A 144,179-nucleotide genomic window follows, 5' to 3' on the forward strand; every position below is an offset into this window, starting at 1 on the left:
GAAAAAGCTAAATATAGATGAACCACTGAAACAAGAACAATAACAAACTCAGGGAAACGGGCACATTCAGTATCTGAGTCAAGGATGTAGCAAATTAGCTGTATGAAATATTAATAATCAATAATAACTGGTTATAATTGATTATGAATATTTGGATCAGTTAATATAATTAACTTAATGTCGTAAATTAATATATCACAATCAATTAACCTGTTTGTCCCGTGAACACTCAGGATTAATTGTTTATTAACTCTAAGAAATGTACATTTCCGGGGCATGGGAAATGTCTTTCTTAATTTACAGTACTACTAAGAGCAGTAGCCAAAATCTATATGATTAGTGACTCCAGTTATGAGCTTGAGACACGGACAACTTTACGTGTGACATGAACAAGATTTTATTAACTAGTCTAAACACTTAAACTACTCTAACATACACACACATACATACATGCACACAGTTTACCAAGGGAAAGAGAGCTGAAGCAGAATACAGGAAAGCAAGAAGTTATAGCAGTGTTTGAAATTCAGCAGATCAACAGCCTTGAGCAAACCATCAGTTTAGTTCTAACATGCCCTTCTTTAAAAGGGGTAAGGATATTTAATGTATCAAATAATGAGACGAAGTTTGATAATTGCATGTCTCGCCCATTTGAATTAAACTGTCCTGATGCAATTTGTTGAGGCTCCAGTTGATCTTTGCTGATGTGGTCTTGATGAGAGAGAACCAGTGGTAGTCAGAGTATCTTTGGTGAATGGAAAGACAAGGCCGCAGCCTGGCACAAACTTGGAGGGTCCTTAGAAACTTCTAGTTCAGCATCATCTTCACATCAGGATTCCAGAAAAGGGTAAGAGAGAGCTAAGAGAGAGCTGATCTTGAGATCAGTGACTTTTAAAGCATGAAGATGTCACACCCTCTGGAGGTGTTTGAGCCAATAAGACGTGTTTTCCCTTGGAGGGAAATTCTTTTACGACCTATTGTTCAAGCAGGCCTTTGAACATGTAGTTTGATTGGATGTTTAACACAAGAATCTTTAAGATGCTTATAATACTAATGCGTCACAAAGTTAGCAAAATGTAGGCCTAATGTAAATTAACAAAACGGGGACGAAGATTGGAGTTTATAGAGACCAACATGCCACACATATGATTTTGGTTAACCATAGTATCCAAAGTCTGAAACATTAACCCAATAGAGTTTGCAAGAATACAAAAGCCAAACCACATAAAAGGAAAATCATGAGATGGGACAATTAGATACATGTTTACACATTTCTCAAGTGGATATATATAGAATATATAGGATTAACATGGTTTATTTCTCTTCCTCTGCAAGAATTAAATGAGAGTCACAGCTTTCTGGAAATTCATTTGGGTCGTAAAACTCTTATCAGTCTCAGTGTGTCCTGTAACAAGACACTGCGTTCTGCCAGTGTGTTAGCTTCATTTGCGATGTTAGTTTTTGGGGGAAGTTTCACAGGCCTTTGTTGGGAGAGTGAGTTTGCTGGATTATTCATCACAAAAAATGAGTAATTTGTGTGTGTCTGATTGGTCCAGACTCTACAAGGAACAGAACTGACTTAGTCCAAACAAACATGAAATTTTAAGAATCTGCATTTTAAGAAGAGTAATCTAGGAGTGAAAAACACATAGGGCACGACAGGTCAAAGTCAAGTCAAGTCAAGTATATTTGTATAGTGCTTTTCACAATACAAATTGTATCAAAGCTGCTTCACAGTATTAAATTAAAATAATACAACAAGGTTTGTTTCTAGTGGAATTTCAAAGGCATAACACTAGACAAACAAGTGGGTCTTAAGTTAGAGAGAGACTTAAAGCAACACTGTGTAATTTTTTTAGTTGATTCTTAGCAAAAAACACTTAGTTCTTTCAAAAATATATGTGCTCATTAATGTATATTTACTTCTTTCAAGTAATAAAGTATTCTCGTAAGTTTATAATCTGCCATTGAAAGTACATACGGGTGAGGGGTTCGAATGCCGGTCGCCATGTTGCCCCTCCATCTTGAAACTACATTAGCCAAAGAGGGACATAGCTGTAAATTCAAGCTTCGCCTTTCACGCTTTACACTCAGTGACACAGAGACGAATGCGAGGGGGAGATTACTTGCGACTGCCGGCAGATTTGAAAGATTGCTGATGGAGGATCACGCCTATTTTCGAGGACATGTAGCAGAGTCGCCAAGGAAGCGAAAGAGAAAATTAAAACGTCAACGCGACAGGCAAATCAGCAAGACCAAAGTCAATACTGGAGTAACTTTTCCCAGATGGAAAGAGCTCATGAGGAGCAAAGATTTTAAAACGGACGCCGAAGTTGCCTGCTTTCTTCTCGACAGGTAATTCAGCCTATTTGTGTAAATTCAAAGTTTTATAGTTGCTTGTCTAACCATAGCATGGTTGTGCTGCATAACGCCAGAACGACCTCTAGTATAACCTGCGTTACTTTTCCTCACGTCAATGGTGAAAAAGTATTGTTTACCTTGTAACATAAATCTGTGCTGCAACGGATCACAGGTGATAGTTTTAAAGGCGCAATTGGACGAAGTCGAAACTGGAAGCCATGTTAATCTTGGAATAATACGGCCACCATAGGAGTTAAAACGCCCTCGAAATTGAAAGGAACAGAAACTAATATTCACGGGGTAGTCATATACAATTTCACCGCTAGATGGGGTAAAATATTACACAGTGTAGCTTTAAACAGTGCCCTCTAGATTTGAATCCAGGACTCTGCTTTGAAACCAGACCTGAAACCTATTTGAACAATGGGAATGTACAATAGGATCCTGTGAGAGAGCCGAGGTCCTGGTAATAATTGAGGCTGAACAAATAAACTCTCCTCAGGAGGGAGAAAACATTAACACAACCAAAAAAACTAACAAAAAAGGGAAACCCAACGACCACAGAAACTCAAATACTATGCCTTCTTGATATGATAAACAAAAGGACATGAGTGTAAACTGTGATAAAGAGGTAAAATCCTTGACGACATTTAGAGAGAAAGAGACAACACTTTAAAACACTGCAGACCATAAAAACGTCACCTAAAGTCCACGCACATGATGCCATCTTACACCGATCCCTAGATTCAATAGTTTATCAAAAGATATGAATAACCAAAAGTCAGTTTGGATACCGTACAAATACTGACAATTTGTGATGTAGTCACAGTAGATTCAGAAAAACCACTACGCATTTATTAAAAAATAAAATAAAAGAGGAGATCAAGATCAAGATCTGCTTCTGTAGAGAAGATTTGTGTTAAACAAAGAGGGCAACTGGTTTCAAAGACTGGGCTTCAATGTTAAAATGATTTACCTCAAGTGTGGGATTATAAATTTAAGAATCTGTTTAAGATCTGCTGATCTTATGTCCTTATATAACATAACATGAAAAACTAAGGTAGAGTACAATGAACAATGAATTTAGCATTTAAGGTTATGATGATTATGATATCAGCTGTTAAGCAAAGTTTCCAGCAAGAGATTTGCAAGAGTCAGATTACTGAGAGACTCACCCTTTGTCTTTAATGGCTCTTGGAACCCCTGTCCCAGTCTTTGAATAGTGCTGATTGGATTAGGATTGGTAAAACTCTAGAGTCTTGGGCAGGTTCCTATAGCTGTATACTTCATTTGCATGCTTTGTTTAAGGTCATCACCCAGGTGCTTTGTCTCATTCCACACTCATTCCACTGATGTGATTAGACTTTGTTTGAACAAAAATTAGTTAAACAGTTAAATAGCCAAAATGTTATATCTGAATCTCAGTCTGTCTGAGAAAAAAAAAAGGAAAAAAAAAAGAGTATGCAACAAAGATGCACTAATGCACTAAAGGCCAGTGTCGGACCACAGACAAGGATGGGAGCCACCAGGACCACCCACCCCCAGCCTCCATCTGGAGCTTCGCAGGTAGCTGGATGATCTTGATCAGAAACGGGTCCTGGTCCTTGTTTCTCTCCCTCAGATTCAGGCTCATCTAGCTCCCCTGTCTGCTCCTCCGTGCTGGAAGGTTGTTGAGGTGCCATGTTTCCTAAATGATGGTAATCAAGTCACTGCCGTCTGGGTTTTTCCACCTGATCTGGGGGGCTTTGGGCTCTCAGCACCAGAAGAGCAGGGAAACACATTCTTGTATATTCTATATCACCAACACAAAAAAATTCTTATTGAACAAAGATCCATTTAAAACATTTTCCATACAAACAGAACAGAATTTTTATAGAAAACCATGCAAAATATTAGGTGGAGCTACAAAAGTGAGTTCTAGTATGAACTTGTCAAACCCCTCTTTTTTTTTTCTTTTTTTTTTTTCTGATTTATTTATACACTTTAAACAATTACACAAAATTACAAACGAAAACAAAACAAAACAAACAAAAAAAAAACAATTTACAGAAACAGGGGAAGATGAAAATACACAAACCATTACAGAGAGAAGATGCACTGAGGATTATTTTCCCCTCAAAAAATAAATAAACAAAGAGTACAGTACAATCACATACAGTAACAGTAAACAAAGCAGTGTATTGGCCAGGCAATACAAAATTAGTATCAACATCTAGATTGGTGATAGATGTGGGGGGAGATAAGGGGATCACACACAAAGAGCAGGGTCAAGCTGGAGAGTTTTGATATGTTCACACAGGGGTTGCCAAAGCTTGATGAAAATGGTGCTAGGTCAGTGAAGAGAGTACCTAATTTTCTCCAGTTTCATAAAATAAAGAACATCTCTTATCCAACGAGTGTAAGATGGAGGGTGAGGGCTTTTCCAATTCAATAGAATTAAACGCCTAGCTAAAAGAGTCAGAAAGGCTACAAAATCTGAAAAGTGAGAAGGCAAAGAATGGCCAGGTGGGAGAACCCCAAATAAAGCTGTAACTGGGCAGAGTGGGATATCCGCCGAGGTAATGGCTGACAATGAGACTCGTTTATCTCAGTACCGATGTCTTGGGACCAGACAAGGCGTAAATCATCAGAGGAAAATTGCAAATGAACAATTATATTCACTAGTTTACAAATTGACCCTTTAGTACAAGGATCCACACCCAGAATGGTGTCTAAATCTGAAGGGAGAGGTGCATTTGGAAAGTTGACCATTTTTTTTCGAACAAAGTCTCGAATTTGTAAATAACTGAAAAAATGTTTTTTGGGAATATTAAACTGAGAAGTCAACTGTTCAAAAGAGGCAAAAACACCATCGATGTAAAGGTCAGCAACAGAAACCAACCCAAGATCTCTCCAAGAGGTGTAAGCACGGTCTAAAATGGAGGGGTAAAACAACGGGTTAGAATGTATTGGGGAGAACAGGGGGGTATTATGAAGACCGAAATGTCGCAAAAATTGGGTCCAGATTTTAAGACTGTTTTTAACAATTATATTATTTGAATATTTCATTGGGGACAATGTGTATGGGAGGCATAAAAGAGCCACCAGGGAAGATGATTTACATGAGGCATTCTCGATATGCAGCCAGGATGGGGAGTTGACGGAGTTGCTTGGCTAGAACCAGTAAAGAGTGGTGCGTATATTTGCTGCCCAGTAATATATTAGAAAATTAGGAAGAGCTAGACCACCTAATTGTTTTGTCTTCTGCAGAATGCATTTTCGAATCTTTGGGGTCTTTTTATTCCAAAGAAAACTAGAAATAGAGCTGTCGAGTGTAACAAAAAAAGACTTTGGAATAAAGATAGGAATACACTGAAATAAATATAAAAATTTAAGGAGCAAGCTCATCTTAATACAATTAACCCTACCGATCAGGGATATAGGAAGGAGAGACCAACAATTAAAATCCTGAGATAGACGATTAAGCAGTGGGACAAAATTGTGGTCAAATAAGTCTGAAAAGTTTCTTGTCACATTTATGCCCAAATATCTAAAACTTAAGGAAGATCTAAAAGGTAGGGATGCTAATGGATAATTCAAGGCAGCTGTGTTAATGGGCATTAATTCACTTTTACTCAAATTTAACGTATAGCCTGAGATTAGGCCAAAATCCATTAGCAAATCAAGCACCAAGGGAATGGAAGTACCAGGCTCAGAGACATATAAGAGAAGATCATCTGCGTACAGAGATAGCTTATGCTCCAATCCTCCCCTTTGAATGCCAGCCATCGCACTGGATCTTAGAGCAATTGCCAAAGGCTCAATGGCTATTGCAAACAAAAGGGGAGAAAGCGGGCAACCTTGTCTAGTCCCGCGACCGAGGGAGAAATACTCAGAATAGTTATTATTAGTTCGAACACAGGCCAAGGGAGATGTATATAAAAGCCTAATCCAAGATATAAACTGATCAGGAAAGCCAAATTTCTTTAGTGTATAAAACAAATAGTGCCACTCGACTCTATCAAACGCCTTTTCAGCATCCATAGAAATAACTAACTCTGGTGTTTCATTTAAAGAAGAAGAATAGAGAATATTAAAAAGGCGTCTAATATTATGAAAAGAATGTCTGTTTTTAATAAAGCCTGTTTGGTCAGTAGAAATTAAAGTTGGAAGGACCACCTCCAGGCGTCTTGCTAGGACTTTAGCTAATAATTTCACATCTGAACAAAGTAAGGAGATGGGGCGATAGTTGCTGCACTGAGAAGGATCTTTATCTTTTTTGAGAATAAGAGAAATGATAGCCTGCCGTTTGGAATGAGGGAGAATACCTGAGCTGTAAGACTCATTGAACATGTTAAGTAAAAGAGGTGATAATTTGTCAGAAAATGTCTTGAAAAATTCAGCAGGGAAGCCATCCGGCCCTGGGCATTTGCCATTCTGCATTAGACTAAGAGCAGACTTAATTTCGTTCAATGTAAGAGGGCCTATCAAATTTGAGGAGATATCAGGATCAATGCAAGGCATATTGAAGGAATTGAAAAAATTATCGAATTGGGCTACTTCAGCTATGCTTTCCGAAGTATATAACGAGGAATAAAAATTCCTAAACTCATTATTAATAGTTAGTGGATTAACTGAAGACCCAGCAGAGGTGGAAATTTGAGTAATGAGATGTGAAGCAGCAGACTGACGCAACTGATGGGCAAGCAATTTACTTGATTTATCACCGAATTCATAATAATTGCAATGAGTCTTATGTAGAGCTTCAGTCGCCTCATTTGTAGTAAGTAAGTCAAACTCTGTCTTTGTTGTCAGAAATTTAACAAAGTCATCTGAGTTTGTAGAATTAACACAATTAGACTGAAGGTCTGCCAAAGTATTCAAAAGGTTAGCTCTCCTTTCATTGTTTATTTTTCTCTTATAGGCTGAGTATGAAATTATTTCTCCCCTTAAATAAGCCTTACATGCCTCCCAAATTGTCTTAGCTGAAACACCAGGGGAAATATTTGTGGAGATAAAAAGGTCAATACGATCATTAATGACAGAAATAAAATTAGAATCATTGAGAAGCAGAGAGTTAAAACGCCAAGGACACCGGGACATTGAAAGGCTTGGTAAAGCGAGGTCAAATGTAACAGCAGCATGGTCTGAAATAACAATAGTATTATAGATACATGAGCTAATCAATGGAAGCAATTTGTTATCAACAAGATGCGGGAGAAAGTATCAATGCGGGAGAAAGTATGATGTACAGGGGAAAAGAAAGAAAACTGTTTTGTGCTAGAATTAAAAAAACGCCAAACATCAGAAATAGCATACTGCTCCATGAATAACTGAATCATCCTGCTGGACTTAGACTGTGCACATGGCCTAGATGAGGAACGGTCTAAAAGAGGGTCTAAGCAGCAGTTAAAATCCCCACCCAGAATTAGCTGGTTGGAGTTCAAATCAAGGAGGGAAAACAAAACTTTTTTGAAAAAAGCCTCATCATCCCAGTTAGGGCCATATACATTGGCCAAAATCAAACAAACACCATTGATCTGTCCTCTAAGAATAATGAAACGCCCATTGGGGTCCGAGATGACTTCAGAAACGGAGAAAGGAACCGATTTATGTATGAGAATAGCTACCCCGCTGGACCTATCCTGGAAGCTGGAGTGGTAGAGCTGGCCTACCCAGCCCTTTCTAATACTTAGATGGTCTGCAGGCCTGAGGTGTGTTTCCTGAATAAAGGCTATGCTAGTATTCAATTGTTTCAAATAATTAAGAACTTTATTTCGTTTCACCGGAGAATTCAGTCCTTTGACGTTCCAGCTGGTGAATTTCAGTGCACCACGAGTTGCCATCTTGTTATTCATCACGGGCGTGGATAATTAATTCCCTGAACATGACAAGATTTCTGAGACCCCCACACCCCCACACAGACCCAGCCAATAGTATACCTTGCTTGTAGCATATAAGGATTTAAAGTGCCATAGTGACTGCACACAGATTGACAAAGGTAGAAGAGAACGACCAAGAGACAAAAAAAACAACAAAAAAAAACAAGAACAGCAGCTGGAGCCACTTTACCATAACAAGTTTCCTAACTCCTTGTCCTCCCATAAAAGGTGCACAACCTCAATAGTGATTATCAGAAATTACTGACAGACATTCTTCAGAAACAAATCTAATGTAAAATATAAGTGCAAACTTTTAAAGAAAATAATAATAATAAAATAATAATAAAAAAATAAAAATAAAAATAATATATATATATATATATATATATATATATACACACATACACATACACACATACATACACACACACATATATATATATATATATATATATATATATATATACATATATACACATATATATATATATATATATATATATATATATATATATATATATATATATATATATATATATATATATATACATATATACACATATTGGGCAAAAGGACAGTAAAACTAGCTGTCCAAAATTAGCACACCCTGTATAAATTAAGCTTAATCAAATAGCAGGAACTTTGTGGTGAACAAGTTCAATATAAAACAACTCAACTTTGTCAAGTTTAACAAACAATCTAATGTTAAAATAACTAAACAGCCCACATTATCCTTAACAAGTAATAATTAAGCAGCCTGCTCGCAGTATGATGGAGTCTGATTTGAAAATTAAAAGTTTTGTCTGTATGCCAAAATTAAAATCTAATTGCAAAACACTATTATTTTATATATATATATATATATATATATATATATATATATATATATATATATATATATATATATATATATATATATATATATCGAAGATACGGATTTTGTGTCCTTCATACATCAACTCACCCTTTTTGCAAGATTCACGGATGACCAAGTCCTTCACTTGAAAGCGATGAAATCGCAAGATGACGGGTCTCGGTCTCTGCCCAGGCGCTGGTTTAAGTGCGAGGCTGCGATGAGCTCTATCTAGCTCGGGCGGCGAGGTTAACACCTGAGATCCAAGGACATCGACCAGAAGCTGGGAAAAAAATGTACTTGGACGCGACCCCTCGATTGACTCAGGTAAGCCCAGGATTCGAATGTTTTGGCGCCGACTACGGCTCTCGAGATCTGAGACTTTAGCCTTAAGCCACTCGTTATCCTTCTGGAGGCCCGAACACGTAGCTTCGAGTCGTTCAAGCTGTTGACTGATCTCCGTAGTGCCGGCCTCAAGACTTCCGATGCGAAGATCATGATCTGCCACTGTGGACTGAATGTTGTCCAACTTCGTTGCCAAACTTTCGAAAGATGCTTTGAAGTCCGCGGCGATAGATGCTCTGAGGTCATCGTGTAAAGCACTGATCTCGGCTAGCGTAACGCTAACACCCGTCGAAGAGGCGCCTTCTCTGTCTTTATCGACTTGTTTTCCCCTTCCTTTGGACATTTCAAGATCGAATAAAATCCCGAAGCGGTTATAAAACAAATGCTGTCAGATGTCAACGAAAATGCTGAGGTTTTAGAGATAAACTTAAAAGTTTAGGGAGCGAGCCGCGTACACGTCTACTCCTCGTGCCAAACCCCTCTTTGTTTACTTTTCAAGTTCAAGTGGACCAGAGGGGGAAAGGTTATTGGTCACATCCACCTTAGACATTTTTCATTTGGTTTCATCTGTAGTCTAACTTAATATTAACCAATTGAACATTTGTCCAAAACCTACAGCAAATCTGGATTAAGTCGTTTTTTGTTCTTCTCGTAATCTTTCAAGTCAGTGAATTGGTTTCTTTATTCTGTTGAACACAAAGGAAGACATTAATATGGTTGGTATGGTAACCAGACAGTGACTTCCATAGTATTGTTTTTCCTACTATATAACTAAGTCAATGGTACCCAGTCAACTGTCTGTCAACACATTCTTTCAAATATATATTTTTTGTGTTCAACAGAAGAAAGAACCTCATACAGGTTTGGAACAACCTGAGGGTGAGTAGGTCTAGTAATGACACCGGGTGATGAATAGGAACTACGATGAACGGAACGAGTTCCCTTGGGGAAACAGTTCCGGTGTAACACCAGGCCGGTTCCGGCGGCCTGTCATGGCCGCCCATATTGATGAGCAACAGCTGCGGTGGATAATCAAGTGGCTATTTGAGCGTGTGTTGGGAACGAGTGAGCGGGCGTGGCAGTTTGAAGAGAGAGAAGCGGCAGGTTGAAGGGAGGAGTGCGCAGGCAAGCAGAGCGGTTGTGATCAAAGTCGAGGTTATGAGAAGACGAGAGGCAGAGGCGGCAGGACGGCAGAGGAAGTAAAGACGGTTGGCGTGGCGAGGGAAATGAGTGGGGTCTGAATTGCAGATTGTTGGTCGAACTCGGTGTCTCCCTTTTGAAAGTATCCTCATAGTGGATCGGCCGGCCCCGATGAGCTGAAGTGAAGGTACACTTTTCACTGTTAAGCGGTGTGTCATTGAAGTGTCTGATGATTGAAGTGAGCACGTTGAATATTTAAAGTGGTTTGATACATGCACGAGTGTTTGAACGTTTGATGTTACCAGCACTTTGAAAACTTAGTCGGAGACCATCTAGTCTGGTGGAGTACCAAGAATTAATGTGAACATAGAGGACCTGATATCCGCCACCGCATGCTGCCATCGCTGTCCTGTGGTAAGAAGACTCAGTTGTTAACTGCTGGATTCTGTACTCACCACTGTTGTTCTGTGAACATAGAGAACCTGCTATCCGCCGCTGCATGCTGCCATCGCTGTCCTGTGGTAAGAAGACTCAGTTGTTAACTGTTGGATTCTGTACTCCCCACTGTTGTTCTGTGAACATAGAGAACCTGTTACCCGTCACTGCATGCTGTCATCGCTGTCCTGTGGTAAGAAGACTCAGTTGTTAACTGCTGGATTCTGTACTCACCACTGCTGTTCTGTGAACATAGAGAACCTATTATCCGTCACTGCATGCTGTCATCGCTGTCCTGTGGTAAGAAGACTCAGTTGTTAACTGCTGGATTCTGTACTCACCACTGCTGTTCTGTGAACATAGAGAAACTGCTAACCGCCATCGCATGCTGCCATTGCTGTCCTGTGGTAAGAAGACTCAGTTGTTAACTGCGGGATTCTGTACTCACCACTGCTGTTCTGTGAACATAGAGAAACTGCTATCCGCCGCTGCATGCTGCCATCGCTGTCCTGTGGTAAGAAGACTCGGTTGTTAACTGCTGGATTCTGTACTCACCACTGCTGTTCTGTGAACATAGAGAAACTGCTATCCGCCATCGCATGCTGCCATCGCTGTCCTGTGGTAAGAAGACTCAGTTGTTAACTACTGGATTCTGTACTCACCACTGCTGTTCTGTGAACATAGAGAAACTGCTATCCGCCACCGCATTCTGCCATCGCTGCCCTGTGAGGGATCCTATTATCCGTCGCTGCACTCCAACTGCCGCTGGCCTGTGAAAGGAAGGTGACACCCAGTTAGCTGACGCTGTCCTGTGAAAAGAGAAAGCAAACTGTCTGTTGCCACCCACCTGTAGTCCCTTGTACCCTGCCCGTCACCTACTGCTGACTACTGCATTTGATCGGACGGTTATTGCCTTCTGCCTACCATATACTGCTCGTTGCTCCCCACCAAAAAGGTCCTGGTCCTCCGTCCAATCCCCATCGTCCTGTGAAAGAGAGGTGACACTCAGTCATCTGATGCTGTCCTGTGAGAAGAGAAAACCCACCGTCTGTCGATCCTTACCTGTAGCCTCCTGTGTCCTACTCATTACTTACGTCGGCCTGCTGTCTGCCATCTGAAGGTCCTGGCCTTTGGACCAATCTGTCCCTCGTTCCTTTTTCCCCTCCCCCCTTCTATTGTGGTCCTGTGAGCAGAGTTTCTCAGTCCCTGCGGTTGCTTAACCGAAGGCATCCGTCCCTTGTCCCTTCCCCTTCCCCCTGTACCAATCCGTGCAAGGAGGTGATCAACTGGCGGCTGACCTGAGCCTTCCTCCACTGAAGCCCCGTTCCGATGAGTGGCCCTTATGAAGAGTTCTGGGGCAGTGACATTCCTTTAAAGTGTTTTTATATTCAATAAAAAGAATCAAGTTTTTACATCACGTCATTGTCTGGCTTTTGGTGTGTCTTGGTGTAGCTCCTCCAGAGTGGTGGTTGTCCTCGGCCCTAGCGGTCACATTCATGTGTCGCGACCTGGCGTAACGATGTAACTTAGGCGTCACTGAACGAACAGATAAAAAGATTCGACTCGCTGGGATGAATCGAAATCCCCACCACTTGTATATTAGTTCACATTCTCCTTCTCCTTTGTCTAGTGTTATTATGGCAATTACAATTACAGAATTGTAATGCAATTACAGAGCTCTCCAATTGAATTTTTACTAGTAAAAAATGAATTAAAGATATGTATAATTGCAGAGCTCTGTAATTGAATTAAAGAGCTCTGCAATTGCATTCTTACTAGTAACAACTGAATTAGAGAGCTCTCTAATTGGAATTGTTACTAGTAGTAATTCAATTGTAGAGCTCCGTAATTATAAATGAATGGAAGTCAATGGAGACATATGACTAGTAAAAATTCATTTGTAGAGCTCTCTAATTGTAATTTTTACTAGTAATAATTGAAAAAGAGAGCTCTCTAATTGTAATTGCTACTAGTGAGAATTGAATTGTAGAGCTCTCTAATTGAATTCTTACTAGTAAAAATGCAATTACGACGAGTAACGCTGGGTACAATTTAAGATAAAACGGCTTGCCATAGTGTTTTTGCTCAGTTCTACAGCTGTTTTAGGGTGTTCTGAACATGATGACATAATGACAGATCTGCTGTTCCGGAAGAAGCGACTTTATACATAAACAACAAAGAAACTAAATGAAAAGCCGATGCGTAGCCTACATGTGATTACAATAGCTGCCAAAACACTTAAAAAAAAAAACCTTAAAGGGGTCATATAATGGTACATGCACTTTTACAAGTTGATTGTACTGAAATGTGTGTTGGCAGTGCCTGTACACAACCATCATAAAATGATAAAAATCCATCCAGTGTTTTTTTTATATGTTTTCCCCCGTCTCAAATCAAGCCGTTCGACCGTGTGATGTCACACGGTCGGACGCCCCTCCCACGATTGTTAATTGACAGCAGCGTTTCAACACAGACCCGCCCTGAGCGAGCTGTCATCATAGTCCGCCATTGTTGATACGCTGGAGCAGAATGGCGTCTAAGCGATTGTGGTGTTCTATTCTTGGGTGTAATAACGAACACAGCAGTCATTTTGATGTTCCTAAATCCGAACCGCTGAAGACGCAGTGGTTGAGTTTTGTTTTCGAAGGGAATATTCTCCACGATCAACAGCAATGCTTTCATGTTTGCGCGAATCATTTCTCACCAGACTGCTTTACAAACGAGGGTCAGTATAAAGCTGGTTTTGCTAAGAAGCTGCTCCTGAAAAAAGGATCGGTACCAACTATTCGTGTTCCTGCTGCACCTCCAGAAGAAGTGAGTGTAACGTTTTATTAACCTTTATATTAATCTTTATATTAATCTTTGCAAATTGCTTGCACGCTTCACGATGAATGCGGCTAAGGTTTACACTCAGGGTACATTACGTCATGTTTTCTATGTCCGACGTTCTCAATATAATTCATAATCCCCCGTTTATAATGAACAATGCATTATGGTTATTGTGTTATTACAAACTGTGTACGCAGGTGTTAAAGTTAACGTGGTAACACTACACTAAGCTTACTTTAATTGTCGAACTTCTTCGGGGCCGTCATCTTGTTCCGGGTCCGACTGATACGGTTGGTTGCACAGATGTGTCCTCAGAGACTCCCGCTGCCATTCTTTCTCCAAAATATACCCTCAACTGTTGTCAAGGCAACACTTCATGTGTGTTGTGTCAAAACGACCCATAGAACAGAGGGGCAGGGTGAGCAAAGCTCATTATCATTTAAAGACACATGCACTTAAACGGCGTGCTGAAAACAGAGCTGTTTTTGACCAGGTAAAATGAGTGTTTTCTTACAATACTAATGAGAATTTTTAATTAAAGTATATTACAAACTTTTTATTTAGACCCTAAAGAATCATATTAACTTGTACAAAAATCCCTAAAAAAAAAAGCCCTAAAGTAAGCTTCTCGAAAACAAACAATTGAAATTACCTGAAATTGGCCACATCACCGGGATGACATGAGTCAATCACAAAATTTCATCCTGTTCTTCAAGCACGATACGAGTTGGAAAAGGTGTATTGCCATGCTCAAACACGGTAAAATTCAAACCTTGAAAAGCTAAACAACAAACAAACCTTTTAGCGCATTTTCAGCGTCTCTGTGCTGCTGTGGAGACTGTCATCAGTGGTAGGAAGGAGGAGACACTCTGTGGGAGCAGTTTCAGCCAAGAGGTCCTTGCTGCAGCCTGCAGCATGATGACGTAGCTGGATCAGATCCAACACGTACTGGACGCTGTTACGCACATGCGCGGTGGTGTTTTGGTGACGTCATATATGCAAGCGCACTAGTAGATTGTGATTGCTGTTGTCAACTGGAGTGCATTCTCCAGTGGCTACAAGGAGATGTATCGAGTGCCATATAAACTGACCAGTTGCATTTGTTGTGGCGACTTATTTAAAGACTTCCCGCCAGGCTATATTGGAGATGGAAAGGAATACTTTGTGCATTTTACTCGACCAAAGACTTTGAAGGTTACTGCTCAGCAGACTGCTTCATAAGTGACGGCAATCACTATAGCCCCGAGGACAACTGTTTATAAAGTTAAATATAAATGGTCACTTGAGTGACAACTGCTCGATCTGACTGCTGTGATCAGTTTGTATATTAAAATTAAATTGAGTTTTTTTTTTTATTTACATACATGTCTTGCAGACACTGAACAGCAAATTAAGAGGAACCTTATGTACAGATCACTGTGGAAAAATGAGCCATTAAAGAAGGAACTCTTACCAGACAAAATATCATTAAGTAGTTTTTTTTATTTTTGATATCTGACAAGATTTATTTTCTTGATACTGTTATAATTTTTGCATTTTCCCTTGAATGTGTACTGGTATTTTAAGTTGTTTACAGATCTTAAGATTAAAATTATGGAGAAAATTACTTGACTCATTTTTGCTTCCACTCAACAGCAAATATGACCTGAATAAAATAAAATGGCTTAATTTTAAAATGTTCTCTATACACGCATTAAAAAAAAAAAACTTGCTATGACGACATGCTATTAATCCATCAAATTTAGATTTAAAATCATGTGATTTAAAATGTTGTAAAATTAACTATTTTGCATATATATAGAGAGAAACTATGATAACTTAAGCATCACATTTGAATGGGAAATGAATGGGAGTCTATGGAGCTAGACGGCTAAATTTGTCTCTTTCGCTCGATTGCCGTTGAGAAATCTCAGATTTGATTGTAGGTTTTGCAAGTTCAACATGGGTTATAGGTGGAAAGTTGAATGAACGAGTACTTATGTCCTTTCGATTTCTTACAGGTTGAGGTTGAGTTGTTGTTGCCAGGGGGGCAATGTTTCAGAAAACACTGAAGCTTCCCCGGGCGCTGCCATTGATTAGCAGACCATCACCTGCTGTTAGCATTCCATTGACTCCCATTCATTTTGGCGTCACTTTGACAGCGAATAACTTTACATCTGAGGTGTTTAAAGACTCCATTTGTCTATTATTTATTTCTAAAGAAACACGAAAATGTATAAAAGGCTCCATTTACCTCGTATCTTACGTTATGGCCCCATAGAAGCAGTTTTTGTAAAAATAGGCTAACGATTGCGTCATAACCACGCGACTCTCTGTCGCACAGTAGAGAAATTACAGTATGGACAGGAGGAGAAGCTCGTGGGCAATCGGGGGGACGTGGAGGCAAAATGACAAAATAATTAATCAGAATACTTAGCAAAAGTTGCTCCTTCTCCTAGCTCATGGACACCTCCTACTCACACTCTACGTCTCTGCAAGTTTCGGAAGGGAATGATTCAGATTTCTCTTGGCACAGCTACTAGAAGACAGACAGGTTGCTCACGTGACATCTACGTCGTCAAGCTCAGTTTGAGTCTGCGCAGTACGCTCAGCCATCACGAAGTGAGTGCTTCTAATTTACTTCACTTTTCTCCGTTGAATCCAATGGGGTCGCTGTGTCTATTTCTTTTACTGTCTATGGTTGTTGCCCATAACACGCTAGCATTCTGCTAATGAACGCTGATTGGTCAGTGAAGGACTGATTACGACCAGAGATACCACTTGATGGCATTGTGGCATCCGAAGCGGGACCAGAATGTTAAGGCGGACTTTTTCTTTTTTTTTTGAACTTTTTTTTTTGCTTGCTGGCACTTTTATATGGTTATGTATGTAGGCCTACTGTGAAATTTACATGGAAAATAAATGGAATTTGAGTACTTGTGTTATTCTTGTGTTAGGAAATACAGGATACATATGGTATAGTATTGCCACCTCTAAAAAAAAACAACAACCAATGTCCCGCTCAATAGTGCTAAATATCAATAAAAATTGAAAAAGGAGAAAAATGCCTCGCAGGTGTGCAATGATAAATTGTTCTAATAGTGGGCAAAGGGTTGTCCTATTTCTTGAGAGAAAAGAAAGTGCAGAGCGCGAAAGCACCAAAGTGACTGAAGGATTGCCGTAAGCAGTATCTCTGGTCGTACGATGTGTATGACGTCATTGACATTTTAAAAGACTTTTTAAAGCAAATAAGTGACTCTAAAAAATCTAACACCCAGCAATGTGTAATTTCTTTGCCCAATCAGCGTTCATTAGCAGAATGCTAGCGTGTTATGGGCAACAACAACTCAACCTGTAAGAAATCGAAAGGACATAAGTACTCGTTCATTCAACTTCCCACCTATAACCCATGTTGAACTTGCAAAACCTACAGTCAAATCTGAGATTTCTCAACGGCAATCGGGTGAAAGAGTAGCCTGGCTAACGTCAGACCTCTTCTCATTGAGACGTGGTCTGGGAACCACATGTTCATTTTCTCGTATTTGAGGCGTGGTTTACGAATGCCCAGAGCTTATTGAGCGCTACAAATGTCTATCAAATGCGCCTGTACGTAGCTCATAGCCAATCGTTTCAATTATACCAGATGACGTATGTAGAGCGAAGAAATTTGATGAGGAAGAAGACGATGGGTCAGATATTTATGTGTACACGATGGTGTTCAGCGACTATTGCTGTTTGTGCAAGACAAAAATGAGCAAACACGTCTGCTGCCATGTTGGATCCATAGATATAAACAAACTGCTTCGGTGTGTCGCATAGACGTCGTCATCGTCTTGCTGCTCCCTCCCCGTTCTGTGATTGGTCCCCTCGCTGAGGCGAAAATCTGGTCCATGGAATCCAGGCTGCCTAGCAGCGTGAATAAAACCGCGCTGCGCGCAAGGCAGCATGGTGAAACCCAGGCTAGTGAAAGAGACAAATTTAGCCGTCTAGCCCCATAGACTCCCATTCATTTTGCACTCATGGGCGATCGCCTCCAGTGGAACTGTGGTAGAACTACAACCAAAATTCGGTACAATAGGACTTAATAGGGAGTGCGCAGGCTCTCCGTAGACGGGCTCTGGTTCTCCCCTTATTAGACATATCTACCACCATCCATTGCGTATTGGATCTGATCCAGCTACTTCATGCTACAGGCTGCAGCGAGGGGTGTCTCGTTTCAGGCTCCAGACGATTAAGCAAAGGCGAATGTAACAGCTTGTTCTCTCACATATCGCACTATGACTACATAACACAAATGGAGAGAGCTATATGAAATTGGTAACGGCTCCTTTAACAGCAGCAGTCTACACGTAGGGAAATTTGAGCACCGAGGCGATGGCATGGCATTTCCTCTCGCCTTTCCCCCAGAGCAACTCGGTTTCATCCGCCTAGTACCGCGCAGATGGGCGGGTTTCAGTGTGCTGGCGTAGTTTAGCAAAAATAGGCGAACTCATAGACTTTATTCTAATGTGTTTTTTAGTCCATTCATACAGCAAGTATAGGATTGTTAAAAGTAAAGTATACCCCCAACAGTACTAGATTAAGTACCCATGACGCAGATGTCCTTTGAGCACTCAGGTTCTAAATCCAAAACAAACATCTTATTCTTACCCAAAACACGCTTGAATATTTTCCAATAGGCTACTCACATTTACAAGTAAAACATATTACGTTAAATATGTTAAATGCATTTAATGTCAATTTAGATAACCTGAATTAAAGAACAGCCATCGAGTCGAGATATTTAAAGAAAAAAAAGTCTGAGGAACTTTCTTCAGTGGAATACAAAAGATGTTGGACAGAAAGTCTGTCACTATAAAAGCGAGTGGTGACTGAGGCTGTCATTCTGCCCAACTTCTCCTTTTGTGTTCCATGGAAGAAACAAGACATATTTGGTCGAAATTAAATTGTTTGAGGTAAACTATCCCTTCAAATCAAATAGTATTAGCCTATTTACAGGGTTTCCATGGAAATTTAAATAATGCTTTCCTGATATGGCAAATTAACATTTCAATAGTGAAAGGCTCAAAAATATTTAGTTGTCCTAAAATTACGGTTTTGAGCACAAAATCTAAAATATAATATAGATTTATATTTTTCTAAATGTGAAAATATATTTTTAAACAGAATACATATTCAAAGTTTTAATGTAAAAAAACTGTACACAAAATGAGCATGCCACAAGTCTGAAACACAAACACATTTTATGATAAAAATCAAACATTATCATTTTGCAATCTGTACATTGCAAGAAACTGCATCAGAAGACAAACTTCAAAAATGAAAACAAATAAAATGAACATTGAAAAGGACAGTCTGATCAAGACTATTCATTTCCAGAACACTTAGCTCCACAATCTCCATAGCTTAGTGACATATTTGACACTTTACATCAATACTATTGACAATGCAATACACCCAAAACATCTGATGAAAGCAGGTTTTCAGCACGTTTAAATGTGTGTGTACTGTATATTAAAGCATGCAGGAGTTGTAGACTAACTATCATGGCAGGGAAAAAAAAAAAAAACTCTTCAGTTAAACACGGACCTTGTTTTTAACTTTTATCTGAAAATGTTATGACAGAGGACTGCACTTTTGGCCAGCTCGAAAACATTGATTGAAAGTTAAAAAAAAATTAATCAAATACGGGGGTGTTGCAAAAGTATATTTTGCCTCAGCAAGCAAGTTTTTCAAGTTTGATTTGAGTGATTTCAACAAAACAAACAAAATAGGGACAGCTTTTCCACTTCTTAAAGTCGGCATGAAATCAAATTTGACAAATCTTCTTTTTATATGTAATATTGTAGTGTTTATTATAAATGATTTATCTGTGCACTTCATTATTTTTTTTAAAATTCATGTACCCTTATAATCTTTAATCAAATACATTACCCTTCCCTCCCCCCTCGAAACGACCTCTCTTCTCTTTCGGTCACGTGCCATGGCGAAAGGGTGCGGCCAGAGCCGATGAGGGTGCGGCTATCGAGATGCTCTCGAGGGTGAACTTGACTGATAACAGAGAATGTTTAATAAGGCTGATAACTTAATACCATCTGTCAACTGTCCATGCACCAATTCACCTTTACAATATGACAACATCCCAGCATATAACATTACATACTCAACACATTGCATGCTTCCAAGTTGCCGTTCCAAAACGTCAACCTCCTGGTTTTTCAGAATAGCATAAATATTTTCACAAAGAAAATATCTTATCTATATATCTTTTTGTTTGATCTTAAACAACATGTGGTACAAGACCTAAAGGAGAATAGCAGATTTCTTTAAGGAAACAAGACAAAGAAGTCTCAAAGTCTCAAGTGCTGTAAAGCATCAGCAGTCAATGTGACATTCATATCAGTTTCCTGAACTGTCTTAAATAAAACTTGAGACTGCACATGACATTTTCTAATGCCTGACATGGGGTTCGATTCTAAAAATAGAACAAAATCTAAAAACAAAATCCACACAGTGAGAACATTATAATGTAGGTAGGTGCAAAATTAAAAGTGCATTGGGGCAGAAATGAAAAAGCTAAATATAGATGAACCACTGAAACAAGAACAATAACAAACTCAGGGGAAACGGGTACATTCAGTATCTGAGTCAAGGAACAGAACTGACTTAGTCAAAACAAACATGAAATTTTAAGAATCTGCATTTTAAGAAGAGTAATCTAGGAGTGAAAAACACATAGGGCACGACAGGTCAAAGGCACAACACTAGACAAACGAGTGGGTCTTAAGTTAGAGAGAGACTTAAACAGTGCCCTCTAGATTTGAATCCAGGACTCTGCTTTGAAACCAGACCTGAAACCTATTTGAACAATGGGAATGTACAATAGGATCCTGTGAGAGAGCCGAGGTCCTGGTAATAATTGAGGCTGAACAAATAAACTCTCCTCAGGAGGGGGAAAACATTAACACAACCAAAAAAAAAAAGGAAAACCAACGACCACAGAAACTCAAATACTATGCCGCCATGATATGATTAACAAAAGGACATGAGTGTAAACTCTGATAAAGAGGTAAAATCCTTGACGGCATTTAGAGAGAAAGAGACAACACTTTAAAACACTGCAGACCATAAAAACGTCACCTAAAGTCCACGCACATGATGCCATCTTACACCGATCCCTAGATTCAATAGTTTATCAAAAGATATGAATAACCAAAAGTCAGTTTGGATACCGTTCAAATACTGACAATTTGTGATGTAGTCACAGTAGATTCAGAAAAACCACTACGCATTTATTAAAAAATAAAACAGGAGATTAAGATCAAGATCTGACAAAGAGGGCAACTGGTTTCAAAGACTGGGCTTCAATGTTAAAATGATTTACCTCAAGTGTGGGATTATAAATTTAAGAATCTGTTTAAGATCTGCTGATCTTATGTCCTTATATAACATAACATGAAAAACTAAGGTAGAGTACAATGAACAATGAATTTAGCATTTAAGGTTATGATGATTATGATATCAGCTGTTAAGCAAAGTTTCCAGCAAGAGATTTGCAAGAGTCAGATTACTGAGAGACTCACCCTTTGTCTTTAATGGCTCTTGGAGCCCCTGTCCCAGTCTTTGAATAGTTATGCTGATTGGATTAGGATTGGTAAAACTCTAGAGTCTTGGGCAGGTTCCTATAGCTGTATACTTCATTTGCATGCTTTGTTTAAGGTCATCACCCAGGTGCTTTGTCTCCATATCTAAGCATTGCCCACTACAATCTATATAAACTACAATGTACACTGCCTTAGTTAGACTTGATGACTGCAGCTACCGACAGCTCGTGTTCTCAATAAAGAATCCTGCTGAAGATACAACCAAGTCTCCTGGTCTTTGCTTCTGAGTTTCCTACACAAGTTATAAACTAGATTTGGGGGGAAAAAGACAAGAATGTTCCACAATAAATGGAGCCCTTTACATTAAAAAACATTCCACTGACGTGATCAGACTTTGTTTGAACAAAAATGAGTTAAACAGTTAAATAGCCAAAATGTTATGGGGTCTGAATCTAAAATGTCATAAAAGTGTAAAAAATAAATTAAACAAAAGATGCAACAAAGAGCCACTAATGCAGTTTTGCCCTGACTCAAAACTTGTGGGCACTTTGTCTAACAACAGTCTCCTGAACCACCTGGACTATGTAGGCCTGATACTCTATACAAGAAATCTCCTGTTTTTTGTTTTTTTTCCAGTCATCGACAAAAAGTTTGAAGGAACCACACAACAAATTCACATCTCGGCGACCAGGTTTAAAAAAAAAAAAAAAAAATTTTTAAAAAATTACATTAGGGGTCAATACAGAACCTCCCCCAATAAAATAGAGAAACTCATCTTGATAAACACCCAAAAAAAAAAAAAAAAAAAAAAAAAAAAAACACCCTGACCACTATGGTACAGATATTAACAATGACTTGCATTTGGCCTTTTCATAATACATATGTTTGTAATATACATAAGCCTCACATGCCCTACAACCACATATTTCTTTGTTTTGTTATTTATTTCCTGTTTTGATGCTTTGAAATATCCGGCGACAAGGCATAAAATAAAAAAAATCCAGGATGACAAAAATCAACCAGAGCGAATTAGAAATGTGAGACATCTTCACAGCGATGGACACGCGATTTTGGGCATCTGACCGGACAATTGGCAGTATGAGTTCTCCCTTCTCCTCTAGTCCTTTCCAGATGGGTAAATGGATAGTTAACGAAAGAAACATGCCACTCTGAAGAAGTTCAAAAGCCGCTGTCTTCTCTTTATCCATTGCGCCATCTGCTGTGCTCTTGGTCTGACCAGGCAATGGGAAGTGAATGCTGAAATGATGCGGATTTGGCTGATAATGATTAGATAATGCAATGCGCTTGTTAATAGAAGCTGTATTGACGGTAGATGGAGTCTATCTTGCACGCCTTTTGGAAGTCCTGAGGAGATTATGGTCAATTGGATGCAGCCGAGCCAACAGGGGCAACTGAGCCCCCTTTAAACATTTAAAGCCAGCAGCTGTAAAGATTATGATGATAATGACTGGGATATGAGGAGGATGATGATGATGAAGTCTGCATAAATAAGCATTAGGATGAATGATGAATCCTTCCCTGTAATCCTCTCTCTGAGCAGTCTTGCATCAAATGTGAGGATACATTTTTCGATTAGTCGATAATAGCAGTGATAGTTAGTGGTGGTGCTGATTGGTTAATGTTGCAGCACTGCAGGGAGGAGGGGGACTGAAACCCCCACAGTGGAAAGGCACAAGGGAGGAGGGGGACGGTGAGGTGAGGGGTGGTGGGCTAATGAACTTGAAGTCAGCTGTATGGTGGAGGAGGATCTGGAGAAAGGAAGTGAGGGATGGGAGATCTGTCTGGGCTCCTCACATCCTGGACCCCCTCTCCTGAAGGATCTGTTGGGGAAACATGAAGAAAACGATGAGCTCTACAATTTTGAAATAAAAAAAATTCTCCTCAATCTGATATGGCAGTTAAGGACCATTAATAAACACTAAATAATACCACTTTTATTTATTTTTAAACTTTATTGTATTATTATTTTATTTATTTTATTAATTACTTCTGATATTATTACTAATAATAATAACAATAATAATCAGTATTATATTTTACTTTATTTAATAATTTAATCAAAACTTTTTTGTAACAAAAAATAAAAATAATAATAGGGCTGCACGATTTAGGGGGAAAAAAAATTGCTAAGATGTTTCAAATAAAAAATTGCATTTGCGATTTAAAAAAAATCCAAGTTTGCTGTGCTTTTTGAAGGGCTGCGCATTTATATTATTATTTCTTATTAATTCATTTCATTTAAACTTTTTTGTAACAAAACATAATAATAATGTAACTTCATCTTACCTTATTCAGTTTAATAATTTATTTGAAATCTTATATTTTGTTACAAAAAAAGAGTTCTCAAAAAAGTATATTAAACTAAATAAGGTAATAAAAAAAAGAGTTTAAAAAAAAAAAAGAGTTCATCATACCTTAGCCTTCTCAGTGGGCTCGATAACAATTCCGTTAGTGGAGTTGTTGAGCTCCCGGGAAACGACGCACAGGAATTCGGCCTGGTCCTCGTTGCCATAGTTATAGGAGGAGCCGATGCTTATGAGCTTGAGATGGACAAGTTGAGTCAAGTTTTTACCATAGCAAACAGATAAGCAACAAAAACAGCAAATTACATAAGTCCCAAAGAAAGGTGTAGACATAGCCTATATCTAAAAAAACATAATGTACAGCATCCACAATCTGTTGTTTGGAGGGACATGGCTTACAAGAAACAACCTGATAAGACATCAATGAGCTATCGAAAGATCTGCAGTATGTCTGAGTTCAAATATGCTACAGTAAAATACTGCATGTCTAGACATAGGATCTGTACCTATACCGGTCAATAGCATCACATTATATGACGGGGTTGTGAAGAGAAAACAAAACCTACCTGTTCAAACTTCCATCCGTCTGACATGGTGGAAACCATTTGAGTGAGCTCCTCTTCTTGACATTGTAATACACGATACACATGCTTCACAGGGCCCTGTAAAAACAATCATATTCCATAATGAATTCACACAGAATTAATTCTGTGAAGATGCACAGGTTTTTAGAAACCCATTTTAGGATAGTTCACCCAAAAATGAAATTATTTACTCACCCTCATGTTGTTTCAAACCTGTGAGTTTAATTCTTCCATTGAACCACAAGTTATTAGAAAGAGCATACTCTTTTTCCATACAATGGAAGCACAAAGTTCATTGTATGGAAAAGTGCAGCGTGAACATTATTCAAACCATCTTCTTTTGCATTTCACAGAAGAAAGAAAGAAATACAAGTTTGAAACGACATGAGGGTGAGGAAATGATGAGAGACTTTTCATTTAGGCAACTATTCCTTAAAGCTAATTCTCTAATTATGTCAATGTGTGTCTATTTTATTATAGGAACATTGATTCAAATAAAGTTCTTTTTCAGATCCTAAATAGTTTGGAATGAGGAATTCACATTCCAATGATAAGTACCCTTGCCTTTTGGCACAGGCTGCTTAAAGTCGAAGAATGAAATACCTCATTTAAGTAATGCCAGTGAACTAGCAAATCTGCTGATTGATTGTATTAAAAGAACCACAATGTCCTGTTCCTCCGGCTGTTATTTTCCCACATACCTGAGACGTTCTGTTCTCATTGTCTCGTATTCTCTCCTTCACCAGCCTCACAAGTGACGCAATGTTGTAAAACTCGGCTTCCTCTAGAACACCTGCAGTAGCCAGAGAATCAGTAAAAATCTATCATGTGGTTACTGTTTGTAATCAGAAATAAATATCTGGAAAAATATAGTCTTAAAAGAATGGTTCACACCAAAATAAAAATTCTGTCATTTACTCACCCTCATGTCCTACCAAACCTGTATAACTTTCTTTCTGCTGCGGTACACAAAAGAAGATGTTTCAACTATTTTGTCCATACAATCAAAGTCAATGGGGTCCAAAATATCATTGGACTCCATTGACTTTCATTGTACGGACTTACTTTGTGTATAACAGAACAAAGAAGATTATACAGGTTTGGAACAACATGAGGGTGAGTGAAAGAAGTCAGAATTCAAATTTTTGGGTGAACTATCCCTTTAATGCTACATCCATGCCAATAAAAGAAGAAGATTAGAACTGATGCACTACAAGTAGACCAAATTGGTAACAAAACAAAAACATCATGCAATAACTGCCATTGTCACAATTTGGAGCAATGACTCACAAAAAAAGACACAATTATTGGACACATAGACTGTAAGCCTTTCAATATCTCACCAGTCCTGCAGGAAATTATCTCTTACGTGAGTACACTGTGGTCCCTTTCCACAAAAAAAATTATGTTTCTAAACGAAACTAGGTCATTACTGTTCCATTAAGAAGTTTTTGAGGGCAGCATGCCCAGATCATCTCACCCTCCTCAGCGAGGTTCTTGTTGATGATCAACTTTCCATGCCTCAAGTAGTTCAAGATGGGTCCGAAATATGTGGGATCCCTGTCAATCAAATATGCTCCTGTCTCATCCTGTGAGAAAAGACAACTAACAGTGTGAATAGTGCTATTTGCAATTGCAATTCATAGTTTTCGATTTCCTGTACCATCACTGTTTTAGTCGCTGCAGTTAAAAGTGTTAAGTCATTTGTGAAAACCCCCCTTGACAAACCACTGAAACCATTAACGTCATGTTAACATCATTCAAGCAGCAGGTAAAGAAGCGATTGATTACCAAGTGATTGAAAATTTCTAGAACCCAGTTTGCGAGACCTTTCATTCTCCAGTATTAGGGCAAATTAGAGTAGCAACAACAGGGTTTTTTTCAAATGAGAATCTTCAGTGATTTTGAAACTGCAAACTGTGATGGCTATTTTTACACGAATTGACACCTTGGAGAGTAAATCCTCTGCTGCACTGTGAAACAATTGTACACCCTACTTTAAACAGTTCAAGTTAGTAGAAAACTTAACATGGTAGCTAGCTAGAGGGTCTAGGGATGGTCTAAGATGGTGGAGCAAGCTAGTAAACTTTCTTGGACCAGCAAGAAATTTATGAAATGCTACCAGCTTAAAGTCACTATGATATCAAAATTGACAATTCTTATTTATGGAATATTGCAGTATTTAATTTATTAGTGTACAACAATTGTTTATTAAATTCATGTTCCCTCATAATCTTTAATCAAAATAAGTTCCCCTCCCTCTTGCAATGACATTGACATCTCTTCTCTGATGATGTTTACCGGCTTGAGGACGGGACAACCTGTCACTCGCATGAGATCACAGCAATGGCAAACCACAAAGAACAAATAATCCAACCAATTGCCGATGGAAAAAATAAAGTCCCACCCTACATATTTTTTTTCTTTTACGAGAAGCCGATTCACTCGGATATACTTCACAATAGGGAAGAAAAGGTGGCCATGCTGGTTCTTGAACATGTTAACCTGTTTCTAGCTGGTCTAAAATAGTCATTGCCAGGTCCAAACTGGTAGACCATCTTGGAACAACAACAAACCAGTTAGCAGGTGGTCATCTTAAGGTGGTCAAGTTGGTTTATGGAACATGGTAACTGGTGAAAGTGAAACAGATAATGACCAACTTAGACCATGTAGAAACCAGTTGTATTATTATTATTTATTTTTATTTTTTATTAATTAACCTAAAATGAAAATTCTGTCATAATTGAATAACCCTCATTAACCACCACTATGGAACATAAAACAAGATGTTTTGAGAAATGTATTTTGTGGTCCACAGAATGGAAACCAATACTGTTTGGTTACCAACAGTCTTCAAAATATCGTCTTTTGTGTTCCACAGAGGAAATTAAGTCAAACAGGTTTGGAACGACATGAGTAAATGACAGAATTTTATTAATTTAAGCTGGATTTTACCAGCTGAGCTTCATGTACAAGTATGCATGTAGTATGCATGTATAAGTACAAAATCAAATGGATACATACAACCCTTTATGTCCACAATGTATTCATTCTCAATGTTAACGTAGCATTCAGATTAAAAATAACATGTAATGACGGGTTTTAATGATGTAAACAGTGCCTTACCTTATCCGAATCCAGATCTGGATCGTCCTGACATAATCGATACAAAAACGATTTAGGATCCCTGCACAGGGTCTGTTTCGTTGTAACAAAGTATGTTCCCCCGACATTCAATCGAACCCACCGAGATCCTGGCTTCTCTGTGGCTTCTGGTGATGGGGAAGTGGGGTTGCTCTTCATAGGAAACCCAAACACAGCTCTGGAGCTGGAGACCCCTGGACTGGACAAGCCAGTCCGGGGCGGAATCACCAGAGTAGGGGAGGGGAGTCTCACGTTCACTGAGCCTCTGATTTCACAATGCTCGGTCTGCTCGATGATGCCAGTCGCATTGGGTTCAACGTGCAACTCTGCCATGTTTTCGCAGCACAAACAGTCAGTTCCGTCTTGATAAGACACTAAATGCCTTTATTTAGCGCTCCGCACGGCGCTGTTACGCTAAACGGGCCGGGTTTACACGCGCTGATAACGACGACGGCAAAATTGCTGCGGTGTGTTAGTAACGCTCACGCGAGGCGACATAGCTTACAATGCCGTAAAACGCTATACAGATCCGTTTTGTTTATCCAAACGACCCATGCAAGCTACAAATATTATGGGTGAGACTTAACATATCACTTCCCGGTCAAGTAAATCCATATGTGACAAAATAAAAGTCTGGAGAATGGTATTTTTGGCATTTCTTTATTTCAGACATAATGTTCGGGAAATTGTTGTTATAAAATTAGAAATGTTGCCTTTGGCACTAACCGAAATAAATAAGTTTTAAGTTAAAAAAAAATATTAAAACTGAAATAAAAAATAATTAACGCTATATAGTAATATATATATATATATATATATAAACTAATAAAAATGACTAATTGACGAAGCTAATTCAAAATATCAATAAATAGTATAATAATATACATACTAAAATAACACATCTGTGGATGTATTAATTCAACAATCCCACTGAAAAGAAAAACAAGTTTAAAAGTTTAAAATGTATTTATTCTGCATGGAAATCAGAATGAGAGATTTTAATTTCATTCATGTACATACTGGTTGGTGATCATTTTAAATGAAACAAATATCATAGTAGTGCTATATTTTATTATATATTACCCCCCCCCCCCCCCCCCCCAAACAAATTTATTTTTGCAATTGTTTTTTAAAGAATACAATAGCTATTCATAAACACAAGCCATCTCAGTTGTTTGTGAATGTTCAGATGTTCAGTTGTTGTTCTATATGCTTTACATTGAACTGCAAGTAGAGTTTAAATAGAAAGGAACCAAAGAAAGTTTTCAAATGAAATTCATGCACCAAATTTAAGATTGAGATTGAGAGGTAGATTAAGTACAGAATCCCATTTCATTTAGAACGCTTTCAGTGTCTCTCAGTAGGTTGCGCAGAGGCTCCAGCACTGGGGTGACATGTTGGTCCATCCACTCCTGAACTGTAGAGACTGAGTACAGAAGACACATCTCTCCCTTCACCTCTTGCACCTGAATCTCCACATCATCAAGAATCCTGTTGGAGCAGACGAGAAGAAAAATAGGGATATATATTATCATAAAAGGGACTTGTTTAAAATGCACTTGAATAAGAAACATGGTAAGAAAGAATGTTGTGAAAAAAGCTAACTATACACTACTGTATTCATAATAAAAGACTTACATTTTTGCTTGTGTTTTAATCTGTTGAGCAATAAGTGGGTTAACGGTCTTCCTTTGAATGTGATATGGCGTGAACCAGCCCCTCACAAACCTATTATGCAAAAATGAATACAACTGTTAGTGAGAACTTTGCAATAACTTCAAAGCATCTTTTAAAAGTGAAACCCTAATGGCCCCGAACTCACATATTGTTCTGAAATTGTCTCAGTTCTGCAGACTCCAGCAAAGACGTCAGCTTCACTATGAGTTCAGCTAGTTTCGCCCCAACAAAGGAGGAAGGCATCTTGGAAGACGATCTGGGACACAGAGGCCAAAGAATATGCTGTAAATGAGTCTATTTCAAAGTTACCCTTGAGGTTTCTTAGTGTTACACACTCACATGCTTTTTTCTTTCAGGACACGTGTATGAATGAAAGGTACCTCTCTAAGTCTCCTATTTCCACAGTGCCAAGTGTCTTAACCACCTTCTTTTGAACCTCTTCAGTAAAGCAACCTGAATCACAGTGAGCAGCTATTGAGTTTAGCATTCATAATATGCATTTACTCCAACCAATTTGCCACGCAAGCACTAAAGAAAAAGAAACTTAAAGGAGTAAAAATAAAAGAGACTGACCGTGCAGAAGAGTTTGCAAACAAGACGCCAGAGAGGGCAAACTCACGGGCATCAGTTCACACAAAACAGACAGGTGGTCATATCTTAAGGGAAAAAAAGAAACATATATGTTGTTGCCTTGGCCAATAAGAAGACTGATTCTAGTGATAGTGAGGATGTCATCTAACCTTTGCCATCCAGTTAGTGCAATTCCCTGTAGCTCAATGCCAGCTGACAGGCTGGATACCACTTTGAGCCATTGCAAATGGTTGTCCACATGCCTCTGAGTGCTGGTCACGCAGGTGTGCACGGTGGTCGAGCCTTTAAAAGAGCTGGCGACCCACTGCTGTGACATACCCGCAGACTTATATAGCTCCATTAGCTCAACTGGAGAGAGTGCATGTAAAATGATCAAGCATTATTATGAACAAATAATTCAAAGCATTGAACTGTAATTTAAACGTAATGTAAAATACTGAGCAACGTACCAGTGTTTTTGACATCCAGAGCAGGGCTGTAATCCCACAACATTGGTTGCACTAATCCAACAAGACCGCTCTCTAGAATAATATCACAAATTGGATAGGAATTACTGTTAAGTTTGATTTGGTCATTACTAACAGTATATTATATTATTTATTTAATTTCTTTTATTTCACTTTGTGTAAGTGTGGAAGATGTGGAGCATTTAAGTATGATATTTGAACAGCAAGATGTGTCGCATCAGTCAAAGACCAACAATTAAAAAAGTGCATCCTCCTCAGTGAACAGCCCTTTAGACCTTGTTTGAAGGTCCAAACCCCCACCAAAAAAAAAACCTTTCTATTGTCTTTTTATGTATAATTGTATGATTTTTGGCAATTGGCAAATGGCTCACAAAAAAATAAAAATTCTGTCATTAAGAGGTTACATAAAAATTTAGATTTGGGACAACATGAGGGTGAGAAAATTAAGACATTTTTCACATACGACACTATTTACTGAATATATTCTTTCCTCTTGTACACAGCAAAATCATAATAATTAAATGCTCACCTTTAATGGTCTCAGGGGTCATGGACCTGAGCATATCATCCCACATGATCAACTTAAGGTTGGGCACACTTTTCTGAATTCCCTTCGCCACTTTAATGACATGACTGAGGAACAGCTTGTGAACGCTCCGACCTGGAGCACTTAACCACTGTTTGGACTCATCTCCGAGACCAAGCATGTACACCTATGAAAATTAAACAAATGTTATTTGATCAATAGACCAATATTAAACTAGCAGCCTATGTCAGACATCTATTTTCTCAAGATCTGAAAAGATCTCGGCAACAGTTTTTCTTGCAGGAATCAGACATGTGACTCTTTTTATTGACAGAGGGTTGGGCTTCACCTCATCGGCTCCGATGTGCAGGTTGGTACTTTTAGGGTGGAGCTTCATGACTTGTTTTAGCATCTCTTGCACCAGCCTAACTCCTCGATCATGGTGTGGGTTCAGAGTTCCCAGACAGTAGTCCACCTCCCGCAGATCTCTAAACACCTTGTGCTTCAGGACAAACTGATTGAGAACATTTTAAATATTAATGTTTGAATATGCATGATTTGATTTTGTTGATACATTTATTTTAATGCATAGTGTTTTGATATTAAACTTGCAAATCTTTGGCTCTTTCTTACTTTATGTAAATTACAAAAATCAGTTTCATAGTTACTTCCAAATGTCCAAACATCTGCACCAGGGGAATGATCTCCAGCCCTCTTTTACTGGCAGCATCCTGGATAGATGCAATCTCCTCACGGCTGTTTGAATATTAGGCATTTTTCATCAGATAAATTATCCCAAAAAAATACAAATAAAAAAATCTACATTTAAAATATATACCCTCACCTGTATGGAGGCTGAGTCGTAGACTGCAGAACTTTCAGCTCTCCTTCATAGGGAAACATATCCTCATATTCAATGAGCAAGCCATTGGCACCAAGATCAGCAAATAACTGGATCAACTGAGGAAACATAATCGTGGTTAATTCCTTAAATCGTTTGTTTTATTTAGACAGTTAATATTAGAGTAAAAGGAGAGGTACCTGAATTAGGTAGTCAATTCTAGGAGGTGCTCCTTTCAGGTCCAAATGAACTAACTTTTTGCAACTGCGCAATGACAGGTCCATAGCAAGTGCTGCACAATAAAAAAGATAACAGCGCCTTAAAAAGATTGTAACTCTTACACCATATTTGAATTACGAGACGGTATAATGTGCACAGATTCCCCTTTCATGTGTTTCTTATTCAGCCTGGTTCCTTTATCCAAAAATACGCACTTTCATTCAACCCAACGATGCTTAGCATGAGATAGAACCGCTGTTTAATTTTTTTTTTACTGTACACTCCTACAACCCTGTTAAAGCACGACGGGCATTGTAGTTTTTTTGTGCATTCTTAAACCGCAGCGATACAGACGTAGGACTACAAGCGCTTTTTACGTCCGCTCAGAACCGGAAGACTTGAACTGGTTCTCTGCAGGGATGTTATTTTAGAATAAGAGTATATTAACACACACACACACACACACACACATAAAAATAAATAAATAAATAAATAAAAATAATTGACATTCTGAGGAAATTTAAAGATGTTTTTTACTTAATTTTATACTGAAATATGAAAACTGAACTAAATAATGATTCTAAAAAAAATTTGATTGAACATTTTTCAAGTTAATTGTTAAGACAACTGAGAAACGTACAATTAAAAATGTATATATATATATATATATATATATATATATATATATATATATATATATATATATATATATATAATATATATATATATATATATATGAAGAATTAAGATGCAAAAGCCTAAAAAACTATAACCTAAAATAATGCCATATACATAAAAAGAAACATATTTTTATCAGACTCCTATCTATGTTATTTCTGAATGGGCTGAGGCTGGGATTTAGTGAGTTTGAAGTGAAAGTATTTGATGAGCGTAATGCGTATACTATGTGCGGAGAGCATTCATTCAATATTATTATCTCATTTTTGACAGAGGTGGCTTTTAGAGGCTTTTGCATCGGAGGTCTTCATATATTTACACTTTGAAAGCATATTCATTTAAGATACTGGAATCTGTAGCAACAGAATTTGAGCATGTCATGTCGAACATGTCACACTCTAGTGGACAGTGGTTCAATGTACAATATTAGTGATATTGACATTTATTGTTCAATCAAATAAATACAATGTAATTGGTGACAGCTAAGTTGTTCAAATGTGTCGGTTCTACTCCCGGAAGGTGATTCATGAACTGTGGCTAATTAAATTTCACAGACACAAGAATATACTGTTACTAAATGTCACAATGTGTGTGGTAATAATTGCTTGTTGAATATCAGAAACAGGAGAAATAAATAATAGTTGTCACTGTACAAATGATCACATTTTCTTTTGAAAATAAAAATAATTATGCAAAAAAATAAAAGAAGAAAAAAAGCTTACCTAATAACACTGATTTTCAATTTGAATTTTCCTATAAAAATTAGAAGACTATTGCAACGAACCCCTAAATAAATAATAAAAAGAAATATGCTTGTTTGTATTAATGGTTTATATAAACACAAATCGTATAAAATTCCACACAAAAAGTGTGAATTTCACACAAAAAGATAGAATACTAGAATGTAGAACAGAATAGAGAATAATAGAAAATATTTTTTTTTTAAATGAATAATATACATAATAAAATAAATAATGACAAATGCAAAAAATGCAATAGATATAATAAAATAAACGTTCAAAAAAACAAAAAAAAATGTGTGACAAGAGTGTTGTGCATGCAGAACAGCGCAAACGCTTCTGCGTACTTTCCATTGAACAGAAGGGGGATCAATGGGAGCCTTGCAGCACCACGAGGGGGCCTGATGCAGTAACACAGGAGCATCAGCAGTCCAAAAGAGCTTCACAGGACAGGCGGGAGTGCGCAGCGACGCGAACGCGCATGCACTCACCCACAGAGAACTACTGCGATTGGAAGCGCGAGGCGGTCAGATCGTGTGTTTTGTGTTGCTGCCGCGCAGTATCTTTTCACGCAAGTGCCAAGGACCGCAAGGGAAAAGTTTATTTCAAAGACCCACCAACTAACGGGCATGACCGCTCCCAGATCCCCCTGAACGCCAGGTCAGTATGAGCAGATTTCTGCGTTCATTCCTATGCTTCAAAGGCGCATTGTTGCAAATATAAAGAGTTGCATTGTTGGGACCGCTGGGGACTGATTGTTGCGTAGCGGTTTGCTACCTTGCGGCCAACCACGAAAGCCGCTTTGGTAATCCGTGGTTTGGGGAACCTGCTATCGTGCTGCGGCAAAATGCTCCCATCGGGTTTTTAAATTACAGCCATGTGTTTCCCTCGCATTTGACACCCCAGCTCGTTTTTATTATCTAGTTATGAGGTGATTTAGAGGGTTTACTCAGACCTGTGTTTATAATATGTGGTTTGTTTTGATTACCACTTGGCTTGCAAGTAATAAGCTGTCATCAGTCAAAAGGGCGCAGACGGTTCATCAAAGTTATGATGAGTATCCTAGTCGAGAATTAGTGTTGGCAGTTGGCATGTTTATTCTTGCTATTGGAAAAAAATGTGTCATTATTGTGATGGCACATCATTTGTTTCAACGAGCTGTTATTTATCACAGTAAACATTTCTTGGGCAGAACTGTTGGTTTGTACTTCTGTATTTTGTTTCAAAGTGTATGGGCCGAACCGACCCTTCCCCCTTTCTCCTGCGGCCTCGCTATCGCCTTCGTCCGGGGAGGGACTGCACTGGCGACCGTGATGAGTGACCAGCCGCTACACAAACAAAGGCGGGTTACCAGGGGAAACGGGGCTCTCTACTTACGGACTGGCTCGCTGGAGGAATAGTGACGGCTCACGTTTGGGCTCATCTGCATGCGTCTTGAATGAACCGCTGCAACAAAGACAAATAGTGTTTGACGTGTGAGAACCTGACGGCTGAAAATCACTTCACAAAGTGCTGTCGATAATGCGTGTCCCGCCTGCAAGGTCACTTTGTGTTCACGGCTGCTAAGTGGCTCAGTAGATTAGACAAACAAACCGGTTTTTTGCTGGCTAGGGTTGTCCAGCCTTGGTGTTTGTTTGTCGAAGGGAGACAAGAGTTTAATCGGTTTAAGACTCAGTTTGAAGTCAGTAAGATGAATGACAAAGAACCATTTCTGATTTTTTTGAGTAAAATTAATTGCTTTTTAAAAACTCATTTTAATGAGCCTATTCCTTGGAGCCTTTCTACAGGCAAGAAGACAACTAAATACATTGAAAAAAATGTAATAGGTTAGGTTTTAGCAAAATTGTAGCGTTGGCTGCATTTGTCAAGCTTAGTCATTCAACTCTTTTAACTATGTTTTTGAAAAGTGAACAGGAAACATTTTTCCTTTCAAGGTTTTCGATTAAATTTTTATTCGGCACTTCCTTTCACTGACTGTTGAAAAAGAAAACTAAATTTTTTGAGTTTCAAGGGCCTTTTTTAACTGAAAGTCACAAATTAATTAGGTCTTGGGTCTTGTCATAGGCTACAGGGTGATTCTATCAATTCTGTGTTGATCACATGTCTTGTTATATTTTCAAAAATGTATAGTCTTTTAGTTCAAATGTGGGTGAAAGTCATGTCATGGAATGAGAGACTAAGACTTATGTCTGATCTATTAGTGATGGACACTGTGGCATTTAGTAGTGTCATGTTCTGGTAGTCATCGGGTATGTGGATTAATGCCCGGTTTCACAGACAATGCTTAAGCCTAGTCCCAGACTAAAATACATGTTTGATCTGTCTTAACTGAAAGCAACTTGCACTGACATATCTTAAAATATGTCAGTGTCATTGTTTTGTTTCAAGATGCACATCAGTAATGTTCTTTTCTAAGAAACGTTTATAAAAGCTAATTGTCCTAATTTAACAAAGGCCTACTCCTTGCTTAATCTAAGGCCTGTCTGTGAAACCAGGCCTAAATGTATTGTTTCTACTGGGATCAAATACTACTTGTGTTATTAAGCAGAGAAGGAGTAGCGAGCTTCACCAATCTTGTTTACTCATCACTTCCGTTCTCCACACATGACATTGTTACACAACATTTTATAAAAATTAGTTGTCAACAAAATACAAGTCACTAATGAACAAAACACTACTTTTTCATTCACTTTCTCTTTAATAGCATGTAATAGTTTGCAAGACTTTTTCTTCTTGTCTTTTGCTTATAAATCACTTGCAAACTAGGCTAATCAAACCAAAACACTTAATTTTGCGCAAAATAAAACATTTTTTGAAAGAAGATGACAGTGTTTGTGAGTGTAATCCTGGCTAATCTTAGGATACTCCTTGCTCAGACTGTGGGATTCAAAATGTTTTCTGTTATCTGTCAGCTATATTTAAACACTGCTTTAAAACTCAGGATTTTCCCAGGTTTCAAATTTAGACATACAGGTAGTTGTGTTTTGCGAAAGAAAGAAAGAAATCATATCGTGTACCTCTCGTCATGATGTTTGCCTTTAAATTTACAACTGGCTGATTTGATAGTAGGTTCATGTTGGCTTTTAGTGCTGCTAAATGTTATGTAATGTTGAAGACCACTGTGTAGCAATGCTTAATTTGATCATGGCCAGAGTGTAAATGTCACACTACAAGCCTTGTTTCCGTTTGGGGAAAGTGAGATTTAACAGAGACATGTATTTTCTCAAGTTCAAGGCATTTGTGTCTGTGACTCAACATTTGCTATGGCTTTCAAATTTGCTTTGATTTGTATGGCTCTTCCATATATTTTTCTTCTCTGGTTTGAATCTGGTTAATCTCTGGTTATTTTTCTTTCTTCAAGCAATAGTATTGAAACCTAAAGCTGAAGAAAAATGAGTAGGCTTATATTGTTACATACATAGAGAACTGCTGTCAATTTATTTCTCCTTTCTGTTGTACGTTAGCATTTGAAATGGAGACATTTAGGGCTTGACATTAACTTTTTTGTGGCTAGTTGTTTTTCAAAGTTACTAGACTACTGATTTACTAGTCCCTCAGCATTTTCACTGGCCACAATTTTGCCAAAAAAACTTCCATATAGATATTTTTAATATTATCTCATAATTTATCAGCAGGTATATTAGTAGTATCCATTATAATGTTACACAAACGTTTTCTTTCTCAACTGTTTACGTTCACTTAACTGACTGTGTTCACGTGAATACTCAGCAAGACCAGCTTTTTGAGTATTTTGTGTGTATTTAACGCAAGAAGCAGCAAAAAAGAACAACATTTTGTACTGAAAGGCAGCTTTATGTGTGTGCACTTTAGGTGTGAGCACAAAACCTGCGAGAATGTGTAAAATTATGCGAAATACGTGCACTCCCACTCTGAAATTTAAGCCCTGTAACACCAACAATATTCATCCAGAGGAAAAGAAACGAGTGAGTGAGCGGAGGCTGGTTTGTGTGTCAACTCGCTGTCGGAGAGATGAGAAAGTGCATCTGGTATCGTGTATCTATTCTGCGGAAAATGAGAATTGGAAGCATTTCAGATACTTCAGTATCGATACAAATCAATATTTGACAACACTATTTTGCTCTATTGACGCCTTTTTAAAAGACTACAGTTGAAAAATGTATTAAATCAGATTCAACCTGCCAAAGTGGGTTGCATTTGGTGGGTTTTAATGTCAATCCCTGGATACAGTGCTGCATATATATTGTATTTTACCTGTCTGAATGATTATTCACATTTGTAATGGGTACTAATGTCTTGATAGTAAAAATCTTTGGGCCTGCTCTGGGTTTTACTGCAAGTTTGAAGCCCAGAAAGTGAAACTCAAAAAAAAAAAAAAAAATTCCCTTTTTCCCAGTATATAGAGGCACTAGGTGAAATTCAGTCAAATTGAATAGGAATAACAAGATCCACCTGCAATGATGTAGGATTTCTGCTGGAGTGACAGTCTCACTTTTGCTGCAAAGTTGGTAATAACTTCTTCACGCGTTGCGTTGGCCGGTTTGACACTGCACTCACACCCAGAGGAGACCTTCCATCTGCTCCTTGTTTATAGAAGCTCCACTTTGGTTAGTAGTCAAATCCCCAAATGGGAGACACATGGTAGATTTGAAATTCTTGTGTGCTACTTTTTCGATTGAATTAGTCTATTTGCTCACTTTAATGAAGATCTGCTTTACACTTTAACAAGTGTTGATAAGATTTGCCTCAAGCTGTTTTAATGTTGGTGGAAAACTGCCATCAGAGCCTTCACCTGTTATTCTCCCCTCTGTGGTGTGTTAATAATGTTTCTTTTTAAAATGTCGCCATGTCCCTTACTTATCAGAAATCATTGAAGGGCTTTATTCCTCAGACTTCCTTCAAGTGATAACAGTGTAACACGAGCTTTCAAACGTGCTTGACTCCTGGGGATCCTGTGTGTAAATGTGGATGTTATTGGCAGAGGGAGAAGATGGACTATGTTTAGCTCAAGTTATGGTTCATGGTGTCAAGGGAGGATGGGGCGTTTTAGTGGACAGGCTTGTTATAAACCTTAGGTTGGGTTAGTATTAGAGAAAACAAAAATGGTCTGACAGTGACAGTAAAGACATTTATAATATTACAAAAGATTACTATTTCAACTATTTCTGTTATTCTATTCTAGTAGTTATATTGAACTTCTATTTCACTTTTTATTTATCAAAGAATCCTGAAAAAATTGCTTGACTTTTATTTTTGATCAAATAAATGCAACGTACTGACCCCAAATATTTGTATGCCTCAGTAGAGACTCAATTAAGAAGGCCAATCACTTGTAGTTTATTAATACAGAACCCATCTCTCTGTTCTCTCACAGAATAAGTTGTTCAGTGCTGGATGTTGAGTTCTCTTTGGCATGTGTCCCTTACGGTATCATTTCACACTAAGGGGCCATTTATACAGGAAGTTTTTGCATTTAAATAGCCTACATGACGCAGGGAAGTGGAATGAAAAGCAAGATCTAAAGATGCGTTCTTCTAAAAGTTCTTTAACTGCATGCAAAAGATGCAAGGCTCGAACGCAATGGTTAAACGTGTCTGTCTAGTGCATGTTTACATTTAAAAACTATTGAAAAGCAGCGCACTGAAATGCAAACAGATTCTGTGTGAACAGCCCCTTAAAGTAAGATGCCGTCGGCAGTGTTTGGCAGCTCTCCTTTACCAGTCATGCTCTTCTTTAGTCTTTTGTATATTATTTTGTGTTTTCTTTGAATCAGATTCTCTTGTCTTGTTTGTACCTCCATATATTGGAGTGCCTGCGGTAGGGCTTGATGAAGTATGCAGGAAATGAAAGAATGTGAGAGATTGAAGTTGCTGCCAAGACTGGCACGAGTCTTTACTGCAAAATGTGAACACGGAGGGAGAGTAGATAGCCTTCAGCTCTACGCTGGTTAAATCAATGCTGGGTCAACCTTCTTGTATAGTGGAAGAGATGCGTGGTTGTTGAGAAGCTCATGTGAGAAATCGTTTTGTTTCAGCAACAGGCTTGAGTTTTATGTGTCTTTCTCATGAGGTTCAGGACACTAATGATGTTAGTACATATGTGTTGAATGGTTTATCATCAAGACAAAGTCCCTTTGACTGTCTCAGTGTCAATGTTTAAAGGGATAGTTCACCTAAAAAGGAAAATTCTGTCAATTAACTCACCCTCATTTCATTCCAAACCTGTAAGACATTCGTTCATCTTCGGAACACAAATGAAGATCTATTTAATGAAATCTGAGAGCTTTCTGTCCCTCCATTGACAGCCTACGCAACTACCATTTTCAAGCCCCAGCAAGGTAAGACATTTTCTGAAGCCAGTGTTTTCTTTGTGCAAAAAAAACATAATTTACCACTTTATTTACAAAATATTAATCTCCAACGCACTTTCACGCAACAACGTCTGCTCTCGCGTCAACACAACACACATGTGTCATGGTGCTCTCGTGAACGCATTGGCTTGAAAGTGGTAGTTGCGTAGGCTGTCAATGGAGGGACAGAAAGTTCCAACACTATCTCACGACCATACGTTCGAATTCGTACGAATGATAAAAAGGTGGCTAATTCGTACGATTTCGTACGACCTCACTCGTACGAATTTGTACGATTTGTCTAAACCCACGTGATGGGTAGGTTTAGGAGCGGGGTCAGGGGTAGGTCATTCGTATGAATTCATACGAATTGGGCAATTCGTAAAATATGTGCGATTTTGCAAAAATCTTACTAATTCGTACGAGTGAGGTCGTATGAATTCGTACGAATTAGCCACCTCGTAGAATTTGTACGTTTTCCCGTGAGATCAGGTTGAAAGCTCTCAAGATTTCATTCAAAAGATCTTCGTTTGTGTTCCGAAGATGAACTAAAGTCTTACAGGTTTGGAACGACATGAGGGTGAGTATTAATTACAGAATTTTGGGGTGAACTATCTCTTTAAAAGCTTATTGAGTAACAGATGGAAAGAGAGGGGGGGAGCTGACCTCTTTGAAGATGAGAGTTCATCAATTTATAGCTTGGTTGAAAATCAAAAGTTTTGTGAAGCTTTTGGATGAAAGGCTGCTGTGTCCTGCTGTATATGATCAGGAAGGTAGTAGTGATATTTTAGAAAAGACAGGCAAAACAATATAAAATATATTGTAATATAACTAATAATAATAATACATTTTTTAATGTGCTTTTCTAAAACCCAAAGCACTACAGACAGTAAAAGCAAATAAAATACAGAAGTACAAGAATAATACAAAAATAATCATTAGTACGGCACAGTAAAATACTAATCATGCCTGTTTTTAACAACTTCTTGAAACTGGCTAATATGGGAGCATCTGACTGTACAGGCTGACTAAGTTGACTTAGTGAGCTACGTTTGACTTTCAGGGAAAATACATTGGTTGAATATAATATAGCTAAGTTTGATTTTAAAGAGAATTACTTTAGGTCAGTGTAATGGTCAGGTCAGGTCAATGTAGCCAAATTGGGGTCTGAGGTAAATCATTTTGGTTCAATAATTCCAATAGAAACAGTTTGGTTACATCCAACAAACATGATACAGCTTTATTAATGTAATGATTTGATGTGGAAATGTGCCACATGATTAAAATATTGTTTGTATGTGGCTCTGTGCTTGATTTAACAGTGCAAGGTTTTCTCAGTGGAGGGATCGGTGTAGTCTGTGTCTGGTTACAGTATTCGGTTTCATTCAGTCTTAGTAACCTCTATCAGTCCCTTTCCTCCATGGCTATTTTGAGAGGTGCCTTATGTCACATCAAATCCACATCTTAAATTTGACAGCGCCGCATGGCTTCACACACACTGAGCAGGTTGTATAATATTTGTTGCTATTTTGAAATGTTTAGTAAACCCATCAGCTTCCATGACTGACCCTTTAAGGACAGACCATGTGGATTAACTATAAGTAGGGAAGGTTTCATGGCTTAGTTAAGAGAGTGCGTCTTTAAAATGTTAGTTTCCCTTAACCAAACTTTGCATTATTGGGATAAAGTCTAGCTCATAACTGTTTTCATGTTATGGATGATATCAAAAGTCTATACTATTTTGACTAAATAAATAAAAAATAAAACGCTAATATCAAAATCAATTGTTTGAAATGCTCTACCTTTCAAAAGTTTGGGGTAAGTGCGTTTTTTATTATTATTATTTTTTATTAATAAGTCTCTTCTATGCTCCCTAAAGCCTAATTTTATTTGATAAAAAATACTGTAAGACAGTCATATTTTTTTATATTATAACAATTTAAAATAACCTTTTTCTATTTTAATACACTGTAAATAGGGCTGTGCGATAAAATGATAATTATTGTGATATAATTTTCCTCGATAAAAGTTCAATAAATAGTCAATACAATATTTATACGCAAAAGAAAAACAAAACAGCGCTACTCGTTTGAACCGCGCCACACGGACCATTTATCAGCTCAGCTCAAACGGCGAAAATGCATTTTCAGAAATCTTTATTTCAGTGTCACATGATCCTTCAGAAATCATTCTAATATGCTGCTTTAGTGCTCAGTAGACATTTCTTAATATTATCAATGCTGAAAACAGTTGTGCTGCTTAATATTTGTTTGGAAACTGATAATTTTTTTTTTTCAGGATTCATAGATGAATAGAAAGTTCAAACAAGAGCCTTTATTTGAAATTGATTTTTTTTAAAACAAAACAATGTAAGTCTTTCCTGTCACGTTTAATATAATGCATTCTTGTTCAATAAATTATTTCTTTAAAAAAATCGTACTAACCCCAAATTTTCGAACAGTAGTGTATTTAGTAGATTAAACGGCATGTTTCAAAGATTGTGCATCATCTATCAGAGGTGGTTTAAAAAGCCAGCCAATCAGATTAGAGCTGGCCAGATCAGAAACTACTTGCAGTTTTTGTGCATAGTATGCATCAGAAAGTTACACATTTTATTCCATATACACAAAATGGCTAAAAGAACAAAGGAGTCAGAGAAATAAAAGGAAGAGTGAATCCAGCCGCTCTTTATATCCGGCCCAAGGCTGTCACAATCCATCATCTGTAAGCACCATATGTGAACATGACAGTGTATATTTAACCTCAGAATGCTTAAGGGGGATTGTGTACATGTGAGAGTGGGATATGGGGGGCAAACAGATGCATGTTGACGGTAGAAAGGGATCTGCAGGCAATGCTCTGGAAAATATCACTCGGTTCACTCAGTGATCGGTGTGTGAGTGAGCACGGTTATGTTCCTTGAGACCTGTCATTGTAATTTGATCATTGGATTACTGATATGTTAGTTGCCATGGCGTCCTCACGCATGATTAGGTTACCATGCGTCTGTCCTTGATACTGGAAAGTACAGTAGCATATATTTTGTGTAATGTGTGATCAGATCAAGTCTGTCACAATTGCTATTGATTAGCAGTACCACAGTTTTCAACGTGTGTGTGTGTGTGTGTGTGTGTGTGTGTGTGTGTGTGTGTGTGTGTGTGTGTGTTTTCAATCCCTGTGTGCTAACAATCTCTCTTTTTCTCTCTTTTTGCAGTCTAGCGGACACAGCAAGAGAGAGAGATGTGGATCCACTCACAGTCTGTCTTCTGAATAACGCACGGACAGATTGAGCCATGACGGAACGGGATGGCCGTTGTGATTTGTCCATCGCCCCGGGGCAGGTATATATCGAGGTGGAGTTCGATTATGAGTACAAGGCGAAAGACAAACTCATCTCCATACGGCAGGGCGAATGCTACCAGTTGGTTCGTAAAACCAACGAGGACTGGTGGCAAGTTCGGCGGGAGGAGGGCACCAAGGCTTTTTATGTCCCCGCTCAGTACGTCCGAGAGGTACGACGTGCCCTCATGCCACCGCCCAAACCTCGTGCAAAGCCCCCCAACGTCCTTGAAATCAGCCAGTGCCGATCGTCGAACGAAAATCTCAACCAACGTGCTCCTACGGAAAGGTCCAGCTTTGGCAGGCCACCTCCTTCAACGACGCCTTCCCCATTGCCAGGGCAACTGACCCCGCCTTTGTTGATGCGGGACACCAATCAGAACCCGGGGATGAAGAGCGTTGTTGCCGAGCTGACTCTGCTCAACAACAACAACCATCATAACTATCACCATGGCAACCCCGCACTTCCACGAGGGCGGGCGGAATCCCCTCCACGAGAGCATGGTTGCCAGGGGAAACTCCCAGGTGTGTTGACGGTAGAGATGGAAGGGAGCATGTCACACGGAAATGGGTTGGAGAAAATGAGAAATGACTCTGAATCTGGAGATGAGCTCAGCAGCAGCTCTACCGAACACATGCAGGTAAGAACGAGTGACATTCGCCCTCCTCCTTCCTCTCCCACGCATTTGTTCTCTCTCCCTCTCCCTCCCAAACTTACTCATGTTCTGCCTTTATCTCTTTCAATGTCGTCTTTGGCTTTCATTCTCTACATTTCAAGCACTTATCTTTGCCAGAAATGCTCCTTTTCATCCTTTCACTGTCATTATCTGCCGTTCCAACAATTACTACTAGACTAATCTAACATTTGCTCCTCACTTCTTCCCCTTTATCCCTCCTTTGGTTTTACCTCTGACATTTATGGTTGCACGTCTTCTTTTCTGTCAGATTAAATTGGTTGCAGCAGTGTTTTTCTCTCCTCTTCCTGCGTTCCTTCCTTTCCGCTATGTGAGACTTGTTTAGCAGGAGATGCAGTCTGTCCTCTGATATGGTGATGGAAATTGTGGCCACTTCTCAGGGTTTGATTAAGACAGTAATAGAGACGTCATTGAGATCACAAAATGCAACACTTGTTGGGCTTTTTACAGAGTCGTTTCTGAATTTAAAAAGTTGCTTGTATTAGTCTACAATCTCTGAATGCACGGTGCATTATGTGTTTATCATATTTTATATTATATGTGTGGGTGCGTAGTTATGTAATATGTGACCCTGGACGACAAAAACAGTCACATGTGTCATTTTTCTGAAATTGAGATTTATACATCATCTGAAAGCTGAATTAATAGCTTTTCATTGATGTATGGTTAGTTAGGATAGGATAATATTTGGCCGAGATACAACTATTTGAAATCTCGAATCTGAGGGTGTAAAAAAATCGAAACATTGAGAAAATCGCCTTTAAAGTTGTCCATTTATGTTTGCGATTGTGCTGCATTCACTCACAAAAATAAATGTTTTATATATTTACACAGTAGGAAATGTACAAAATATCTTCATATCTTCTATTTTTTTAATGTAATACACAAATAAGGAGATTTTAAAGACTTATTTTGAGCAAATTGAAACATGAAACGCATGCATTATGTTTAATCCACTACTTAGGTGTCAAGGGGCTCTGCAGTTTGGGGAGTCTACAGTAATATGTACTAAGTAGTTTCTGAGTGATTGAGCTTTTGGAGTGTCCCGGGGTGCATCATGTGGAGTTGGGTGTTTAGTCTTTGTTACTATCCTCCTCCCCCATTTCTCTCTCTCTCTCTCTTTCTCTCTCTCTCTCTCTCTCTCTCTCTCTCTCTCTGAAACAGGGTGCTGCTGGGGGAACAAAGGGGATTGTGGGAGAATAGAAAGTAGGTCATATCTGACTAGATCATGCTGTTGCCCCCGTTTTGTATGTGTGAGTGAGATGGAAAGATGCGCGTTGAGATTTTGGTATCCATAAGGATCATCATTGTGAACAATAAGGATAATAAGCATGAGTCTGTAAACCTGTAGCTTGTGATGCCACGTTGAGTGGATCTATTATTACTGATCTTGGTTGGCAACATCAAGAAGATTTCTAGCCACCATCCTCTTGCTGTCAAATAATGAGAACAATCATGATGCTTCTCAAAGTCAGGTTCTAGACAGTGGCTTAACCATGCGCACACATATATGGGCTTAAAAGAACATACAGTACTCTGGGCTTTTGAGGGATTTGCCCATGTCAGGCTTTGTCCATTAGGGTCAGCTGCTAATACTAATCCATGTGATTACTTAATCAGCCCTTTAACAACTATCCCTTACAAAGAATATTTGGCCTCCAAATTTCATTAATCTTCTGCTATGTATGATGTTTGGTTTAAAGAAGGAGTTCACTATCAATTACTGAGCCTCATGGTTCCAAACCCTTAAAAACACAAAATATCATAAGTATTGTGAAGCCATTAAATAGCTTTGTATTTTATTGTAAGGCATTTTCTTTTTTTCAGTTAATAACCAAGAAAATAATTATTTTGTAAACACAAAATAGCCTTTAAGACTAACATTTTTGGATATTATTTAATGGATTTTATAGACTTAACAATTAACAGCACTATGTGACTTAACTGAATGAGAAAGAGAAGTGTGAACAGTCTTATGCTCTTTGGAGTAAAATGTAGTTTAGCATTTATAAATGTTTTGAATAAGCTTTTATTTTTATTCAGTTTTCATTTTAAGTTGATTTCTTTTAGTAATTATAGTTAGTAATTTTTAGGGCTGTAACGATACCCTCATGTCACGATTCGATACATATTACAATACTGAACTCACGATAGGATATTACTGCGATACTCCAAGACATAACAATAAGTTAACAAAAAATGTTCTGTTTATTAAACTGATAAATTTGATATTACATCGTGTGTATAAATGAATATTCTTGGACTTGGTGCTGGAAACCCAAAGCACAGGACAATAGAGACACCAGAATAACAATATTCATGATTCTGAAGCTGAAAATACAGAGTTATTTTAGACGAATATGTTTCTCTGTCACTGACTAGATACATTTAAAATAATGTAGGCCACATTTTTACAGATATTCCCCTATTGCATTATTATATATTATATTCAACATTATATATAATATTTTAATGTTAGTACTGACTGACACCATAACTCTGAAAACTAAAAAAAATTCTCACTTAGTAATTTTTATTTTGGGTGAACTATTCACGATACATATTGTTGCATTTTTGTATTGCGATATATTGTGACACGATATATTGTTACACCCCTAGTATTTTTATATTTTTAGTTATCTTTAATGCATTTTTATTTCAGTTTTAGTAATTTTAACTTATTTTATTTCAGTTAGTTGCTAAGCAACATTTCTGTTTTTCATTTCATATTTTATTTCAGGTTTATTTCAATATTCTATTCTATTCTGTTCTATTCTATTTTTCTACTCTACTCTACTTTTAATAGTTTTAGTTACCAATAACAACGCTGGAATAAAGAATGCCATTTATACATTCTTGGAAGGCTGAGTAAATGATGCATTTTCAGTTTGGGGGGACTATTTGTATAATTACTTTTAGCCCAAGTCACATACTCTGTCCGCATCCCTCTTGACGTCGATTCCTCCCCTCCGCTTATGAACGGGCAGCTTCTGCGCTCTGAAAGAATTAAGGTCCAAATCTGTTTCCCTCAACACTCCACCAGAGTGGCCCACAGAGGACGGATTTAGAACCCCAATTCTTCGCCTTTTTTCTATGCCTCGACTTTATCTTCACCCCCTGAAGCAGATTTGCAGGCGCGCACACACACACTTTCCGGCTCTTATTCTTCACCTCCCCCACTCTTTCACTTTTATGGACTTTATATTTATAGAGTTTATAGAGTGTTTCCTTATTCCAAATTTTTTTAAATCCTTTTTTAATTTTTTTTATGACAGACTCAAATAACTTGAAATAATAATAAGCCTTCAGAAGACACACACAAATGCTTGACCAGGGGATTAGTAGCATGTCACCTCTCTAATAAAAGATTACGAATTGCTTTTATAACAGAGAAAGGGGCTTTTCTAATGGGCAGCTGCACGAAATTAAATTCAGCCCCCTCAGCTGGGTGTTTTCCTTTGTGTGACTGTGAACAGTTATTGTACTTCAGCTTCTTTAATGTTTTGGTCTGTTTCTGCTGGTTTTCCTGATTTGGCGTGTATGTACATTCATTGTTATTTTCACAAGTATTGAATCATTGACGCTTTTGTTAAGCTCACATGTTACAGGCCCAAAAGAGTCTTAGAAGTGTGTGTGGGTTCGGCTTCAGTCCGAATCCTGCATTGACAGTAAAGGAGGCCCAAGCATTCCTGTCATTCCTGTCCTAGCACACACACACCGACTTCAGTTGGATAACCCAATAAAGGCCCATCGATCCTAGTGGGCGGAAAACAGTACAGCTCACACTAATCTAATATTTACTCATGTATCAAAGATCTCTCGCTCTCTCTCCTGTCTGTTGTTGTTCCTGTCTGTCTGTCTCTATTTTTGACTAAATATGGACTTTAGGCTGAGAGATGGCAGTGGACATCAAATGGATGTGTGTTTTGGGTGGTGTGGGGGTGGTTTGGTACCCTCGTGCTGTCAGAGCATCTCTCTGTCTCGAACTCATTCTGTCTGTCTGCTGTCGATGAGCACAGCTGACATGTTGTCGGGGCAGAATGTGTCCAGAGGGTGAGGTAAGTTTAGCTTCACACACATTTAATCAAAATAGAGACAGACTATAGACTTCTGTTTTTTTTTATTTAATGTTAAGATAATTATACTTGCCTAAACCTAAAAGAAAACATTTAGCATTTTAATAAGTAAAAAAAAAATGCTTTATTTATGAATACATTTTTCAATTGAGGGTGTCCTTAAGATCCAAAAGGGAGGTTTTGAAAAATCACTTCTGGGGACAATTTTGTACCCAAATGGACACACACTCATAGAGGATACACTACTGTTCAAAAGTTTGGGATTAGGTTTTTTTTATGTTTTTGAAAGTATTCTCTTCTGCTCACCAAGGCTGCATTTATTTAATCAAACAGTAAAAACTGTTATATTGTGAATTATTATTATTTTTTCTTTTTTTTTTCTTTCAGGATTCTTTAATGAATAGAAAGTTCAAAAGAACGGCATTTATTTAAAATATAATTTTTTGTAACATGATAAATATTGTTACTGTCACTTTTGATTAATTTAATGCACCACTGATAAATAAAAGTATTAATTAATAAAATAAATCATACATACCCTAAACTTTTGAACGGTATTTTCTCTGAAATAAAAATTTGTTATTTAGCATTTTATGTGTTATTTAGCATTTTAATCCAATCTTATTTAATTGGAATGGCAATTAGTGTTAAGTCAAAAATAGACATAAAACATTGTGGTGGTTGATATTACTTAGTTTATTTGTTAGATGGGATTGGAATGTCAGGTTGAGCGCATCCAGCTACAATAAAAGTGTAGTAGTCTATTTTACTACTGTTATCTAAAAAGTTGATTGGAATGTATGTCTAGACTGCTGACAAGTAATTAAGGCACTATCTTTCTATATACAGCCTTGACATAAATTTTGTGTTTCGCAAAGTTTGCTACTTCAGTTGCTGTGGTGTTTATTCACTTTGTTTCTAGATTATTGTGCAGAGTGATCAGATGCATTTTAAATAATTACAAATAGACCTTATCACAAAATCCCAAATTTTTGGGCCTGGCACAAAATGACCAGCTAACATCATTTCACTAATCATATCATCAGCACATGGGAAAGTGTGAACAAGTGCTAGCCAGGTGAAATCACTCAATCATTCTGATTGGATTATAAGAGCAGACCGATTGCTGTAAAAGGTGGGAAGAAGCACTGTGTTCTTTAGCAATGGTTACCTTTAGAAAAACAAGACATCCATCTTGTTTTTGGCGTCCATCATCAATTTGCATCAAAATGACCTCACATGCAAGGAATTTACTCAAAGAATATTGCACCTGAAAGAACCATTTACCGGATCATCGAGAACTTCAAGGAGAGAGATTCGACTGCAGTAAAGAAGGCTTCAGGACGTCACAGAGCGTCCTGCAACTGTCTCCTCCTGAGGAGTTGGCTACGACAGCTATGTGTCACCACCAGTGCAGATCTTGCTCAGTATTGGCAGCAGGTGGGTGTGAGTGGACAACGGGACAGGTGTCAAGAAGGGCAGCAAAAAAGCCACTTCTCTCCAAGAAAAACATCAAGGACAGACTGAAATTCTGCAAGAAGTGCAAGGATTGATACATTAATTCTCTGATGAAGCCCCCTTCCGACCTTTTGAGACATCTGGAAAAGCGATTGTCCTTAGAAGAAAAGGGGTACTCTACCATGAGTCCTGTGTCATGCCAACAGTGAAGCATCCTGAGACCATCCATGTGTGGGGTTGCTTTTCATCCAAGGAAGTGGGCTCTCTCCAAAAACTCTGCCTTGAATAAAGAATGGTATTGAAACATCCTGCAAGAACTTCTCCCAACAACCCAGGAGTAATTTGGTGATGATCCATGCATTTTCCAGTAAGATGCAGCACCATGTCACAAGGCAAGAGTGGCTCAGTGATCATTACATGTAAATTTTGGATCCGTAGCCCAGGCAACCCCACTGATCTTAATCCCATAGAGAACCTTTAGTCAATCCTCAAATGGCGAATGGACAATCAGACTATGAGCACTATAAGGCAAGAATTGATCTCCATCAGCCAGAAGCTAATATCCAGCATGCCAGAGCAAATTGCTGAGGTTATGAAGAAGGGTCAACACTGTAAAAATATTGACTCTTTGCATATATTAAAGGTTTTTGCCAGTGAAAGCCTTTAAATCTTATGAAATGCTAATCATTGTTTTTCCAGTGTACCATAGAAACATGTGAAAATTAATCTACAAATACAAAAGAAGCAAACTTTGCGAATCAGTTTATGTCACTGCGAATACTTTTCTCCCCGTTTCACATTTTTCTGGTGTTTAAACCAATTCAGACCAGCCACAATACATCCAGGGACATTTAGCTGTGGGAAAGGCTAAAGTCAAACAGATGAGAGAGAGAGAGAGAGCGAAAACAACATTGTGCCACTGACTGAACTTAGGTAACCCGTCCCTCACAGGGGTTTATGACCTTTTGATTATGTTGGACATTATCTCAGCAGTGCATGAGTGCTTTTGTCAGAGGGAACGTTCTACATCTCGGTTTGCTGAGCTGAGGTGCATCAGTCACAATAGTGAACCAGTAGTGTAGAATGATCCGGAGTGATCTGCCCACTCACAAAGAATCAACCCTCTCACATATTAGAGAACTTTTTTATGCAAACACTGCAGTCAGCAAACTTACTCATGTATTTATTTCCTATTTTCTATTTCTATTTCCTATTTCCTGCCATGAATATTACTTGTGGTTAACTAGTCTAAACATATCAGTTTTCAACATCTGTGTGTGTAGAGGATAGGAAGTACAAGGCCACAGGCCTCTACTGTCCTCGCCTGTGATTGGCTGATGACCCTTCTCCTCTGTGTTTCTCCTCATGAGTTCATTAATGAAATGGATTTCACTGTGGAGATGGATGTCTCTGTGCTGTGTGTGTGTCCTGCCGTGTCTGAAAGGCCATAATATGTTTGATGTCTCTCTCCAGCATAGAAGATTGGCACCTGGTTAATGCCTTCAAAGCCGAAAGTTACTGTTTGTGGATGCTTGTGACAAACCATTGCAAAGGAATAGTCAGGTGAAGAACATGTCCAGGACAGATTGACCCAAAATCAAAAGAAAGATGTAAGACATCATGCTTTACTTATAGAAAATGAAGCCTGTTTTTGGACTATATTTTCTTCATTGCCATTTTTACAGCAATTAAACATGCTTTACTTAAGTTCTCATTACTGCAGTGCAAAAACATTTCTGTCATTGCTGTAAGGAAAAACATCATATATTATTCAAATTTACTACACTACCATTCAAAAGTTTGGGTTCATTAAGAAGTGTATGCTTACTTAATTCAGAAAGAATGCATTAATTTGATCAAAAGTCACAGTAAAGACTTTAACATTGTTACAAACAATTTCTATTTCAAATAAAGTCTGTTCTTTTGAACTTTTCATCAAATAATCTTGAAAAATTAAAGGTTTCCACAGCTCAACTGTTTCCAACAGTGTTAATAATAAGAAATGTTTCTTGAACACTAAATCACAATTAGTATATTAGAATGATTTCTGAAGGATCATTTGACTCTGAAGACTGCAGTAATGATGCTGAAAATATATATAATAAAATAGTATTCACATTATGGTTTTAATGTATTTTTTAATCGAATGTAGCTTTGGTGAGCATAGGAGAGTTTTTTTTGTTTTTTTGTTTTTCAAATCTTTTTTTTTTAATGACCTCAGACTTTTGAACATGTATGTATATGTTTCAAGGGAGTTTTTCCATGTACTATCTGTGTGAAATGTGACCCAGACATGTTTTTGTTTGATTATCAGTCACTTTGAGATGTGTCTATGTGTTAGTATTTGCAAGCTGTTAGTTTTAGCAAGCATGTCAAAACAAAGAGAAGATCCTCAGGGCGAAGAATTTCACTGCTTTCAGTACTTCACATTTGTGTGTGTACATTGAGTCGTCTGTACACTATCACTTTTTGCCAGCTTTTGTTACTGTGATTCAGTTGTGGCTGAAGGACACAGGAAGTCATTACTAAAGAAGTTTCCTCTGTCCACTCTCTGTTTGCACTTTCAGTATTACTGTATGTGTATGTTTGTGTGCCAGTTTGTGTCTGCAGTTTTTTTTGTGCAAGACCTTATGATGCACTTCCTTTAACACTCAAATAACCCTGCCGGGGTGTTACCCTTTGGCCTTCTTGCACCAAATACCACTTGGATCACAAAGATTTGTTTTTTGAGCTGTAGATTATGCTTGTGCTAATCTCACTATTACATAAAGAGATGCTTTTGAAATATTAACTCTTTCCCTGGCATTGACAGAATTTTCTATTATTTATGACACAACGCTTCTCCGCCATTGATGGAAATTTCCAGCAATCCATGTTATACGGTAGAGGAAGCTATTACGCATCTTCTAAAAGAGTACAGAATCTCCGGATAAAAACACAGACGAAGAAGAAGCGGAAACAAGTGAAAGAAGCATGGCTTATGCACATGTAAAATAACAATCATCAAACATTAAACAGCATATAAATGCTAATGCTAACGCCTAATGTAGACCTAGGAAATAGTTTAGGACTGTGCAAGCTTAGGTGATGTTGATGGACTCGATCTACTCCATATATGTTTTGATCATCGTTCTGAATGCGATCCGGGCGTAGTCTTTTTTTTTTCACTATTTTCTCAGCTTTTTATTTAAAATGTTGTTTTTTATGATACTTGCCCCCCTTTTCAAGTGTTGATAAAAAAAGAATGCATGAAGCTAGAATAAAAAGGTTTTTTTTTGTTCTTTTTTTTTTTAAAGCAGAGCATGTTCTTGTGTATATATTACATGTTCAGATATTCATACAACAAAATATTCAGGCGGCCATGAAAGTTTGTGAAAATGATCAGAAATGCTGACGGGGAAAGAGTTAATAGCATACACTGACCTGAACAGTTAGGGTTCAATGTCAGTTCTTAAAGGGATAGTTCACCCAAAAATGAACTATCAAAATGAACTAAAGGGATAGTTCACTCAAAAATGAACTATATGAACTTTAAAACACTTTAAATGATCTTCTTCTGTGTTCCACACATAACAAAATAATTTAAAGTGTTTTAACTCTTTTCAAGCTTTGGTCCATTATAATGAAAGTTGATGGGTTCAAAACAACATTGTGCCCTGCTGAAATTCATTGAATGGACAAAAAGCACAAGACATTTTTCAAAATGTTTTATCTTGTTCTACAGAAGGGTTGTTAATCTCTGGTACATAGGGAGAAGCTTGTCAATGAGAGTGACAGTTTGTGATATCTTCCAACAAGACACTCCCCTCATGTAATCCTCATAAAATCAGCTTGGCTGATCCTGTGTTTTGACACATCATCTAGGCAGATGGTTTGAAGACCCCAGTCAAAGACCACTCTCGCTATCCTTCCTGTCACCCTCTGGCTCGCTGGCCACTGAGTGCTTCTAGCTCTCACGTTTCACTCTAACTTCTCTTTCAGTGCTGTTGGGGAAATTGCAGGTCTTATCAGTTCAGAGCCTGAAGTTGAAAACATCTCTCAAAATGCCAACTTCTGAGTCAACCAACCTGGAAAGATTTGGAGTGTGTTTAAATTAGTATAAAAGCATGTTCCCCTTGTCTTCTTGCATCGAACACAACCCACCCCCATATAAAAGCCTCTTATGGTACCTCCATAAAGAAGAGGGGGTTGGGGGCAGATGGGAAAGAACTGGATTAAGTGACACACACTCTTAGCGTTACATGGTTGTATGTGCATACATTTGGTGAGGATTTTAAAACGACAATCTAATCTAAGTCTACAATCTAATCTTTATTCTACAGTGGGTTTGGTGTTTATTGAGTTCCAGCCAATAATGTTTTTTGTCTCTTAAAAGGGCAGTTTTTCTATCCCTCCTTTTACTCATCTTATACTCTTTTATGTCCTTTTTGGAGAGGTTAATAATATCTCTTTCTCTCTCTGTGCAGTGTGTGATGGATTGCTGTCTGCTTGTGCAATTGGAAAGAAAGACTTGGGTGGATGTTTGTGCCAGTAAGCACTGGGTGCCCCAAAATGGCCCTTTATACTGGCACAAAGAGAGCCTAAAGAACCAAAGCAAACACTCAAAGAGCCGCTTGTGTTATGGTGTGTCCCTCTTACAAGATTCAAAAACATTTATCGGATTTTTTTCCTTTGCCTTAATATACCACTATTAAAAATCTAGCCGATAATTATTTTCATGTTCTGGTCAATAACAGATGCCGATATTTAAATCCAATACTGTTTTGTAAACTAAAATCAGTAAATTTAGGCATCACAACATTACAATGCACAGTATGAAAAATGGATATTCATTTTGAAATTTGCTGCACTGTTATTAAATTAGTGTTTTTTAAGATTACTTATCTTTCTTAATATAAATGTAAAAATCTGATGAATGAGCTCAAACAATTAAATCGACCAGTTGCGAATCACTAATATTTGCAGAAAACAGTGTTTCTGATATATTGTGCACCCCTAGTTATTGAAAATGTAAGTGTTTGTGAGTAAGCAATAGTGAAGTAGAAATGGTCAAATTGAAATTTGAATATTCAAGTCAGGAATATTATCCTGAAGTCATATGTCAGCCTGAAAAGACTCCCAAGTGTGAATAGTGTGTTCACAATGAAAATTCACACTGAAAAGTGCACTTTAAATACCCGGATGATGCACTTAATTAACTTCCACTCAACTGTCGCAACTTTAATTACGTAGCGGAGGGGGAGGGGCATCGGACTCCGATGTCGAATGACAAAATAACCATATAAAATTCATACACGGAGTGCATAAGTACGTACGTATAATATAAGTGCATAGTGTAGTCCATCATTTGGGACGCAACTTTCATTTTTCCCAAACAATAACTCGGAACAGCGGAACTGCCTTGTGTTCAGATTCAGGTCTCTTAACTAGGCCTGTGTGTGTGTGCTCTAAATTTCATGCTGTGTCATTATAAGTATCAAGCCCCGGAGTAATAAAATTGAATCCCATAAACACATGCACAAAGTGGCCGAAAGCCCAATTATTGGCTTTGAAACCACAGCAGTCTATTCTGAATTAAATGTCTGCTTTTAGCTTCACCTCCTGGAGTTGCTTGCTGAATCTAAGGCAACTGCAGGGGAAGTGTTGTCATCACTGAACTAGACAGAGAATGAGACTCTAGAGGCCTCCAAAGGGCTGAATGACTGACAAAAGCCACATTATCAGACATCTAAGGGGGGTGAAGAGCCTCCATGTCTCTTTACCATTCCGTTTCAGCTGAAATACTCTCATCCAGTCAGTCAGCCAAAGGGCGAGAGAAAGATAATGTCACAGATGAATTTGAGTTGACAGATGTGAAATACTAGTTTTGATATCTGTTTGAGGCTAAATGTGTAGGAGGGACAAAGTGAAATAAAGCAAAATTATGTTTCAGATACTGGAAGAGATGCATACACAGGGACGACACATTTCTTGATTTATTAGAAAAATATTGGAGATAGCAGTCATTTAATTTTGTGAGATTTGATTTGATTTGATTTGATTTGATTTGATTTGATTTGATATGTAAACATCTGAATCTCCTGCACTTTACTGGCATGGGACACTGACTATTTATTTTATTTTATTCTATTTCTATCAAAGAATCCTGAAGAAAACGTATCATGGTTTTGACAAAAATATTTAGCAGCAAAACAGTTTTCAACATTGATAATAATAAATGTCTCTTGAGCACCAAAATCAACATATTAGAATGATTTCTGAAGTGTCACATGACTGAATATTGTGGTAATTCAGCTTTACCATCACAGGACTAAATCACATTTTAAAATATATTCAAATATCCAATTTCTGTATACTTCTGTTCAAGCAAACATGGTTATTAACTAATTCAATTACCAAATATCTGCCAATTTATCAACCTGGGCAGTATATTGATTGATAATTAGATGGAAAGGTAAGAAATCTTGCATTTTGCTGCTTATTTTTTTGCTGAAAGCCATACTCCAAGACAGGAAGAGACCGTCTTTACTGACACTCAACGACAATTTGCTATTTACATGAACAATCAGGATTTTTTTCTGAAGACGGTCTGTGCATTCTGAGACTCAAACCTGATTGTTCATGGCACCAAAATGATGTCTGAGGAGTCTCATTTTCTTCTCTTCCTATAGTGATTCAAAACCCTGAGTCAGGAACAAACATTTCAAGATGAATAAGAACATGTCTTGATTTGTTGTGGTGGTTTGACATCCTAACAGGTCATTCCCCTCCCGGGCAAAAGGGTAAATCAGATTTTAAATCCATAATCCAGATGACAATGTTGTTGTCGTCTCCCTTGTTTACGTAACTCTGGCTTCCGGAGGAACTATTTTTGTTCTTATATTGCTATCGACTGTAACGTAAAAAGACTAAGAATGGTGACGAACAAGCTTGATCTTTAGGATTTGACCTTATGTATGCAGACTGGACATAACACTGAAGAGTGTAATGTGCCAGTTAAAGGTTCTCTAAGCGATGTCACGCGTTTTTTAGGCTGAAACATTTTTTGTCACATACAGCAAACATCTCCTCACTATCCGCTCGCTGCCTGTCCCCTGAACACACTGTAAAAAACGCGGTCTCTGTAGACAGCCCAGGCTCCACAAACGGCAACAAAAACAAACTGGCCCAGCCTGGACCACGAAACATAACAGTGTTCCAGCCAATAACCGACAAGAATGATTTGGGGGTGGGGGTTGGGGGGTTAGTGCGCGTGCACATGAAGGGGGTTGTGGGGAGTCGAGGAGAGAGAAGCATGAAGAGGGAAGTTAGCTAGAGGAGAGATGTCGTAGACAACGATTAACATTAGAATTATATTCTATTGAATTTTGATATGGCCGACACACGACCAAAGAGACGACGTTCCGATGAAAAAATAGCAAAGAAGAGGGAAAAGGAGAAGGAACGCGAATTTACATCGGAAAAGCCTGTTTCAGGAAGCACGGAAGGGAGGGGGAGGGGACGGGATGAGGAGGAGGGAGGGTCGAGCTAGCCTCCGTTTCGTTTGACAATACTTCGAACGTCAACAAGAAGTGACGTCACCCAACATCGCTTAGAGCACCTTTAAAAGTTTATGGAAGTGCTGGGACATGGTGATGTTAGTTAATCATCAGTCTGTAGTAACGTAAGCTGCATGACAGCTAATGCAGAAGTTTTTAGTGGGTGTCTCTTTCTCTTCTGCTTTTCCTCTCATTCTTTCTCTTGAATTTTCAAGGTCTAGAGAGATTTTGGGTACTCTGCAAAAGTTCTCCACGACCTGTCTGATCTAAAATCATTCTGAAAACACTGCGGAATCCAGCTTCACATCAGCCACTGCAAAGCGACCAACCACCGTCAGAATATCTGTCTAAAATAAGTACAGACTATTTAATAGACATAATAGAACAAAGTAGACTTAACAGTGTTGATTGTGATTATCTAGGTAACTTGCTTGGTGCCTCAAACAAAACTTAAGGCTGAGAGTATGACGTAATTGCAAAGGATCATGGTTAAGTTTTCCCTTCTTGCTTGAATATTTATTTATAATTTGTACAAATGTGTTTATGATGGAGTTTGTCTTGTATCTGCTAAACGAATAAATGTAAATATTGAAACAAAGGCCATGTTTTATATGTTATTTAGGCCTTTTGATCAACTTTGTTTACTTGAGCAGCCGTCTCTCACCTGTACCCCAGACAACACTTCTGTCTGACTCCATTTCCTGTCTTTGTCTGACTTTTTGTTCCTCACAGTGGTATTATTTCCTCTATGTCTGTGCCTGTCTCAGTCTTGTTGTTGTTGTTAACTAGATTGAGCTCTAAAATGATCACATGACTTTTGATTGACCTAAAGAATGTCAACAACGTCTCTGAAGCGCTCTTATGAATGTAGCACTGAAGGATAGTTGAAATCATGGAAATCCAGCCTACAAAATTCCCTGAGGCTAAATTGTATATGTAAGTGTCTGATTGGAGGTTTCTGTGATGGGTTTAATGCTGGCTTAGCTCTGCACAGCTAAATCTATATGTTTGCACGTAGGGATGGTTCTATGTGGGTCACCTTGATGGAAGGTGAAAGTGCATAAAATAAAGAAGCAGAGAGGAAGAGAGCTCTTGAAATGTTGAGTGTTGAATTGGTGGACAAGTGTTGAGTTCTTATAATCTCTATGACAGACTTGGTAATATTCACACCTCTGCAGAAGTGATAACACATGAACACATTGTTTTGTACTATTGTGCAGATTGCCGGTCACGCTTTAACCTTGCCCTTTTTCTTATCGTGTTGTTTAAAGCAGGAGAGGCTTGATAAAAGCATAAGCATTTAGAGTGTCTTAATTTTTAATTAACCTGATTCACCCTTTCATTCATATGTTATCTTCATAGTGACCATTTCTGCATGAGCATGTGAGAGAGATTTATTAAAAAACTTTATTTAAATAGTGCATCTAAAAATGAAAATTCTGTCCTCATTTACTCACCCTCATGTCAATCAAAACCTGTTTGACTTTTTGTTCTATGAAACACAATAGATTATATTTTTTGTTTTGTCCATAAAATGAAATTTTACAATTTGACAAACATTTTGATAGTATAGTATCTATAGTATTATTATTATTATTATTATTATTATAAATACTGCAAACCAAGTTGATGTCGTCTTGATGAGGAATGATTTGGCATAGATGTATTATTAAAGCTGCGAAAATGGCTGCCGAGTCAACAGAGTTGCTTAAAGGGGACTTTGGTTGTACTTTCGAGAATTGTAAACACCAGTCTCTCTCAGGCTCATCCACACACAGTAATCACTATATGCATTATTCAGTGAGTGGGGTTGTGAGTGGGTGTGATGTATTGGGCACGAGAGTCGACGTGACCGTGTGCAAATTATCAGCAGAAGACTTGTGGGGTAGAGCTTGACTAGGCACACAGGGCACTCTCTTTGTTCAAAGCCCTGCACGGCAACTGCCCAGCCAATGAAATGTCAAAACTGCTGACTCAGGGCAGGTCAAGCTTTGACTGTTTTTAAACAGGTTTCCCCAAACACTGTCCTCGTCCGCCATTGGTTGAAAAAAAAAAATCCCCGCCCCAAACTCACGCTATTGGTTCAGTCACTGTTGCTATGTCAGACTGGCTAGGGTGCTCAAACAAACAGAGCAATGTTTTGATAGCACTGTTGTGTTTTCACTTTTCAGAGTGCATCAACCTACACAGGGTGTACTTGTAGTTATAGATATTATAATAAAATAGGACAAAAGTATTTATTTATCAAGCCTTTACACTGACAGTGATGTGTAGACCACAAGAAAGTCATTAATTGTCATCCAACAAAGTTTAGCAGAGTTAAATTCGTTAAGAAATTCGTTGGCTACTACCAGTGGGAGTTTGGTCAGTGAAGTTCATGTGATTTTCCACCTGACACTGCAGTCGAGTTGAAACGTCCAAAAGCAACCAACAGCACAGTAACTTGGTGACCTCTAGTGATTTAATCACTGTCAGTGTGAATGGAGCTTCAAACTTACACCCTGACAGACTCGTGAACAGGAACCATGGCGATTTAAATCCCACCGTTTCTCTGTGGAGCGTGTGAACTGCATCTCCATTGATCTCTAGTGCTGTAACCTCTGACCTCTGTTGGAAGACCCTCAGCGTACAAGGCCACCCTGTCATGATTTCTCTTAGTGGTTGCTTTACTCTCTCTCTTTTACTCTACAATAGTCAAGACCGGTGTCCTAATGAGTGAACCTATTTAAAGAGAACGCTACTGCTTCTATATTTAACCTACTAAGATGCTCTCTTTAAGCACCTAGTGCCTGCCTCTTTGTGGCTTTGGGTTAGAAAGCCGTGACTGACTCTTGTCTCTGATTCCTTATTTTTCTCTTCCGCCCTCTCTGTATCGCTTGCTGTCCCTCTTGCTTCAAGAAGGACCTCACTTTCTCAGCGGGGGCCGGTTTTGGCCCCAGATCCACAGGAGACATGTTCTCCTACCTTCGATCTCCACACTACCTGGTGAGTGTCCGAGCACTGAAGGGGGAAATTGAGAATGCTGTGATATACAGGAAGACGTTTAATGTAGGTTGGGTTCTCATTTAAGGGTGTGGCTTCTCATGTATGATAAATGTTACCCATGGATAATTGTTAAATTGTGAAATTGAAATAATAATGTTAATCAAATAATAATTATAAAAATGCAATAAATGTTGGATATATTGTAATTGTTAATATTAACTGTTAATATTATTAATAATAATATACACTACCATTTAAAAGTTTAATGCTTTTATTCAGCAAGGATGCATTATATTGATCAAAAGTGAAAGCAAAGAGATCCATAAAGTTACAAAACATTTCTATTTCAAATAAATGCTGTTCTATTCTTCAAATAATCCTGAAAAAATTCACTGTTTTCACAAAAATATTAAGCCATCAACATTGATAATAAGAAATATTTCTTGAGCAGCAAATCAATCATATCAGAATGATTTCTAAAGGATCATGTGACATTGAAGACTGGAGTAATGATGCTGAAAATTCAGCTTTGCCATCACAGGAATAAATTACGTTTTAAAATATATTAAAACAAAAAGCTATTTTGAATTATTTTAATATTTCACAGTATTACTGTTTTTACTGTATTTTGTCATGTATGTATATGTATGGTATGATTATTATTTTAATTTGCTGCAGTGTTCTGTCATGTCACTGTCATGCTGTCTAGCGACTGGAATACTCTTTTGTGGTGAAATCTCACACATAACTTGACCTATAAGAAATGGACAGTGTGTAGGAGAGAGGGATGATGTCAGTTGTTTTTTTGAACGGAGAGCAGCACTGAGGCTTCCTTAGCAGAGAGGCAAGTACAGGTTGCGTCATTGCGGCCATTGACGTCTTTTTGCTGATTAACCCGTGTCATTCAGGCAAGTGTCTTCAACACTTAAGCTTTGTTCCGTCAGTACGGTGGCTTTGTGGTCATCGTGATAAAGACACATTGTTCTGTGTCTATTTCTGCAGCTAAAGGTCTTGTCCAGGGCAGGCATGGGTGTCCTGCACCACTAACATATAGGACAACGCGTTGAGCGTTGGGAATGTCTTTCTCCTATAGTTTTGCATAATTAGAATTCCTTTCCCACAGTTCCCCAAAGTTTTTGGTTGTTTCCAATGCAGAGCCTCATATTTCCAGACTATTTCAGAAGTCTTTCTGAAATCATTGTTCTTTGCTCTTCCATGCCTCTGTGCTGAGAAAGTGACACTTTTGAAAATCTTTTTGGCTGTGTCTGTCACTCCCGAATCGCCTCGCTCTGTCTATTCATCTTTCTGTTCCTCTTTGTTGAGTCATTGTGAGTTGTTCTGAGGGCAGCTCTGCCTGAATAGCTATTGTGCTCTCTGTACCAAGAGCCGTCATCTCCTTTAGTCCATGTGGCAGACGTTCGACGAGAGTCTAAGACGTTTCGTTAACCCTGCTGTGCTTGTGTGTACAGGGGTGACGGACCAACACCGGGAACAACACTTGAGTAAATCAGCCATAGTGATCTAGCACAGCAAGTGCACCGCAATGACTCTGCACCTTTGTTAACAAGCCATGTGCTTAATTTAAGTCTAGGACACACAGTTGGGATTTCTTTTATTGGATGCATCATTACAGTGATTGCGTCATTGCATCTAATGTGCATGTTGTCGGGTCGTTTGGCCGATTCTGATTTGATTCAGCTTGATAAGATTATCTGTTTCAGTATCAGTTCAGATTAATCCACTCTGTCTGAATTATCAGTCTGTGATTAAGTGAGTAAGAGAGAAAGAGTAAAGTATCATTCTAGAAGGCATTTCCTTTATGCTAAGATACGATCAAAAGACATTTATGTGGGGTTGTTTAATATATTTCCTGTTATGCATGATGAACTGAAATATTGTCCATTGTTCTCTCTAAATAAGCAAAACTTTATTTATAAAGCACCTTTTAAAGTGCCCCACTGAAGATTAAAACTAAAGTAGTAATTTGCAACAGATTGTTGAATTACTGAAAATAAATGCATATCCGTAGTGGTAACACGTACTTCAAAAATAAAAACTTTATCAGAACATTTATCATATTATATTTGTAAAATGGTATCTTTGACAGTAAGGCTCTCTTTGTGAGACAGAATTAAAAAATTAAATGCATATCTATTTGCTTGTTTTTCACAATTTGAGACAACAGTGAATTTAAAGACTGATATATCCGGCCATGTTTTATGTACAAGCAAGTGTGAAGGCCTGTTTACAACAAGACTAATGTTAAAGTCTGTTTAGGCCCACATGAACATTCGCATGCCATTAATGCAACTTTTATGTGTGTTTTTTTTTTTACAGAGAGGTATTCATCGCATTGCGAAGAAAACCAATAAGATTCAAACTTTTGGTCACATGCCTAGAGCTGTTACATAAAACTACGAATTAGTGGCACTTACGAATTAATATTCTTGTATTTGGTGGTGTTTGATAATCCATAGTCAATACAAAAATCTGAAAGGCTGTTTGAAACATGTTTTCTTTGCTTTCTTCTCTATAACAAGCAAGTTGGAAAGAAAGTTGGGCAGCGCTTTGTGTACTATAGTAGCCAGGGTAACTGCTGTATTCCTGCTTTTCAAAAAGTGCTGCCTCTTGTCAGAGATTGAATTTGCATGTTCATTCAGCCCACCTGCTGTTTTTTACACATTGGTCTCAAGTGTTTCATTATCATATTGCTACGGTAGTTTGGTGCAACACCGTGAAGACATTTAAAAATGGAGGATCCTGCGATCAGTTCTGGCAGAATGAGCCAAAGGATTTAAGTGATTCCTCAGTCTAGTATGAGTCAGCACAGCAGTCTTGTTGCTGCATTCTGAACTCTTTGTAAGTGTTTGATAAAGGTCTTTGGTAAGTCAGCCAAAATACAATTGCAGTCTTGATAATAAATAAATGGGTTTTGGTGAGTTTCTCACTGCCCGTAAGGAAGTGAGAGAAAAAACACAGAAGAGAATCTCAGGTCACCAGCAAGTCTGGTTAAAAAAAACTATACGATTATGATTATAAACCGTTACTTTAGTACCTTTTAAAATGCGTTTTAGATCAGTTAGATTGGATGTTGTGTTTTGATAAAGATCTTTGGTTTGGATGAGAAAGCACTGACTTCAAATCAAGTCCATTAGTGTAATCTAGGAGTAAAGCCACACTGGGTAAACAGTGTTTTGGTATATCAGAGTATAGATCTCTATACTTGTGTTCTAGTGTAGTTGTTGTTGGGATGTTATAATTGTGTTTGTCCTGATTTTCTTAGATAATTAGTTGTTTAAACTAATTAAATTGTTATAACAAAAATAATTTAAAGGCTCTTAGCTCTGGTTCACTAAATCTGTATTTTGGAGAAGAATAAAATCTATCTTGCTGCTGTGAACCTACCTGTCCGTGTGTGTGTATGGCAAATGTGTTTTTTAGTTTGTACAGACCATAGTTAACCCCATAGTGTGTGTCAGGGAATCATCTGTCTATGATGCTCGGGACAGTGGACGGAACTGTCACTTGCCACATCTGACATTTGCAATAAAATTGCAAATTTTATATTTAAGCTTAAGAGAATTCAATTCAGTAATCGTGCACTGTTTGAGAAGTTTGTATGAGCAACACGCATCCAATGCACGCACCCAGAAAGCCGCATCTCAGTCAGCAGCTGTCATGTCTTCTTGCTCTTGAACGGACATAATCGTGCAAAATTAAGGCAAAGTGCCCATATTGCGAGTTTCCAAAATCACATACTTTGAGTAGGTATTTTTTTGAATAAGTAATTATTTCACAACCCCACAAAAAAATCGGCTAGTATGTTTTATATAATATCAATGTGTGTAGTATGAATGTAACCTGGATGTAATACATTCGCCATGTTGTCGTTCCCATGTGACCTACCAGCATCAGTTGCGTCACTTCACTGCCATTCACAAGTCCTCTCCTGTGGCCTCATGGGATACTAAAGTGTTCAACGAATGCACACTTCAGAATTTCGCCGGATAGGTCTGGGTCCGGTACTTTTGTTTATTTTTTATTACTTTATTTCATTTCTGTACCTGAAATCTACTGTTAGACCAACCTGAAAAGCATTGTTTATTTCATTTGTATGTTTGTTCTATTGTATTTATATACTTTTGCTTGTAATTTGATTATTTGTTTTTATTTTATTACTTACTGTTAACAATATTGGAAATTTAATATTATATTGATATAGTTAGGCTAGTAGTTTTTGGTGTCATAACCTTTTTATTAAGGTTACATGGGTCAAAAACAATTACCAGACCTATTTTATTTTATTTATTACTTTATGTGTGTTGGGGGCCAATAACAATTTTGGCAGTGCAAGTAAAAATTTTAACCCAACCTGGCCAGTAGAAAAAATCTTCCGCGTTGAGCCCTGGACACTGGAGTTATTGACTAGCATGGTTGTAATGCTCCATACACCATATATTGTGACAAATTCCCATTTCTTTGCTACTTTTTGGAACAAATAGCTTGTTAATAGAAAATCTATACCATTTGAAAACAATAGTCTTTTTAGTTACCTTCCAATGCTGGAGGTCAATGCATACCCCAATAGATGAATCAAAAGAAGAAAGAGTTTATCCCCGAAGGTCAACCCAAGATTTTAGGATTAGCCTTGTAGTTTCCCCCCAACAGTCTGCTTTGCTGTAGATACTGGAACTTGTAGGAAATGCATTATGTCGACAAAAATACAAAAAGTGGAAAAGTTATACTTGTGTTGCAGAGCGTGTCAGTTCAATTAAGTTTTTCAGTAGTGCAGTTTTTTAAGCCATTGCATTCGTCAGCACATAGAGGCAACACAAAGAGAGAAAGACAGAGAGAGGGATAAGGGGGATGGGAGAGAGAGAGAGAGATAAAGGACGAATCATCAATCCAGCCTTTCTGTCCAGGAGCATCCTCACCACAACTCACTTCAAGGTTTTAAGCTAATTTAGGTGACAACCATCCCCATATTTTGAACTCCCCTTGTTCAACTCCCCCTAATCTTATATCTATAATAATGATTAGTGTGAAATTTCCAGTTTTGTGTAGCATCAAGCAACACAGAAGTGTAGTTTTATGTTCGATAATGGACAATAAAGTATGTCTTTCCAAAAACTTTAATGTATGGAAAACTATGGAAAACATGAATTGGTAAAAATGAAGACCAGCATGCGAGTTGTGTGTGTCTGTACAGACTGTAGGTTGAAGATATGGGACATTTACTCACAAGCAGTGGTTTGAGCACAGAGAACAGAGTGTTGCTCACTAGGAGTTCTCTCTAACATTTCTGAATAATTAATAGGGGTTTTTGGGGAGATGAAGGGAACCAATGAGAACACAGGAATTTGCATGGTTGCGGGATGCACCGTCTGCCGCTGTGGATTTGGGACTACCATCAAAGCACACCGCCTGCAGGTTTCACCATACACACACGCACACACTTCTACGCAATCACAGAAAAACATATATTAACTGCCACATTCACTGTTTACGACGGATGCAAATCTACACATATGGTTCACCCAAAAATAAGAAAAATTCATGTCATCATGTACTCTCCCTAAAGTTTTAAATAATATTTCAGTGGTTTTTGTACATTCAGTAAAAATCTGTGCTCTAGATTGATTGTTTGATTTGATTTGATTTGATTGTAAGAAAGAAAGAAAGAAAGGAAGGAAGAAAGGAAGAAAGGTCCAAAACAACATTGTATCCTACTGACTTTTTATTTTATGGACCAAAAAAAAAACATCTGTCTAGCTCTATAATATATCTACACGTATACATACATGTGGATGGATGGATGGATTGATGGATATATGTGCTTCTTATAGGCTGTGCATAACTAAAGCAAAGCAAAAATTGTAATAATTTTTGTCAGGTTTTCCTCTTTAATTTCCTCTGGCATTTGTACCCTTTCGACATCTGTTGCAGTGCTTCAGAGAAAAAACTGAGATTGCTCTGACTGAGATTTCATATTCTCATTGAGTCTTACAGAAGCCGTCAGCATTAGAGATGAGCACAGGTGGTCTGTTGGGGTGTGCATGTGCGTTATCACGCAGCATTGTGCTGAAGACCTAAAGGTTAATTGGTTGTCTCTCTGTCAGAGTTTGAGCATCTCTGAACTCACTGAGGTGTGAAACAGAGCTAAAATTCCCTATAAAGTTTGCTGTCGACCAAATCAGCCTTCCTGGAGCCTCACTTATTGATTGGAGTGCGTGTGGTTGTGTCCTTCGTGACACTCTTGCAGTTGATACTGTGGTCTCATACAGTTTATATAGACCTCATGTTCAGTTGAGCACACACACATCCATGTGGCTCCAGGGTCTCTGGGGGAGGTGACTGGATGGCTGTGCATATGTCACAGATGTGCTAATGTGTGGCTGAGTGGATGCATCCTGACTGCAGGCAGTCAGATGGAAATGTAGGTTATACTGGTCATTCATACTTAGTCCAGGAGAAAGAGAGTGAGATGGGTCTTTCTTTGTGTAAGGGGGAGTTCTTGATGGAGGAAAAAAGACTGTGCCCTCTAAAAACAAAGGGAGCGATAAGATAAATGGAAGATTGGTATTATTATTATTACTAATAGTTATTCCTTTCAGTGTCATGAAGGCTGCAAGTATGAAGATGAAGCATTAATTTAACTGAGCTGAAACAACCCGATATCATGAGAACATTTTTTGGTGATTTTTGAATATTATGGCAGTTTGTAACGGTTTTACATTTTGGCAAATTTGTATAAATTTGTATGATTTGAGGTTTTTAATTTTTAATTTTTATTTTAGAAAAAAGCAAGCATGAAGGTCTACCCCTAACCCCACACCTAAATAACCACCAGCAAGGTACAAATGTATGAAAAGGTACAAATTTGCCACCAATTCGCCAAAATGTAAAATAGTTGACATTAGTGTTTCACCAGTGACCAAAACTGCAAATCTGTATGAGTGAGTTATATTTTGTAATTAGCAGTTGTTATGAACGTCGGCATTAGTCCACTGAGGTAATCAGCCAATCACAGTCACTGCCTTCTCTCGTGTGGCTTTTAGACTGTATTTTGTGTAGAAAACGCCCCTGTCCTACACACAAGTCACAAGTGGTCAAATGGTCTTCTCACTTCTCTTTCTTATCTTACACATTCATTCTGTTATGTAACCATCTTAGAGTATGTCCCAGCTTAACACACAAAGGTCCTTAAAGAAATGCGTGCATGGAATGAATAACCTTAATGGAACCTCTCTGAAATGATTAGTCAGTAATGGGATTTTGCAGTCAAATGTTGTTCTATAATGATCTCTGAACTTTATAAATCGACAATGTCTCAGAGGATAATGCACAGTCACCATTAATCAAAGGACTTTACAAGACCAAGACCCTATAGAAATGCATATTGGGGACCTTTTGTCCTGTTTCTTTTTTCATTCTCAAACACACTACACACACACTGGTGAGGTGCTTAGGAAGGAAAGGAATGCAGGTTACCATGTTTGCACATAATCCTTCTTTGGCAAACATTTTAATGGTCTAATGTGGACCCCTAGTGGCCAATCACAAGAAGAGAACAGCAGTGGATCTGATAAAGTGTAAAAACATTATGACCAGTCATCATAGGTGAAGCGAATATCATTGGTCAAATCCTAACATTGCTACATATTATGGTCTAGGTAGATTAGATGGTAAGTAAACCATCAGTTGGATGCAGGAGAAATGAGCAGGAATAAAGATCTGAGCAACTCTGACGATGAATAAATTATAGTGAGGCGACTGGGTCGGAGTATCTCTAAAACGGCAAGACTTGTGGGTTGCATAAGCATGATTAGAGTGGTTGGCACTTGGAGGATGATGGACAGATCCATGAATGGATGATGATTAATCGAAAGTTGAAAGAATATTTTCTTGCTTCAAGCTTGCAGAATTTAGATTACAGTGACTGGTGCCGTTGCATCTATTGTACCTTTGTGCTGTCTGAACGAGAAGGCGTATGTGTGGAGTAGAAGCCGTCAGATTCCTGTGTGTGTGTGACTGGTAACCACAAAGGACTTCATTAGCATCCATATCTTAACATCTCATCTGAAAACATCTCTGGAACATCAGACTTATCATAACATGAAACCAATTTGCATTCATGTGTACTAGTACTTTAGTTTGAACTCATATTAGGTACAGACACACTTCAGTACCTGCAACCTGACTGCATTTATTAAAGAGTCCATACTTAAATATCCTTTTGCCTATAGGGGTTTTAATTCATACACACTCACAGCTGTGACCACGTATATGCGCGTGCTGTGCATTTCCTCTTGGGTGTGCTCTACAGATTTCCATGTGGAGGCATGTGGTTGAATATGGATTTGAATACGTTCATCTTTGTTTCTGTTTGTGCACATACCATTGTATGTACACTGAGTGACATGAACTTTGCTGTTTGAGCTATTTTTGGGTCAACTTTCTTATGAAATGATCCAGTAGAGGCTGGTCTCTATTTACAGATACACTGTGCACATGTTTGATACCGAGCAAGAGACAGAAACAGATATGCAAACAAGGGTTGAGGTTTTGAATGCAGATATTTAGGTGGAGAGTTTCAGTATCTCCATTAGACTGAAAAGAAAAAGACCTTCAGCTCAAGAGACAAGCAGGAGTCAGAAGGTGAGATTTACCAATGTATTTTTTAATGTTTGATTTAATTTCAAGTGGTTATTATATTCAGACAGAGTATATATATATATATATATATATATATATATATATATATATATATATATATATATATATATATATATATATATATATATATATATATATATATATATATATATATATATATATATATATAGAGTATCCAAAAACTGTACTCAAGTAAAAGTACAAGTACTTATAGAAATATTTACTCAAAGTAATAGTAATAATCTTAATAGTTACTTGAGTAAGAGTAAAAAGTATCCAATGAAAAAACTACTCAAGTAGCTAGTTACTAGTTACTTCGGATCATATATAGGCCTATGTGTATGTGTATGTATGTATGTATATATATATATATATATATATATATATATATATAGGCTATCTTTGCAACAAAAACAGAAGAGACGAGCATTATTTCTGCCATCTGTTGCCCAAAAATCATTGCCTGTCCTTTGGTTTGTATAATAGTAACTTATATATAAAGTAAAGTATGAATCTAAAGTGAATCTGCAGAGTTTTACATTCAAAGACAGGGAACCATTAACACAGAGAAGAAAGAGTTAAAACTCTTCACATGTGCTCGCGCTCATGACCGCTACTGAACATCTGAACACAAACAACGATCAAATGCACATTGATAGATCTTCTTCTGTCTGTTCTCCAAAATGTAATCAAATGTATATTTCTGCAAGCATGTTTAAACTGGTTAACTGTGTCTAAGGCAAACAAAGGCATTCGTTTTCAAGACGATTTCGCACGCCACTGCGCAATACACACAAATCAGTTACACTGTGATGAAGGTGAATTTCGTGTAAGATTCATAACATATACGGTGTTTTGCATGTAAGAGCCTCCACGATGAAAGCACTATTGGCCGATATTGACTCTCGCCTGACTTCTTGCTTTATCCAAAAACTTTTTGGTCATAGCCTTTTCGAATACTGTCTTCCTTTTTTTGCCTTGTTTGCCTTCGCAATATGCTGTATATGCAGGTACTGGGAATTTTGACTGCTCTTTCTCTGCCATAATTGTGATTCTTCCTAGCTTCCGTGCCTCTCCGCCTCCTCAAGTCAAACGGGTGCGCGCATGTGGGCAGCTCCTGTAGCAGCAGGGGTGGTAGCCATGGTAGCGAGGGAGAATGACAGTCGCCCAGCCAATCATTTCATTTGTTCCGAATGGAAATAAGTAGCTGTGTTTATTGCAGCCCTGAGAGGACTAGAGACACTCGATTTTTTTACTCTACTTTTCAGAGTACTTACATTTTAATTATGTATTGGTATATAAAGACAGTTTAAACAAATCTGGGGAAAAGTTTTTTAGAAAAAACCTACCTACCTTGTCTTTAAGGGTATATGTCCAAAAAACTGGTAATGTCATACTTTGTAGTAGTGCTATCATGGCATATTAATCAGTTTGGTTGTCAAATGTATTAGGCTACCTGAATGAAACGAAATCGAATGTATCGTCCTGTGGAATCATTCATTCACAGACAGCATACGAACTAATAAGGACTAATAAAGATCTTCGTCGCTGGCAAACAATATGATGCATTTGCAGATTTGCTTTCGCTTGACTGGACTGTAGGTCCACGGCCACTTCATCCAACGCTCTTGATGTTCTTAAATCTTCCAGTTAACGTTACAAGTCCGAGTGTGAAACCGCTTCAGATTCAGTGCGTGAAGGAAACTGAACAAATCATTCAAACTGATTTGCGAATCAATTTAGACAGATCTGCCAACTTGTTTGATGAAGTCTTTGAACAGAATCGACTCAAAAGAGTGATTCATTTGTGAATTGAGCATCGCTCATGCCCCAGAAAAAAAGATACAGCGCGCTTGGAACAAACTACGCATTTAACATGTAGGCCTATTGCATTAAAATAAAGTAACGAGAGGAACGTCGCCCAACGTAACGAAGTAAATGTAGGCTACAGCTTGAGTTAAAGTAAAAGTTCCCACATTTAAATCTACTCTTAAAAGTTAAATTTTTCCAAAAAAATACTCAAGTAAATGTAACGAAGTATATGTAGCCTACTTCGTTACTACCCACCTTATATTATATTATATTATATTATATTATATTATATTATATTATATTATATTATATTATACAGTTGGTAAAATCATACATCAATTTAGATTTTTAGATTATAATATTGTATTGCAGTTTATTTCTTTCTTCACCCTGCATAAAAGTAGATTCAAATATAATCTTATTTACTGCAGCTGCCGCCTTTAAAAATCGGCGAAGTTTATTTTCTTGGCTTTTTTGTTATTATTCTAACATTAAAAGTTTGAACTATTCTTTTTTTATGTCATTTTTAATTAAAGAGTTCTGTAAGTCAGCTGGTCACGAACACGAATAAACCACAGCCACAGTGATCCACTTATCAAATAAATAAATATATGGACATAAAATATCAACTGAAAGAGAACTAGCACAGTGTAGTTTAGTGGCCTTTATACACATAAATGAATATTTGACTGCCAGTCAAAAGCATTTGGATGAATGTAATGTTGGGATTATCTTTTGGGATGTTTTGCCCAACGCCACGCAGTCACACAGGACACTGGAAAATGTTAGAGCAGCTTTGAGTCTATTATCACGATAAACCTTATTATTTCAGTATGACAGGAAGTCCCATATGTTTTCATGCATGGCAGGATGGATTAGCCAACAGGTCTATTTCCCTCTCTTCAAAATTCCCTGACTATTTGAGGTTTTTGCCAACTGGCCTTTCCATAAAAACAGGAATCGTGTCAGATTTTTTCAAAGGTTAGCAGTCGGTCATTGCTTTGTTGGATTGGTCCTCCTCAGACATATGCCATGTCACCCAATTGTAGCATATGCATTCACAGATACTGTATACACCCTCTATCTTAGTTGCAGTATTAGGGTTTCAAGTCAAGTAGTCACTGGTGACTTTGCTGTTCTTACTCTCAGGTGAGAGACTGGCTTCTATTTCTGTTCTTCCTGTAAATGTGAGTTTTCAGTTGCTAAATTTTCCTGTGGTTTGTATTGTGTGGTGTGTTTATTATGTTAAAGTTCACAATGGGTTGCACCAAAATAACAGCGCCATCAGCAGCGAGGAGTCGAGGACGTCGTCTCTTTTATGGTAATGAGGAAGAGACACTTTCTAAAATAACTCTTTCAAACAACCGAAAGAGTGGCTGACTTCTTAATTGACTGACTTCTATACTTTTCTGTGTACCAAGTCCAACTGAACTATTGGACTGTTTTACTGTCATTATATTTACAATTGATTCATTTCTGAAACTTTTTTTCCAAAGCAACTTATTTATTAATCAAATATATTAATTATGTGTTTGCCAGGACTGATTGATCAATTTAAGTCATTAAAAAAATGAAGTACAGATGATCATTTTGTGGATCTTTTGAAACTGCTTTTTTAACTGGCTCCTCCTGTTGTTCTCGGTCTCTTTCTTGGTAAATCATATGCAAATATTTCCATGCTTAATGTCTAACTTTACTGAATTCTCCCCATGCTTTAAATGAACAGCGTGGAAATCCAGCCAGTTGTCACTCAGCCATGAAAGCATCAATAAAATAATGGGCAGATGTTTCTCTGGCAGAATCAATAACAGTTTTACTTGCTGCTTTTGTTTCTCTTGGCCTTCTTGCTTTGTCAGATGTGTGCACTGTGCATTTGAGACATTTACATTCAAGCTGCTAAACAAAATGTTGACGTTCATGCAGAACTGGAGAGACATTTTTTATTTTTATTTTGAAAAAGGACAATTTTCCTCTGACTTGCTGCTCTTTCTCTGTTTTGTCCACAGGGTATATCTCCCACCGGACAGGGTCGACCCGAGTCCCCCGTGTACACAAACCTCCAGGAGTTGAAGATCTCTCAGTCATCTCTCCCACCTGTTCCCGCGTCCTCCCCTCTGCACATCCTGGGCGACTGGGAAACGCACAAAGATTCGAGTGGAAGAAGCTTCTACTACAACCGCACGACTCAAGAGAGGACCTGGAAACCACCCCGCTCACGAGACAACGGGGTCAGTCGCGGGGACACGTCCAACACTGGAGACATGGAGGTAACAAACAACTGGAAAAATGTACACTGAAAAATCCATGTCAGTCAACTGTGTTAAATATTTCTTGATTTCATATGTCTTTATGCTAATGTGAGTGTGACTGTGTGCCCACATGCTTGTGCATGTGAAAGTTTGAACTAGGCCAAAGTTGAAGTAGGTCTTCAGTCTATATTTAAGCCTTTGAAAAATGCTGTTCATATATTTAAGCTTCAACAGGCAGTTGACCCAGCTTCAGAGAGAACAGAGTGGAGCAACTCATTCTCAGCTGATATTACTATTATTATGGATTATTATTTAAAATGACAAAAATAATGTTAGTTAAGTTGTTCTGGATACTGTAAGAGCTAACATGCCTGTGTTTACGAGAGTAAATTGTTTGACCCGTTTCCTGAGCTCATTTAAGACAGCCTTATCTGAGGTGTCGATCTAAGTTTCACTCTTTCCATTGTCCATAGCTGCCATCTAGTGGTGAAAACTTAAATTTGGGTGTATTAAAAGTGGGGCATGGTATATTTTGTTTATCAGTTAAAATATTATCGGTTACAGATGCACTATATCGGTTTTAAAATGTATTATTATTTTCTAAATAATAATTATTATAACTATTATTGTATTATTAACTATTAACTGTTATTATTGTGTTTGTATTTATTACATATAAAAAAAGTTTAATTTTTTTTTTAAATAGTAATGTATTATTTATTACTGTTAATATTATTAATAATAATAATAATAATAATAATAATGTTATGTATTCCGATTTAAACATTATACTATTTTATAATAATAATAATTTTTGAAAAAGTAACATTTACATTTATGTTTTTATTCAAAGTGACTTGCATTGCATTCGAAGAATACATTTTATTTGTTTATTTCATGAAAAAAAACAAAACACATTGCCAGTGTTGTTAGCACCATGCTATAGTGTCGAAGTTACTTAAATAAATGCTTTTATCTTTTTTTATGATTCACTTTGTCTTTCTGCCATTTTTGTTTTCTCATTCTCTTGTCCCACTGTCTTCTCTAGCATTTGTCCTCTGAGGAGAACTGTCCCAGTACACACTCCAGTCAGTCAGACAGTCAGTACGGATCCCCCCCTAGAGGCTGGTCTGAGGAACTCGATGAACATGGCCACACACTCTATGTGTCTGAATACACCAATGAAAAGGTGCTGGAAAGAGCTGCTTACACACCAAAATCTCTTTTTTGTTATGAATGATACATAGTGTAACAGATATTTTCTTTGTTTGGTAGTGGATTAAGCATGTGGATGAACAAGGACGGCCGTATTACTATAGTGCCGATGGATCCCGTTCAGAGTGGGAGTTACCAAAAGTAAGTTAAACCTTTTCACAGGTACACCCAGACAATCTTTTTCCTGTATTTAAATCATGTGGTGTTCATTGGCTGCTTTAGCTCTAGCGTTAACCAGGAGAGTAGGAGGTTTACCAGGAAAATCTAAAAGTAACCCTGATTCCCTAATCGAGTTAGTCGAGATCAGTGTCTCTAGTGCCTCAGAGGCACTGTTTATCGGAGCACACTCTCTTCTTTTATTACACATAGTCTTACACTCATTCCATATAACATATACACACACATGCTGTGCTCTGGGGGGCTGTGCGGCTTGGGCGGGCTTATGTTCGGAGGAGGGGATCTGAGCGCACATGGTTCTGTGGACGGTGAGGGGAGAGGTACGACAGCGGCTGTTCTCTATTCTTTTCTGTGTTTTTTATCACTGTCTATACTTATCTCATATATAAATTAACCAACCTTTTTTGTTAGTTTCTTCAAAACATTGGAGAATTGTGTATAAATAGATGCGGAAAATCCCACTATATTTATGAAATTTGTATAGTGTTTGGAGGCTATTAATGTGGATAAAATCCTCTATATTTTGAACTGGAACTCCGTCCCCTCGGGTCCCCACCATTTCCAGTCAGATCTGGCTTTAATCTATGGTTTTAACACTTTCTCTCTCTCTCTTTTCCTTCCTGTCTGTTCCCAGTACAATCTCTCTCCTCCAATCTCTGAAGAAGCTCCTAAGAGTCACAGTTTGGAAAGGAAGCAGCAGGAGCCCATTGTGCTGACCAAGTGGAGACACAGCACATATGTGCTGGACATCACTGATAAGGTACACGTCTATGTTGTTGGACACAAAGTGTTCTTCCTTAGCACAACCAAACAGTCTACAGCTCTCTTTTTTGTAATATATAAAATATATATATATATTTTTTTATAGAAGTCTTTATAGAAGTGATAGAAGTAAAATATTGTGAAATATGATTAAAATGTCAAAAAAACTGTTTTCTGTTTGAAAATATTTTAAATGTAATTTATTCCTGTGATGGCAAAGCTGAATTTTCAGCATCATTACTCCAGTCTTCAGTGTCACATGATCCTGCATAAATATGTGCTTCATAATATTATTGGCTGTTCTTAGTATTTATTTACTCAATAAAACTGTGTGTGTGTGTGTGTAGTGTGTACAATATGTATATATATAATGAAACAAACTACTCCAATTAGACCAGCACTTAATGAAAGTAACATAACTGCTTTGATGTTCATTGCCCTGGGTTATGACTTTTTGGGTGTTTATTTATTATTGACTCCCAATGTTTCACATACATTGATTTATCTGTGGCGGCCCACCACAATCTCAACAATGACCGCCCACCACAGTTTCCCAAAATCCTGCGGGGAAACACTGACTCCATTTATGTAACTCTCAGGACCTCTTTTACTATGAAAACCAGCATGTAGCCTAAAAGCCAATTAGGAGGCTGTCAAAGTCATTTTTCCCCCACACAGATGCCAGTGAAGATTAACACATACCAAATATATTTCCTATAGGAGAGCGTGAGTTCTTAACCTCAGTGCATGTGTTTTGTATTTTATTTTGTCACTCAATCATGCTGGTTCTGTAAAGATGCTAAATGAAACAAGCCTGGCATTATGTTGCTCTTGTGTCACACAATGGTTTTCATTCCAGCTGCCATTCAAAAACAGATGGTTGAGCGTGAACCGCCTCACCGGGGGCTTCAGTCTATCACTGTACAAAGTTAGTCACCTCATTATGCTGTAACCAATCAGATGTGATTACAGACTTCTTGATTTCTTCACTTCCCAAATTGAAGTGTTTCCATGCGAATCAAGGAAATAAATCAGTAGGGTTAATCAAAACCTGCTCAAAATGTGCACTTCATGATTTGTACATGATTTATGCTTATTTCGTGTATGCTTGCGTCTGCTGCCTTTATACTAACTTTTTATTACTTACATGTCAACAACATCTTGTCCAAGTTCTTACAAATAATTCAAGATTTGAGATAACCGTGATTCTTACAATTATCTGTCATGTAAGCCCTTTTCTCTTAGGAAATTCTTAACTACCTTCAAAATGGATCTAACTTCTTTTTATATTCATCCTCTAACCCTGATTAACACTGCACGTTTTCTGCTTTATGACTTACAGGAGTCTGTAAATGCCAAACACAGCTCTCTTGAATCAGACTCGTGCCCCTCTTCACCAAAACACCCCTCTACCGTTAGTATAACCCATAACCTGTGAATGTGCCTTTTCAGTGTAGTAACATTCAGTTCTCTTTTAAATGCATGTTGTCATTAGAATTAACAATGCAATTTAAATTGCCTAATTTAAATACTACTAATAATAATTTATACTCTATAGTATTATAATAATACAGTATTCTTATTTTATGTATTTATTTACTTTTTGTTTAATCGGTTTCCCTTTTATTTATTTTATTTTATTTTAATTATTCATTTTTCTCCTCTCTGTAGCCCTCAGAAAAGTGTGGTGTTCTCAATGTCACCAAGATCACTGAACATGGCAAGAAAGTCAGGTAATTTATCTTTAATAGGTATGGGGAAATAGATATACTAAAATAGTAATATTTAATGCATTATGCCGTATTTAATTTTTTCTTAAAAGAAAAAGCCTTTTTGTGGCCTCTAATATTGATTGATACTACAAAGAATGAATTGTGCTAAATTGAAAAATGGTCATTAAAGTGGTTAATTATGTTTTTTTTAAAATATTACCTTTAATGCTGTATGTAATACAGCTGTTTGTGAAATATAAAAGGTCTGCAAAGTTTTAAAGATCAAAGCAAACGACAAATAAAGTTATTGTCTCATCAATAAATCAATTCTGAACTGCCAAAATGAGTTTTCAGTCATTTCAGTCTCACTTCATGTTACAAACCTACGCAGGTTTGTAACACATTTGCATAATGCCGACCTATGGTCCTCATTGGCTGTTCGCGAACAACGTCTGCTTTGACCCGCCCTCAAACACTGTAGCTGTAGCTGAAACTGGAAGAGTTTGGTTCGTGTTGTCAACATGTCCAGAAGACGCTGTTTTCTGCACTGCGAAAGCAAATCCACTTTACTTGCTTTTTCTAAGCAAGGACTTGATACGCCATCATTACTGTTCATCTCACTGTGTATGTATACAAGTGCCGATGAAGCTTCCAGAGCTGAAATTCAAATATGGTAATGGACGTTTTGTTTCCGACATGCTCTGTTTTCTGAACAGTCTGACCAATCAGAGCAGAGTAAAAGAAGGGGTTGATGCTTGATCAAACCGTCTCAGACACTGAGAGAAAAGAGGTGATACTGTGATATATATTATGAGAAAATTATTGTTTTTTTGACCTTGGATGCATGTAAACCTATTGTAGGAGACCTTCAAAACTAAATTAGGACTAGGAGCCTTTAAAATAGCATAATAGGAGCACTTAAAAAAACATATGATGCAGTTCTTGGTGATTCTCTTTTCTAGTTTCTTATTTGATCTTTAGAATAGTGACACAGATGCTCTTATTGTTTTATTGTCCTGCAGGAAGAATTGGGCTTCCACCTGGACTGTCCTGCAGGGATCCTCTTTACTCTTTGCGAAGGGTCAGGGCAGCGCCACCAGCTGGGTATGTATTCATGCCAGGTTACAATGGCCCATTGCTCTGGGGCAAATGTGCAATTTTCCTCTTGAATAGATTGATAGATCAGTGTATTTGACCTTGGTAGTCTGTAGTAACAGTTGATGGCGTAACTTCAATCGACATGCTTTGAATACTAGCAGGCTCCTCCATAGTCTGCCGCAAATTTGCCTGCATTTATGCAGGAGTGGACTGAGCAAACTGCATTCAGCACTCAAAAGACGCCTGGATGCTTTTACGTAATAAAGTTGTATTCAGATTTACTATAAATATTAGCTCTCTTGGCGATTTGTACCTCTCTCCTTCGTTTATATCTCCCATGTGTGTTGTGAGTGTGTTTTCATGCATCATCACTCTCTTTATGTTCTTTTCCTTTCTTTCATTTCTTCTCTGTCTCTTCAAAGTCGTACTGCCGCAACGGTTCCTTTCCTGAACTCCTCCTTTCATTGCTAAGTAACTGGAAGCGTTCGATTAAGCCCCGGCCTGCTGTGTCCTATACGCACTGTAGACGCGGCCGGGCTCCTTCTGTATGTGTCAGCCTCTCTGAACCGAATAATTGTGCCCTCTATGCTGATCTAGGAACAGTTTTGCACAGATTAAAGACGACTGCAATTTGTAATGGTTTCAAATAGGATAGAATGTATTTGATCTAATTTAATTTCATTATGTAATTCTAATTTAATTTAAGTTCTGTGATGCAGAGCTGTTCTGAGATCAGCTGAGCAGGGCAGCCTGTCCCCCATTTTATTTGTGCACGTTCTACTTTCTGCCTGTGCGTCTCACTTATCGCCCCCTGCTTTGTGCTTGAAGTCAGTTCCTCCTGCAAGAGAGGCTGAATTTAAAACTGATTTGAGTTAGTAAATGAAAATGGATGCACTAAGAACCTTATGTTTGCTGGCATGCATGTCTGCATAATCAGACTCATTTATTTTATGCTATTTGAATGTATTATCACAACATACAAAGTGGAGCTTAGCATTGCGCAAAGCAAAATATGAGAATGTTCTGCGCAAACCTGGGCCATGAATTATAAAACAGTGAAGCGTGTGCATTGTGAATTTAATATTCAAGTCTAACCTATTAGTGGACGTTCCCTGGCACCCATAACTAATTGACACTTAAAATGTAGCGTGCTCCGTAACTCGCTTTTTGAACAGGAACAACAATATAGCTCACGTTTAACAGCACTGGACTAAAGACAATCCTAAATAACTCACATGATGATTAATTAATGGAGAGTGCCCTGGATTTAGACTGAGCTGTTTAATTTACCTTTGTTATTACAGTTTGGAGGCAACCAGTCCAAACCGGAATTCACAGTGGACCTCCGAGGAGGTTCGGTCGAGTGGGCATCCAAGGAAAAGTCTAGCAAGAAACATGTAATTGAGGTGAGAGTCAGCTGATTTTACCTCTGAATTTCTCAATATCTTCAACATTGTTGTAAACATTAGTAGAAGATAAAGCAATAAGCCATGAGATACTGTTGGTTACAGTGATTTTATCACTTGCACAGGTTGTTTTTACATTGCCTAGAACTCTTAACCCTGGTCAAATTACTGTATTTCACAGTAATTCAACCATTACTTATTACTTTAATAATACATGTTTTTTTTAATTTATTTAACGGCAACAGCAATATTATAAGACAACAAATATCTTAATTTTTATTTTATTAGTTATTTAGTATTTGTTAGATATTATGCGAGTTATTAGTAATGAAAATCCAAATACATTATATCAGGTAGCCTACTGTAATACAGTTACGTTAGCATAATTGCAGCATGTTTATGATTGCCAAGCACCATAGCAACTATACATTTATAATATTAGTTTTCCAAGATTAACTGTAATATTTCAGTAACACTTTGGTTTAGGGTCCAATTCTCACTAGTTGCTTATTAGCATGCATATAACTAGGATATTGGCTGTTTATTAGCACATATGAATGCCTTATTCCATATTTTACATCCCTTAATCCGACCCAATACCTAAACTTAACAAATACCTTACTATTAATAAGCAGTAGTTAGGAGTTTATTGAAGCAGAAGTCATGGTTAATAGTGAGAATTGGACCCTAATCTAAAGTGTGACCAATAACTGAATCTGTCCTGACACCTGCCTTTGCCTAATATGACCCCACTGACCTGATATGAACTTTGACCCCCGCAGCTGAAGACACGAGTGGGCACAGAGCTGCTGATTCAGTCTGAGATTGACAGTGTTATAAATGACTGGTTCAGAGCGCTTTCTGAAACCATCAACACACATGTGAGAGAAATACACACACAACACAGTGCAAAAATATGAAATAAACTATTCAAAATCACATTGTAATGACGATGCATGTGTTGTAGGCGTGGGAGTCTGATGAAGCCATCGAAGAGGACATGCCTGAGTCTCCTGGAACTGAGAAACACGACAAAGAGAAAGACCCCAGAGACTCAAAGAAAAACAGAGGTACAGAGGACATACATTTGTAAAATAAATCATAACTAAATTTTGGGTTTATGCTGAGTCTTGAGTGTGTTTGTGCAGTAGTGAAGAACCCCAGCATGGAGTCGTCTGAACAGAAGAAGACCAGAGTGAAGCTGAAGAAGTTTCTCACACGGAGACCAACCTTACAGGCTGTCAGGGACAAGGGCTACATAAAAGGTAACAAACCCTGATATAAAGCAGCTAACAAGACTTTTTAAGCATTTGTGAATGATGTACATAAAGAGGAAGTGGTTCTGTTAGAAGACACCTCTGGTAACCCTCCTGTCTGTTCTCAGATCAAGTGTTCGGCTGTAGTTTGACTGCCTTGTGTCAGAGAGAGGGCACTTCTGTGCCTAATTTTGTCAAGACGTGCATTGAGCATGTGGAGAATACAGGTACTTATTTGTGTGCTTCAATTGTGATTGATTAATACACTCTTTGAGTTGTCATTCTCAGACTACATCCACTTCCCGTCTCATTTCTCTGCATCTTTTTCTCAGGCTTAAATGTTGATGGCTTGTACAGAGTCAGCGGAAATCTGGCCGTCATACAGAAATTGCGCTTTGCCGTCAATCATGGTAGGGATTTTTTATTTTATTTTTTTGTTGTAAAATGATACAATCTCGCAAACAGGTCTCACAAATCATTGTTATTGTTAGCTAAAACTAAAATCAAATCTATTAAGAATTATTTCCAGTTATTTGAAATGTTGCCTTAGCGTCTAACTAAAATAAAATAAGTTAAAAAAAAAATTAAACATTTTTTTTAAACTAAAATTAAAATGAAGTTAAAATTAAAGCTAATTCAAAATATGAATACAGTCTGATAGCATATAAATTATACTAAAACAAATGGTTCCTACACTGAAAGCTAACAACAAACATTGAGACAGAAAATGACTCGTACTTTATCCAGTGGTTTATGTTTCTCCTTGTTATAAAGGGTGTGTTTATATGTCTGCAGATGAAAAGGTGAATCTGGAAGACAGTAAATGGGAGGATATCCACGTGACTACAGGTGCTCTGAAGATGTTTTTCCGGGAGCTTCCAGAGCCTCTGTTCACCTACACATCCTTTAATGACTTTGTCGAAGCCATTAGTGAGTTCTTTCATTTCTCGGTTTGGACTTTTTTTGGAAGTACTTGTTTGATTGATTCACAAACAGACGTAACTAGGTTTCATTTGAGCTGGAAAAGTTTGAGCAGCTCAGAAATGATTACTTCTGTTTTTGTCTTTGTTTTGGTTTTCCTTGAACTTTTACAATTTTTTAATTCTTCTTTTCACTTTTTAATTTAAAATATATTGTGGGGTTCATAGATCTGAAATCCTGGGATTAAACTCAAATTTAAATTAAATAAAATGAAGATGAAATATGATTAACTATTTTTGCTTCTATTCAAGTATGATACTGTTCTAAAGTTTGGGGTCTTTTATGTTCACCAACGCTGCATTTATTTGATCATCAAGAAATATTACACTTTGCATTGTGAAATATTGTAGTTTAAAATAACTTTTTAAAATATATATTTAAAATGTAATTTATTCCTTTTGATGGCAAAGCTGAATTTTCAGCATCATTACCCCAGTCTTCAGTGTCACATGATCATTCAGAAATCATTCTAATATACTGACTTGCTGGTCAAGAAACATTTCTTATTATTATCAATGTTGAAAACAGTTGTTGCGAAATATTTTTGTGGAAACCCTGATACTTTTTTCAGTGCTGTCACTTTTTTTAATGCATCCTTGCTGAATAAAAGTATAATTTTCTTTAAAAAATATATATCTTACTGATCCCAAACCTTTAAACAGTAGTGTAAAAATTGTTCTTTAGATGCTCTTATTAATAAGAGAACAGCGTTTATTATTATCCACCCAGAAGACTAATAAAGCATCAACCACAAGAGGGAGCAGTTTGACTTGGGAAATAGTTTTTCCAGTTCCCAGAGCTGGATTATCCAGAGCATCTCATTCTCAACAGTCCTAATCCTGCTCTTTTTCATTTTGCTTGTTTTTCAGAAAACTCAGATTACAAGCAGCGAGTCCAATCCATAAAAGACTTGATTAAACAGTTGCCAAAACCCAATCAGGAAACAATGAAAGCGTTATTTAAACACCTAAAAAGGTAAGGAACTGCACCTGACATTGTTTTTACTGGAACTTTTGTGTATTATACACTGGGCCATTTATTGTAAGGATTGATTTGTCGTTTTGAGTTAATAAGCCTTGCTTTCCAAGCCAACATCATTCATTATTGATTTGGGGCCATGCTGGTGTGTGTGATTGTTGGAGGTGAGGAGGGTGTGGTCGGTGCTCTGCACAGCAAGCCTCTATCGAGTTATCTCACTGTATCCATTACTGGGACAGACCTGGAGACTAGCCAGCTACATCATTATGAGAGAGAGAGAGAGAGAGAGAGAGAGAGAGTGGGACAGGAAGAGACTGGAGGGAGGGTCTACACCACATCCGACTGATGCATGGCCATTGGCACTGGGGTGTGTGTGTGATGCACGAGCCACTGAGAGAGAACATGAAGGGCTGTATGGAGGAAAGCGTGAGGTGCTGTGGTTAATCTAGGTCTGCGATGGTGATGCAGCAGGAATGTAATTCAATTAGTTAACGGCCTGTGTAAACAGCTCTCGACTGTGACATCAACCTTGGGAGCTTCACAGGAAACGGCAGATGTGGAGAACGCAACTGTTATGTTGCTGATGCTGAATTCTGGCTTATAATAAATATATATACCATTTTGCCTGAATAAATAAAACACTAAAAACTAAAATCAACTGTTTTAAGTGAATTTAGTATGAAAAATTGATCATTTTGAGATTTGATAAAGTTTACATTTAACAGTTTTATGTAATTATGATGTTTTTAAAGATTAAGTTTTAGATTTTGGCAAATATAACCTAAATGTAAAAATAGAGGATATGAAGCATGCACAAGTAAATATCCAATATTGACCAATTAATAAAAAATAAAAATAAATCAATAACAACTGCCTGAATATGTCATCAATTCATTATTTATGTCTGCAATAAATTACTGAAAAAAATACCTACCGTTCAAAACTTTGTAGTTGGTAAGATATTTTATTGTTTTTGAAAGAAGTCTCTTAAGTTCACCAAGGCCGTATTTATTTTATCAAAAATAAAGTAAAAACAATAAAGCAGTGTTGTAAAATAGCCTTACAATTGAAAATAACTGTTTTCTGATTTTTATAATCAGAATTCTCAATCATATATATATATATATATATATATATATATATATATATATATATATATATATATATATTAAAATGTTGTTTATTCCTGTGATAGAAATAAATACTTTTGTAACATGCTAAATGTCTTTACTGTCAATTTAATGCATCCTTGCTGAATAAAAGTTTTAATTTCTTCTCTTAAAAAAAAAAAAAAAAAAAAAAAAACTAATATTTTGACCAGTAGTGTACTGGTCTTTCCAGGCATCATGCTGTTGTGCTTCAAGAGGCAACCCAGTCTTTAATCCATTACTAAAACGGCTCTTTTATCTTTCCTGTCGATTTAGGTTTATGAAGTAACTTTTTATAACTATAAATTGTTAACTCCACCTCTGTTATCACATCCATTCCAAACCTTAAAATAATCATGAGCTATAAAGCTGCTTCCTCCGTGGCAGGTGAGAGTCACATGAATCTTTAATCACTCTGGGCTTTCTTTAGGGAGTTGTCTCGTTTGGTCTAGTGAGGTCTGTTCTTTTCTACTGTATATTTCAACTTTAATTTTGCTCTTAGCCTTGTGAAGGACAGCAGTCAAAGTGTCCCTCGCTCCCTCTCTTAGAGATTCCCATAATCTCTTGTAAATCTAACATGACAACACTATATTTAGTCGTGTCTGTTCATGCACATCATTTTAAAGTGATAGTTCACCCCAAAATGAAAGTTTTGTCATTACTTACTCATCCTCAAGGTCTTCCAAACCTGTATGAGTTTCTTTCTTCCATTGAACACAAAAGAAGATATTTTGAAGAATGTTGGTATCCTGACAGTTGACGGCACCCAGTGACTTCCATAGTAGGGAAAAAAATACTATGGAAGTAAGTGTCTCCTGTCTGGTTGCTTACATTCTTCAAAGTATCTTCATTTGTGTTCAACAGAGGCAAGAAACTCGTACAGGTTTGGAACAGCAAGATAATGAGTTATTGATGGCAATTTCATTTTTTGGTGAACTATCCCTTTAAGCAAGTTCAGAAGATGTTTTTTGGGGGGACATCACCTTCACAGCTTTAGTATACTTACTTCAGGCTTCTCTCAAAGTTAAAATGAAGTGGGAAATAAACAAAGAAAACTCCATTTTCTCTGTACATATAGAGTGAATCATTTTCCCTATGTTGTTGTATGATGTGCCTTACTGTGTAATTCTGAATGTAATTTGAGACCGGCGTTGAGTCTCAATCGTAATTGCTATATCAAACACGCACAATGACATTTGCCTTTGCTCCATTTGCATTTAAATGGCTCTCAGTCTACTGTAATTCAAAATGGAGGATGGAGGCATAGCGTTCCAGAAAAATTACGGTCTGACATTTTGCTGTTGCAGGGAAAAAGCATCTGTATACTATTTATGTAATTTAAGCACAATACCCAAACATTTTTATTTAAAAGGAAAAGCTGGAGTTGGGAGGATTTGTCATTTTAATGTGGAGTAGATCGTTTTGCAGGTGTGGTTAAGAAAACAAAAATGCATTAACCTGCTACAAATTCACCTTTCCTGATTTGTTTGTCAGACAAACTGAAGCTCTTTAGTGGTAAAAAATGAAGCTCTTCTGTTGATGATGGTTACATTTTGAACCAATTTACAGGAAAGCAAGGGAAGACTCTCAGACTCTCTCTGTGTTTTTCAGAGTGATCGATCACGGCGAGGTGAACAGGATGACGACCCAGAGCGTGGCTATCGTGTTCGGCCCAACCCTGCTGAGGCCGGAGATTGAGACGGGCAATATGGCGGTTCATATGATCTATCAAAACCAGATTGTAGAACTCATCCTTCTGGAGTATGAGAACATTTTTGGGAGGTAGAAGTGACACCACCTGAGAATCAATCCAGAGAACACAATGCCAGAAGTTTAACATCTCATATCCATCGCACAAACACGCACCACTGCTGTGGACCAAGCCTAAAAGTGTATATAAACAAACATGAGTGGATTTACTGTGACTTATGACTGGATATAAGCAAAGAAAATGAATACAGGAAGGTTATTTATGCACTTAATATTTTTTTTTTAATTGAGGATATACAAAATTTTCTCTTTTTTTCCATTTGGATCGTCATTCCTTGGCTTAGAATAAGCTGGATGGACTTTTGGACAATTATGGATGGTCATTAGTTTCCTTTATGCACTCTTTTTTGGGGGGAAATTTGAATATTTTCCTAAGTTGGGAACTGGAATGGACTTTATTTTAGCCAGTATTGACAACTAGAATGAAAACTGACCGAGCAGACACTTTCAAGTCTCACCAGATTGAGTTTTTTTTTTTTTTTTTTTGCTGTGAAATGTTTAACTGATTTTGGGGTTTCATTCATTGAGACACGTGTCTGACTTGTATCTGGGCTCTCTCTGACTCAGAGTTTTTGTTTTCTTCATTTTTTTCCTGTGGAATAAGCTGAAAGTGCACTGTATTAGGAGACAGTATTATTTGACAATGACTACTGACCGATGGATAATGGGGTCGATTGAAATGGACAATGATTAATAATCAGTATTAGGGAAAGGCTCTGAGAAAAATCTCTTTTTTTCCCAGAGTGTTTTCTCCATATCCACCCATGTTTGCCCTCCATCTGCACTTCCCCAAAGTTTACCGGAAAGGCCATGTGCCTCTTGCTTCAGGACGTCACGCTACTGGATAACAGACATGCTCATCACACTGTGTCTTTTGTGTTATCCAACAGAGAAACTCCTTTTTAATTCAATGGCCCTCCCTTTAATGAAATATCAGGACTTTTACGTGCTTTAGGTCAAACCTGTGTTGTTTCCTTGGAATAAATGGACTGTGTTGTGCCGAATTGTGAAACAGTATGCAGGAGAAACAGGTTGTTTTCCAGATGTAAACCTGATATGTGTTGTGTAGTTCAAAAGCAAGACCTCTCAAAAACAGTCAGAGAGCTCGTCTCTCGCCCTCGTATCTCTCGGGCTTACTGGAAAAAGAAAGGTGAGATGCTTATATCGGCATTTAGGCCTTACACAGTTTCAAATCAATACCGAAAAATATTCATCTCCGGTTTCCTGCTCTGCCCCTGGATGGAAAGCTGCTTGATAACAAATTGACAGGATGGTACTGGAAATAGTACTGCAGTTAGTGTTAACTGAAGGTACGCATGGTAAACGCCGCCTTTGTCTTGTTTTTAACCAAATTCAGAAAGTATATGTACAGACTACTTCAACAAGAACTTGAACCCTGTTGTACAAACAAAGAAAAATACCAATAATAGTTGAAGTGTAATGGCTTGAAGTTGTGTGTCAATAACAAGTGAAAAGATCTAATATTGTTGATGTATGGAAAAAAAGAAATGAGTGATAAGTGGGGCAAGGGAGGGGTGATGTCATCACGCATTGTGAACTGCACATTTTGAATGTAATTTTCAGACTAACTGCTATTTCTGAAATTGATGTTTAATCCTAATTAAAAAGACAAAAACTCATGGATAATATTAAAGTGATAATGCCTGAGTTATTAGTCTAGTGTTTATTTTCATTGTTCATGTGTCATTCATCTCGATATTGCAGAAACTTGGTAATATGAAATGACGCAGGGAACTATCAACCGTTTCCTTCCTTTTAATACAGTGATTTATAATTTAAAAATAAATCCTGTTTATTTGAGCAGAGCGGATTGTGCAGAGCTTTCCTGTGTTTTTAAACCCTTTCTTCAGTAGCTTCAGTAAAACGCTGGCGTAATTAGTTTAATTTAAATCACACTTTAGCTAAATATTCATCTCATTAAAGCTTAAATTTATGTTTAGTTAAGTTACACTGAACAAAATGTGTTATTTCAACTTAAAGTATTCGTGCTGCCTTAAAATTTTAAGTTTAGTCAGCTTGAAATGTGAAATTGTACTAAGTGACAACTTGGATATTTGAGTTGACTACACTTAAAATTTAAGGCAGAACAAAAACTTGCTTTAAGTTTTTTTACAGTGTAGCTACATATAACTCACTCTGTTTTTCTAGACAGGACCACCTTTAATTAGTGAAAAAGTGACTTGGAAAATGACAGAATCGAGACAGGGTGGTGATCAAATCAAACACCTGCTAGAAACCATGACTTCAAAAGAGCAAGACTTTCCAAATGAGAAAACAATTAGCTCATATCCATAATTCATAGCTCTGACCACACTCTGCTGCAGCCTGGGCCCTAGAGGTGTCTGAATTGCACACCATATGCTGCTGCGTGTCTGTGGGGCAGAGGTGCCAGGAAAACCCCTGGTCTTGTGTGTCCGTGGAGGCCAAAGTGTGGTGAGGAAATATGAGAAAGCCATTATGACCCATAAAACATTCATGACTCTGACTCTTTCCTCTACATGTCTATCATTTTCTATGTTGCTGCATCTTGCCACCTGATCAGAATGAATGACAGACTCTGACCAAGAACATGTTTGTGTGCCTAAAGCATGTATATGACTGAAGACTTTCATAAACGATAATCGAGTCTTCTCTGAATTCGCTTCTACTGGGATTCATTTTCATATTCTCTGTTTTGGAGCCCAAACTAAACTGAGTAATTGTGTTCATTAAAACACACATGGAACAATTTCATGCATTTGCTGCTTTGTGCAACTGCTCTGATGAGAAATAAAAATTCGCTGTTGTTAAAGCCGGCTGAATGAGCCTATCAGATGAAGAAAAAAGCCACATTTTCTAAAATCCAATCACATTCATCTTTGACAGCAACACAACTTGTAATTTGCATGTATGGGGAGGGCAGATGAAAAATTTTATTTGACATGGTAACTACTATTATAGGGCCATATAAATGTACAAACTCTATTTGTGGGCTGTAAATCTTTATGCATGCAGCCTGAATGACATTTATAGAAATGTCCTAGTAGCTGATAAGCATCCGTCTGCTGTGTAACTTTAAGCATTAAATGTAGTTAGAATGTGGTATTGTTCAAGATGTCTCCTGTGCGAAATTATTGACCATTAATGCAAATTTTGCACAGAGATGTAACCCAAGCCGAATACGGAACAAACATGATGCTGCAATCCACTTCCTCTCCTTAATTGTCTTTTATAAGGCAATTGTGTAAATATTGATGGTACTTTCATGTAAAGTTGCGCTTATTCCTCACTGAAGACACTCCTGAGGCTACTGTGCTTAAATGCTCCATTTAGCAAGTCTTTGCAAATACCATCTCAAGTATCCTTAAAAAAAAAAACAAATGCACACGGGCATTGGCTAAAGTAATCATAGCAGTACTTCAAATGTTATCTGCCCATGCTTTGGTATTAATGAAGTTCGCATGGTTGGACTTGATGGTTTTGCATTGGGAAATTCAATGCATTTTAAATAGACGCCTGTATGCGGGATTTACATAAGGTAATTGCACAAAGCTGGAACTACTATGTCTGTGATAGAGCCATTCCCCCTCCATGTGCACTAATACAATCAACCCCATTAAGTAGGCCGTAAATATAGAGCTGCTGTATCATACGAGCCTGACAGATAATGGACCCATCTGCATGTCCATTTACTCATCCTGGGTGAAGCCTGATTGGTTTATCCGTACTCCATCATCTGACCCAGCATTAAGAGCTAGTAAATTCTGCAGAAGAGAACACCTGAAGAACCCTGGCCAGAGTTTTATAGAGTAGCTCCAGCATGAGGCTGCTGGAGAGTGTGCCAATATGCTGGTCATTTATAAGAAATGGGTGCCTCTACCAGAGTGCCAGACAAGTTGCTCCTTTTTAATTTTGGAAGATGTCAAACATTCTATCAGACACATTAAAGTGTTCACATATGCACTGTGCCATTCCTAGATAAATTATTATTTTGAGATATGAGGCCTTAAAGGGGGGGTACAATGGTGTTTCATGTATTCAGAGTTGTTTACAGTGTTAAAGAGATAGATTCTCATGCTAAACATGGGCAAAGTTTTAAAAAAATATTTTGGACGAATAACGGAGAATTTCTATGCTGAAAATCTTACTTCCGGGTTGGTACAAGTTTCGGCTGTTTTTTTAGATCGTGGATCTAATGACGTAGATCAGAGTGCAACTCCTTATATGAGCATTTCTCTCGGAAAAGCGCGGCCGCGCACACGTCGACCAGAGGAGAGCGAGACCGCGCACATCAACGCGCTTCAACAGGAAATCATCGGCAGCGCTGCATAGGATTTGTTCAAGAATGTCTCCAAAAAAGTGTGTATTTGGATGTGAGGGAAAGCTTACCGTGTTCAGTTTTCCAAAGAACCCAGTGTTACAGGAACAGTGGATGCAGTTTGTTTTTCCGGGGCAGCAACGGAGTGTAGGAAGTGCGGTTGTGTGTTCTGGTCCTTTCAGTGACGAATGTTTTATTAACAAGGCTCAGGTCGACGCTGGATTTGCAAATCGTTTGCTATTAAAACGTGGAGCGGTCCCAGTGATAAAAGACCCCATTCATGTAAGTACAACTGGATCAGATTTCTGTCTTTTGCTGGAAATCAAGCACTACCGCTTGACTCTATAGCTCCGCCTCCAGGACCTCGGCTTTTTCCGGAGAGAATCGGAAAGCTGTATTTTTCTTTTCTAAATATAATAAAACTAAACACTTTTTTGAGATATTAAGGATGCACTACTACTCTATAGGTACTCAAGATTAACATGAGATTAGGTGAAACTGTGCATGTTATGTACCCTTTAAGAAATGTAAAAGGGCTGACAATTAAACTCGACATTACAAGGCTTGAAAATGATGTGGTGCTTCTTAGGGTACGATGTAAACGGAAAAGTTTTTCTTTTGCATCTTTTGCGTACAGACGAAAACATTATCAAAACAATCCCGTTCACACGGATCGACGAAAACGACTAAGCGCTGTATTATGCATGCCAGGCCAGTAGTTGGCGATTGTCACTTTGTAAAGAAACACTAGGCGTCTATAGACTGATATGCACAAATTCCCGCTTTTGTAGTTTACAGGGAGATGATAACAGTATCATTTTCAAAAACTTGCACTTTGAAACCTGTTTTCAAAAGTTTGCGTTTTCAGGCCCCCAAAACGCTGCTGTCGTTTAAATGAACGGCCAAAACGCATAAAATGTTTTCTGTTTTTAGTTGAAAACGGTGTTGTGTAAACGGCCCCTTAGAAAAATTAACACTGATATTTCTGTAAATATCCATATTTCAGTTATCAATTGTTTACTAAAACAAAAAAAAAGGATATTTTATGGAATGGGTTTGGGTTTGGGTAAGGGTTAAATAAAAAATGTAAAGTAAGTTTTGCTGATGTGTTTAGAAAAATGATGCTGGCATCAACTATTCATTTTTTATTTGTATTTGTTACACGTATATGAAGGATACAAATGACACCCATTTTGTAAAATATCCCATAGGCTATGTCAGCTTTAAATAGGACAAAGAATTATTTTCAAAGAAAAGTGTAGACAGAAGTTGGATTCGAAAGTTAAATGAGAAGCAAAGAGCACTACAGCTTTAAAATTCCACATACATCAGCTTAAACATCCTGGGTATAGACAGTCTGAAACCCTTTAAGCCAGGCATCTTGTGAATAAGACTGACAGTAATTTAGAAGCAATGCCTCTCTTCACTAGTCTCTAGTGATTCGGTCTCTCTCCCCCTTTAATTAGTTTGTCTCCAACTGCTGATTTAGCCTCGGTGTCCTTGCAGGAAGCCGTGTGGTGGGTCTCTTTCACAGGCTGATTAATCCTGTTCAGACCCGTGGAGTGGTGTTAGACCCCGTCAGCAGCTTATTAGCATGTGTGCATGCTAGCAGAGCCCCTGCTTCTCCTAAGGCTTAATAATATGTGTTTCTTCAACTAACATCCTTATTAGTGCTACTAAGTGACGATCAGACTTATAAATAGTGCTGTGTGCCTTTTTAATTAAGGCCTATGAAATCATAGGCTTGATGCGCGAGCGTGTGCGTGTGTGTGATAAATGATGGGTGTTCGCGCTGTTATGACTGCTGCTCCCGTGAGTTTAGCTCACACACTTACCCTAACAAGAACACGCACTCACACAATCTCTTCACACCCTACTTTTGATGATTTATGATCTGAGGTGCCGCAGTCTCTTTACAGTGCAGTTTTGCTGAGAAGATAGCAGCTCGGAGAGGTACAGAACAGGCGTGTAATGTTAAACATCAATTAGGTTGATGTCTACTCATGCTGCTTTTTCCCTTTGAAAATGTTATCCTTAAACAGGGCCGTAACCACCATTGACATTGAATAAGACGTGACTGTTTTATTAATATTTCTCCCATCTTTCATTGGTCTTTAATAGCTGTCTGAAACGCATGCAATTATTTAAAGGGATAGTTCACCCCAAAATTAAAATTGTATGTATCATTACTCACCCTTAAGTTGTTCCAAACCTGTAAGAGTTTCTTTATTCTGTTGGACACAAAATAAAATATTTTAAAGAATGTTGGAAACCAGACAGTTGATGGCACCCCTCCATAGTAGGAAAAAAAATACTATGGAAGTCAATGGGTGCTTAACTCACACTAAAACCGGCTTGATGTGTGCGGGCCAGATACAGCCCATATGACCTTTGCCACTGCCAGAAGTGAGCCATATGTGCCATAGTTGGCCCAGATGAGGCCCGGATAGAGGCCCGGATATGTATGCTATCTGGGCTGTTTGGTTACCAACATTCTTCAAAAGATCTTCTTTTGTGTTTAAAGGCACACTATGCAGTTTCCGTTTTTCTCAAACAGCGACCCCTAGAGTCGCTGTGGAGTACTTGTATTTAACGTTACTGTCATAAATACCACTCACGTAGAGCCGTCTCTGCACTCTTCCGACACTAGCACGCATTTCAGCGTTCTTCGTTTTCTTTGTCGACTCTGCCATGATTCACGTCTGAAATGCGTGCTAGTGTCTTCCATAGACGCTGCTTCATATGTTGTTGATGTATGTGACAACGTGCCATAAAGCAAGTCGTGATTCTCGCGAGATTTGTTGGGGTGCCACCTCTCAAACTTGCATTGCACCCCCCCCCCGCCCCCCCCAATGGTTTCGAAGATGTTATATTAAGGTACAAATCTTGCATAGTGTGCCTTTGACAGAAGAAAGCTCATACAGATTTGGAACAACATGAGGGTGAATAAATGAAGACAAAGTTTTCTTTTTTGGGTGAAATATTCCTTTAATCACCATTCTTCCTTATTACTCATTTCATTTTTTTCTATTATTGCTCAGTTGTAGTGTCTAAGGACTTTTCACATACGTTAGCCTGCAACATTTGTTAAAGTTTGAATTAAAAAAAAAATCCTTCTGTGGAACACAAAAACTGGGAATAATTTGGAGACTAATAATGAAAGCAAATGTGGATGTGTCAATTTCTGAAATCGATGTAATGTTGTAATATGAACACTAGGGTGTAATGAAGATCATGTTTTAAGCCCTTTCGCAGTCTTAATTCTTGCTGTCAGCTTATTTCTTTTTATTGCACATTATCCTTCTCCCATAATCCACCTACACAGTCTCTTCCCTCCTTCTCTGCTCCTCTCCTCCAAAGCAGAGCTGGCAAGGGTTGACAATGCAAAGTAAATCCATTTTGATGTTCCTTACAGCTCTCTCTTCTTCTCTCTCCTGCTCTCAAGTATGCTCTCGCAATTCGGTTATGTTTAGAGGAGCTCTGGTGATTCATGCAGTTCAAGATATTCAGCGTGCCCTATTTCTCCCTCTCCCTCTCCCCCCCCCCGCTCGTCTAATGAAGTTAGTGTGTATATGCAGCGGAGAGAAGTAGATTAGAGCTGAGGTGATGAGGCAGAAGGGGAACCTCAGTCCTCCTGTACACAGACCCGAGGAGGGGCTGCTGGGGTCGGCCGGGATGAATTCCCTCTGCTCCTGAGGTGATCTAATTGATTTTTGTACCCTGAGCCATCTGGCGTGGAGTAAGTGTGTTTGTGTGCGTGTGTGTGTGTGTGTGTGTGTGGGAGAGCAAGACAACAGATCACCACTTGAATTTGGTTCTGGGCTTACATTTGCCATTTAAAAGCATGCTACTCTTTCTGTGGGGGATTGTAATTAAATCACTATGTGCTTGCTAGAGCATGCTTTTGACATCATCACCAAAGGTCACCTGTGTTACCTATAGGACAGACGACATCATCAGTATCTTCATTTCACCTGAGAATATGTTCACCTAACACAATAACTAGGGAGTCTCATACTGTTTTTCATTTCAAAATAATTTGCCTGAGAAATAAAGATGTCTGAGATGATGAAAAGTTGAGTTTAAAATGAAAGTGACAAGTATTTATACTGTTTTCATAGATTTTGAATAGATTCCACAATTTTTTTTTTTTAGCTTGAATAGAAAGAGTATTTTTAAATGTCAAATAGTTTTGCATTATAAATACTTAATTTGACCTGAACAAAATGTGCCTTTTAATAAATAATGGTTCAAGATATATGATTAAAAAATAAAAGAATTTACCTTGTGTGGAGTCTGTGGACAAAATGTGTTCAAATATTAATATTTTAATGTCTTTTTGTGAATTAAATAAATAATAATAATAAAATATTATTGTTACTTTTAGCAACTTTTTGAAGCATTTTCGCCTTTTAATGAGCTTGATTTTTTTTCTTGTTTTAAGGATGTGTACATATTTAGACATCTTAGGTGTTTAAATAAGAAAATAAAAATCCAGTGAAGGGGCAGTTATCTGATGATGTTCAACGTGGACAAAAAGATCATGTAGCTTCTATAAATGAATCAGCGTAAAAATGTCTGTGCTCATGTTACAGCAGTGATGCTGTTTATGTCTTTTCTTACAGTCTCCAAGGGAAGATACTATTACATATATCAGCAACATTAATGACAGGTGTTTTTTTCTTTTGTTATTTGTATCTGTCTATAAGTGTGTTTGCATTATGTTTGTTAGCACATGTGGGGCAGTGTTAATATCCAGCCCTGTGGCACAGTCTCACTGAAGTATTCTCAGATGGATCAGAATCAATAGAAAGATTTGGTTAGGTCATATAGGGTTGAATACGGTTTTAGAGTCATTAGTACTATTTAAATAAACAGAAATGCAATTTCCACATGCAGCAAATGCCTAAAATGAAAATCAGGTGCACTGTTGCACAGGTGCAAATGATTAGAAGCTCATTAGAGAGTAAATGGAGGAGCACTGCCTCATATAAACATCAGAAAGTTGTGGTCAGGTTTGGTCTTAGCAGCTGAGGAGTGTGGCTACATCACGCTGAGATCAAAAGAGTTCGCGGAGGCCCTCAGAAAAGAACACCGCTGATGTTTGCGAGTTTGAGCGGCATTTTGAAATGATTGTCAAACAATTCGTTGTTAGTCTCCACTGTTAAAAAAAAAAAATATTCAGCTGGATTTTTATCCAGCCTAGGTGGTCCAGCCAAACTGCACTGAAGTCACTAACATCATGTCTACATGTGATGTCAAGATGGAAAAAGTCACCGTTCTTATTAGGGTATGGAAGACCCTGGCAGCATTGTAACATTTTGAGCGTTGCTATGCAGTTGCTGGGTGTTTTTTTAGGGTTTCTATATGCGGTTGCTATAAATGATGTATTACATATGAATGTAATGTGTGTATATATATATATATATATATATATATATATATATATATATATATATATATATATATATATATATATATATATATATATATATATATATATATATATATATATATATATACACGCAGTACCTGTCAAAAGTTTGAAAACATAAAAAAATGCTTTTGAAAGAACCTCTATCATCCTCACCAAGGCTGCATTTATTTATTAAAAAATACATTAAAAACAGTAATATTGCAAAATATTGTTGCAAAATAAAGGCACAGTTTTCTATTTGAATATATTTTAAAATGTAATTTATTCCTGTGATGAATTCTCAGCATCATTACTCCAGTCTTCAGTGTCACATGATCCTGCAGAAATCATTCTAATATGCTGATGTGGTGCTCTGGTAAATTGTTCTATTATTATTATCAATGTTGAAAAAGGTTTGACAGGTACTATACACATACATACGTGGTCAAAAGTATTGGGACACTCTTAATTATTGAATTCAGTTGTTTCAATCACACCTTTTTAATTTACAAACCTGTGTGAAAAAGATGGGTCCTTCTGAAGAGCACAGTGATTTCAAGCGTGGTACTGTGATATGAAGACACCATTGCAATAAGTCAGTTTGTGAAACACTGCTAGATATTCCATGGTCAACTGTAAATGGTATTAGTGGAAAGCAAATGCGTTTAGGAACAGCAGCAACTCCGCCACAAACCAGATGTAAAGTCCTAGAGCAGGGTCACCGAGTGCTGAGATCAACAATCTGTTGATTCCATAACTGAAGAGTTCCAAACTTCCTCTGGCATTAATATAAGCACAGAAACTGTGCGTCGGGAGCTTCATGGAATGGGTTTTCATGGTCTAGCAGCTGCATGCAAGCCTCACATCATCAAGTACACCGCCACTGGACTCTAGAGCAGTGGAAACGTGTTCTGTGGAGTGACGAATCACGCTTGGGTTTGGAGGTTGCCAGGAGAACATTACTTGCCTGACTGCATTGTGCCAAATGTAAGGTTTGGTGGAGGATGGATAATGGTATGGGTCTGTTTTTCAAGGGTTGGGCTTGGCCACTTACTTCCAGTGAAAATCTTAATGCTTCAGAATACCAAGAGATTTTGGACAATGCTATCCTTCCAACTTTGTGGGAACAGTTTGGGGAAGGCCCTTTTCTATCCCAGTAGCCTATGACTGTGCTCCAGTGCACAAAGCAAGGTTCATAAAGACATGGTTGGATGAGTTTGGAGTGGAAGAACTTATATAAAAAATATGTGTAAGATATAAAATATTTGATGACCAGTAATTTTCTTCTATTAAATTTAGATAAGACTGAGTAATTACTCATTGGACCAAAAACCTGTACACAGAAGCTCTTAGAATTCAATTCGCATTCAGATGGATGTACTGTTACTTCATCCTCTACCTGGGTGTTATATTTGACAGCAACTTGTGTTTCACAAAAACAGCCGCCTTCCACTTCAGAAACATCACTAAGCTATGGAACGTGTTATCTGTTTCTGATGCAGAAAAGTTCATGTGCTGCAGCCTCAATAAACTAGAAACAATTAGTCCAAAATGCAACTCCATATTAATGTCTATATATTTAGAATGCAATGTCATTACAGTCCCTGTTGGTGTAATGGTCAGGTGTCTCAATACTTTTGTCCAGATAGTGTACACAGACACACACACACACACAAAACCAATCACTTTGCGAGGTTCCCAATTTCAGTATCTAGTAACGGTGCATAAGTTATTTACCAAAGTTTAATACTGCAATTTCTTTTGGCACATTTAACTTCATATTGGATGATGGCCTAAAGATCATCATAAAACAACTTGCTGTCAGGCAGCGTTTATCATCCATTCTGCCGAAAGAGGAAATGCAGAGAAAAGCAAGCTATTTAATTTAGTTTTGCATGATATGCAATAACCACCAGCAGAAAATGTAGCAGAGCCTTATACATTCAACTTGAACTTGCGCTTCTTCCACCAATAAAACCGTTGATTAAAAGCAAGTGTGCTGAAACAATCCAAGTAAAATATTGATGGGAAAATCTCAGTGACTTTGTGAATGCAGCATTAATCCTCATGCCTACGCACAGTGAATAAACATGATTTTTAAGTAAAGGCTAATGTTTTGAGCACAGATGTGGGCTATTTGTATTTGATTGTGCTATCCACTAAATTTCCCAGGGGATGTTCTGTTCTCGGCTTCCACTCAAGGCTTGTTCCTGTGCTGTTGTCCATCAGCTTTCAGCTACTGCTGAAACTGTGCGTTTTTCAGATCGTTGCCATGGCAGAAGGGTCATGAGTTACAATCTATTATGATTTTGAGTGTCCCATTTGATAGATGTTCAGAAGACCACTCGGTTCATAAAGCTTTCCAGAAGTAAAGAGTGTTCTTCTAAAACGGAAACATCCAGTGCCACAGAGCTCAATAATATTCTGGCTTCCGTTTTACCAAAATTATTTATGTCAGTTTGACACACACAAACACAGCGAGTCTATTCTCCATACAGTAGAGGGTTGAGCATGCATCACGTCATTTTCAGACTTTAGTCAGATCATAGATTTATGTTTTGCTGCATTAATAATTCATGCCCTCCATCCAAAATCCCGCATGGCAACCTGATCCCAATCAATGATTTTTGTTGGTGCTATAGAGGATTTTATTCACAGTGAATGTCTCTGTATTTCCATCATAAAAATCACCTCATCTTTTGCAGTGTATACGCCTATAACTCTTCTAACTAATGAAGATTTACATCTCTCGTAATGGAAATATTCTAGAAAAGCTGTAAATGTTGAATTCTTGAAGTATTTTATTGTGAGATGGGGAGTCATTAAAAAACAAAATAAAACAATCAAACAAAAAGCTACCACTAAAAAGGTTAAAACAGGGACATATAAAAGACTTTGTTGCCTTGATGTAGACAAAGAGAGTTACAAATTGGCACAACCGAAAATAATAATAAAAAAACAACACATTGATGATGTTTTGGCTTCATTAAAAGGGCAGCACAGTTTCATGGTGAAGGACAATCTTTCGATACAACAGCAAAGACTCATGCGTGTATAGCATACAATTAGTTTTCAGACGTTCAGTAGCTTCAAAGTATAGTGGGGTAAGAGACAGTAACATGAAAGTGACGTGTAAAAGGTAACAGTTCTGATATACTTTTAGGGGTGTTTTTTTCTTCTTCAAACAATGCATTTTGAAAATTTGAAAATAATACTTTTCTGTTTTAAAACACTTTGAAATGCTAGAGTTTCTCCCCCAGCTTTGTATTCATTTATCTTCGAAATTATTCTTCATACTAAAATATATTATTGTATTAATACAAACTACAGTATTGTACACTACATTGTGTAATAAATAACCATAAAGAAAATACAAAAATAAGACACATAAATATAAAAGGTCTCTAAAACTAAAAATGTAAAGTTATACTGGTGAGGGATGGGAGGGGTAATACTGCCTTAACTGAAAACAAAACAAAACAAACGAAAAAAAAATTACACAATGTTCACTGAAACAAACAACAAAAAAACTTCAATACAAACAAGACAAAAAATTAATACTGACAGGTAAAAAGGCTGACGAAAAAAAACAAAAACGAAAAACACTAAAAGTGAATTCTTCATTGATCATATCTGCCTACATTTGTTACCTGAAGAAAAAGTGTCGTGCTGCTAAAGATAACAAGAGAAACAAGTGCACCAAACGGGGAAAATACTTCAAGGCTGAAAAAAGAGATTCTTTTTTTTTTTTTTTACTCCGTTTTGCTCATCAATCGTCTTTCCTGAATTCTTGATGCAATGTAGTCTTTATACTGGATTGATCAAAAAAAAAAAGAAAAAAAGAGGCAGTCTTGTCCTTTAGTCAGGACTAGTGGTTTAGGTGCAGGGGTCCAAAATTTTGCTACTAAAAACGAAGACAGCATGAGCCCCACGCGAGTGTGCTGCTTAGCGGAGGCGTCACAGCAACGGCACAGCACTGTTCAATGGCACTTCCAACATGCATGTTTTTGCATAAGGGTGGATGATGGGTAGGGACTTATGGCGATCACCTGAAACATGATGAAGACTACGTCTAAAACCAGCTGTCCGGGATTACTAAGGTTTTTCTTTGATGTCTTGGCTTTTTTTTTTTGGAATTCATTAAAGCCCTCCCACCATAACCACATCAATCTTTTTTGACATTTAAGGCTCAGTGTCCTTCTTGAAATGAGACGACAGACAAATGATGTGCTAGCGAGCACTAGCGTGGCTTAGGGAATAACGTCTGGGGCGCTAATACTGGAAGGTAGACATTAAACAACACAAGGCCCACATAGGTGTTCCATAGGTAAACTGGGAATATGGTAGTGCACAGGATACTTTTTCCTTCAAATGCAAGAAAATACTGAGTTTTGTTCATTGGCAATAAAAACGTATAGAAATCTCTCTCTCCCGACTGTACAGCTTTTCAGGGTAAACCGAGAGTGACAAAAATTAGTAATACTGATAAAAGAAATTGACCCAAGGCGTTTTAGTAATAAAACATTATTAGCCAAAACGTGTATAGCTTTCAGTCCGTATATGCATCATTTTCTTTTTTGTTTTTGTTCGTTTTTTCGTTAAACTTTGCATTTATACAAACCATACTCAAACACTGAAAATCGTCTTTATGTGGAAAAAGTAACTATTTCGTATTTATCAGGCACACCTGGGGGTTTATACACAGTAGTGGGTTTAAATGCAGCGTGAGAGCAGTCACGCTCTCTTCCTCGCCTCATTCTCGTCTTAACACAGTCAGTTCTCAGGAAGAGAGAGAAACATCTGCAAAGAGAAAACGTCTTTTTTGTTCCTTCAAATTAGTAATTTTGTAAAACAACTTCATAAAGAATAAGGGTCTTAAAAACAGTTCTCTTCATTTCACGCTTCCATTCGTAGCGGCTGTGTTTTCTTCATTTTCACTGTTTTTCTCATTGTCCTCCGGGTTCTCTCTTTCCTCGTCTCTTTCTGTCGTGTCCTTCATGTGTTCAGGGGCTTCCTCCGCCGTTCGCTCCTCTTCCCCATTTTCTTCCTCTTCACATTCATCCTGCATCACTACAACTTGCAGCATCTGTCCGTCATTTTCCTCGCTCTCACCTTCTTCTTGTTCCGCCTCCTCCATCCTCTCTCCCTCCCCTTCCTGGTCTTCATCTGCTCCCTGGTCGTCTTCATCTCCCTCTTCTCCAATCTTGACCACCTGAATCTCATCCTCATCCACTAAGCTCCCAGAGCCTATCTCATCCTCCTCCTCACTCTCATCCTCTCTGGTACTACTCCCCCGCTCGTCCGAGTCCAGGTGGGAAGGGGGTGAGGCCGCCGCGCTTCCCGTCGGAGGCTGCTCCTCGCCGGGGTTGTCCTCTTCCTCGACTCCTTGGCCTAGCCCTTGACCTTGAGCCTCTTTCTTACAGTAGGAGTATCTGTGGTTCATGTGTTGCGAGTAGGAGCCGGAGTGGGAGAAGCGTTTGCCGCACTTGTCACACTGGTACGGCTTTTCTCCGGAGTGCAGGCGCATGTGCTCTATTAGGTGGTGTTTGTGTTTGAAGGCCTTGCTGCAGATCCCACATTCATGAGGCCTCTTTCCTGCAGGAGATGAAGAAGTTGCACTCTATTAGTATTCATCTTGGAGTACTTATCCTGTTACCAGAATATACATGGTGAAATACAATCATTTCTGAGATTATTATAGACTTATAAGGGATGGAAGTACTGTCCATTCCATATTCTGTTAATCTATTTCTTGAGGTACAATCACATTTACCGTTGCTCTGCAAATTTTGTAGGAGAAATCCCATAATTTCAATAGGGCGAAATGTTCAAGTTGGCAAATGCACTGTGATGACCAATGGAACACTGCTCGTTTCAAAGTGATTTCTGTGTAAGTGTAGCATTGGGCAAATGTAAACGCACCTTTAAGGTGTTAAAAATCATGTCATGTACATTGGAAATGTATAATAATTGTTTTTTAGCTGATTGACACTGTTATGCAACAGTACAACATATTAAACTGACTCATTTTCATCAATTATATGCATGCTTTAAAAACCACTGTCACACAGTTCAACTTATAAAGGGTCCCAGCCGGGAAAAAAAAATCTTGTAATCTCCACATGTAGCACTAGAAAATCCACCCACACCCAGCCTTCAACCCTGGATCTTTAAGGCATTAAGAATTGCATTACATGTTGTTATGTAGCCATGGACAATAAGACCAAACAATGAATCAAAACAAGCTGTGGTGCACAAGACAGGCCAGTTCCACCAAGGCCTGGAAGTTTATAAACTGTGGCTTCAGAGAAAAAAGTCAGCATAACTTGTGGTTCAAGGCGCTGTGATGTCATTTGGATGAGTGCTGCTCGCTTTTTGGCCAGGTATCTTAACAGTGAGAGGTGACCTGCTCTTGGCTTTGCTAACTTCTCATGTTTTTAGAGCAAAAGAGGGAGGAGGAGTGTAAATTACAAACAGAGAACTGATGTAACAGCCTGGGTTCGGTGTGAGAAGGTAATGTATTTGGCCAGTGTATGAGGGAAAATAAGTCACCGCACCCTCCAGCACGTGTAATTTAACAGTGGTTGGAACTTAAAATTCAGTTCTGCTCCCAGTGTAATAGGTAAAATTACTGCAATACAACGTATTCTGTAATAATTTCCCCTTCAATATCACTTCAAATCATATTTCTATGAATGCCCAACCATTTGTGTATGAAGGAACAACTGCTTTCTTAATGTCTACTTTTCTCCTTGGTGATATAGGTGTGTGAGAATCCTACCTGTGTGTTCGTATTTATGGCGGAGCAATGAGCTGCTCTTCTGGAAGATTTTGTCACAGAGGTCACAGGCGTACAGCCCACTCTCTGTCCTTTTCATCTTCTTCCTCGTCGGCCCTGAGTCTGAGTCTGTCTGTTCTTCCAATGTTGAGGTGACCTCTGACCCCATCTCCTGTTTCTCCTCCTACATCAAGAGAAAAAGCAGATCATTGTATTTGAAATAATATAACCAAGGATACATTTGTGGGCACATTTATGTATATACACTTGAATGTTAGTTTAGAGCAGAGATAGGGAACGTCAGTCCTGAAGGGCCCACTATCCTGCAGAGTTTAGCTCCAACCCTGAAAAAAAAAAACTCACCTGCCTGTAGCCTTAGTGATCCTGAAGACATTGTTTAGCTCAGGGTTCACCAATCTCGGTCCTGGAGGGCCGCTGTCCTGCAGAGTTTAGCTCCAACCAGCTCCAACACACCTGTTTGAAAGTTTCTAGTATGCCTAGTGAGACCTTGATTAGCTGGTTCAGGTGTGTTTAATTGGGGTTGGAGCTAAACTCTGCAGGACAGCGGCCCTCCAGGACCGAGATTGGTGAACCCTGGTTTAGCTTGTTCAGGTGTGTTTGTTTTGGGTTGGAACTAAACTCTGCAGGACAGTGGCCCTCCAGGACTGACGTTCCCCATCCCTGGTTTAGAGCTACCGTTGTGGACCCTTAAGCTAACATGCAGTGAATGTGGGGTCCTCACCTTAATGCCATTGACGTGTATAACGTTCTTCTGTGGTGTGTCGGCCCCTGCTGGGCTGGAGGATGTAGTGGTGTAACTGTAAGTCAGCTGCGGGATCAAGATGGTCTGTTTAGTGGTGGCAAGTGCACGTAGACATTGTGCTTGTCCCTGGTCAGTGATAGCCACTAGGGTGGGCAGTTGAGTGGTCACAATGTTTATGGGATTGGCACTTGATTGGCTGGCAAATATGGCAGCATTGGTGCTTGCATTGCTGAGCAGTTCCTTCTTTGTGCAAGTCAAATTCAGCGGCTCCTCTTGAGCCGAGTAAACAGTGTTAACGTGACCGCTAGCCACAGGAGCTGTAGCAGCGGATTTTGGTAGCGACAGATCGAGAGGTCCTTCGCCTTCCTCAAGAGTCCTGGCTGGGACAGGACCATCGGCCGATAGGTTTAGTGGTGAAGGGGATGTAGGGACACTCTCGATCCCATTCACCCCAGCTGCTATGCCCTCAACTGGACTACTGCATTCCCTCTCCCCTTGCTCCTCTGAGTTCATTTGATCATCCGGCTCTGTTCTGGGTGATCCACCTCTAGTCCCATCCAAATCCCCAGGGGTGGTCTGCTCGTCTTCAGCCAGGGGTGAGGTGGGGTCTATGGAGATCTGTCCCAGCTGCATCTTCTCAAACCACTTCTTTACCACCTCTGCTGGAAGACTGACAGACTCGGATATCTTTGCCAGCTCCTCCTTGGTGGGCTCATTGTTTAAGGCAAAGTAAGCCTTAAGCAAGGAGAGAAGATTCTTCAGAGGAGGCTGACCAGGACACAGTCCTTCCTCCAAGTCCATCTTCCCATCAAGATTTTTCCCGTTTACCCTATGTCCATCTTTACCACAGTGCTTAAGTGTTGTGTCATTGTGTAACATACTCTTTTCATCCACAGTGATGGTGGTTTTGTCCCTATTTGTCTTCACAGTCAGGTCTTCTGGCAGCTTCTGAGCCTTGCAGACCTCCGTGTTCAACCCCAAATGTTCCTTCTTCGGACTTTGAAGGAGTGCTTGGGCCTGTGACGGGTCTAGACTGTAGTTGATGATAATCTTAGCATTGCCATCCTGATCCAAGATGGGAAGACTAATGGCCTGGATGACTTGCTGGGATGCTTGGGCAATTCCCAACCCTCCTGCTCCAATGATTCCTGTCCCTGCTTGCTGCCCTTTAGCTTGCGTGCTTTCCAGCACTTGCCTGATGACGTTGCCATCCACTGCCACCTTCAGCACATTCTGTAAGTCCCCCAGGTTGATGCTGATTGGGGATACCAGACCCACTGTTGGGAGCACAACAGCCTGTACGGCACCCTGGAGAGGGGCTGCCGCCCCACCCTGGAACATGCCATTTACTCCTCTAGCAGATGGGGCCACCACCACAGGCTTGTACTCGTAGTCCAGTGGCTCAGATTTGATCTGCGTCAAGGGAAGCTGCTCCTGAAGGGGTTTGCTGTTGTCCAGTTTGTCTCTGACTTGGACACGTGCTGTAGGGGAAGAGGTTGGCAGGGATGGGGAAGAGCACTGCGGGGTCTTGGCAGCCCCGGTGGCGGGAGAAGGTCGTGGCCGCCCGTTTACTGAGATGAGGCTGATGCACTTCTTACTGCTGATGTGGGAACTGTAGGAGCCGGAATGAGAGAAACGCTTCTTGCAGTTGGAGCATTCATAAGGCTTTTCTCCTACAAAACACACATAATAAAGAAATTAAACAAGTGACACTTCACATATAACAAGGTCTTCAACTCTTGCTTTTACTTTTAAGGACACCATTGTATGTTTCAGATTTGTGATGATCGAAAGAATGGAGGGGAAATCTATTCAAGTACAATAAAAAAGTCACCTCAATGGTGGTCCTAAAAATAAACTATTACAACTCAGAAAAAGCTTTTTTTTGTTCAAACAGTAAAGGCTATAAAAACAGTGCGCAATGTTTAAAGGACAAACTCTCTTTGACAGTAAGTACTGAAAGTTCTTTGAAGTACTTGAATGCTGAATTGCCCTACAAATTTGTACAAAGATGTGAATGATTGCACACACATATGCATGCTTGCAAACACACACACAAATTACTCTAGCAGATTTTAGGCAGCCCTCACCACTGTGGATGCGCAGGTGTTCTTTCAGGTGGTGTTTGTACTTGAAGGCTTTGCCACATTCAGTGCATTTAAACTTTCGATTCCCTCCTCCACCTGACTGAGTAACATGCCGCTAAAGAATGTAAGAGAGAATGCGTTATACTTGGGTGAACAATACTGCAAAATACATTTATCTGTAAGTGTAAAATCTCATGAAAAGCATGCCTCTATATGAAATATATGCTTGAATTGCTTAATGACAACATTAATTATTACATTTTACAGCTTTTAGTACTTTTCTATAGGTCTCGCATGAGTGATATAAGCCTTGTGAGTTACCCATGTGTTAAATCCAACCATTTTCAGTCTGGATTTCAATCTTTGGCTTTCACAACAATACACAATAGTCTAAAATTGTAACAGCCCCAGAAACCACTTTGAACACTTTAGATTTAACACAGTTAACCAAAAGATGCCATTAAATCACATTGCTCACAAACATTAAAGATTAAGGACAGAATACCTGTTCTCGGCCAGCTTTGTGTGCGGTCATGTGTCTGTCCAGCTGTGTTCGGTAGGCAAAGGTGTAGCTACAGAGAGAGCAGCTGAAGTTGTCCTCGCTCTTCTCGTGTCTGTATTTAATGTGCTCCTTCAGTGAAGTGTAACGCTTGTAGCCTCGAGAGCAATACGGACAGGTGAGAAGCTGAGAAAATGAGTCTGGCGTGCCTGAAAGTGAGAGAGAGAGAGAGAGAAAAGAGAATATATTACAAATGAGTAAAGTTCATGTGTGTATTTATCGTAATTTTCTATGCCTCCCTCTTTTATCTTTTTCTTCTTTTTGTTTCTTCAAAATTATACATTTGAAACATGGGGGAAAAATATGTTCTCTATCAGTAGTTGCAAATATCTGGAAATTTGCATACAATTATTTACTACGTTGTTCAAATATGTCTGAAGAGGTGTGCAAGTAAACTGATGTAATAGAAAGGAATCCAGTTGCATGGATTTCTGGCATAGATCATTTATCTGTGCAGTGTGTGTGTATAGACATGGATCAATGCACTGACGAATGAGCATATGAGAGTTAGGGAAGATCTTTAATGTGTGACACTTCCCATTCTGAAATATCTCCAGCATGAAGAGTTAAAGAACAGCAGCCAAAATGAAAAGAACAAGGATTGGCAGCTAGGTAAGCAAATAATTACATGGATGAACAATGGATTCCATAAAAAAAAGGAACAATATGCTGGTGAAGCCTGTTACATTTTAACAAAATAATAAAGCCACGGATTCCAAATCTTTGTCACTTGAGTGCAGGGCACTCTGGTAAATTAAACTAATATAGTATAATTTATTAAGACATTAATTTGTTTAATTGCAATGCCATTATGCTGCATTCAAATTCGGATACACCACTGTCTTTATATTTCTCAAACCAAATTTCTAAATTTAAGGAAAGATTTTTATAGTTTTAACCATCATTAACATATCTTGGTCAAAATAATCAAATGTCAAATGGAAAAATGAGCAGAAAACACCTGGACGGGTTCCTGTCTAGCTCTCACACAGGTAACATATTACCTGTTAACAGGTAACCTATTAAACTTCTCCCTCCGGTCAGGTGAAACGTTCTCTCACACACAAACACAGCAACAGGGACGTGAGAAAGTTGCTCAGGTATGGGAGATTTGCACAGGTGTTGCAGGTGTAACAAAAATCATTTCAGACTCATTAGTGGTCTATGGTCAATGAGAAGTGTGGCTATTGTGTCTGTCTCCATGTATGAGATTTGAAAGACATGTACTAAACAGTTTAAGGAAAACGTATGTGTGAACCCTCAGGTTTAACAGGCTCCTGCATAAATTGGCTATACAATTTGATGGAACAAAAATAGATCAACAAAAATAGATTGATTAAACATAAGTAAAAAGAGATTTGCTATTCACAAGAAGCAATCTCTGCTGTCACACATGCTTTAAAAACATCTCACAAACCAAAATGGCAAATCTAAGTTCATATTACTTGAATTTCACACACTTGCTCCTGCATCTGTATTTGTGTTCATCATGAGTGATATTTACAATGTGCGTGATGCGTGTATGTCTACCATTTTCATCATGTCCACTGGTTTCTGGTGTGCCCTGACGCGGTTCGTCGTCTGGAGCCTCGGGGTAGATGACGGCCGTGTCTCCTTGCTGGAGCATCTCCTCAACCAAAGCATCTCTGCTCCTCTCATCCTCGTCTGACACGCACTCCTCTTTCACTGCAACACATGCAAATACACACTTACTCACTGCTGTGTCTGTGGACAGAGTAAACACTTGTATGATATGGCCCAGTGCACGATAAAAATATGAAGGATGAATAATTTGAATCAGAGCAACAGCCAAAATACTTAGTGGTGACTCACTATTAAACAGTACATTAGCTAAATACTTAGTGGAGTTTGAGTGGATATGAGCTTTAGATACATAGATTCATGTACGTGGGTATGTACACCCACAAAAACACATATTAGTCCTCGAATGCACATTTACCTATTAAAAGCAAATGAAAAAGTAATGACTCTGGTGCAGCTAATTCAATTTCGGGCTTAATGCACAATCTGAGCTCAACGTCCCCATTAAATGAGCTTCTTTAATTTGAGAAATGTACTCTCATTCTCTTTTGCTCACAAACGAAAGATTGGTTCAACTAACGATTGCAAATGAACAAGCGAAGGCTTCGGGAGAAACTGAGCCCCCGGGCGGCACACTGTTCTGTGCCTTAGCTATGCGCTCTCTCATGCGTATACTGAAAATGAGTCCGCAATGTCAGCAATTACAACTAATGGCATTTGCTAGCGAGTCAAAACAACATTCGGAAACACCTGAGGACATTTGTGCATTTGTGTGTCGGAACGATTTAAGAGATCCTGCAATATGTGAGGGAGAAAAACTAAATGAAGAAAGCTTTTTTTTTTTGTTTATGTCAGTGTTCTTTTGCTTGTTCTCACTCTGTTTTTCAGCAGCTCTTTCTGTAGTGCACTCTACCCTTGTCAGCAGTGATGTCTCCATAAAGGACGCTGATTCACACAGACACTGTTTATTTGTCTGACAAGTAGGATTTTCTCACCACGGTATAGAAGGACGTCCTTGGTTCTATACAAAGAAGACATATCCTGTCATTATTTTTTTATTTTACAGTTATTTATTATAATATAAATGTATATTAAATTGACAATATTTATTATTATTATCAGTTCATATAATAATTTATTTTTAATTGTTAATATTATTTTAATAATAATATATTTTTTAATTATAAATATAATTAATTATTCTTTTTATTTCATTTTACTCTGACTGAAATGGCATGACTTTAGTTTACGTTAATCTACAGAAGTAGAAACATTTATTAATTTATTGCATGTATCCAACATTTGTAAATCTATAAATAAATCTAAAAACATTTTAAATTGTTAATATCTTGCAGTGTTATTATTCTCTCATAATATTTTTGTTATTTTCGTCTCATCTTTGTTATCGTTGATAAAATCACACCCTGACTAACATATTTGTCAGTAATTTTGCTGAGTAACACTGCCCATCATCATGTAAGTAGGCACTAGAATAGAAGAGTAACAGAACACTACGCAAATGTTGTAGATTCATCTGCATATTCATTTAAACTATGCTCTTGACATTTGCAGACAGAAAAACCCATGAACACACTGAAAAAGATAAACTCTATCATGATCTCAAGTGATTTCAATGGCAAATGTTTCAGTAGGTCCCTCCCAAACGTTCCTGAGAGGTTTAAATCGTGTTGAAATCTGGGTGTGAGATGTTCTGCTAGTAAAAAAACAGATGATTACAAGAGCTCTTGCTCCAAGCTTTGCCAGCCATTACAGCATGCTGTTGTCATGACATCACAACACTACTGTAGCTGTGACAATCTCACATTATAAGTGGGCCAGAGATAGACATGAATGTTAGTGAGGCTGGACGAGTGTCCTTCCTCATTCTGCACTCAGATCTTTCACATTACACAATTTCCAAGAAACATTCACAATCTAGGTTATCACTTTATTACACCACATTAATAAAAGTCCTGTGACATCTTGTGAGGGACAATATCCCCTCAGGTCATACAATAATAAACTGTTCACAAAGGCAGGCAGAGATTATCTTGTGATTGTACAACAAGCTAAAACAGAAAAGATATGTGCTGTAGTCTAAGCTCAGTGAAGTAGCTAACACACGTACAGTACAATACATGCACTTATGATTATATATTGACATCCTGACCTTGTGAAACACATTAAGGTTGAAGGTCAGATAAAGTGCATGAGTGCTCTGTGATGGGCTTGGTTTGATTTGAGAATGATGCACTAGTCACATGAGTGTCAAAGCTCACCCAGTTCATAGATTTACTTTAACTTGGGACGGTTAACCTGAGAAACTAAAGAAAATTGTGCATAAAATCTTGTGAGGTACTGTGTGAACATAGTTCCAATATCCATAAAACCCACTAAACAGTTACGGTTGGTTCTCACCGCAGCTGAATGTGAACCAAATCTGATTTTCTGCTCAAATCTGATTTTTCTGTGAGGTTGTTCACATGACCCTTTTAATGAAGCCTGTATCAGATACTGCTTTGAACAGACAACACTCCTAAACTGATGCACATAATACACTCTAACCTGGAATGTCCATCAGAAGTAAATAGGTGGAGGTTATGAATTGTAGGCTACATTGATTAATTATAAGGGCAAAGAGATCAAAATGACTCAGAATTGGAACAATGAATATTATATATTACAAAATAATGATAATACTGAATAATTCTGATCTATTTGCCTTGATATATATGTATATAGAGACAATTCAAAAGTTTGAGGACAGTTTAAATTTAAATTATTGAATTATTGATTTTTCTTTTATGCCAATAATCATTAGGCTAAGATCATGTTCCATGAAGATATTTAGTAAATTTCCTACCGTAAATATACAAAACATGTATTTTTGTGAGTGAATGCAGCGCAATTGTGAACATAAATGAACAACTTTAAAGGCGATTTTCTCAATGTTTTGATTTTTTTGCACCCTCAGATTTTCAAATAGTTGTATCTCTGCCAAATATCATATATCAATATATCAAAATCATATCATAACAAACCATACATCAATGGAAAGCTTATTTATTCAGCTTTCATGGGGTGTATAAATCTAAAAACTTGACCCATGTGACTGGTTTTGTGGTCCAGGGTCATATATATATAACATGAACAGGACACCAGATTCATCTGTGATTCTGATTCTTATTGTGTGCCTCTCAGCGCAGACGAGCAGCAAGCACTACATTTCCCAGAATTCACCAGCTTCACTTTTCCTGATTAAAGTTCTGGTGGGATTTCCATTATGAGTAAGGCACTTACAGCACATTCCCCAGTGACCAATTACTCCATCACCATATGCTCAGGCACTTTAAAACCTAGTCAAAAATGAGGTAAGCCCATCCACCATGTTCCTTGTTCCATTATGCTAGGTGCCTATGCACACCACATTACGTAAATGGCTGATTCCTAATGCCTGTTCAAAAAATGTGTGGTTAAATAATATAGCGGTATGACATATAAAATTGGATATGCAGCGTCACTATCCATGCGATAGTAATCATGTATTGGTTTACAGAGTATTTCCCCATAAATGACTGCGAGGGGAGCCTTTTCATCTCAGAGAACATGAGAGCTGACAGTGAGCGAGCGGCCAGTCATCTGATCGTGAAGAATGAAGTGCAGAGAAGTATAGCACGGACGGAGGGAAAGTAAAAGCGGAGGTTGAGGTAGAGGGGCGCACAAGAATTGCAGCCTTAAAACAAACACAGACAGAGAGACCACAGAGAGTCTGCCGTACTGTCTCTAAACTAGGTGGTACTCTAAAATAGAGATCGCTGCCAAGATAAAAAAGAAAGAAAAAAGAAAATAATGAAAGGTGTGGGATAGCCTGGAATGGAGAGTGAGAGTTGGACTGATAGTCCTGAACCATTATGGCTAGTGGCTGTTTTATAGCCCGGAGCTCTATGAATGATGGGAAGCTTAGGCAGAGAAGTGTATATAACTCAAACACGACATCTGAGAAAAGAGAACAATGCACATTACATCTCGGCAGACCAATTTCTCGATGTGACACGCTTCCTAATGGCTCGTATATCTGGGCCTCTTTCTGCAGCTGAGCTATTGGCAATGGAGAGGCTAAAGCTATGAAATGAAGGAGAAAAGGTGCAACAGGTGCTTGGATCCTGTGCTGTAACATGTTAAAAGGAAGAACACGCAAAGAATTCTGGGAAAACATTAGAGACTTACAACAACACTTTATTGAAAGAACACTTTACATACAACAAAGAAGCAACAGACGGACAAAGAAAGACTACAAAGAGATGAAGGTGGTATGGAGGTAAAAAGAAACATTCAAGAGAGAGAGAGAGAGAGAGCGAGAGTGTAGTCCCTTTCTCTTAACTCAGGTTTCTGTGAAGTGTTTAATGTTTGGAGAGCTCTGCCAAAAACAATGACTTTCTCCTTCACTGAAGCTTCATCCTGCAGAGAACTGACAGAGAAGCCGGGAGAGAGGAATGAATGAATGAATGGATACTGGCAGAAATTAAAATGACAGAGAACTATGAATTTCTGGAGCAAACCTACAAATACAGAGTGGAGAGAAAATGTACTGAATGAAAAAAACTGAATGCGAGGCTGCTGTGCAAGCAGTTGCTGTGGTTATAGCAGCGGTATATTACCTGCCATGATGCCTGCGTCCCGCAACACTAAACTTAATGCACAATAGCATGCTGGTAGCTCACACACTACAGACTTTGTGTTCACCTTTTCCAGCATAAACAATCCCCACACTGCAGGCAATACATATTAACCCAAGAACAGGAGAAATGCCTTTCGTAAAAAGAGAAAAGAGCTCTATTGTATCCCAGTCACCCTCTATCAAGATAGATCATTATCTAGATAGAGCCAAGATTTCAGCATCACAATAAAAACTAGGTCTACATTTTCTGAAGAAAATACCTGTGCTTGAAAGGCAACAAAAGAATGGTTTTGAATTTTGTCTCTAAAGGAGATTACAGTTCACGTACCCTTAAAATAACGTTTGTGTAAGTGTAATAATGTTGATGATGACCGACTGGAAGCTGTTGTTAACTGACTAGTCAATTTGAAAAGTCAAATAGTTTATCTACAGGATATTCACAATTTCTGACTAATGTTTTCCCCATGATTTTTTTTATTATTTTAGTCTTAGATTGCGGTTCCATTGCCAGTAATAGCGAGGCAGAAGTCACCAAACCAAGCTTCTTTCAGTTAGTTGATGCAGCAAGTTAAATCCGTTGCCAAATCTGTGTAGGAAAATCTTTTGCCTTCACATGAAATTCCAGATGCATGGATTCCTACTGAAATTACTGGATTTTGCCTCCGAAAATTGAACAACGGTAAATGTGACCGCACCTTAAGAGAGATTAGAGTTCATGTCTCTTTAATAAACCATAAAACCTGGAATGTGATGATGCTGATGACGGTTAACTATTAGCGAAACAACTCACTAGTCAATTTGTAAAGTCAACTAATTTATCTATAGGGTTTCCACATTCTTTGACCAACGAATTCCCATTTCTTTTAAACAATTTTTAGTCTTATGTGATAATAAGATGAATATTTTACCAAAGTCACTTTCAAGGAAAGTCTGTTCACTCAGAGGCCATATTTGCAATGCCAAGTCCTATCTATTTGAATGGGGGAATACTGAAATCTCAAAAACTGATTGCCGAACTCACATTTAAATAACATATTTTAAATCAACAACAAAATCTGACATGAATTGTCACATAAATGTTGCTTCTTATGTTCAAATAGTGTTTTTTAAATCTTATTTTTCAGGCTAAACCAGGCAATGTGCATGTGCAGTCCTAAAGCGAGCGTCTCAAGTTTACATGGGAAGTGATTGGCTCTTTCATTTAGAAGGTGGGACGTATTCTGCCATATAGATAAGTAATCGTCTTTGCATATCTATAGTCTTTATTTTATTCCCCCGTTAGATTTTCTCAGTATTTATCATATTTTTTATAAATGCTTTAATTTGTGTGATGACAGTAAGCTTTTAGACAGTTTACATAGCAAACCCTCACGGAAAAGCCCCGCAGCTACAGCCATATACATTCAGACAGACGTCTTTGGCTGTTGCATCACGTCTAGCACGTCTAGCACTGTTTTTGGAGCATCCTGTCACAAGCTTTGCCATTTTGAAACAGCATGTCAATTTAAAAATAGTCTAACTTTTAAAATATGCACTTGAAACACCTGCGTTCTGTTACATCTAGCTGTTTTTGAACATGTCCTATGTAAACACTCCTTGAGAAACTTGGCTGATCAGGATCAGATGAACCCAAAATGAGACTCAATATACAGAGAGTTCTTGATAACGATATGTCTCAATGAGGCAGGCTTACCATCATCCCATCTGCCGTCCGGGTCGGCGGCCCCATTGGGGTCATCGTCAGGGGCCACGCTGTCACAGTCAGCCCCGTCCAGGAGACTCCCTTCCTCCTCCACAATGTGAAGCTTATCTTCATCATCTGAGTCTGACTGGCCCTCCAGCACATGACTGTAGTTACTCACTGCAGAGACAGAGAAAACACAACACTTAAAGAGAATGCTAACACATGGAGCCTGCAAATGCTTGCAAACCACAAAAGGGTTGATGAAACCCTCAAGATTTGGAAAGACGCTGTTGGTATAAATGACTACAAGATAGAGCCAGACAATATTAAAGAGAGACACAGCAGCTCAGATGAAGCCCATTGTTGAAGCGGGAGAGATGACTGAAGAGATGTAGAGAGATGAAGTGTACTTAAGGGAATAATTCAATTAAATACCAAATAGTAGTGGAGCAGTTCCTGTGTCTTTCAGTGAGCCAATGAAACAAGACAAAGAATCACTCGAGATTGAATCAATAAATCAGAATGGCTTGTGTTAAAACCATTTGTGGCCAAACGGTTCAGTGTGGACATGGCCAGACACTGTAATCATATCATCTCAAACGTGAAATGACGATCAAGGTGCTATAATAGTGAGAACATTTACCATACAACACAAGAAACATGTTTTTTTATTGGTGTGCAATCGGAAAAAAAGGCCTTTTGTAACGTTTAAATGCCTGTTTACTTTTTTGACAAAGAGGAGGGACTGGTTGACCTCCATTTCAGCAGCACAGAAAAAAGAAAGAGAGATCGAGCTAAAACACCATTGATTTTCTGTAACGGGCCAGACGACCTTAATTAGTAATGTATGTGTTTGCATGCTAGGCTAAGTGTGATTTGACATTCTATTAAAACAGCGGATGACGGAGTGGTAAGCTCGCCCAACAAGTTCTCATTCGTTAAAGGTAAGTGCTGGCAGGACAAGGCCTCTAATGGAGCAAGCATAAATCAAGAGGAGGTTAGATGCTCAGATTTATAAATTCAGCTAAAAGAAAGACAGTTTCACACACAGTGACAGGAAAAATCCAGCACTTCTATGTGTTTCGGATGAAGAGTTTGTGGCCACCTGAGGAATCTGTATTACTGTTATTCTGAAAATTGTCATCATTTACTAACCCTTATGTCAGTCTTTCTTTTGAGGAACAAAAGAAGATATTTCGGAAAAAAATAATAATTTGTGTCCATGGTCAATGGGGTCCAAACATTTGAAGCATTCTTCAAGATATCTTCTTTTATATTTCAAAGAAGAAAGTAAGTCTTTGGAGTAACGTGAAGGTAAGTCAATTATGGACAAATTTTTGGGTGATCTATCTCTTTGATTGGTAAAAAAAAGCAAATTTTCCAATACAGATATTTACGCATTAAATGTACATGACACTAAAGACTGGGAGTAATTATCAAGGTAATATATGTGAATCATTGTTGACCATGCACAGCAGGTGTGTACTTTTTGCAGGGAAAGAAATAGGTGTGTAGAAGAGCCTTCTTCTCCATCCTCCTCCTCTCTCTCTCTCTCCATTTCTCTCGCCGTTCTCGCTCTCTGTCATTCTTCTTTTCCACTCATCTAAGTACCTCTCTCTGGCCAAATCAATTTTCCTTTGAGAGGAGCAAAGTCAGCAGAGGGGCTGGCCGTAGATTCTCTCTCTCACACACACACACACACACGCACACACACATGCACACACGCACACACACACACACACACACACACACACACACACAATATCTCTTCTACCGGGCTTATCTGGCACATTTACATTCAGCTGATTTTGTGCTTTTTGTTGCACTCTTTAACCAACTCTCTCTCTCTCTCTCTCTCTCTCTCTTCCTCTCACACTCTCAATCTTCTTTTATTTCTCTGGCCTGTACTTTCATTCTCCACCTGTTCTGGGCATGTACAAACCTCTTAACCTCTTTCTTTCTCTCTATCTCACACTCCATCTTTGGTTTTAAGGTCATGGATCACAGCAAAGACCTGTGGCATGTCTATGTATGTACCTGAAAGTAGAGTCTCGACATGTGCCGTGATTGAAAACTGCTGTCTATAGCGAAATGAAAAGAAAAAAAATCACAATCATAAAGATAGTCCCATCGCTCACTAGCCACAAGTTCTGTCAAACCTATCCGAGTGATGCACGGATCACCACAACAGTCAATTCGGTGTACTGTGAAGGAGATGCTACCAATCCCATCAGGCTGTTCAGCCAAGGGAAGCAAACGGTGTGGCTAGTCAGCAGAAGACAGAAGTAAAGGGACAGCAGAGAGTGTGTGAGCTCACTGTGAATGATCCGTGACAAACAGCCACGAGCCTTGTTCCGCCGTTCCACATGAGAGATTTCATTACAGCCTTCAGGAGGTACACACAGGAAAAGTGACTAAACAAACGGTTTACCGAGAAAGGAATAGCTCACATTATGCTGGAGCTGTAAACTAAAACGGTGTGAAGGCACGGGAAGAACAAACTGTCCTAAATAAAAAAACAGCATAAAACATTCAACATCTGTACCTTAAGTAGAGAGGTTAGAGGTCAGTGTCCCCTGTATTTTTGATCAAATAAATGCAGCCTTGGTGAGCATAAGAGACTTCTTTCAAAACTTGTAGTGTATTTGGATTGTACACATTAAAATATACAACTGCCATAATATTTTAGGAAGAAGGTTCCTCACAAGGTGATATACATATTTTTTAAAACCCTGTAATAGGGAAAAAACAGGAAATGATGATGGAAAGGGATACTGAACTACAGCTCATTGTATTTTTAGCATGTGCGCTAACCACCAGGCCAAGGCTCTACTATTACTCAGTTATATAAATGCTTGCTAAATGTACTTCCTACAGTATTTCTCAATATATCACATACACTTGTCCAAATACAAACATTGACATTCCACCGAAACATTCAATGGTCTTTGCATGTGTTGCCGGCATGCACAGCACTATGAATATGTCAAGTCAGCCTATGAAACCATTAGCCTAATGAGTCTACATTCCTACAGGTCAATCAGTTTTCCAGCTAGGCCTCAACTATGGATTTTACAATCAACCTAGTGAGGTGATATGTTGACTGGGCAAAAACTGGACTCCAATCTGCTACTCTGTAGGCTACCTGCATGATAAAGCCTGTATTCCCAGAACTCCAGGTGATTCTCCGAAGCAAACATGTTCGAGACCACTTAATAGGGCACTGCAGTGATATCTGTCAAGGCACACAGATAAATGCCCATTAAAGAGTTCCCTAAATGAGTACACATACACAACCTGACTCACCTGGGTAGAGGTCAACTGCTTGTTAGCAGTACAGTACATCAAAAATAGAGACTTTAAATAATGAATTGAACTTTCTACTTTCTAAACTTCAGCTCAGATAAAAGACAGATGAGACTTTGAGGCAGACAAGAGTTATTGATTTGTCATTTAGGAAGGTGAGCTGCAGGTTTCCCATGAGTCTTTGCCACTTACAACATTCTCATCTGCTACTTGCCCTCTCAATCTCTATGTAGAGGTTATTCAAGCACAAGCATGGTGTGATTTACACAAATAAGACATGTTGCTGGTTCAAAATGAACAAATCTAGCGATTAATATTATTAATATTAATATCTAAAAATCTGTCATTTTAAATGATACAAGTGAATTTAGGCATCAAAATATCATAATGTACAGTATGAAAATGGATATACATTTTTTATATTTGCAAATGATTACATTTTACAGTGTTACTAAATTCAAATGGTTTTAAAGATTAACTTTAAGGTAGTGTAAGATGAGTGCAAAGGTAATCTAAATGTAAAAACGGGATATTATATATATATATATATATATATATATATATATATATATATATATATATATATATATATATATATAAATCTTACCAACCCCACATTTAGGATGGTATTTATACTATAACAACTGATACCGATCTCTAAAATCTAACAACGATATGGTACATGAATGAAAACATAAATTATCTGACCTTTGTATAGTTTGCCACTCTGAGAAGATACATAGAATTAGCCAGTAAGAATCAAATGTGCTAAGAGAACAAACATTGCGTTAAATCTTTCATGAGTGTCTCTCTCCTGGAACACTCTCTGCAGAGCATATTAATCATTGTGGCCTGTGGTGTAAGAAAATAATCACTGGGGCACACTGATACCTTGGTCAGGATTCTGTTCATGGGATTTATCACCAATGAAGGGATCTTGAGGGGGGCACAAGAGCAGTAAATTACAGCATGCTTTCCTCTTCACAGCAACAGCCACGTTTACCTCCCAAAGTCCTGAGCTTTGTATGGAAAGTAACTTGTTGTATACCTGTAATTCTGCCCGAACCAACATATGACAACACGAGCTGGATGATCTCTACAAAAAAAAAACAACCTTAATGGCCTATAATTGAGTTTCCATTGCAAACACAGTTGCCTTTAGGGCTTATGAACGTGTTTTTTTTCCCAAAGCTATCTTTGCGGCGAGAGAATGGCTGTTTGTTTTAGAAGGAGGCTACAGTAAGAATGGATAGCTGGGTTTTTTCACTCGTTTGTTCGTCCAGGAGTGAGAGAGCTTCTAGTTCGCTCCTCCAACCCCGGTGAGAGAAGATATGCGTGGAATGTCCAATCATAACACTCTCCCTCAGTGGCTGGACCATAACGACAGATCGCTGTGTCGGCTTTTTTTTTTTTTTAAAACCTTCATTACAACAGGAACATGCTGCACTGTTGCTTTTCAACTGCAAAGACTAATTAGTGGTGCATGTTACTGTTGCTCACATAGCTTTAGCGATTTAAACAAACCTATAAGTATTAAACTTTGGTGCGCAACTAGACTAGAACTTAAATTATTCCTCAAATCATCATTTTGATGAGGATAGGTGTGCTGTTACTTTGTTTGATTTGACAGACAATAGCTGGGTTTCCACCCAAACATGAAGCAAATATTTTCAAAGTTTGGAGAAGAAAAAAAAAAAAAAAGCAAATTAGGTTTTTCGAGCGGATGACTGTGGTATTGGTAACCTAGTAACCAACAGTAAATAAAACACCATAAGCGGAAACAGCCGGTTAGTCACATGGGTTTAATGTTTGCTACATCAGAATTTATTCGACGAATGCATTTCCATCTCCCATTATTTTCATTAACTCTTTTTCTCACAAGTCAAAAACCACATCAAGCGAGCGTAAACACTTTTTTTGCGAATTAAGGGATTTTTTTTTTCATTTTGTGTTTCCATCAATCGTTTCTGATGCGATACTTCAAAATGTGCATAAAAACAGGGTGATGGAAAAAAATCCCATTCATGTACTGAGATCTGATTTGGGGCAAAAAGCAACCCACTAGAACCCACCCAGAACACCCTTACAACACTTTAGCACCCAACCAAGAACACTCTAGCAACCTCATGCTACCACAGAGAACACATTTGCAATGCCTGAGCAGTGAGCCCCAACCAAGAACACCCTAGTAACTGCATAGCAATGCCTTAGGAACCACCTAGAACATCCTACCAACCCCATAGCACCTTAGGAACGCCTTAGCACCCACCAAGAACAGTCACTGTGATTTTGCCAAGACAAGTCCCTGGATCAACATATTTAGTTGACCCTGGAACAACATTGCTATCTGAAAATTTAGCCCTAACCCTTTCCCTACCCCTAATAGGTGAATAACACCCATGTAGAAGCACCTAACCCTGGTTGTTAGCCTAAACTTGACATAAACTTTTAACTTGTCCCTCAAATCTGATTGGTTGATTGAAATGTTGTTCCAGGATCAGTTCAGTGTTGATTCAGCATTGTAAAGATCATCCATTACTAAATTAGTTCATTTCATCTATGAAGCAGTTCTGTAGAAAACAGTTATGTCGTCGTCCAGCTCATTTCAGTTCAGTAAAGTCAGATCAATAATATTGTTGAATATTAAGTGTCCCCAAGTAAGCAAGCCAGAGGCAACATTGGCAAGGAACCCAAACTTTATCATGTGACATAATGGAGAAAAAAACCTTAGGAGAAACCAGGCTCAGTCGGGGGGGGGGGGGGGGGGGGGGGGGGGGCAGTTCTCCTCTGGCCAACGAATGAACACGCTTTCATTATTATTCAGACAGCATCACAAATCAGAGTTCAGATCGGGATCACAACCACCTAGCAATGCCTGAGCACCCACTGAGTAAACTCTATCAACTGCATAGGAACGTCTTAACTGCATAGTAACATCTTAGCACCCACCAAAACACACTAGTAAATGCATAGCAACCCCATAGCAAACACCTAGAGCACCCTAGAATCCACATTGAAAAACTTTAGAAACCTCACTGCGACTGCGCATAGCAACACCTTAGCAACCACTCAGAACTCTTTAAGAACCCCATAGCGAAAATCTAGTTAGCCCTGTACAAGCCATTTTGTAATACGAGTACCTGTGTAGAGGATGATGGGAAATCAAACCTGCTGAGTGAATGGATCCTGATGGATGTTCCTGTCATTAACTGTAACATTTGTAATGCAGCTCTAATAACTGTACAACGCATAGCTGGATTTGTCATAGTGTGAAGAATGTATCCATACATCAGCATTGGAGGAATGAAGACAAACCCTTCGCTGACCTATATATAAACCAAAGCTTCAATATACACAAACACACACTTTTCTGTTTTTCTTTTTGAAAACTGAAAAATAACAAAGCAGAACTAGAAAAGTGCAGTAAACCCTTCTGGACCATGCATGTTCTGACTGAATGGCAATCCTTTATTACACACAAACTCTTTTTTTTTTCACTGGCATACACACACAGTGTGTCACAGTCTTCAAACCACATCCCCACCCAGCATTCTTTTCTCTCGCACTTTAACCACAACAAGACAGAGCCATTACATCAAACAAAAGCCTGTCACCGCACACATCTCTGTGCGTCTGGGGAGTGTGCAAACCCACTCCAGAGAAAGACTCGGATTCCACATGCGGCCTGTATCATTATGTTTCTGTTCTCTGTTTTCAGAGGTTGGGCTTTGGGCTGCACACTCTGCTCTGGGCTGTAGGGGGCGACCTGTTCCCTAGGAGATGTCATCGAGGCAAAAGAAGCAGATGGAACACAGCATGGCCCCATTTGTAAAGCATTTAGAATTCATGTGATGTGCGTCTCCGTTCCTGATGTCAGAGAGGAAGAGAGATGGGAAAAATATGGATGCACCGATATAAAAATTCTGGCTGAGATCAATAAGCTGATAATTAATTTCATGTCACAGCCTGATAAATTTCTAAAATATCTAAAAATAAAAAAGTAAGAAAAATTACTAATATTTTGGCTATAAATAAATTAAAATCAGTAATGTGAAGGATCAACTACTTAATTTAGTATGGAAAAATATGAAAAATTGTTTGCTTTCTGAAATGAAAAACAAAAAAGTGGAAAGTAGAGTTCAAGGAGTTTCAGGCTAAAATACTTTTTTTTTTTTTTGGTCAGTCAGATATTTGTCAGAAATATATTACTGTTGCAAATTATAGTTGCACTCTAAAATATAAAAATTGATATTTAGAAAATATTTTAATAATATTTTATCATATTTATATAAATATGATATATTATAAATATATAATAAATAAATAATATATAATAAATACACTAAGTTACAAGACTATTTATGTCTAGCCTATCTTATGTTTATGTGGTATATGTGCTCTTAACTGGGCAGCGTACTTAAACCATCCTTCAAGTTAGAACTTCAAGACAGAAAAAGTCATCAAAAAACAAAAACAGGTTGAAACAAGAGTCTAAAATTAAATCTCCAATACTGACTACAAGCTGACTACCAATAGGGTGCATCCCTATGGAAAGAACATCAAGTCAAAGTGGTATATATTTAAACCTGTTTCCTGCAAGAGCACCATGGCACAACCTAGGCTACAGATGCATTGCAACTTAACTGAAAGTACATAATATTCACACTCCTACATCTCATTCTCCTTGCTTTCCCATTCTTTCCTTCCCACTTCCTGCCCTCTGGGAGTCAGCACACACATGTCATGAATGGTGGTGGCGCCACTTGTCCTGCTAAGAGCGTCACTTCACAAGTGCATCATTATCCGGCCAATGCTAAAAAGCTAATTAGCCGCAGCAGGCTGTCTATATTCATCGAAGAAGAGTACATGTCAAACACAAACACATTGCTAATGTACACTTCGCTTGACTGCAGGTTCATATGAGTGATAAAAGTGTTAACATTGATGTGCTAAGAGAAGGAATGCATAGCGAGGAATACACGCATGTTAGTGTGTGTGTGCTTGAGCAAGGGCGACTTTGAGAATTCATGAGGTGTGTCTGGCCTTCACATGAGAGTATGTGAGTGTATTTTGAGCTAATCTTGCTCAGCGCAACTGGGTTCTTCTAAATAAGGTCAGAGAGCGCGGTCATACCTGCACCATGATAACAGACCACACAGCTTCAGTTCGTCAGCTCTTACTTTAGCATGTTTATGTTTGAGGTAAGACCGACTCCATTCACAGGCATAATACATGTGGTGGACTAATTTAAACTCTAAACTTAGTGTCCGAGAGAAAGTTATACCGGTAAGTGTGAGTTTCATGGCAGGGCATTACCTGTTAGTGAAAGCATGGGCGGTATGTTGTGGCACTTGTGCATTATCAGAGCCTGCTCTGTGTCTGTGTCTGTGCAGTGCTAGACTTTGTGTCTGTTCGTGTGTGTGTTTGTGCTTCACCGGTCTGTAGATATAAAGAGGAAACATCTGTTGTGCCTGCTGGGTAGTCAGTCAGTCTTGTACCTGCAGATATGGTTCACTAACCTAAACCTTCCTTCGTATATTTTCACAACCTTCTCTCTCTCTCTCCTCCCACTCGTCCCTCCATCAGATCTGCCTCCCTCTATCCTCACACTCGTCTTCATAAGTAGATCAGACAGAGGTTCAGTGCCGCCCATGGTCAGCGTGCTGGATTTAGACGCTAACAAAACACTTTGTTTAGGGTGGGAAAGTCCCATCGCCAAGGTAACCCTACCAAAATTAACACAAGAAAGAACCAAACTGTTGTATGAGAACACAGAGACGTTACCACACACCTGTGTCAACAGGAAATGGGGATTTCTCTCTCTCCCACTCAAATGCTACAGATGAGATATATACGTTAAATATATATTTATTCTTTCAGTCATCAATCCACAGGCATTTTCTGCATTTGTTTTGGGGGGAAAGTGTGAAGAATTCTGTGAAATGGATTTAAATGGTAAAATGTGATTTAAAGTCCCCGTGAACCGGAAGTTGCAAACGACTTTTCTCCAGTGTTGTGACGTATTTCCAAGTGAAACGGAATATTGAACAGAGGGCAGGGTTTTACTTAGCGCTCCTCCTCTCAATCTCTCGCTCATAGCAGACTAACGGTTTGAGGGGAGTGGTTAAGCGTTTTCAAACCAAGCCGTCAAACCTACATCATCAGAAAAAGACGCCATTCCAGACCGGAAGAAACTTTTCAGATTTTGATTAAAGATTACCATGGTAAAAGACAATTTTTTTTTTATATTTACTTGCACGGAATAATTGTTCACCACAAGAATAGTAATATGCGCTAACAAAGTAAATAGGGTCAATTTTGATTTCATGGGGACTTTAAATGGTTTAAATAATGGTTAAATGGGCACTACTAAAGATAAGCACAATAAGTCACAAATGATAAGCTTTAAGTGTCTTTACTGTTTAGCGGTGAGATTAAATAGAAAGCTAATGGAAACTTATTTTTCCCCTGAGAATTGGACTTTTATGTCTTTCTCTTACTGTGCTTTGATTTGCCAACATTTTCAACCAAATGTTATAGGCCTATAGATTTCAATATAAACATTTCTCATTCAATTCTTTCCAAAACCAAATGATCTGAGGCACAATACTTAAATTAAAAAAATATATATATGTATTTATATAATTTTTATTTCTCTTAAGCATTAGAATTTTAGGGGGAGAAAACTCTGAAACTAAGTTGATATTTCAATGAAACATAACTGCGAGTGCGAACACATAAACCTCCTGAGCTATAAAATGTTCCTCTGTGTACGAGTTTCCCTGTTTGGTGGTTTTTCCAGAGATGTAATTGTGTCTGCTCACTCTCTTGGACAAAAACACTGTCAAAAAGTTTTAATCTATGAAATAATCAATAAAAAAAACAAGTGAATGAGGCAGTGGTGTCTAGACGAAACATTGAACAGTCTGCCTGACTGACTAACTCAACCAAACTGAACAAAACACATAGATACACTTATTTATGCACACATCCAAACCAATACACACAGAGAGAGAGAGAGAGAGAGAGAGAGAGAGAGAGAGAGAGAGAGAGAGAGAAATATATTCAGATGCTCTTAAAATGACTAATCGTGTCTGAGTCAGACTGTGTGTGTGTCTGTGTGTGTCTGTGTGTGTGTGTGTGTGTGTGTGTGTGTGTGTATGTGTGTGTGTATGCAGGGCATTTCCCAGACAGCACATAAGTTTAGTCAGACAAAAGGACAGAATATTTTGTTATGAAGACAACATAATCATGTTAAAAAAATATATTTTAAAAGATAAAGTTCTGATCCTGGACACTGTTTGGCCGAGCTGTTTGTTTCCAGCCATGATGCAGTCTCATTTCATTATTTAAATATAGTTTTTTTTTTTATATATATATTTTAAATTAGCTTTTATTTTTATATTTTTGGTTTTCATTTTAATTTTAGTTAATTTTTTAGTAAGTTTATTCTGTGCTTTTGTCATTTATAAGTTTTTTATTATATTTATCTAAAATGTTATTTTAGTTTTAAATGTAATAATTTTAGTACTTCAATTTAAACTAATTTCCGTTAGTTGCCAAGTTAACATTTCCAATATTCATTTACATTTTTTAAGTTTAATATTTATATTTCATTTTATTTCAGCTTTAATTCAATGATCAAAAAACTATTTTTAGTGGTTTTAGTTTTAGTTAACGATAACAACACTGTTGTGAAAGGCTACAGCACAAAATATAATAATGATGACATCAGTCAAATACAGCATTTTGATTGGCTGGTGCTTTTCTCTCTCAATTGCTGATTCTAATGCAGCACATCTAGGCTGAAAACACCTTAAACCGGATTAAACTGGTCTGTGGTCCAGACAGACAGGAGGCCCAGTCACAGTCTCAGCTGTTGGATTGTGGGAACAGGTGAAGTCTGCAGCAAGGATGACTATTCTTGTTAATGGGGCGCTGGGGATGGGGGAGGGGGAACAGATAAACGGTCCCTCTTTTTCCGACCTAAAATATTCTAAATGACATTATTCAGCGGCATTTAATCTGCGAGAGATTGGGCTGTGTGAGTAGATACAGCGGTTAAGAAAAAACTGTTAACGACTTGAAAAGACAACGCATCGCTGTCAAAGTCCATATTCATCTGGACGGAGAGTTTGCCCGAGGCAGATCCTGTCACACATGGTCAGAGAAAAGAAGACTGAGAGAGAGGGGGCAGCTCAGACGCTTGTATTTAAAGGTCAGGTCTCATAAAGCTGATCATTCAGACAGCCTGACACTTTCAGAGGTGAAGAGATGCCACAGGCGTACACACACACATATTCACAACACTCTCACTGGAGGCAGAGGGATGAGTCAACAAAACAACCCGAGAAACTCTCCCACGTCACACTCAGAAAAAGCACAGATCTGCAAATTTAACTCTCAGTTTGCTTCACAAACCCATGCAACTCAATCTCTGGTGACTGTTAAGACACAACAATTATTTACACTATAGTGGTCGACAGATATGGGTTTTCATATAATGCCGAAATAAACGTAATACAATGCAAGCGAGACATACAGAAAATAATGAAGTGAAATTAGCACAACAAGTTATCTGTTGGCAAGGAACAATTTTGGACACAGTCATTGGCCGAGGGTAATAATTTGAAGATGAACTTTATCATCAACAGCCCAAATCAGATCTTAATAGATTAATCTCAATGTGCTTACTATTAAATTTACACAAATGAGAAGACTAAGAAAGAAATTAATACTTTTATTCAGCAAGAATGCATTGATCAAAAGTGACCAACAAAAAACCTTCATTACAAACGTAATCTAAAAGATTCTTTAAGCTCTGCTATTGTCTGGCCGAGCCCCAGAAGGGTGTCTTGTTCCCGGGCAGTGAGGTGGGGTTGAGGCCCCGTCTCCTGGAGCTCACTGATCCATCCAGTGCTGCTCCATTACACACTACTAAACAGGCAGGACAGCAATCACTTACACAATCACGGGCAGCCGAGATATATCTAACTTAACCAGCCATGAGAGAGTGTGAGTGTGTGTGTGTGCTGAGACTCACAGGGAAAAGAGAAAAAAAGTGCCTGGATGGCGGTGTAGTCACTAATTACAAGAAGTGACAAGGATCAGTTGTCCTGTTTTTACAAGATTTTAACGGCTTCCCTGCAGATACACACACAGCACTATTTACAGTCAACATGGAAAAACATCCTCAAACCATTTTATTTCACTAATGTGACATACTGTACATACTGTATTTCGAAGTGAAACATGCTATTCAACAAGAAAAATATGTGGTGCGGGTCTGGCTTTATTCCATCAGCTATAGATTGGATTGGATGAGGCCAGGTGGTTGGGGGCGGAGCAATGTGCATGAAAGATTACAAACACAAACATTTTTCTCTTTGGAATAGCTTGGACCGATGAATAGTGAATAATAAGATCAGGAATGTGTGCAAAGAAAGCAAAGGGTCTTTTACGGTAAAAGAGATCAAATGGCTGACCGGACAGATAGATGATGTCACCAGGGACAGATATATTGACATACTGAAGCTTCTCTTTGTCTGTGACTTGTGTGCGCGTGTGTGTCAGAGAGAAAGAGAAAGATGTACACTGACAGAAATCAATGTGCACACTGACAAATCGCTCAATGTAAAACAACACAGAACTCTAATTTCCTCTCACCTTTATTAATGGGATCTCTGACCTAGACAAGTGCACACACACACAAAACGTTCATTATTTGCTTTAATACGACACAGAGCTTAAATGTTGTTCTATAGAAATATAAGAGCATTTGAGAGGAGCATTTGTATTGAACTATCCACACTGCCACTGACCTAATTCTATTAGTCAATGTGACCCCGAACACAACCGTTCCTGTGATAGTTCCCAACACACACAAACACATGCACACAAGACACTTTAAAAAGATAGTGTAGTGAATTTTTAAGACAAGTTAAACATTTGTGAGCGTTTGTCCTTTAAACTTTGCGAATCCTTTGACACTTCAGGAAACTCACATATGCAGCTTTTAATAAACACAATGGGAGGGTGTGACGCAATGCTGTGCAGAGACGTGTGTGTGTTTAGTGATAGACGGTTTTGTCCCTGATTCCCACTTAAGTGCAACTTTAGGGGGAAAAGCAAAAGAAAGGAGAGGAAAGGAAAGGAGAGGACTGTACGCTTTGAAGCAGACCCAAAGGCAGTTTTGGTTTTGTTGGCACATTTTAAAGATAAAACAAACAGAAACATCTGTAAACCCTTTTTAGTCTTGTTTTCTATTATACAACACTTAGTTTCGGTCCTCTAATCTGATTGGCTGAGAGGTGATCCAAAAGTGATGATATTTAGTATAACAGCACGTTTCACTGCAGGATTTGTCAGCAATACAAAACTGTTAATCCCGTTTTGACTTTCATTTGCTCTGAAAATATGTAGACCCAATATGTAGAGTAATTGTGAGCATTTTCGAACAAAAAATTGTTCAGAACGATATTTTGTGATATCTTAACAATTTTTTGTTCGAAAATGCTCACAATTACTCTACATATTGGGTCTTCTCTGATCTTCTAGTTAAATACCTAAACTATAGACAATCACTGCTTTATATTTAGAAAACAGGAACTCAAGGCACTACGTAATAATGGTGATACATTTTGGCGAAATTCACGTCTTTTGGCGAAATTCGTAATTAAAAGTTGAAATTTACAGGAACTCACTTGACCGTTGTGACTGTCATCAGCAACTTCTACAAATCATATATAATAGGCTATATGATGAGAAAAAACGCAAGGTCTAGAGACATGTTTTTTTTAAAGTTGAGCTTCTTTTTTCGAGATGCTACAAAAGACGCAAGAAGTATAAGGGTCAAAGACTTCCGGCACATGCTTACGTAGAAATCAATGGGAAAGCAGAGCAAATGAATGCTGTTAATTAACACTCAATATTTTTATAGAGGTGCATTAATATTGTGATTAAGAGACCAACAACAATTCATTTTAGTGTTGTGAAAACTGCAACCAAAAATAAAAAAATGATTTTAAGGATGTGAACAGCTTAGAGAAAATTCTCTAAGTCATCATTTCATAATTACAGTAATTCCAATGAGACGTGAATGCAGCACAAATCTATAAACACTGTCTAAAACCAGAGTCAGAAACAGTGTAACAAAGCATGAGTTCTTCATCAGCACCCGGAACATCATCAATAAAGAGTTCAAAGAGACGCATCGTTTGCTTTTTAATTATTTGATGAAATGAAAAGGAATCAGGAAGCGCGTGTATATGCAGATGAGTGGCGTGGTGTTGTGGACATGTTATTTGTCAGGAATGTGAAGCACACTCTTACTCTCATTGGGCTAATGGCATTTGATTTTTGTAGCTAGGCAACACTCCCATGCGTGACATTTACCTGCCAGACCAAATAACCAAATACAAAACATTCACATACACACGCATTAACACATGCAGATGTGCACAAAAGCAAGAGGAAAACATGCAGAATGGTCTTTGTTCATTCAAGACATTGTTGAGCTGCATGATTGTCTTCGTTATCGGTGTAGCAAAGAGACCACAGAGTGTGCGAAAATACACGATCATCTGCTGATCTTCATCGCACGCCTCCACACACACACCCACACACTAATGACACCACATACACAACAACCAGTGGTCAAATAGGCTAATCGCTCTCTCAAACGATCACATGCGTTAATGCTTTCACTCTCTCACACAATTAGAGTGGAATAATAGTACCAAAAACACCGGAGCTCTAAACATCCTCTTAATCTGAGACAAACAAACAGCACGTCAGATAAACAACAGAGATTAGAGATTACAATCATCTGATTGCCGTCCCCATCCACACACACACACACACACACACTCACCTGTGGGTTTGCAGCAACAATCAGGCACAGTCTGTGAGTGTAATGATTATTACTCTAAGACATGATCTCTGGACTATAGGCCGGCATTATAAGCATGTGCTCTAAGCCATAACGAGTGTGTGTGTGTGTGTGTGTGTGTGTGTGTGTGTGTGTGTGTGTGGTGAGAGAGAGAGAGAGAGAGAGAGAGAGAGAGAGAGAGAGAGAGAGAGAGAGAGAGCTTTACGACAAGGCTTAAATGCTCTACTGCACAGGGCTTGGGGGAAAAGTTGCCCCTCCTGGCACCCTCTTTTGACCCTTACTTCTCTTTTTAGACACAAAGTGAGCATAATCAACCCAGGCATTCAGTTAACAGAGTATTTCTCTCTGATTTTCCCATAAACATATTAGTGGCCCCAAACACTTCCATCTATACAGGGGCGATGCAACACATTTCTCTGTCCACGCTGAATGTGAAACTGCAAGGCCTACTCGATCGATGTGACAATAACAGCCAATTAGAATATATTTATTTGTTTAATGGATAGTTGGAGTGGACTTGTGGAGTGGGCCGGGCTACTGACAAATTGTTCTGTTGCCTGTCGCTTATTACGGCTAGGTAAGACAAAAAAACCCTCAAAAAACATGGTGCTATGCCACACTTTCAAATATATGAATGTCATTGCATTACAAAGAAAACATCAAAACAGCATGTATTTTAATGAAAAAACAACTCAAGTGCACTTTAGTGGAACATATTGAATGATTCACTGAACTTAACAAAATGTTTATTCCGTTAAGATACCTGAGTGAACTTGAGGCGAACTCGAAATCACTAGAAAACACCAGCTGGTTAAAAAAGTGAAGTTAATTCTCTGGAAAGTTCTAGCATTACTTATTTGCACAACCCACTTAGGTTAAATATTTGTTACGAAATGCGATGAAATTCATACATTTTTAAATGCAGGTAAAAACTATTGAGGCCACTGTATAGACTCAAACATGTACCAAAACACAAAAACAGAAATTTAGACATACTAAAAAAAAAAAAACGCGTTCTGGACAGCATTAACTCGACAGGTGTGTGTGTTCTTGTATGCGTGTGATTTGTTCATTCAGCTGAATCTGTTCCCCAATGAGTCTCCACTGCCAGGGCCACGTCACTCTAGAACTGTTGCTTTGACGCCTTTTCCTGTGCCATTTTACAGTCTTTCCCCTTCCTTTTTCTATCTTTAACAACGTCTTTTCCTTACTTAAAAAGAAATCAAACAGAAACTGAACGGATGGAAGTTATCAGAACACACACTAGAGCGCTACAGTATGTGTGTGTAAACCAGGTGTGCTCCAGACCTCTCCTCAATCCTCCCTGCGTCTGGATCTCATCCTCCTCTTATATCTCCAGACAGCTTTATTAAGTCAGCACAGAATCCACGATAAAGAAAAACTGTGATGTCTCTGAGCTTGCAGGAATATCTGGTGCTACTAGATGATTTATAATGAGTCAGTACCCGTAAATCCCCCTGACTTCTAATTATGGCTTTGTCTCAAAACCTGCTGCGCTGCCTATCTAGGCAGAATGGGTATGTTTTCAGAGACAGCCTGTACATCATCTTAAGCTGTTGGTATCATGAGAAGTGATCATGATTTGTCCCCGTAACGGCGAGTTTGAATTTGAGTTCAACTGGCGCTAATGAACCCGGTCAATCCTTCAGCTGCGATTTCCCATGACATGGTGACAAGAAAACGACATATTTCCCCTAAGTGAAAAGACTGAAAGGGATGTTTTACTGGGAAAAAAGAAGAATGCATAGTGTTTGTGCTGGAGGGCATATCCTCCAGGTCTAGGAAGAGGAATAAAAAGAAAAGAAGAAGTGAAAAAAGTAGAAAGCTTGTTGACATTGGGCCCATATTTAACCGCCTACACACCAGCCTGTGCTTTGATGTAGCAGGAGAAATTAAAAAAGGGTGGAAAAGAGAACTGAAAGAGAGCAAAAGAAAGGAGCAAGAAAAAGAACAGAGAGACAAGGAAAGAAAAACACACCAAAGTCATCAACGTCTCAGTTTCAAAGTGAGAGAGAGAGAGAGAGAGAGAGAGAGAGGAGAGAGAGCAAGGTCAGGCTACCATATTAGTAACTAGGCTGAGCATCTCATGCAAGAAGATATTGGCTTTTAGCATTGTGAGATGTGGTGTTTGCTAAGCATCACTATTACTATTGCTCATACATAGGGTTTCTTTCAAATCATGTAAGATCATGTAAACGCCTTAAACTGAGGTCTTTTTCCAGGTAAACAAACTGTTTAAGAACAAAAATCTTATGCGCGTGTCTTTTTGGACTGGAGGGGGAAAAAACGAGGAAAAGAAAAACCATTCAAATCTTTGTTTTTATAATAAGCTGATTTTTGATCACAACCATTAATACCTCAAATCATGCAGCTTGATGAAAAGTGCTCTATTACATTTTTTAAGCGATCAGACTTGTGTAGTGGATGATAAAACAGGTCTAAAACTTCATATAATACTAGAACGATAAGAGACATTAGCGGCAGCCTACCAACTATCCATATTACCTTACAAATGTCCTAGCCATTTTTCATCATACATCATACTATACTATATGCCTCAACTGCAATACATACAAAAACAACTGCATTATACTATAGTTGCATACACTACCATTCAAAATTACTTAAAAAAATTATAATAAAAAGAAGACATTTATACTTTCTTCAGCAAGGACACATTAAATTGCTCAAAAGTGACAGTAAAGACATTTATAATGCTACATTCCAATTTCAAATAAATAGTATGAACTTCCTATTCATTAAAAAAAATCTCTTTTCAGCATCTTTAGTAATAAGTAACTTTCTTTAGCAAATTAGAATGATTTCTGAAGGATCACGTGACACTGGACACTGGAGTAACGGCCATCAAATAATTAAATTACTTTTATTAAAATAGGAGTGATTTTAAATTGAAATAATATTTATTTCACAACATTACTGTTTTTACTATATTTTTGATTAATAAATGCAGTCTTGGTGAGCATAAGAGACTTCTTTCAAAAACATTTAAAAAAAAAACGTACTGACCCCAAAATTTTGAATAATACTGTAAAGTGTCACACATTCATTAGAGAAATGCTATTCTAACTTGTAAAATCACATTATCTGTTTTCTAAGCAAAGAATTTGCCTCAGGTTGAGACTAGCATGAAATGTTGTTCCAAGCAGTGAACACGTGTTATTTTTCTGAGCACCAGATATAGAGGAAGAGAACAGAGAATCCAATGTCTGACTTTATTTAGCTTAACTTTCCTTCACACCGTCCCTCTCACACACACGCAGCTCATACTATCCACATCCTCTCTTCTCGTGACACTGCCACAATGGCCGAATTCCCACCAGCCCTTATCAGAGGTAATGTACTTCCTGGGTCGTGACCTTGGCAGGAAAAACCTCAACTTCCTGTTGAACTCGCCGCGACCCGATACGCTTTTTCTTGAGTTTTCCATGACGTGATGTTCCCCAGCCGTTCAAAAGAGTGGCGCACTTTCACTCCCCAAACGCTCTCACGATTTACTACTAAAAGGCAGCTTAAATTTGAAGCAAGATTAATCAGGAAAAGGTCCACACTCTCAATCTAAATCTGATAACCAAGCATTTTTAGAAAAATTCAAGTATTTCAAAAAGCTCCATCAGATTATTTTGCAATAATTGAGTTATTCAAGGTTGATCTGTGCAAGTGCTGCAAAAATGTTACATGGCACATACTCTCTTAAGAGCAACTCACTTGTGCAGCTGACAGTTATTCATTTTTAATGAGAGTTAGCGATTTGAGGTGACATGAGTGACAGGAAGGATGCAACAAAGTTGAGCTTAAGTTCAACTTTATGCAAATGTGGCGACTACCAATGGGAGTTCAGACAGTGAGGCCTGTGATTTCCAAGCTGATACATTTAGATATAGTATTTAAACAGGAACACAACTAACGGCGACTTGGCGACTTCCAGCATCTCTTTACTCACATCCATTTACTAACACACCAGCTACTTTCGATAATAGCAGTTTATTTTGCTTGAGTGTTTACATTCCACAGTGTCTCAAGTCCTTCGAAACATCAGAAGAAGAGATAGATAATGGACTATTACAACCAGACATACGCACACACACACTCAGTGACTGTTCAGTGAGGTTACATCTATGCAACTGTCAAAGCTACACGACATTCAGACTTCAAAGATGTCGATACACACCTGAAGGGATGACAGAATTATGATTGTTGGGTGAACTATCTCTTTAAATTTCTTACATGCAAAGCTTTCAATCCACTTCTATTGTTTTAGACTGTTCTATTGCTTTTTTGAACTGAGCTAATGATATTTTCTACCCCCTAACCTTTCCATAAACCTCAGATTTTCATTAAGACATGTTTGTTTGTTTGTTTATTAAGCTTGGCTGGTCTTCACAAGGCACACACACGTGGCCTGAAGCTAGATTCATATAAACCATAAAAGCTCTTTCAGGATCTAAATGACCTCAGGACCCTGACTTAATCTGTCTAAACTCAAAATATCTTACTGCCAGCCAACGACAAAAAACGGCCATGGTTCTGTCCTGATTTCCTATTGTAAATCCCAATGCTAGCATGCCAAAATTCTTTCACTGCTCCACGACAGAGATCAAAACATCTGACACATGACAGTCAAACTCAGGATCAGTACGAGCCAGAGGGAGTGAACACAAGCACATGACAATTGCAAAAAGAGAGATAAATGTCAAAAAAGGAACTGTAGAATCATGACATCAAAAGGAGTGTGTGTGTGTGTGAGACAAATATGCTAACTCTAGTTTTGAAACAAAACAAAAAAAGAGAAACCACTGTTAGTCATTTTACACTCATATGGGTAACACTTTATTTCAGGGTCCAGTTCTCACTATTAACTAGTTGCTTATTAGCATGATTTACTATGATATTGGCTGTTTATTAGTACTTATAAAGCAAATATTAATGCCTTATTCTGAATGACCATATTCTACATCCCTTTATCCTACCCAATGCATACATTTAACAACTACCTTACTATAAATAAGCAGTAATTAGGTGTTTATTGAGGCAAAAGTTAATAGTGAGAATTAGACCCTGATCTAAAGTGTGACCTTTATATGAGTCATTCTCAAGGTTTGAATGCTTAGTTTTTGTCCAATTTAGTTTCATTTTTCACAAGTTTCAATCTATGATTATGTTTGTTCGCAAAAAAGTAAAATAAACTGAAAGCTACAGTATGAAAAACTAAACTAAATTGGAATAGAAACTAGTTTCAGAATAGAAACTAAACAACAAAAAAAGCTAAACTGAAACTGTAGATAAATGTCAAATGTTTTTAATCTATATAATTAGTTTCAGTTTTAAGTTTGTCAGAATATTTAGTTTTTATACAGTTTTATAAAAAAAAAATCTAAACTATTTAAATCTCATGGTGATTCTATTTTTAGTTCTTGAGGCATGGACATGTTTTTAAGTTTAGTTTCAGTTTAGTTTTTCTTTATTTCAGTTCACAATAATATCCTATATTGCAAATACTATATGGCTATGATACACAAAATCATATAAAGACAAAAACATAAAACATAAAAAAACTAATTAAATATCAAAATTACCCGTGTGGGAGTGACAAACACCTGGTGGGGATTTGGATGACGAAGACAATGGAAAAGAAACATGAACGCAGAACAAAAGAGGAGAGAGAGTTGGAAAACCCTGTCCACCTCAGAGCCACATGTGCTGAGCGATGATGACCACTTAATCAATAAGGCCCCGTTTCCAAGACAACCCTGATTTCCTGTGCCATGTCCTCAGACACGATGATTGTCTATGATGCCGCCCTGAGTGTGTGGGAGTGCGAGTGAGAGTGTGAATGAAAAAAGAGATGAGTACATTTTGAGTAGATGGAAACACACACACACACACACAGTTTGAAGAGCGTTTGTTTAATTGGCGCAGCGTCTCTCTTTCATTTCCTGTGTCCTCTCCCAAGATGACACACCCTGTGATGATAGGGTGGATGAATGCGTTAGCAGTTAGTCTGCGTTATTTCATACAACGACCTCATTAATCGTGCATGATAACAACCCGGAGATGGCGACAGAAAGGCGATAAAACCCCACTCAGGTACACAAATGCAGCTACGCACGTCTATGAAGGTGCTCTCGTGAATGAGGGAACAGCGAAAGGAAGCACAGCGAGAGGAAGGAAAGACAGGAGAGAGAGAGATTAGGAGAGATAGACGCTAAAGGAAGAGGGATTTATAAATAGGGTTTATCGCAATACTTTTACCTGTTCTTCTCCTCTCTTACAAATCTCTCCCACACACACACATAAAGGCTTAACCTTTGAAACATGCGCTCTCTTTCTCCTGGGCGAACACACACACACACACAGCTGGTCTCTTAAGCCCCTCATTTTTGGGTCAGGAGGTTGTGCTTACTACTTCATGTGGAGCTATTTCAGCCATAACGTAGATGGATTGAGCTGCACTAATCGCAAGGCCGACCCACGGCAGAGGAGCCACGGCAGGGTTACGCAAGGACCCTGTGAGTCTGTTACCATGAAAAAAGACTGAAATGGTCCACACTGAACATTCACTAGTTGACAATTAAGCAGTTTTGTTCATTACTACATAGCTCTCTGAAATACTTGATTCTGATAGGTCAATTGCAGTCAAATGTTTTTGTATAATGGCTGCAAAACTAAATAATTGACCATTGTCCCAGGACATCGATTTCCTTAGCTGTTCTAGCTTTATGTCTCTCTTAATCCTTGATCTCTTTCTTATACATAATGAAATCATTTCAGCTTATATTAACGAATCTGCTTTGCATAAGGGTTCTGAATACACTATTGGGTACATCTAGTTTGTGAAAATGACCAACTGTACATTATCCATTACGCACTGTACACGAATACCCACTTTAACAACGCCATTCGCAGTGCGCTTAACATACATAATGTGCCCTATTCCCAAGTGAAACAATGTTCAATAGGAAGTAATGCAGTATAGGTGGGATAAATGGATTTTATGAATCATGATTTGACTGGATCATTTGGTCAGATGGGTTGATAATATAGAAAAATACATATTAGCCTTTTTTATATTTTTTATTTTAAATATTTTAAACAAACAGACAAGAAAGTTTAAGCCGAACTGCCGAAGCCGAATTTGCTACCAAAAATGTCTATTTCAAAATAAACATTCTATTAATCTAAAAATCCTGAAAAAAAGTATCAGTTTCCACAAAAATACTACTAAGCACAATTGGTTTTAACATTTCTAAAGGATCATCTGACACATGAAAATTCATCTTTGCCATCACGTGATGCTGATGGTATAAAACATCTGCCCAAACTGAACCCTTCCAAGCCTAAAAAGTTAACAAAATATGCTTTAATTTATTCTTCTGTAATTGTAACTCTAATATCAAGAGAGTTTTATATTATCGCGACAGGTGGAGATCCATCCGTGTTAGATATATATGCGGGTCGCTAAAGACCCGAATATGCAATGGCGAAACATTCCTGCGTTTAAGGGTTAAAATAGAAAAAGAAGAGTTTAAATATGCATATAAAATTTCAAAATATTACTGATTTTACTGTTTTACAGAATAACATGCACACTGATGAATCGTGCACAATCAAACGACCGTTAGCGTAGGCATTTATTTGACAACTTGAACAATATTGATTTCATGTTGTCTTTAAAAAGAACACCTAAAAAAACACAGAGCGATTTTACTGAATCCCATTGCTGTTCCCTAACGTTTCTTGTAGGCTACATTAGTTTAGACCTTCAGATTCTAGTTTTCTGTGGTTTTTGCAGAGTTGTGAGTGTATGTAGTCAACAAGGAACTATTTAGCTCCAGAATGCTCGAGGAGAAGCCCTGATTGAATCAGCATGATTGGAGCTATTATCATGTTTCCTGTGCAGACCATGTGACGGGAGAGACGTGGCTTTTGATGTGAGCCAGTTTGGAAGCCTATGGCTGATGCGAACAAGCATACAGTTATCAAAGCAGGACAAACTGATGCAGATTCCCTCCTGTGTCCTCCGTTCCATCTGCTGTTGTTCAGTGTATATGAATCTATGTGTAATGCAGGGCCTAAAAAAAAGTCCAGTGGACACTGGACAGTGTTTGATGTAAAGGCTTAGCATAAAAGCGTGTTTATGGATGTGAGCGTATGACCTGGACGTTATCTGGCGAGCCGTACTTGAGTGTAATTGGGGGAGGGGTGGCGTCAGACATACAGAGATCAACCTCAATAGAAAAGATTAACCATGAACTAATCATCCTCTCTCTGTGTGCTTCAGGTGGTCTGTGTATTTGCGTGCACATGTGCGTGTGTATGAGGCAAGCGGCATGCAGCAAAACTCCTGCACTTTTCTGTAATCCTGGTCTCCAAGCGTGAGCCTGCGAGCAGACTAATCCGCCGTATTTACGTATTAATAACCAGCCAGGCCACAAGATCATCATTACACATGGTGTTGTTGTAAGTTAATCTCTCTAAATGGGATGCTTCAGTGCTACATGACTCCATGGGACAACCTGGTGCATGGTTGAAATGCAGAGAGAGGGCCATAACAAAAACATTTAAAATAAACAGTTAACTCTTCAGCAAGTCAATAACTGTCAAATGTATACATATATTATTAAAAACATTATCGTTTCATTAAAAAAAATCTAAAATACACACATATACAGTACATACACTATACATATATGAAGATGTATGTATATGTATATAATATATATCATCATTTATAATATATGTATATGAATTCAAATAAACACAAATTTTCATTAAAATAAATAAATTATGAGAAAATAAAGATAATGTGACACTAATCAATGACCACTTCTGTTAATCAGCAATCAAGCTAAGTTATCGGCCAATGTCATCTCACAAAACGACCCAAATATCGGCTTGCAACTTCACATCTAGCAGGAGACGAGAATGGATGGCTGTGAATTCCAAAGGTCCAGCATGGCACACTAGCCATAAACGTCTAGACATCCCCAGCGTCTGTAGGGCTAAAGAGATTCTCCTTGATTTAATAGATTTATTAGGCTTTGATTCGATTAGGACAGAGAGAGGGCTCAGCTCTAAATGACAGCTCAGGCAGAGGGCACATTGGCTGCTCAGAAGCTAAATTAAAGGGTAAGTATAGTCTGCCTCGGCTACTTACCACAAACCCAGACCCCTCTACCACTCTTCAGAGATCACTGACTTCAGCTAACGGCATCCCTAATCGCTCTCATTATCCGAGAAGTATCAGGTTTTTAGGCTGGTGAAACTTAATTGTCAACAGTTAAATTTTCCGCTTGTGTTGTGCTTTCTGACAGTGCTCTTTGGTGGTAAATAGTCATGACTAGACCGAAAATGTGGGTGGAAAAAGGTCAGAAAATGGGAGCCTCAGAAGAAACGATGCCACAAAAATGACAAGTGGAGGTGAAGAGAAAACAGCAATTCTCTCCAGCGTCCGGTCTCAGACAAACCTGCCCTCCATCGTGCACTTTTCCTGTTGTTCCTGCTGTCATAGCAGAGCCAGAATTTTTTATCTTATCACCCTTTCCGAGTGCATCTCAGCCAGAAATGTGGAGAAATGTTCATAGCTATGAAGAAATGTGCTTAGTGGGTTGGGAGTGTAGGGTAAACAGGGTTTTTGATGAGAAAAAAAGAAGATGCACGTCCAGTTCAGTGTAAGGTCAGCATTCAGGTGGAGGTTAGGAATGCATGCACAAACCAAATCATCCACCCACACACAGACACACACACACAACCCAACCATGTGAGTCTCACACGCTTATCTCATGGGTGCATTCCCATTCTCAACCATTACAGCTGCCCTCTTCTTTTCATTCCTCCTCTTCTTCTGGTGTCTTTCTTACTGTCCTCTACCTGTCAAATGATTTCTTAATAGTGTTTCTCTTTCCCTTTTTCACATAACACACATTAAACTCTGGAAAACTTCCTTGTCAAATGAAATATATAAACAAGTCTTCTAAATCAGTGACAAAGAGACCCAAAGTCATTCAATTTCAGAGAATTCAGGCAACATGAGTAACTATGAGACAAAGCTGAGCAGAACTCAACTTTATGCAAATACGCAGTGACAAAACTACCAATGAGAATGCAGACAGTGATTCTGTCATCATTTACTCAACATCATGTTGTTCCAAACCTTTGCATGTCATCACGTCAGGGTTTTTGGCTACCGGATTGGCTTACGCTGGGTAAACTTATTTCCGGTAACGGCAATGTCTCAGCCTAACAAGAACCGGTTCGCCAATCAAAGTCTTTGTACAAATGAATCATGAAAATGTTTGAACTGTCTTAAGAGCAGAATTTAAGAACTAAATCAACATGACGGCGCTTAACTTGGTAATATCATTCTCTGTGTCTGTTTGGTGTGTCTGTGCATTATCACACTCCATGTAAAAACTTCAACGCTTTTTGTAATGGGGAAATCATCGGCTGGCAGCTCCCTTCTCACATAAACCTGATTCATAATGAGAAGACAGACCGTTCACACTCTGGACGCGTATCTGGACAGCAACACTTCTGTCATCCCTCAGTAATATTCAATCTCATTCCCTCACATATGCTCCTGTTATCAACATCTTAAAATCTATAAATGTGCACAGTATTAGCAAACCCATTGGTAGTTTTGTTGCTGTTGCACATTTCATAGTTGCACTGCTTACAATAGATTAAAGGCCTGTTCACACCAAGGATGAAAACTATGATAACAGCACAGATAAATGATATTGTTGGAATCAATCTCAGAACGATTTTTTTCTGATAATGAAAGATCAAAACATTGACAGCCAATCACAATCCATCCTGCTTTAAAGAACTTGAGCATTTAAAGCGACAGGAGACATGCAGCACGCTTAGAATGAACAGAACAATATCGTTCGCTGGTGTGTACGCAAATATAGTTATTGTTATAGATCTTTATAGTTACCCTTATTGGTGGCAACAGGCCTTAGTGCAAAGGCTGTGATTAATGTATGTTGTATATCATATGATCTTGCAAATAAATTATGGGTAACAATTTAGTTTAGGGTCCAATTCTCACTATTAACTAGTTGCTTATTAGCATGCATATTACTAGGACATTGGCTGTTTATTAGTATTTATAAAGCACATATTAATGCCTTATTCTGCATGACCATATTCTACTACATCCCTTAATCCTACCCAATACCTAAATTTAACAAATACCTTACTAACTATTAATAAGCAGTAATTAGGATTTCATTGAGGCAAAAGTTGTTAATAGTTAATAGTGATAATCTGACCCTAATCTAAAGTGTGACCAAATTAAGTCTTAGTTTCATCATTTTAATCTGTCAGGATCAGTTATAATATATGCTTGGATGTGGGATTTAATGTTATGATATTAATACATGATGCTATATATTGCTATATATTTATATATATTTCATATATAGCATGTACACTCACCTAAAGGATTATTAGGAACACCTGTTCAATTTCTCATTAATGCAATTATCTAATCAACCAATCACATGGCAGTTGCTTCAATGCATTTAAGGGTGTGGTCCTGGTCAAGACAATCTCCTGAACTCCAAACTGAATGTCAGAATGGGAAAGAAAGGTGATTTAAGCAATTTTGAGCGTGGCATGGTTGTTGGTGCCAGACGGGCCGGTCTGAGTATTTCACAATCTGCTCAGTTACTGGGATTTTCACGCACAACCATTTCTAGGGTTTACAAAGAATGGTGTGAAAAGGGAAAAACATCCAGTATGCGGCAGTCCTGTGGGCGAAAATGCCTTGTTGATGCTAGAGGTCAGAGGAGAATGGGCCGACTGATTCAAGCTGATAGAAGAGCAACTTTGACTGAAATAACCACTCGTTACAACCGAGGTATGCAGCAAAGCATTTGTGAAGCCACAACACGCACAACCTTGAGGCGGATGGGCTACAACAGCAGAAGACCCCACCGGGTACCACTCATCTCCACTACAAATAGGAAAAAGAGGCTACAATTTGCACGAGCTCACCAAAATTGGACAGTTGAAGACTGGAAAAATGTTGCCTGGTCTGATGAGTCTCGATTTCTGTTGAGACATTCAGATGGTAGAGTCAGAATTTGGCGTAAACAGAATGAGAACATGGATCCATCATGCCTTGTTACCACTGTGCAGGCTGGTGGTGGTGGTGTAATGGTGTGGGGGATGTTTTCTTGGCACACTTTAGGCCCCTTAGTGCCAATTGGGCATCGTTTAAATGCCACGGCCTACCTGAGCATTGTTTCTGACCATGTCCATCCCTTTATGACCACCATGTACCCATCCTCTGATGGCTACTTCCAGCAGGATAATGCACCATGTCACAAAGCTCGAATCATTTCAAATTGGTTTCTTGAACATGACAATGAGTTCACTGTACTAAAATGGCCCCCACAGTCACCAAATCTCAACCCAATAGAGCATCTTTGGGATGTGGTGGAACGGGAGCTTCGTGCCCTGGATGTGCATCCCACAAATCTCCATCAACTGCAAGATGCTATCCTATCAATATGGGCCAACATTTCTAAAGAATGCTTTCAGCACCTTGTTGAATCAATGCCACGTAGAATTAAGGCAGTTCTGAAGGCGAAAGGGGTCAAACACAGTATTAGTATGGTGTTCCTAATAATCCTTTAGGTGAGTTTATATAGTATACCTGTATATAACTGCATATGAACTGGGAATTTACTTTTTACATAAATACATGCTCATCATACAAGCAAGGGAATTACTGAATGAGTACAAATTTCTGTGGCACGACAGTCATTGAATTAAAACCACCTGCTGGTAAATTTGAACACGGTCTGAGTGACCATTTAAGTTGCAAACAATTACAAATTAATTTCTTTGTAGATTATATAACAGCAACTTGGAATACAGACTAAACAGAAAATGTAAGAAGCAATATTTAAGAAAAGAGACCTGCAGACCTATTTCAATACGTTCTTTCTTCTATGGAGCATGTGAATATATATAGAAATATATATATTTTTTTATAATATTTTGTTTGTTGGACCCCATTGACTTTTGATTTTATGGAAAAAACAGTTGAAAAACATCATCGTTTGTGCATATAGATTTGGAAATGACATGAGGGGTGAGTAAATGACAGAATTTTCATTTTTGGGTGAACAATCCCTTTAATAGCCTACATTTCAATTATATTTCTAGAACTATATTTTTAAAAATGAGTTGAGGTGAGCATTGATGACTCCATAAAAGCTTGATTACTTGCTTACTGATAGTCTTATAGCACAATCAGAATGGCAGGACGGTGAGGCGGGCTGGCAGTGCCCTCTCAGGAGAGCGGATGCCAGGCAGGAACATGCAGAGGGGCCGTCTGTGCCAGCGAGGGCAGACTCAGGCTTTCAGCGGTCATGAATGAGGCTTATTTATCCCAGCGCGTGAATAAGGCCAGTCAGTGAAAACAGCACAAAGGAAGACAGAGGCTCGTTGGCATGCACACAGTGTTGCCTCCAAAGCAGTGTTGCAAGACTTTGGTATTAGTGAGAGGAATTGGATGAAACAGAGATCCAGTGTGTGACGGGATCATTTCAAAACACTTTGTGAGAGAGAGCGTCTGATTCTATTAATATTGTAATCATAATTTAACTCCTGCAGTGTTAAAAGTCCGATTCCATTGTCATGTCAGCAACAATCACACACTTATCCTAAAGTTACATGCACTTCCTTGTTTGTTTTGTTTAGTTTTTTGTTGCTTTGTTTTTGTGTGTATGTGTGTGTGTGTGTGTGTGTGTGAGAGGGGGCAGGGCCTTGGGACTGTGCATCCTGGGTAAGTAATCTGTCTTTGTCTCTTCCTGGTTTTGTTTGCATTGGCCTGGATGGGGGTCACTGAAAGTAGGCACAGACTCATCGTTCAGGGTATGTTTGGGTCCTAGAGCCGGGCCATTCAACATATATTTAAAATATATGAAACATTATTTTAGCAAAGAAGTCAGGGCTCTTTAAATAGCGTCCCAGATTTAAATCTTATTAAAATGTTGATGTATCCGCATTAATGTACTTTCTATAAAATAAAATGTAAAAGTAAATAAGTTTATAAACTTTTTTGAAAACATGAATTGTGTAGAAAACATTTTATTGTATTATATGTCTTGTGTTTAACAAAAATCAACATTTTAAGTCATTTCAGACTCATTTCAGACTGAATACATAAATATCAAGATGCACTAGAGTCCAAAAGTTTTGGTTCAGTATGATTTTCCTAAAAAAAAAAAAAATAATAATAATTTTTTTTAATTTAAAGTGCACAGTAAAGATCTGTATTTCAAATGCTGTTCATTTGTTCTATTCAAGAATCCTGAATAAAATGCATCACAAATTCCACAAAAATATTAAGGAGCACAACATTTTTCAACACTGATAATAAGAAATGTTTATTGAGCTCCAAATCAGCATTTTAGAATGATTTCTGAAAGATCATGTGACTGAAGAATTGAGTAAAGATGCTGAAAAATCAGTTTTGCCTTATTTACAAATATTTTAAATCAGAAAACAGTTATTTTAAATTGTAATTGTTTTTGCTGTATTTTTAAACTAATAAATTCAGCTTTGGTAAGCATAAAATACTTCCTTACATTACCTCCAGACATTTAAAAAAAATCAAGAGCCAAAACTTTTGAACATTTGTATATCTTGAAAATCTTCCAAAGGCTGAAACTTTTTTTTTTTTTTACTTTATTGCCCATCCCTCCTGGATCCCCAAATGGATTTTACAAAATAGCAGTGTTTAGCATTGTTCTCAGGTCTATGTGCACGGGTGATTCTTCTTTCTATTGGAAAAACAATCACTATCACTAGCTTTCATGTTCAAACAGAAATTAAAATTCCCATCAGAGTGTGATACCAGCTGGTACCATCAGCGAAGGACAAGATTACAGACAGATTGATGAAATGATTCATTTAGCAAAAAATATGCCATGTCCAAGCATCAGTAACTTCAGCCTTTTGTAAATAACCTCTGAAAAAAAGCAAAACAGGGATAGGGGACCACAGTAATGATTCAATTAATCACTTTACACGTCTATTCATGCCCAATCTAACCTGATTAATGTGCACTTCTTAATTATTATCCCGCCACTTTTTGAGACACTCATTCAATGTCATTCCCGACGACGTTAACGGCTTTTAACAGCGAAATTAACACAGTCGCCTGGTTTTCTTTTATGGAATTATAAACTCCCAGAGAACAGAACAATGCCCTCCCCGCTTTTTGATTTGAATTCACAAGCACTCTTTCATGCTCTCATCTGCATCCATTAACCAAACACATCCATTTGCCTTTTATTTAAAAAAAAAAAAAAAAATCCTTTTTGTGACCTCCACGTTTTCAGTTAATACCAAGCTTAAAAGCTCGATTTAAGGGAGCGAGAAAAATGGACAAATGATAAAATACAAAATTGGCAGACAATGTTTTTTTCAATTGTTGTATGCAGTCTAAATATGTCCTTCATTGCCTATGAAATCCCACAATCACGTGAAAGAAGCAAAAATAAACTTCTGATTAAATTTCTTCTGAGAAATAAGTAGTGCTTGGTTTTCTCTATCTCTATCATTTGACATGATGCTATGACTTGGAAGATTTTGTAAAAGCAGTTTACTTAGAAGGTGCATTCACACAAAGGCGCTGCCAGTGAAGTCATTGGCTAACTGGACAGCTGGTTTTGGATGGAGCCAATGTCCTGCATTGACTTCCACCCCCTCTCTATGCTGACACACCCTCATGCATCATTCCATTTGGTGCATTTTTAACAGTCTCTTTCCTTTCCTCCGCCTGTTTCTTTGCCCTGTATTTTAAAAGCAAAGTAATTCACAATCCATGTCTGATGAAGTCTTTCAGTCTAACTCATCAAAGGTACCATGTCTCCTCTCTCTCTCTGTCTTTTGTCAGGTGTTATTTATGAGACGCGTAGCGGAATTCCTGTGAGCCTGCAGCACCTGCTGTAGTTGGACGGGAAGTCGAGCGGCAGCTGCCGTACTCTGTAAGAGCAGAGAAAATGTTGTGAAAGCACTGTGATTATGTTATTTAAGTGTTAAGGGAGGCCGGGAACATTAAAGGACATTGAAAAAGTGTTGTGGATTTGTTCGGGGAAGCTGGGAGCTGCAGAAGAACTGTGGAAGCTTTGTGAGAACAGAACGGTCTAACAACGTTTCTAAACACATTATGAAAGTGTGCCAAAAATGTTAAGTGTACCCTGGGAGTTTTTAAGAAAAAAAAACATGTAGCTGAG

At 38.2% G+C, this 144,179-nt stretch overlaps 4 protein-coding genes across 15 annotated transcripts in view; 1 reads left to right on the plus strand and 3 right to left on the minus strand.

Moving 5' to 3' along the window:
- Positions 1-22,088: 22,088 nt before the first annotated feature.
- kctd2 (potassium channel tetramerization domain containing 2) lies at positions 22,089-28,062 on the minus strand. Its single transcript, XM_079850967.1, has 6 exons — positions 27,442-28,062; positions 25,796-25,904; positions 25,017-25,108; positions 24,298-24,393; positions 23,843-23,968; positions 22,089-23,248 (listed from the first exon to the last, which is right to left on the minus strand). The coding sequence occupies exons 1-6, from the start codon at positions 27,790-27,792 to the stop codon at positions 23,219-23,221; spliced, it is 804 nt and encodes a 267-aa protein (XP_079707093.1). The 5' UTR covers positions 27,793-28,062; the 3' UTR covers positions 22,089-23,218.
- Positions 28,063-28,550: 488 nt separating this feature from the next.
- Positions 28,551-32,062, minus strand: hexd (hexosaminidase d). Its single transcript, XM_079851360.1, has 13 exons — positions 31,996-32,062; positions 31,762-31,853; positions 31,565-31,680; positions 31,389-31,476; positions 31,070-31,234; positions 30,724-30,907; positions 30,177-30,248; positions 29,877-30,075; positions 29,710-29,792; positions 29,517-29,589; positions 29,282-29,392; positions 29,098-29,187; positions 28,551-28,950 (listed from the first exon to the last, which is right to left on the minus strand). The coding sequence occupies exons 1-13, from the start codon at positions 32,021-32,023 to the stop codon at positions 28,773-28,775; spliced, it is 1,479 nt and encodes a 492-aa protein (XP_079707486.1). The 5' UTR covers positions 32,024-32,062; the 3' UTR covers positions 28,551-28,772.
- A 1,488-nt stretch (positions 32,063-33,550) lies between these two features.
- Positions 33,551-86,525, plus strand: arhgap12b (Rho GTPase activating protein 12b). 11 transcript variants are annotated; one of them, XM_079851361.1, is made up of 20 exons: positions 33,697-33,858; positions 42,741-43,506; positions 59,531-59,617; positions 72,112-72,372; positions 73,403-73,543; positions 73,630-73,710; positions 74,381-74,506; positions 75,851-75,922; positions 76,180-76,241; positions 77,243-77,324; positions 77,741-77,863; positions 78,623-78,724; positions 79,507-79,605; positions 79,692-79,794; positions 79,873-79,989; positions 80,109-80,207; positions 80,313-80,390; positions 80,776-80,910; positions 81,831-81,936; positions 84,699-86,525. In XM_079851361.1, exons 2-20 carry the CDS (start codon positions 42,820-42,822, stop codon positions 84,871-84,873), a joined length of 2,736 nt encoding a protein of 911 aa, XP_079707487.1. In that variant the 5' UTR covers positions 33,697-33,858; positions 42,741-42,819; the 3' UTR covers positions 84,874-86,525. The 11 variants fall into 11 exon arrangements, with proteins under 11 accessions (XP_079707489.1, XP_079707488.1, XP_079707495.1 ...); XM_079851368.1 differs by lacking the exons at positions 75,851-75,922; positions 77,741-77,863 and adding an exon at positions 75,368-75,436; XM_079851366.1 differs by lacking the exon at positions 77,741-77,863.
- Positions 86,526-97,830: 11,305 nt separating this feature from the next.
- Positions 97,831-144,179, minus strand: part of zeb1b (zinc finger E-box binding homeobox 1b) — a 58,986-nt gene continuing 12,637 nt past the window's right edge. For both annotated transcript variants that reach the window (XM_079852299.1, XM_079852300.1), the window contains exons 2-8: positions 112,692-112,859; positions 106,309-106,464; positions 104,725-104,927; positions 104,223-104,334; positions 102,112-103,805; positions 101,373-101,553; positions 97,831-100,186 (exon numbers count right to left, since the gene is read on the minus strand). In XM_079852299.1, the coding sequence (XP_079708425.1) occupies positions 99,483-100,186; positions 101,373-101,553; positions 102,112-103,805; positions 104,223-104,334; positions 104,725-104,927; positions 106,309-106,464; positions 112,692-112,859 (3,218 nt within the window). In that variant the 3' untranslated portion in view covers positions 97,831-99,482. The remainder of the gene's footprint in view (positions 100,187-101,372; positions 101,554-102,111; positions 103,806-104,222; positions 104,335-104,724; positions 104,928-106,308; positions 106,465-112,691; positions 112,860-144,179) is intronic.

The sequence above is a fragment of the Squalius cephalus genome (assembly GCF_949319135.1).
Source record: "Squalius cephalus genome assembly, chromosome: 19".
NCBI classification, from domain to species: Eukaryota; Metazoa; Chordata; class Actinopteri; order Cypriniformes; family Leuciscidae; genus Squalius; species Squalius cephalus.

Coding starts and splice junctions, on each gene's coding strand:
- kctd2 (XM_079850967.1), bottom strand. CDS start 27,792: ATGGCAGAGTTGCACGTTGAACCCAATGCGACTGGCATCATCGAGCAG. Junction 23,969..24,297: donor ACGGATGGAAGTTTGAACAG/GTAGGTTTTGTT, acceptor GTCCATCTCAAG/CTCATAAGCATCGGCTCCTC. Junction 23,249..23,842: donor AGCCCACTGAGAAGGCTAAG/GTATGATGAACT, acceptor TTTCCCCAACAG/ATCCTTCAGGAGAGGGGGTC.
- hexd (XM_079851360.1), bottom strand. CDS start 32,023: ATGCTAAGCATCGTTGGGTTGAATGAAA. Junction 31,477..31,564: donor ACGACTCAGCCTCCATACAG/GTGAGGGTATAT, acceptor ATATTCAAACAG/CCGTGAGGAGATTGCATCTA. Junction 29,590..29,709: donor TTTGCAAACTCTTCTGCACG/GTCAGTCTCTTT, acceptor ACTGTGATTCAG/GTTGCTTTACTGAAGAGGTT.
- arhgap12b (XM_079851361.1), top strand. CDS start 42,820: ATGACGGAACGGGATGGCCGTTGTGATTTGTCCATCGCCCCGGGGCAG. Junction 77,325..77,740: donor AGGGCAGCGCCACCAGCTGG/GTATGTATTCAT, acceptor GTCTCTTCAAAG/TCGTACTGCCGCAACGGTTC. Junction 80,911..81,830: donor TGACTTTGTCGAAGCCATTA/GTGAGTTCTTTC, acceptor CTTGTTTTTCAG/AAAACTCAGATTACAAGCAG.